The sequence below is a fragment of the Misgurnus anguillicaudatus genome, chromosome 20 (assembly GCF_027580225.2).
Source record: "Misgurnus anguillicaudatus chromosome 20, ASM2758022v2, whole genome shotgun sequence".
NCBI lineage: Eukaryota > Metazoa > Chordata > Actinopteri > Cypriniformes > Cobitidae > Misgurnus > Misgurnus anguillicaudatus.
In genome coordinates this window covers 26,930,334-27,074,512 of record NC_073356.2, presented here as the reverse complement: position 1 = coordinate 27,074,512, position 144,179 = coordinate 26,930,334, and the positions used below count along the sequence as shown (strand labels likewise).

Genomic DNA, 144,179 nt, shown 5'->3' with positions numbered 1-144,179 from the left:
CTCCGCATGAAGAATTTAATTTGCGTTAAGACGTCCAGGTTAGGGGAGAACAGATGTCTTCCTAAATTGGTTGATATTTATTTAATTATATACCTATTTGTGTTTTGTTTGTTTTTGGCAGTTCAGTACAGTTGTAGGATTTACATACAGTGGCACCCAAAAGGTGTTGAGGACACTTACGCCATGACTGAAGTGTTTTGGCAATGATATATCAGACCAAGAAGGATGCAGCTTAAAAAGATTTCCAAAAGTAGGGCCGCAAGGAGACAGTAATATAGCAAATGTGCATATCAAAATATCTGAATGATTTTAATATTTCAAAAAGTTACATCAAAGTTTTAGAAATATGCATATAGCAGAAAGACTGACAAGTGCAGTAGTTTTTTTTTCCCCGGAAGCAATGTGAAATAACATGTATGTTAGTTATGTAATTGTATATACATTTTAAAAAATATATATAATTCATTTGATTTTCCAAACTTAAAGCATTATCATATCCAGGGTTTCCCACGGGTCCTTGAAATCCTTGAAAGTTTGTGAATCTGGTGGAAAAATTCAAGGCCCTGAGAAGTTTTTGAAAATATATATACATACAAGTCGTTGAAAATGCTTGAATCTATTTTATGCAAGAAGTTTTCTGAAAAAAAAAATCCATATTATTCTCTGTGTGGTGTAGGATAATATCATAAAATTCTAGACTTTTTAAGCACACATGCTAAACTGTTTGCTTTAAATGCTTATATCTTCTCTATGTGACTGTGGATTCATACCAAAATGCTTACGTATGTAACTATTGTTCCCTGAGAAGGGAACGAGACCCTGCGTCTTCCTTTCCATACTTCCTGCGCCCCTTTAACGCCGTCTTTGGCAGTATTTCAGATAGCGATATACTTCCTGACTCCCGCGTCACCCTGTTTTTGTCGTTAAGCCTCACCATTGGTTGAATGTGATATAAACATTCAGATACACTTACCCCTGGAGGTGTCGACAAAGTGTCACCGCAGTGACACAGCGAGAGTTCCCTCGAAAGGGAACTGTAACAGTGTATCTTAAAAGGTAACACAATGTAACCTTGCTCTCACTTGAAATGTGTCCCAACATTAAGTCCTTGAATTTGAGGGTATTGGACCTGGAAAGTCCTTGAAAGTTCCTTGAATTCGAAGTTAACTAAGGTGCGGGAACCCTGCATATTGCATATTGTATTTTTTTAGCAAGTTATCACATCAAAATCTTCTTAAATACCGTGCTGCCTGATCACGATGGTTCGAAACTTTTACCTAAAAACATAAATGTACCCTTTGAATTTAGGACCAAAACTATGTGGGTCCCTTATGGTTGTTAAATTGGTGAAAGAGGAAAACATCAAAGGCAGAATATTATACAAATAAAATAAGAATATTTATTCAGTTTTCACCCACGGCTGTAAAACCGCCCTTACACAGAACAGCCAAACTAACTGTACCTGTTTTTCCAGAGTGAGATAAGGATATTGTTGATATTTTAACGTGCAGTATACAATTTATGTATTTAACTAGAGAAACATTGTCTTTATTGACAAAAGCAGAAACAATTCAAATCTCTGCAAATAATCTTTAATCAGACTTTTAATGCTGACTAATGATTTTTCCTTTGGAGAGGGTTGTGATGTCATCATAAAATCTTTTATAGTAATATGTAATGCCTTTTCGATTATAGCAGTTGTTGTAATGTAGACGGTTTGTCCAGCATTTGTGTGTGTAAGTTGTGTTGGACATGCAATGCATAATGCCAGTGTGTATTGGAGAGCTTGGCATATGGACAAAAAAGAGAGAGAGCTAAGCAGGGCATAGCTTTGGCACTCGAGAGCACAAGTGATGGCAGTGTGTATCTTCCTGTCCAATGTTCCAACAGGAACAGGTTGGTACTGTATACTGCACACATCACTGTTTTGACCATGACCTCACTTTCATCATGTCCAAAATGTTGCTAGCCATCACTGCAGGCAACATTTGTGACTTTTCTTTTATTGCTGCACAGTCCATATCAAATCAGATTTTACCAAAGCATATGATTCCTTTCTATAAAAGACCAAAACATGTGTGTATATATGTATATGAAATATAAAGGTCAGATTTTGTTATATTTGATTTAGTTCAGTCTAACAAACTTTCTAGTTGAGATTATGGTAGCAAGCCATTGTTGCTATTATCTGGAAACCACACAAACAGCTGTTGCAGCTCCACCCTTAGGCATAAATGAAACGGCCATTCTTCACTTGAGCATGTCGTATAAACCGTCCAGTCTGACTCACAGAGCTTAATTTTTTGTGTATAGGTAGTTTATGTTGTGTTTCTGGCTTTGATTCACTGTAATGCCTTTGTAAACTGGATAGGACAGATTCTGCAACCCAAACTTGCCTTGTTGGTTTCATTTTAGTTGTTTGCTGAGACAGAACAGACACCCACTGTGATTTATTGGTATTTAAGACTCTTTATATTGTCATGTTTGTGGAAAAGTTGTTTTTAAATACCAGTAAAGACAAATGTTTAGCCGTCCAGAGGTTTGCGTTTGTGTCACCGGATGCTTTATGTGTTTATTTTTGAGGGCACTGAGAGATTACATGTAATTTAGATTACAATATACAGACCACAGGCAAATATAGGCTACTACGATCATACTATACTATGCAATGGTATACTATGCAAGGTAAAATTATGCTATGCCACCAACACTGCACCCTTTTAAAGGGACACTACACTTTGTTTGAAAGTATGCTCATTTTCCATCTGGCTGTACCGCTTTTAGCATAGCTTAGCATACTCCATTGAATCTGATTAGACCATTAGCATTGCGCTCAAAATAACCAAAGGGTTTCAATATTTTTCAGATTTAAAACTTGTCTCTTCTGTAGTTACATCATATAGCCTACTAAGATCGACGGAAAATTAAAAGTTGCGATTTTCTAGAGAGAAATGGCTAGGAACTATACTCTCACTCTGGCGTAATAATCAAGGACTTTGCTGCCGTAAGATGGCAGCAGGAGGCGCAAAGATATTGCGCCATGTTACGGCAGCAAAGTCCTTGATTATTACGCCGGAATGAGAGTATTGTTTCTATATCGGCCTAGAAAATTGCTACTTTTAATTTTCCATCGGTCTTAGTAAACGATGTAACCACAGAAGAGTCAAGTTTTAAATAGGAAAAATATTGAAACTCTTTGGTTATGTTTTAGCGTGATGCTAATGATCTATTCAGATTCAATGGATTGTGCTAAGCTATGCTAAAAGTGCTAGCGCCAGACCCAGAGATCAGCTGAATGGATTCCAAAACGGTAAGAATCAAGGTGAAAATTAGCATATTTTCAAAAAAAAAGGAGTGTCCCTTTAAGAGTGCTATACTATACTTTTCTATACTATATCATGCAATACTCTGCGATATGAAACGACGCAATACAACAGTACAGATACTATACTGATCATTTGCGACAGAGTATCACATTCTTTGGTCACTAATCTGATTTCAAGAATTTCATGTTTTGTCAAGGCACCACTGGTGTAATTTTCATTGCATCTGCTTTCCTCTTTATGTAGCGCACCTCTGTATTTTCGAATCGAAACTTGCTAATAATGTCTCGTCTCTCTGGAGATGTCCCTGTTGTGGCTTTTTTTCTGGACTGATTGCATGTGGATTTCAACTAATTGGATCCTGTGGATGTCAAGGCCTTGCAGCTGTAAATTATTCAGCGTCTGGTTTGTCTGTAAAACAACATGTCAGAAAACGACGCTCTATTTCTTTATTTGTGCACCCTGTGAGTAAAATAATATATTGTGATTAAAACATCAGGTGTCGGTTTTGCCAGTTTTGCATGCGCATTAAAAATAACAGATTGATTTAATTTTGAATAGGCTGTGATTTTGAATGCATTGAAGTCAAGGCAGTCATGGTCATATAGATTTCACAATGTGAAAAACTGATCTGACTGGAATATTAACAAATTTCTTCTTTCCTACCAGCTGTTCCTCTAAGAAAGAGCTTTGAGTTTATTAATAGCTCGAGCCCAAAGGGAATTCCTTATTGAGAAAAATACAGCTAACATTCAGCGGCAGACCTCTAATATCTGATGGAGTCTGTTCGAATTACTCATGTTATTGTAGTTTGTTTTGTAGTTTGTGTCCTGCAAATTGTATTTATGGACTTAATAGTAAACTTATAAAGTACTTGTGAATTATAGTGTTGCTTTAGCAGTACAAAATGTATATCTTGAAGTGACTTTGGATAAAATTGTCTGCCTAATGCACACATATTAATAGTACTATAAAATGTCCAACGTGAAATCAGTAAACTGCACTAAAAGATCAATCTTAAGCTATTTGAGCAGCCATTTTGTTTGAAGAGTGTGGTGGTTTCATCCAAACAAAGGGTGTGTCTCAATAAAATCCCAAGTTCGTGAATCAGTATATTGGGTACACAGGTTCGGGCACTGGTAAGGATCTCACTTGACATTGGGACACTGTTCACTTATTTTCTGTGGCGTAAAATGCTTTAGCAAGTTGCGATAATTCAAAGCTGTTATTCATCAACAACAGGCAAAACCAACATCTCTGTGATGTTAAAGTGCACTTGCACTTGTTAAACACTTTGATAATTCTCTTACATATCCGTGCATAAATTAAGAGGAGTATTACATTTAAATATTATGTAGATTGTGGTCGCATCCTGGCTAGCAATGTGTGTTTACATTAAAACTAAAACAACCGTCTTTTCAAAAGTTCTGTCGCTTTCTATGATGTTTATTGAGTTGCCGTGTGCGATTTCGGTTGGAGAGCTTCAGAAAATGTCATGTGATTTTCAGTAAGGGAACATGGGCACCATCGATGCTCACTGGTTTTTACGTTGCATTGTGGGAATTGGAACGAACATTTCATTGCACTGGAAGGATTTTGCGAATGGCAGACTCCCTGATTAGTGCCCTGACTATACTGAACAAGGGAGCTGATTGAGACGAAGATAAATTCTGTTGTCTGTTGTACTTCCTCCTTTTGACACTTTTGAGGAACAAAAGTGTAATTGATGCGATTGTAAAACAAGTAGTCTTAATAGTCATCACATGATGCTGCATATAGTTCATTTTGGGAGTCTGTGCTGCAGGAACAAGCAAAACTCTTTTGCGTTGAAACAAGCGATAGTACTCGGTTCAGAACGATCATTCGAATAAGGTTTGCATTCTAGAGAGGACTTGAGCAGCTTTACTTTACTTCCTTACCTTGGGGTAACTGGGATTAAAGGGTGTAATCCACCTAGTTTTGGCACCAGACGTCCAGCTGGACTGACCTCAAATCCCTGAGAGCCTGACATATTCCTCAGGGAGGAGAGCTCTCGACACCACCATTTTGATCAGGCGTGTGCCAAAACCGCACTTTATTCTGTATTGTAGGAAGCTTTTGTCACATTTTAGCCTCAGCTTAGTATAATGCAGTAGTTAAATTTAATATGTATTTTTTTTGGTCATATTCAGCCTTAGTATTACATGAAATTTGCTTTAATACCATTAAGATCCTATCCAATTCTCATGGAAAAAATCGTATTACGGTAATTTGAAATAAATTATATATGAGATATATTTAGATTTTTAAACACCATTAGTGCTGGGCAAAGACTAATGGGGCATACACACCAAATGCGAGTTCAACGATTTGCGTGAGTAGATTACATACAAAGTCAATGCAAAGACGTGATCAGACGCGTCCTCACGCATGGCAATGTGAAAGACGCAAATTGGGCGGGGCGATTGCCGCAAAAACACACACACCTCAAACGCGCCTTCAAGTTGAAAATATTCAACTCAAGCGAAAAAATTCGCATCACACAAAGTTAAATAACGCGAGTAATCTAGTGCCAGCAATGCGACGATACGCATTTGGTGTGTACGTAGCATAATGATCGCGATTAATCTCATACAAAATTAAAGTGATTTTTTTTGCATAATTTATGGGTATGTGCCGTCTGTAATTATTATGTATATATAAATATACACACATTCATGTATGTATTTAAGAAATATTAACACGTGTATATTTATTTATTTATTTATTTATTTATTTATTTATTTATTTATTTATTTATTTATTTATTTATTTATTTATTTATTTATTTATTTATTTATTTATTTATTTATTTATTTATTTATTTATTTATTTATTTATTTATTTGTGTGTGTGTGTTTAAATATACATAATAATAATTACACACAGTACACACATATATATATATTAGACTAAATAAAAAGACATTTATTTTGTATGCGATTAATCGTGATTAATCTTTGCCCAGCACTATTAAAAAATATACATTATGTTAGTATGTTTTAGTAAAAACGTTAAAATTAGGTAAAGAACAGTTAGAAGTGTGGCGAGAAGGTGCTACTGACATTTCCTGTTTACGTATGGCTGTTTTCTTTAATTAGCAACATTGAATATGTTAACGCGGCACTGATTCTTTCACAGATTTGTTGTGGTGTTGTGTTTGTGTTATTGTTGTCAGCAAGAGTGATAAGCTGACGTTTCCTCTGGAGGGTGCGAGTCGGTCCTCCTCTCTGCTGCTCCATCAAAATTCCAGCTATTGTTGCACTCCAGTGGTTGCTCTATAAACAGGAAGTAGGACCTCTCATCAGAGCAATGGCTTCCTGATGACCACACACACACACACACACACGCACGCACGCACGCACGCAAGCACGCACACGCACACGCACACACACACACACACACAGATCTTATTCCCTTGGTTAAATATATGCTCACACACATACAACCATATGAGCCACCCCCTCACAACCACAATTGTACACACACATACCATATGGGAGATGGGTGTGACGAGGGAGTTTCATTAGAAAAAGACAAATCTTCCCTTAGCAGAACAGGAACATGCAAAAGAAGAACAGAGAAGGAGGGTAGAGTTGAGACGGAGAGAGATGGGTTTTCATGGTGTTAGATTACCTGCCCTTTACTGAACTAACCAGAGTGAGAGAAACCAGCCGTTTTAAGAAACCTGAGCTTATTTTCTTGGCATAGACTACTGAGAAGCCCTTACAGTAATATGCATTCACATTATTTACTGTTTATATAATATAACAAACTACAGTATTTACACTTTAATAAATCCTATAAACCTATGGATGGGTAAAATATATGCAAACCCAACAGTTGGGTTTAAATTGACCTATGCTGGATTGTTTTAACCCAAAATGTTGTTTTAAATCTATTGTTGGGTTAAATATGAACATTTTATAAAATAAATGTAGTAAATTTACAGTAACCCAGCGGTTGGGTTTGTCCATATTTTACGCAACCATGGGTAGAAACAACTCAGCATTACTTTAGATCTCTAATGAAGTTTTTAGCATAATCTGCCCATGTATTCCCTAGATTAGCATCACCTTTATTATTGCTTGTATTCTTGTATTATTACTTTTAAAGGAATAGTCCATTTTCTTAAAAGAAAAATCCAGATAATTTACTCACCACCATGTCATCCAAAATGTTGATGTCTTTCTTTGTTCAGTCCAGAAGAAATTATGTTTTTTGAGGAAAACATTGCAGGATTTTTCTCATTTTAATGGACTTTAATAGACACCAACAATTAACACTTAACTCAACACGTAACAGTTTTTTTCAACAGAGTTTCAAAGGACTGTAAACAATCCCAAACGAGGCATAAGTGTCTTATCTAGCAAAACGATTGTCATTTTTGACAAGAAAAAACAAATATACACTTTTAAAGCACAACTTCTTGTCTAGATCTGGTCGTGATGCGCCAGGTGACCCCACGCAATACGTCATGACATCACAGAAGACGAACGCGAAACTCCGCCCCAGTGTTTACAAGTGTGTTGAAAGAGGACCGTTCCTATGTTGTTGTATGTCAACTGATACTAATTAATGTCTTTGTGGCAGTTTATTGTTTAAAATGGTCCGCAAATTTGCGTTTTATATATGTAACACGTGACCTCCCTACGTCACTACGCATTTACGTTAGGTCGCGCTGGACCAGACCTAGACGAAAAGTTGTGGTTAAAAGAGCATATTTTTTATTTTTCTTGTCAAAAATGACAATCGTTTCGCTAGATAAGACCCTTATGCCTCGTTTGGGATTGTTAAAATGAGAAAAATCCTGGAATGTTTTCCTCAAAAAACATTATTTCTTCTCGACTGAACAAAGAAAGACATCAACATTTTGGATGACATGGTGGTGAGTAAATTATCTGTTTTTTTCTTTTAAGAAAATAGAATATTCCTTTAAGTATGTTAGGTTGTTTTAAATTCATGGATGGGTAATATGGACAGAACCAGCGGCTGAGTTAAAAAATGAAACAATGCTGGGTTGTTGTTACCCAACCATAAGGTAATTTTACATCCAATGTTGGTTCTGTTCACATTTTGCCCAACCATGGGTTCAAATCAGCAACAGAAACCCAGCATTTTTGTGTAGGGAAGTGTAGGATCATTTTAATAAAACCTTAAAGGATTAGTCCATTTTCTTAAAAAAAATCCAGATAATTTACTTACCACCATGTCATCCAAAATGTTGATGTGTTTCTTTGTTCAGTCGAGAAGAAATTATGTTTGTTGAGCAAAACATTCCAGGATTTTTCTAATTTTAATGGACTTTAATGGAACCCAACACTTAACAGTTTTAATGCAGTTTAAAATTGCAGTTTCAAAGGACTCTAAACGATCCCAAACGAGGCAAAAGGGTCTTATCTAGCAAAACACTTGTCATTTTTGGCAAGAAAAATAAAAAATGTGCACTTTTAAACCACAATTCTCGTCTGTCTCCGGTCCTGTGACGCGCCAGCGCGACCTCCGCAATATGTAATCACGTCAAGAGGTCACGGATGACGTATGCAAAAACTACGCCCCAGTGTTTACAAGTGTGGAGAATGAGGACCGTTTTGATGTTGTTGTATGTCGAATGATACTAATTAATGTATTTGTGTCAGTTTATTGTTTAAAATGGTCCGCAAATGTGCGTTTCACATGTGTAACACGTGACCTTTCGATGTCATTACGCAATTACTTGAGGTTGCGCTGGCGCGTCACAGGACTGGAAGAATACGAGAAGTTGTGGTTTAAAAGTGCATATGTTTTCTTGCGAAAGATGACATTCGTTTCGCTATATAAGACCCTTATGCCTCGTTTGGGATCGTTTGAGTCCTTTGAAACTGCATTAAAACTATTAAGTGTTGGGATCCATTAAAATGAGAAAAATCCTGGAATGCCCTCCCCAAAAAAAACAAATATTTCCTTTCGACTGAACAAAGAAAGACATCAACATTTTGGATGACATGGTGGTGAGTAAATTATCGGGATTTTTCCCTTTAAGTAATGTGTGATGCTTTAAATCCTGGGGCTCTTTCAGAAAGGTCTGCTTTTACTTTCAGATTTACCTGGCAGACAATGCAACAGATAAAAAATCACCTAGCAATCACACAACCTGGCAACCAGCCACAAAATCCCTTTTGCAAGCAGCTTTCATTTTTAAATATCAAAATCTTGCTTAGGAGATCACATCTGTTGCTTTATTGTTCTGGTATATACAGTATTTGGAATGCGAGAGTTATCGCGGCGCAAACTCAACATTAATAAATTAACAGTCAGAGAGACAATACTTTGAAGGCCACAAGAAAGACATCTGGCTGCCCTGCACGCCTCTAACCGAACAACCGCGATCACATCTCTTGCCAAGGGCGCAGATATACTTACTAACACCAGACGGCCAGGTCTGGAGAAGAGTGTCTCGTTTGGGCTGCCGTCAAGGTCAGTGAAGCATATAGGTGCTGGAGAGGTGCGAAAGTGTGCACGACACAAGATTTGATCGAATGGTGGTGCTGTAAAGTGAAGCATAGGTTGTTTATGGTTGAAAACATTAGATGGTGTCATGACGTTCATCGGAAGCGTGCGGCATGCCAAATATGGGTCAAACCTGAGAGCTCTTCTGGTGCAGATCTGGCAACCCAAAGGCAGGCACTTAACCCTTAGCACTCCCAGGGGGCTACAGCAGCCCCTTCATTCAACAGTTGCTCACCCTGCGGCTATTTCCCTAGAAGAGGTTTATGTTGCTTAGTGCCATAACATATGCTGGACTTAAAGATTAAAGGCTTGGGGAAGAAGCTCAAAAGCACCCCGTATTTTCATTACGTTGCCTGTTTTACTGTGTTTATTTGTCTTTACCAGCATCTGTGAAAGTGTATGCACTATGCAGAAAGAAAAATAAAGAGAGAGAGAGACAAAAATAAAGAGGGAGAGAGTGTCTGAGCTGGCCTTACCTTGATAATCTAATCCCAGTTCTGAGGTCTTTTTTTAGAGAGCAAGTTAATGCCTTCAGATTATAGTTCTGCATGGCAACCACCCGAGTGCATCTGCAAGCCACTTACACTCACAGTATCTGTTCAACAGACACCCACCCAAATGTAAAAAGAGGCATTTGAGATAGTAAGCGTATTTCAATGCTAAAGAGATAGTCTAATGTGATTTAATCCCAAAATTGTCAAAGAAAAGAAAAGCATCAGACGTAGATCGAAAAAAAAGGTGCAGGTTTTGTCTTTTGTGAGGTCTCAGATTTAAAGGGATAGTTCACCCAAAAATAAAAAATTTCATTAATGACCCTCATGTCGTTCCTCAACTCGTAAGACCTCCGCTCATCTTCGGAACACAGTTTAAGATGTTTTATATTTAGTCAGCAGCTTGTTATACTGTCCATGTCCAGAAAGCTAATAAAAACATCATCAAAGTAGTCCATGTGACATCAGTGGGTCAGTTAGAATGTGTTGAAGCATCGAAAATACATTTTGGTCCAAAAATAACAAAAATTACGACTTTATTCAGCATTCCGCGTCTGTTGTGAAGCGCATGCGCGAGACTAAAGTCAAGTGACTGCAGTGACGCGGCTGACGTGTTATCTGGTGCGCCTCAGCAGGTTTTTTTATGGGCCCCCGGGCTTCGTTTACAGTCTGAGGGAGACGCACGCTGGGCATCACGTTGGAGGGCGGCCAGTAGATCAGTGGTGTGTTGACCTCCACGGCAGCTGGATCTGGGTCTGTTTGTCTCAATGTCCTCGGGTTCGAGGACGAGACGGGGAGAGAGAAACAAAATCCTATTAGCGTAGGGGTCGTTCGCATGTATTGTCACACAGTGTTGTGTTTTAATATATGCTTGGTTCCAAGCAGGCTAGCTATTGCGGCATTAGTATATTACCCAGACGATATGTGAATGCTGAATGGATAACACGTCCTCTGCACATCACTGCAGTCACGTGACTTTAGTCTCGCGCATGCGCTTCACAACAGACGCGGAAGAGAAGACAATGCTGAAGTCATATTTTTTGTTATTTTTGGACCAAAATGTAATTTCGATGCTTCAACACATTCTAACTGACCTATTATCTTTCTGGACATGGACAGTATAACAAGCTCTCGGACTAAATATAAAACATCTTAAACTGTGTTCTGAAGATGAACGGAGGTCTTACGAGTTTGGAACGACATGAGGGTGAGTCATTAATGACATTATTTTCATTTTTGGGTGAACTATCCCTTTAATCCCAAAATTTTCAAAGTAAAGAAAACCATCAGATAAAGATCGAAAAAAAGGTGAATTTTTTCTTTTGTGAGGTCTCGGAGTGTAGCAAATAGGGTATTTAATTTGTGTTTAATTTTACCATTTACTTTTGAATTGTATAATGCTAAATATATTTAAAGGGATAGTTCACAGAAAATAAAAAAGCTGTCATCATTTACTCGCCCTCAAATTGTTTCAAACATGTATAACTTTCTTTGTTCTGCTGAATACAAGACATTTTGAAGAACATGCATAACCAGTAAATCAGATCTGGGGCACCATTAACTTAGTAAGGAAAAAAATTCTATGGAAGTGAATGGTGCCCCAAATTTGTTTGGTGGTTCATTTGTGTTCAGCAGAACAAATACATTTATACATGTTTGTAACACTCTGAGGAAAAGTAAATTATGTTATTTGGTGAACTGTCCCTTTAAGACACCATAACAAATTGTATGCAAGTCAATGAAAGACAGGTGAATAGCTCAGTATTTGTGTGTTTGTTGGTCGAGCTGTGTGTCTGCATAGGTGTTATGTCATACTGCTATCAGGAGCACTGCAGAGAGGCTTGGGCTTGATATTACATAAGACATACTGCTGATGTCTCTCTCTCTCATCTCTCTCACTGCTGTCACACACACACACTGTACGTGCACACTTGCATGTTTTCGCTTAGTCCCATAAATATAAACATGCATGTGAAAACATTTTTTAACATAAGTATGGCTATTTTTACTTCCATCATAGCATATTATACCTGCATGACCAACAGATGTCTTAAACATAACTACGAATTTTAACAGGTCTTGAAAATGCCACTGCAGTAGTCTAATCTTATCAGCAAATGAGAATTGCATGTCAATAACACACACACGCTGTATTGCAATGACTGCAGTGTTGTTATTTCCAGTGCTATAAGATTGACATCAGCAGTGCTGCTTGAATTGTGCTGATCTTGTGACTTACACATATCTACAAATCCTTTCGCCTGGCCTCTCATGGTGCTTAGTTTTATTTAGGATACATCACACACACTGACGTGAAACATGTTTGTTTGGCATCGATACAACGGCTAACATATGTGCATGGTGCACTCACATACCGACACTCGCACACACGCAGAGATTTTGGCTCGGTGTGTGGACCAGGGTGTGTTAGAAAGAGCACGCGTGTGATAAGGGGTCTTTCACATGAGTAGGATACACACATGCCCCCAAACTGGCTGAGAGCAGAGGAGCAGTGTCCAGAGCATGGGGCGTTTATGCTGAGCTGGTGTAGCCGTCAGGTTGAATAAGCGTGCAAACAGTTGATTCTCTATAGCCATTCATCAGCCACAGAAAAGATAAGGCGGCAGAGAATGGAGCTCTCGCTCTGGGCTGTGTCCCTCAGATACGGTTTCTTCCACTGGAACCCGGTTGTCTTTGTGTTGGTTTTGTGCCTGTGTGTGTGTTTTGTACGGGCACATGTGTTGTGTTAATGGTGTGTTAACAGGAGATCCTGCTTCTTTTAAATGCACTTATAATAAAGATGCGTGGACATCCTGTCTTGATGTTTGCAAAGGACTTCCTCGAGCATATGGCTGCTAATGAATCATTAATCATTTAATTATGATTTAACTACTCCAGCAGTCGTGTGTCACTAAAGCCGAGCACTTCCAATATGGATAGATAACAGTTTTGGGTAATGATATATTATGCTTTGCAGTGTATGACATGTTTTTGTCTTGGTAATATATATATAAGTGTAGGCACTTACAGTTTTGGGATTATATACTCACTCGTATGTCTTTAGGTGTTTGGAATGTAGCACATGACTCGATGGATCTCTCTATAGTGCACTGAATGTAGTTCAACCTGATTACTGTATGTTTAGACTGCACCAAGTAGATTTCAGTTTTCAAATTGTGCTAAAGTTGAAACAGTATATAAAAACAACATGTCTTTGAAATGACAGATATTAAGTTAGAGATACAGGTTGGGCCATATACTATATGGTACAATGCAAGTCAATTAAAATCAATTTGTACGTTGTTCTTTAGTGTCAGTGTTATTTTAGCCAACATGAGCTCAGTCAGCGTCAGACTGAAGTGTAAATGTCTCCGCAGGTGGACTTTCCTTTCATGGCATCTGATCTTTTCCGTCACGTAAGCGAAACTGAAGCCATTGAGTCCATTAAGTGTTCAGCGTCGAACACTTCATTTATTCTGTTGAATGAGTGCCACATCTGGCAATTTTTTAGGAATTAGGAATGTGAACACTACTTGCACTGATAATGCATCAAAATGACATAGAATAGTGTATAAGTATGCGATTTGGGATGTGTCGAATATCTTTCTGAATGTAGACAATACACAATATACATCTCTGTTAGGGTTGCAAAATTCTGGGAATTTTCAAGGCTAAAAACTTTCCATGGGAGTTAACTGGAATATATGGGAATAAATAAAATTGCAGGGTTGAACTTAAATGTAGTTACCGTGTTTTCCGGACAATAAGTTACTCCGGAGCATGGCCGTAGCCAGCTATGAGGTCACCGAGGTCCGGACCTCGGTAATTTTTCATATTAAAAATAAAATTTGAAGTTCTCTGAACGACTAATTAGTTTTTCACAACGAATCCGCATATATAATTAAGTTTGGACAGTTTACTGTATAGTTTAGTTTAAAATGACGAAGATTGGCTTTAAGCTGCGACAGCGCGGGTACAGAATTTGTAGTGTTGCCAGATCCCATTGTTAAAAATCCTCTTTAGACATAGTGTTTTAGCAATTAATGTGACACTATGACATTATCTATAAAGTGATTGTTAGGTGTAAGTTATTATTAGCGATTTCTCTGATTTATTTCTGAAATACAAGGTTTGGACGAACTTTGTTTTTTAAGGCTTATTATTTTTGCTTGTTTTTCATACTAATATCTGGCAACATGGAAACTGAACGTTATCAAATAAGACGCATCATTCAGCGAGAGCAGGTTATTGGTGATACTACATTCGGTAAGATAAAAGCAGTAATCATCACAATTGTGTCTGTAAGAGTATCAACAGTATCAACAACACTATCGAAAAACAGAAAATAACTCTGGTACAAAGATGTAAAAGAATTGGGTTTAAATAAAATATGCCAAATATGTTAAAGTATGTAAAAAGAATACCAGTACCAACTAGATTTTATTGAAATAAGTGATGTCTCAAAATAACACTTAGATGTTCTTAACTTAATTTTAAGAAGTACCAAAAACAAATGTGATATATAAGCCACAAAATGATAGCAAGAAAATAGTACATTTACTAAGTGTACTTAAAAAGTGTATTTTATTTAAGTACACTTTTTTCACCTGGGATAGCATTTGTTAACTCTTAACACCCCACCCTGGACCTCGGTAATTTTCTAACCCTGGCTACGGCCATGCTCCGGAGTATAAGTCACATCAGTCAAAAATGCGTTTTGAAGAGGAAAAAACAAGAGGAAAGAGTCGCACTGGACTATACGTTGCGTTTTTTAGGAAATGATTTCACAAAATCCAAGCCGAAGCACAGATATTTAATCTGGAAAGGCAAGTTATTCAACTAAACAATAGCACAGAACAGCAGGCTGAATAGGTGTCTGTACATGTTAAAGTAACATAAACAGTTATTTACACGATCAGGGTTTCCCGCAGAAAATTTGTTCGTTAAGGTGGTAGGGTTGGGCGGGGGGCAGGGCAAACACGTCATGATGAAAATTAAAATATTTTTATTTAAAACACTCAAATAAATCATAATTTTAAAGAAACTACAGTATGACAGAAAATGAACACATTCTAGATTATTACTGAATTAAATGTTTTTAACAGATACCTCTATCGAAAATAGCTGCGTGAAGGGTTAATAAATACAAACTAAAGCAGATGTTGTAGAACGTCTGCCGAAGGTTAATAGATAGCACGATGATCGAAAAAACTGATTATTTCCCACTATTATTTACATTATCTTAAAAGGAGTGTAACTACTGTAGCATGTAAATAATGCACATAAATAACATGAGTAAGAGCGCTCAACCATTATATCGAATCAACAGGCACGTGCAACCTAGCTAGCAGGTTGCTCAAACAACAAAATCACCAGCTAACTTACTTTAAATTTGCAAGAACTTTAGACTAATACAATAACAGGCTTAAATAAACCCAAAACATAAGTCCACTTACAGTTCTTACGGACACGTGTTTTATCAACTGGCTATCCTCCAGTCATGACGGACCACGTCTTTTTAATTTTGGCGGTGTGGCGCGCATGCCCGCTCGCGGTGTGAAGTGCGCCCACGCTATTCTCCGTTGCACTTGACGGCCTTTTGTGCAACATTTTTTTTTTTTTGAAGACATATTTAAGGTGGTAGGGTTTCCCAGCTTAGGAGGGCCGCCCAAACTGCAAAGTGCTGCGGGAAACCCTGACGATACACAATAGCATACAGAACATACCGGGAGGCTAAATAGGCTAAATTAACACGACAAGCCAAATCAAGTTCGAAAAGGTCCCGAAGTCATTCCGCATCACTGAATCCATTGAATTACATAAATACAGGAGCAGCATAGAGCGGACTCTCACGGCTGTATCCGTCTAGTGCTGCTAATGGTTTCTCTTGGTTCATATGAAATAATTTTTGACGTATAAGTCGCACCTGACTATAAATTCCTGGACCCGCCAAACTATGAAAAAAGTGTGACTTAAAGTCCAGGAAATACAGTCATGATTTAATGCACTTTCAGTTACATTTGAAGAGTTTGGTTCCAAAACGCGATAAACGCCATTTTTGAAAAAAATGAGTTACTGCCAAAATCAGTATTATATCAGGTCAGTAGTTAAAAGTAAATTCTTAATTTTACGTAAAATCCAATATCCGTGTTATTCTGTCATCTTTTCTCCCTTTTTTACCAAAATGCGATAAACGCCACTCCTCCTTTTTTACAGAACGCAATAAATCCATTCCTGAAACTACAGCCCACCAGTCACGCAATGTAAACAAACAATGGCGGTGCGCTGAGTACACGGAGTCCTAGTTTTCCTAATTAAAACAAATTTTTAACCTAAAGATGCTATGTGAAAGTTTGTAACAGAAAATAGTGGTTTTCATCTTGTCACTTTCTTGGTATAGAAAACACGTTTTTACCGAAATTTGTCAAAATGGATTTATTGCGTTTTGGAACCAAACTCATCATTTCTACCCCGCACATTCTTCAGTCACGTGCACACAGCACACTGCTTACTAGAATGATTTCTTAAGGATTTTTGATCAAATAAATTCAGGCTTGATAAACGCAAGTATCAGGATTCTTTGATGAATAAAAAGTAAAAAAAATAACAATTTATTAAAACAAAGAACAATTAGTATAAAATCAATATTTTTTATAACAGTAATTTTTTGGGGTAATTTTTTTCTTTCCTTTTTTAATGCCATTTTAAATTTTTATTACCTTGGATGCATGTCTTTTGACCAATCAAAATGTTTATTTATGTTTGTATATAATATAGTTTATATACATTTCCTTAAATTTCCAAATTATTCCCATAAATTCCCATTAAGTTTCCAATTTGGAATATTTCCTAAATTCCACTTAAGTTCCAAATTTGGAATAATTCCAAAATTCCCCAGATTAAGTTCCCATAGATAAGTTTCCAGAAACAACTTTTTTGCACCCTCAGATTTCAGATTTTCAAGTAGTGATTCCTCTGCCAAATATTGTCCTTTCCTAATAAAGCCTTCAGATGATATATAAATCGTTTAAAAAAGTTTTAAAAAATTTACCCTTATGACCCTTTGTAGTCCAGGGTCACAAATATATTTTTGTATGGTAAATTTAAAAATGTATAGTGCAAAAGCAGAAAAAATAAACATAAAGCATAGTTTTTTAAATTTTTTCTAATATTCAATATACACCTGTATTGGCCAGCCCTACTTCTGATGTGTCACACAGGATCCTAAGGAAAAAAGTGAATGATGAATGGTTTACATAGTAACTGTAACTGCTGAAACCATAAACACCCGATCATAACCACTCAGAGAGACCAAAGCTGTTTGTAGACAGGGACATGGTCTCTATAGGGAAGTGTATTTTTAAAAATCTTGTTTTATGCCTCTGTTACATGGAAAGCATAGCAGGCCACAGTTAAGTAGTGTTCATTGTGTCTTTGTTTTCTGAAACCATGCGAAACAAAGACGTCCTTCACCCTGCGTAAGCTCTATCACTAAGCTTTACATATGAGCTGAATAGAAACGTTTGTGCCCGTTCTCCGTTCGATTTTATCGTATGACCACATCTGTCCTCGCGTACCACATTACACAGACTTTAACTTTGCAGCACTTGACATTTCGTGTACTTCGCACAGCCAAGTTGTCTTGTTATTCGCTATCAAACCTGAGGAAATCTGTGGTCCACACAAGACGTCAGTTTATTTTGTGTAATTTAACATGACAACTTTAGCTTCAGCACCTGCCATCGAGCTCTAAAGCACAACTATGAGGCGCGAGGGCCCCCCTTCTGTTGCAGCTGTAATCATTTGAGGGCACCAGGGGAAGATCTGCTCTGAAATAGGACTGAGAGGGACTTCTCTTTGTCTTCCCCCAACCAGACATGCTTCAGACAGGCCTCTAGCGTAGGATGGACCCCTGTATCCAACAATGGGTGTGCTGGACACCCCGCCGCTCCGAGGAGTTATAGATGTGAGCTGTTGTGACAGTTCTGGTGCGAGAGGCACAATGAGATTGGGTTGAATTTGAGATCCTCTGAATTGCTGTGGCCATGGGGAGTATATGTTCCTATGAGAGGTTTGCTGTGATGGATTACATGGAGTTTCATCATTGATAATTGTGGTTGTTTGTTATATTAATGTGTTTAAATCAGTGGGGGAAATGCCTGAGATTCACCAGACAAATGTTGTGGACATATATATTTTAAACCATATATGGAGATATTTGTAGAAGTCAAGCAAAACACTCAAGGTGCATATGACATGTTTCCTTGTAAATGGTCGTTTTTTTTCTCGGGCTCTTGAAATGCCTTATTTTCACAAATCTCAATTTAGTCATTTTATTGTTACAAATTTGGCTGTTTTTTGATGCACAACCCTCTTAAAGGGGCGTGTACACCAATGTGTTTTTCCTGCGGGCGGAGTAGATTTTCAATAGTTTCCAATAACTTCCGATAGTTTTTAAAAAAGCACCGTGATTTTAAAAAAATGCCAACAGCTGGTGGGTTTCGTCTGAGCTCAGTGCCGATGCTGCTTTAGCATTTTATCCTTGTTCAGTCCCCAGAGTTGAAAATTTTTTAACTCAACTCATTAAATGTCACTTTTCACTCAGCCATCCAATCACAGCGGAGGAGGGGCGGGACAAATATTACAACAACCAACTGGGGCATTGTATAACGAATGATAAACAAAACAGAAGTATCATAGCAACCAAAGCGCTTGGCTAAAAAACGCTGGCAAGCGCCCGTACAGTTGGTGTCTACCTGGCATTTTCAGACGCGTTTAAATGCTTGGTTTAAATGGCCCTAAGTGCAAGTACGTTTTTATTGCATAAACCTCCACTTTAAAAAAAAATCCTCTTCTGTGGACAAGACATTGGTCAGGTACAAATTGCATATTAATTCGGTTGTCAGTTCACCTTTTAATGCTTAATCCTGTTCTGTACACACACAATTCAGCATTTACAGAAACTCGGCATGTTGTGTACGTAACAGAATTGAACAACTAGTAGTTAATAAAGTGTTTAAACGTTCATCATGGACATGACAGGTCTCTCTTCTGAAAAAATAAATGCCTAGAAGAGGAAAAAGTCTTCTGTATGCGCGGTGCAACAGAGGCACGAGCGTTTGCTGACTAGTGTTGCCAGATCTTGCACGAGAAAAACAGCGAAAAATCCAATAATAAACCAAATAAAGTCGAAGCCGATGGTATAGTGGCAGGGCTCCGACATATGGTGCAGATGCACTTCTGGCAACCCGAGTTCGAATCCCAGCTCGAGGTCCTTTGCCAATCCCATACCCCTGTCTCCACCTTGTACTTTCCTGTCGTCTCTCAGTTACTGTCTATCAAATAAAGGCAAAATGACCCCCCCCAAAATTTAAAAAATAAAAATAAACCAAAATAAATCCAAATGCTTTACCTCAAAGATCAAAATATTGCTAGTGTTGCCAGATCTTGCACGAGAAAAACAGCGAAAAATCCAATAATAAACCAAAATAAAGTCGGAGCCGATGGTGTAGTGGACAGTGCTCCAACATATGGTGCAGATTCACTTCGCAACTTTTAAATGCATTGCTTGCGTACGCTGCGTTAAGTCGCGTATGAATTTGCGTGCAATGCGAGTGCAACAACTGGTTTAATTAAGTGATTGAGTCAATGTGCGCAGGTAATTCTCACAGAACCCGCCAGTCCCAAGCAGAGCAACCGGCTACTTCTCCATAAAAGCGCTGCTTGAATGATGGGTTTAATATTTTTCTTGATGAAAAACACAACAAAAAAACGATCTCGCTTATATTAAACATCATATATGTATATTATAACAAAAACGAGTAAGCACGCAGCTTCTGTCATCATCTGGTCAGTCAGCTCGCCTCGCAAACTCTGACAGAAATAAATGAAATCTGACACCTGCTGCTCTGTGACGTGACGCGCGTTCAGCTCCGCAGCAGACACATTCAGTTGTAAGTGTTTGCTCTCTCTAACGAAACTAAATGATTTAATTACACAAAAATATCAAAACGACGGTGTCGCGGTGGGCAAGTGATCTAACCGGTGAGAGGCTGAAGCACCGATTATCACCGTTTCACCGACTATCGCGGCAAGCCTATTGCCAATCCCAGACCCCTGTCTCCACCTTGTACTTTCCGGTCGTCTCTCAGTTACTGTCTATCAAATAAAGGCAAAATGACCCCCCAAAAAAATTTAAAAAATTTAAATAAACCAAAATAAATCTAAATGCTTTACCTTAAAGATCAAAATATTGGTAGTGTTGCCAGATCTTGCACGAGAAAAACAGCGAAAAATCCAATAATAAACCAAAATAAAGTCGGAGCCGATGGTGTAGTGGACAGTGCTCTGACATATGGTGCAGATGCACTTCTGGCGACCCGAGTTCGAATCCCAGCTCGAGGTCCTTTGCCAATCCCATACCCCTGACTTCACCTTGTACTTTCCTGTCGTCTCTCAGTTACTGTCTATAAAATAAAGGCAAAATGGCCCCCCAAAAAATTTAAAAAATAAAAATAAACCAAAAAAAATCCAAAGATCAAAATATTGCCACCAACATCTTGACACTTTATTAACACCAAAATCTTGATCGCTTCATGAGCCAAAAGCCTTAACTGTTATGCGCCAAACGGCATGCACGTACAAATAAGATAAGGACCTGGCAACCCTGCAAGACAGCCTGCTGTGGAGCAGCCTCAAAAATGCGTACAATGCACAACGCCAAGACGGAGGTTTATTGCAAAACATAACGCTGTTAAATTATTTTGGTCAAAGCCGTGAGTGATAAGCGCGAAAAGGCAGAACGTTGCTATGGTTATCTCTGTGTAAATTATCACATTTTCGGGAGTGAGTCTTGTTCCGTACAGACATGTAACGAACATTTAGGGAATTCACTCCCGCATTTAAATGGGGTTGTCACTCCCGAAAGTTTGTAGTGTGTACGAGGCAATAGTAAGCAGTTGGAAAATTTCTAGTTGAAAAGATGAAGTCTAAAAGTTTGAGAACCACTGGGTAATATCAGTATCCCATTTTAGATGGAGGTGGCGTTTAGCGGCTTTTGCATCTGATCTCTATTTGCGTAGTGTCTGTAGGCTATTACTTAGTTAAAACATGGAAATCTACTACTTTTTGAATATTTTACTTGGAGTCCCACTGAGCCCTCCCCATTTCCGGCCCTGGTTTTAATATGAATGTTGGGAATAAAATGGAGAGACTCCTTGATAGTCCCCTGAGCTTTGAATTTAGATATAGACTGATCATTTTTTTATTATGTTTGTTTGCTTGTTTGTTTTAGGGTAGATGCTTGACCTATTAAAACTTAATAATTTTTTCAGGCTCATTGGTTGTGCTAACGAAAAACAAGTGATCAATCATCCATCCGTCACATCACAATCTAAACAAAAGATAAGCAAACTCTTCGCCATTTTCTCTCATTAGTATTGAACGCTGTTAGTGGTTTGGTAACTGTCACTGTACATTTGGACAAAAAGCACAAATTTGGTTTAGGATTTAAGCTCGCGCACACAAACACACACACCGCACAATTTAAAAAAATGCACCAATCCTGCATTGATGGAGCTGCAAGATGAGCTGAACTGTCTGGGGATAAGTAGGTCAGCGGTGCTGAGGTAAGCCCTCAGAGAACAGCCATGTTTCAATAATAACCCCACTGCTGATGTGCGTGTACTGTAAATGTGTGTGTAGTGTGTGTTCCTACACACCTCCCAAACCTCTCTGTATCGTAGTTACGACACTTTAATGCTTAGTTCATTGGTTTACCAAACTATTCATTACTGGCTTAGTTCAGTTCTGTTATTATGCAGTTAAACACCAAATCCATTCCATTGTCATACTGTGTGCACACTAGATATGGAAGGATGCATTAGATTTAAGTCGAGATAAATGGATCGTGGGACCTCTAGGAAAACTTCCAATTTCCTAAATGTCTTCCCTTAAATTTCTTACCTCGCGGTTTATAGCCCAGCAAGTTAACTTACCGCGAAAGATGAACTGTGGAGAGGTGAGCGATATTGTGTGTTTGTTCGTGAGTCTATGTGTGCTTTTCTGAGAGAGATGCAGGGCCAGTGGTGAAATGTAGTTGGTATATAATGGATTATTGATTGTTGAGAAAGAGAGAGAGAGAGAGAGAGAGAGAGAGGCCCGGCCCTCAGGGTCCATCCCAACTGGCCCCTCTCTTGCCCAACACTGAATAGTCTCTTTACGCCTCAACACACACACACACACACACACACACTCACACTCACACACACATACTCATACTCACAATGAATTTAGGTCTGTGAGCAGACAGCCACTCTCTCATACTAACTATAAAAGCGGACTGAGATTTCTTCTGTTGTCCTGCAGATAAAGATACACACACAGCCATATGTAGCTGCATATATGGCATTGTTACAGAGCTATCTGGACTACTTGATTTTTATTGGTCAGTCACAGCGTTTTTGTATAATGCTCAGTAAAACATATTTGTCCCTGACAACCAGTCAATGAAAAATCGACCCTTTAATCCCCATTAAACCAGTGCAGTCTCATGCTGTTCTGATTATCTTGTTAATGTGATGTCACACTGAAACCCCGCCCACGGCCACTGACTGACAGTCCTGCATTACCATAGTTTCTACCCTCAGTGAGTTGTACGCTGTCCTCATATCTCAATAATTTGATACCATTGTCTCAGACTGTATTCACTGAATCAGATCTATTTTAATTGAAAGCGCTCACTGTCTCTTTAGTTAAGGAAGTGCGGAGCAGTAGCTCATTTGCATTTTAAGGAGCAGACCCGAAAACAGCGCGTTTTTGCTTGCACCCAAATAGGGGCATTTTGGACATGCTATAATAATGATCTGAGGGGTATTTTACGCTAAAAACTTTACTGACACTAGGCACACCTGAGACTTATATCTTGTATATGTGTAAGGAATAATTGACGACGGTCCATTGAATTATAAGAAAAAAATGCACACCCAAGGTGCAATTTGTTACACCGCGGGTGTGCATTATTTTCAAATAATTCAAAGGACCGGAGTCAATTATTCCTCTTATACCATAAATATCCAGTTATTTATCTACCCTGCTAGGGTTTATTTTGTGATAATGACTGATAGTGTTTACTGAGACCTATGCACACAAACTAGACAGACAGAAAGCATTTGCATGTATAGGTGGGACACTACAATAAACATTAGATCAGTCAGCATAACCATTTTTGAAGAATGAGAAAGGTTTGCTATGTTTAGATTTGATAGAAAACAGTGAATAGCAGGATATCCTGATTCCAGGCCAGGGTGTGTGTGTGTGTACTTTGTCAATTTAAAACATTTAATTACTTTCTTGTTGTAATATATTTAACAATGTATTTACTGTGTTTGTGTTTACAGCTTTACTTAGTTAAGCAAGTCTGTTTTCAATAAAGATGTGCCATTCCCTCCTAACTGTTAGAATCAGCAGTCTCTCTCTCTCTCTTTCTCTCCCACTCACTTGTAAATGGTGCAGCATAAAACACAATGTACTACGTCCTCTGTATTCAGTTCTGCAGTATGCATTCGCCTTAAACGAATCATTTTGAGTGAACAAAAGACTGTCAGATGACATAATATAAAAGGACTTTGTTAGCTGGGGGTTGTCTAAAATACTGGATAAAACTGTTCTGTGACTCTGAATGTCCTTACATATGATTCGTAACAATAGCTGTTGTTTAATAAGAATCATAAAAAACATGGGTATGTAGACTAGTAGTCTTGTGTTTGCTAATAGACTAATGGATTAATGAACCACCTTTATTTTCTCATTTGCTTGTCATGTTCTCAAATTCGGTTTTTGTTTTGTCTTCTCAGGTGACAGTATGAAGCATACCCTTGGCTGGTAAGATGACCCATAAAAGAAAGAGCCCTAGACATATTCCAGACAAAAGCAACATTGAATTGCCAACAATGACACATTTGATAGAGAGAACTTTTACTCGGACCGAATGACTACAGGCGAGACAGATTTAATAGGATCTAATAAATTGGACAACAGATAGCGGCATAGTGGAATTTTCGAGTCTCGAGATGGAGGTGGAACGACAGGAAGTTGCAGAGGAAGGGACCTTCACCAAGGCCGGCCGGGACAACCCAGAACACAAGAAGAGTCAAGGGCACACTTGTGAACTGTGTGGAAGAAGTTTTCCATTCCTCAGCTCTTTGTCCCAGCATATGAGGAAGCACACTGGGGAGAAACCGTATAAGTGTCCACACTGTGAGCATCGGTCGGCTCAGAAGGGCAGCTTGAAAGCCCACATTCGCAGCCACAAACTAGACGGCCTTACCCAGAGCACTGGTGGTGGTGGTGAGGAGGAAGATGTCGACATGGAAGGGGAGAAGGAAGGAGGGGTACCTGAAGAACAAGGCGGTTGTTCCAGTCCAACTGAAAGCACCTCAGCCTGCAACAAGGTCGTCAGCGGTGAGGACGCGACCAAAATGAGGAAGAAAGGTGGAAAGAAGGAGAACGTCAAACAGTCCGTGCAATGTTCTCTGTGCAGGAAGAGACTTCCAGGTCAGGCAGAGCTTGAAAAGCACATGCAGGAGTTTCACAAGGTCTTCCGATGTGAATTGTGTCCATACGAGACTTTGCAGGAGGACCAGCTGCAGTCTCACGTTGAGAAAGTACATCCTATTGAAGAGGAACCCATCACCAAAGAAGCCCCTTCCAGCGAGGACACTGAGAGTAAGGGGGAGTTTCCGTGTGAACAATGCGACCAGGTATTTACTCAAGCTTGGTGCTTGAAAGCTCACATGAAGAAGCATCAAAACAGCTTGGATCACGGGTGCCGGATCTGTGGACGTCGTTTCCGCGAGGCCTGGTTTCTGCGGAGCCACATGAAGACCCACGGCACCAAGTTAAAACCAAAGAGCGACTCCTACCGTCCTGCTACGGTCAACGAGGTAGCGCAGGATGAGTCCAACTTGGTGAATGAGGTGTGCCTGTATGAACTCTGTGCCAAGTGTGGTAACTTCTTCCATGACCGCAAAAGCTTGCAATTGCACGAGCAGGTCCACAGAAACATCGAGCAAGCCCCCAACAATATCATCTGTGATGATAAAGACTTTGCATCTGTCACCAAGACAAGCTTCATGGAGTTCCTAAATTTGAAACCGGCAGGAAGAACAGAAGTTTCCTTTGAGGAGACTCTTGGAAAAAGAATCCCAGAGTTGGATCCAGTCAGTAGCTACCAGGCTTGGCAGCTGGTCACCAGAGGCAAAGTGGTGGAGGTATCAGAGAAAAGTTTGGGCTGGGATGAGAGGTTAGCGGATGCGGATGTAGCATACAACAGGGAAAAGGGCGAGTACGTCCTGACGCGACAGGACAAGAGGAAGAAACCGCTAGATTCCTCCTCGAATATTCCGACCAAGAAACGCAGAGGTGCAGGAACCAACCCAGATCACCACAGCATTGATGAAAGGAACGGTCAGGCCTCACTGGGTGAGCAAAGCCCAGAGGATGATTCCGAGTACCGCCCCGCTTCTCGGCCCAGCCGTAAGAATTCCCAGAAAACCTCGGAGTGCTTAGAGTGTGGAAAGGGTTTCCGTACGCAGCAACAGATGGTGATTCACATGCTCATAAGACATGGTGGCTTAAGTGAAGCAATTAGTGGGAATGGACTGTTTCGGAAAGCAGAGTCCAGTTCATCTAAAGAAGGTGAATCTGCAGGACACGTCAGGGATCAGAAAAGGACAGGGTCTTCTTCCGACACAGGTATAAGAACATATTTTGTTTAATATTTAATAATCATTTGTAAGTGTAAATCCTACACAAGCCACTTGACCTCGGTTCTGTTGCCCCAGTTTTTTACACTCTCAAAAAATAAAGCTATAAAAGCTGTCACTGGGGTGGTACCCTTTAAAAAAATACACATTTGTAATTAAAGGGTGCATATTAGTACCTCAAAGGTACATATCTGTGCTTAAATGAGAACTTTTTTAAAGGGGACCGTCCTAGTGACAGCCTTTGTATCTTTATTTTTGTCAGTGTATACAGCACTGGCGGCCGGTGACTTCTTTTTTTGAGGGCACTAAATGCAAAGTTTGTCACAACATGTATGTAGCCCGTCGTGTGTGGTTCCTTTTTTCAAAATATGTGTTCTGCGCGTCGAGTGCGTGTATATGCATCACGTGTCTTGTCAAAATAAGTGCCTGCTGCAGACACGTCTAAAGGGTTTATGATAAAAAGAGACGCTCGCGTTTGCCAGATACTCGAATAATCTCATGGGTATCAGAGTTTAGTGTTAAGGCAGTGTTTCTTTTATCATAAACGATTTTGACGAGTGTGCAGCAGGCACTTATTTTGACAAAACACATGATGCACATGGTTTACATGACGCAACAAACACATATTTTGAAAACGCAAGCAACACACGACACTCCGAACACATATTGTGAATTAGTAGTGCCCCTCGGATGAGCAGTCACGAGCCGCCACTGGTATACAGTATTAGTAATACCTGTTGAATAGTAATTGTGATGTGGCCCTAAAGAATTGCAAATGATCCATGATATTTTTATCAAATTTTGTAGCCCTAATTCATTCAAAAACGGACAACTCTGGGACAGATACTGTATTTTAGACAACCTGTTTATGAGCAATTGGGGTTGTTAATACAGCTAATAGGAATCTGTTACCAGGAGTTTCGATTCAAACCTGATTTAACTCATCAGCCTATTGTTTTCACATGAAGCTAAAAACCTTGAATATCTGGTTCAGGTGCGTTTGGAGATTGAGGTAAAGCTGAAGTATGAATATCTCCAGGAGTAAGACCCTCCGTCTCACGTTCTCAGGAATGTCAGCAGTTTTATTCCTGCTGAGTTGGCTAAACTAAAAATGTGATGTACTACATGTCCACAGGATGGGTCCAGGAGAAAAGAAAAAAAAATGTTCGGTTTGCTTTACAACAATAATGTTAATCCTCTATGTCATCAGGAATGCCACCGGAATGATTAAATTGGAGGATTACAGTTTTATAAATTATAAAACAGGTTTATGTGTCACAGTCATTTTAGGAATTGTATCACAAGTCTTTATTATTAAATGATTGTTAATACTGGTCTTGTAAAACAACCTACCTTTAAACACACCTGAACCTGCAAATCAAGAATGTTGGGTACTCTTAAACATTACCGTGCGTGCGTCTAGGATCTCTAGGAATAGGATATAAGCAAGCATAGACACTTAATTTTGCACTCTCTGAAAAAAGTACAAACTTGTTACTCACGCTGTGTACCTAGAAAAAACTACACGGGGTTTACTGTAACACAGATCTTTTATATAGTTTCACAGGGCTGAGCAATATGTGCTTTTGGTCTTCTTTCTCTCACTGTCAGAAGATAATTTCCTGCAAATGTGTGAAAAGTTTTAAGATACTTGACAAAGAGTATTTCCTTATCATTTAGTTTTTTCTGACCTGGGTGTGTTAAGTCGCCAGATCACCCTGCTAAAAAAACAATAGACACCATCACAGCAATTTGGATTTATTGGTTTTAATGGAAATTTATTGGTTGTATTGGAAACTATAATGGTCTCTATGGGCCTCTGTTGGTCTTTACTGGTATGTGTTGGGTTCTATTGGTGGGGCCATTAAATCCTAATAGAATATGTTCCAAAACGCACTACAAAAAGGAATTTTTTAGTGGTTTAATTGTAAAAGCTAATGGTTCCTATTGGTATTTTAATGGAAACAATTAGGAATTTCTGTAATGGTTTTATTGTTTTTTTTCAGCAGGGCAACTTTATATTATCTCAATCACCTTATTCTCAATCTTGTTACCTAAAACATGGCATATAAATCTAACTACAAAATGCGTTGTGCTGTGCCCTGCTCTCAATTAAGTATCTGTACCTAAATGGTACAAATTAGGATCTTTTTAAAGGGTACCATCCAAGTGTATGTACACCTTAGTGATGGTATAGCGACACCATGTGGAGAAATAATGTAGCACTTTTAATAGTGTTATACTTTGTTGGTTTGTGCATCACAAAGAATCTCCAAAAGATTTCAATCATTGATTAATATGTGTACTTTTATTCATATAGTTGTAAAATAATAGTTTATGCCCAGTTTAAGAATAATTCTTCTTCTTCTTCTTCTTCTTATTATTATTATTATTATATTAGCCAGAAATTCCTAAGTTATACATTTACATATGGCAGACACTTTAATCCAATATATACAGTACTGTGCAAAAGTCTTAGGCCACTATGTCAGAATTAGATTAGTTGTTTTTGCAATGTTATAGTGTATATATTGTTTCTCAGTTTCTTTAATAGAATACATCCAGAAAATACAGGAAATGTGTCAAGTTTTTAGAGTAAAGTACTCTTCCACTTGAGCAATAGCAGGAAACTGCAGGATCTCTTAAAACTAAATAAAATTAAAGGTGCAGTGTGTAATTTTTTAGAAGGATCTCTTTACATAAATGCAAAATAATATACAAAACTATATTATCAGGGGTGTATAAAGACCTTTCATAATGAACCGTTATGTGTTTATTACCACAGAATGAGACCTTTTTATCTACATACACTGAGGGTCCCCTTACATGGAAGTCGCCATTTTGTGCCACCATGTTTCTACAGAAGCCCTTAACGTACAAACAATGACATGTTTATCCGGTGGTGGCTACCGTAGCTTCTCTATGCGTTTCAAAAGCAAGGGGTGAGCAGTGGACTGAGCCGTTGATTGCAATTTGCAACCTCACCACTAGATGCTGCTAAAATGTACACACTGCACCTTTAAATCCTAATTTCTAATTTTAAAGAAATTAGTCTTTTTACTACTTTACATTCTTCTCAAAAATGCTCAAGATGTGTTTAGTGCCAAGAGAGGTCACACTTAACATAGACGATGCGTAAAGAAGACATTTAGTCCGGAAAATGTAACTTTTTATTTATTTCCTGTTTTTTTCTGTTTGTATCTTAATAAAATAGATTGAAAATAAATATGGATGGACATTAAAACTTCCAAAACAAGAAGTCTGGTGCTGGTGGCTTAAGACTTTTGCACAGTACTGTATTTATATATGTGTGTGTGTGTGCGCGTGCGTGTGTGTGAATTCAGTATGTGGGTTCCCTGGGGTTCGATCTCATGACATTTGCACTGCTAACACAATGCTGCGCTACGTGAACATGATAATATGAACATACAATACACTCTGTATATTCTGTTTTATTTTTTTCCCTTAAACCCAAAATGAAGTTTTGTATGACTACTAGACATTGCATTCAATTCTACGATGTTAGGTCTCAATATCAGTTGCATCATGTGTTTTCCATCCCTCAGTTCATGACCAATGTGATATCTTTAAAGCAGTTTGCCATGTTTTTAGTTATCAAGGTGCAAAAGTCAGTGCTGAGTTGGGAAATCTTGAGCTTGTGACCAGAGCTGTCTAGCTTATTTAGTGCTATTTGTGGACTTCCTGTCTCAGGAAGACAAGCACTAAAGACTTGCGTGTCCTTTTTTCCACATTCCCCATCTCAGTGCAGACCTCTAGTCAAAGCACACCATTAATATAACTGGAAAATACTACAGATGGCAGATATCTTAACAAAGCCAATATTCCCTATTGAGCCCTGAATCTGTCAGCTCATTTATAATTCCCGTCATATTTAGAAGATAAATCGGCTGTTATACCAATCGTGTATAAATGGGCCAGGTAAGACCAAACGTTTGAAGCGTACGTAAAGCTGAAAGATTTACTCCGTGTAACCACGGCTGTTAAGAAAAACAAAATAGCCTAAAACAAAAGATTGCCTCTCTTAGGGATTTAAATGGCAGGAATGTTCCAGAACAGGGGTTTCATTGTGCGTAAGAGCCGAAACAGATGTCCACTCAGTGCTGATGTTTTTATGTAGGTGTGAAAAAAGCGCAGAGTGCTCTTCAACACTATTTATCTGCCCTAAAAGATTTGCATTATCCTGGATCCTCTTCTAGCGGTTCTGCTGCGAACGCTGGGAAGCAGTCTTGGTCGCTACGTTAGTGTAAAGTTTATCTCGGAGGACCCCCACTCGGAATTGGCTCAAAAATAACTTCAGAGAGGGCGGATTGAGAACCGCACAGCAGCTAGTGTACACCACCAAATGCAAACCAGATGGCTTACGAGAGAAAGAATGAGAGAGAGCTACTGAGAGATTGCAGACACGTTAAATGTAAACAAACATCTTGTCGACACATGAGATGAGGTGGTCTCAGGCAAAGTTCCCAGGCCCTGTTCTGTTGCTTCATTGTACTACTTTATAGTTGTTATAATAAACTCTTCCCTGCCACTGTTAACATTTTTTGACCTTTTGTCACTTTGCTAAAGACACATCGTAGATTTTCACTCGCGTTTATGTTCACAGAGGGGCAAGCTTGAGTTTTTGGTTTGTGGGTGCAAGAAAGCCTGGGATAGATTAAAGCTCTAAACAATAAATAATGAATAAGTGTAAAGTAGTCTGTAATTGCTTTTGACATATCTATCTAGCTAAAACAATTTTTTCCAAATATTGTCTGCTAATATGAGTATGTAGCACCTATTAACGCTTTAAAGTTCCAATGTACTGTGGGAGGAACACTGAATTTTTTGACAGAAAACTTAATGTCATACAATAACTAAACATGTCACACTTCTTTGAATAGCTGAGATTCTTGTGATTTGAATGATGTAAACCCTTTAAACACAGCAGGTACAATAAGTGTCCTTGTAAGGCATGTTTAGCCTTTTCAGGAATGCTAAGGGGTTACGGTACATTCACATGGGTCGAATAGCGTTACACTTGACGGAAGGCTTGTCTGAAGCGTGGCCAACAGCCAATAATTGGCTGGCTCACACTAGGTTATTTGCATAAGGTGATTTGGTTGGCTCACGCAGGCGTTGGTGCTTTAAATATTTGAGAAATTTTCAACTTCCGCCGCGAGCAACAGCATTGTAGCATTCAAGTATAATCTGAGTTTTATGTGTTGCATGCACTTTAAAAATACTCTGTTTGTCAACGTAGTGGAAGGTAAAACATTAAAAAACTTAAATGTTGTTTAAATTAGCATATTGTTACAAGCAATGGTTGGGTTAAATATGTGACCCTGGAACACAAAACCAGTCATAAGGGTCACCTTTTTGAAATATATCTTCTGAAAGTTTAATGAAAATCTGTAGTTTGAGGGTGCAACAGAAGTTTAAATATTAAGAAAATCACCTTTAAAGTTGTCCAAATGAAGTTCTTAACAACACACATTAATGATAATTTTTTTTATAGATAATTACAGTAGGGAATTATTTTCATTGAACAGGATTTTTACTTAAAGGCGGGGTGCATGATCTCTGAAAGTCAATGTTGACATTTGAAATCACCTTAACAAACATGCCCCTACCCCAATACAATCTGGACCTTCTTTTGATAGACCCGACCCACACACATATGAACTAAGGCAACGATGTTGGTTAGTAGACACGCCCTTTACTGCTGATTGGCTACAAGTGTGTTTTGGTAGTCGGCCTGACTCCCTTTTCCAAAGTGTTTTTCAAAAATCACGCACCCCGCCTTTAATATCCTAACGATTTTTGGTGTAAAAAATTAGTAATTTGTCCCATACAATGTATTGTTGACTATTGCAACAAATATAGCTGTGCTACCTATGATGTTTTGTGGTCCAGGGTCACATATGAACATTTTCGATGGCGATTTAAACCAGTGGATGGGTTTGTCCATTTTACCCAACTATGGGTTAAAACAGTCCAGCATTTTTTAAGTGTAGCTTCAGGTTTAAGCATTGCATTTATATTTATGATGTGGCAGACACTTATCCAAAGTTAAATTATAGTATATTTAAGATGCATTTTATTATTACATGCATTTCCTCATGACCTCATGATTGATGAGTTGGTGTCAAAATGCTCTGTCAGCCAAGCATTTATGAAATTTGATAATTAAACTATTCCTCGATTTCACAGACAAGGCCTGAGGCTAGTCCTAGACTAAGACAGATGTTTGAGCTTTCTCAACTAAAAATAACTTGCACTGACAGATCTTAAAATATGCCAGTACCATTGATTTGTATGAAGATACACACCAGTAATGTATTTTTCTAAGGCATGTTATTTTTTAAATATGCTTCAACATCCTAATTTAACTGAAACCTAGTCCTGGATTCAGCTAAGCTTTGTCTGTAAAACCAGGCCTTTGTAAAGCTTGTGCTCTGAATTGCTAAAGTTAATCTAACTCCAAATTTCAAATCCTGTGGTGTTGTGGCACCATCTTGTGGGTAAACTCTGACATTGTTTTAAATGCTGGGAGTTTCTGACACAGAATCACAGAGTCTTTTGCTAATCCTTATATATAAATTGGCCAATGGTGTAGTGGACAGTACTCTGACAGCAGCCCGAGTTCGACTGGAGGAGGTCCTTTGGCGGTCCGGTACTCGGGTCAATGACGTGGCGTTAAATATTTTGTGTCCGTATGGTTCAATTAAATGTAAAAAAATACATTTGCAGATTTCATACATTTTCTGTTTTGAGGACCAAGTCTAAAATTTCTGGTTGACAGAATATTTGGGGGATAATTGCAAAAATGTCAATGTGGTGTAACCGATCTGTGTCAATTGGTGTAACTAGTATTTTTTTTAAATAAAAAAATATAAATATATTCATTAAAAAAATGTGGAATAAAATAGAAACATCTAGTTTAGTGTAATATGATTTTTACATACATTTTTACATAATTTGTCAAAGATTATTTAGAAAACAGCTGTTTTAGCATATGTCAGGACAAATATTACAAAAACGCATTAAAATTTACATAATAAAATTATATTTTAAAATGTTTTTTTTTAATGATTACGCTTACATGTCATCAAGGTGGATAAAATATTTAATATTTCTCATTCTTTGGCGCAATTGGCGGTTACACCATTTGACATTTTTGGGTCCATTCAGTCTGAACTTTCATGAAAATGGTGCAAATGTAATTTTTTATTGCATAAAATTAACATAAATACACTACGTGCATTGAAATAAACCTAAACAAGTTTTTTAAAAAGCTTTTTAAAATCTCATCTTGTCACAGACCCATCCCTCTCTCTCTACCCTGCATTTCCTATCAGCTCCTAAACTACTGTCTGTCAAATAAAGGCAAAAATGCTGATTAAAATGAATTAACAGGCAAAACGAATAGGCATTTTTTGGAATTTGCTGCTATCCCATGTTAACAACATTTATTTGTTTTTTTCTTTAGATAAAAAGCCATACACCTGTGACCACTGTGACTTTTGCACCTCGGAGCCCTCAGCCATCGCCACCCACATCCAAACTCATCATTTGTCTATCAGGGACTGGGGCCAGAGGAGTGATGCCTTACCCAGCTCACTCAGCCAAAGCCAAACTCACCAAACCAACCATACGGGCTTCCCGAAGCTGAGAAATGCCCTGCTGCAGCAGCCCTACTGGCCCTACACCAACTCAACTCACCTGGAGAGGGCAGCACTGAGCGATGCCGTTTCATCCGAGGATAAAAAGAGCAAAGGGTCGGAAAATGGCAGTTCCACGGATAAAGTAGACGCCGGTCTGCTTAATCTCTGTGTGGAGAGCGAAAAGGTAGAAGTTTCATCAAACAGTTTGGTTAAGCACCAGTGTCCTTATTGCTCCTATGCAACGTTCTATCCAGAGGTTCTCTGGATCCACCAACGAATTGCACACAAAGTCGACAGCACTACATTGGCGCCTAAGTGGGCCCTGAGAAACGGCCTCAAGGGGCCCAAATCGCTTCTTGATATAAAGAGACGCACTGGACCACCTCCATTTCTGGAAGGTAAGGACTGCCCTTCTTTACCCAAGATGAGAACCTGTCGAACAAGCCCACCTGATTCCAGTCCTGCAGGGACAAAGACTTTAAAACCTCCGACGAGCAGTGTAGACTCAAACTCTTCACAAAACAAGAGTTGGCATGCAGCGCCAGGGACGTCGTCGCACTCTTCCAAACACAAGGCCAGCAAGTCCAGGTCAGATGAGTTGACGGGTAGCAAACACAAAGCGGACGTCCATCAGAACGGTTCCTCGCGACCCACGCCAAGTCCGCAGAAGACTGGAAACCAAAAGACAGGGAGTAGAGCGATGGAAAGCAGTCTGTTACCTCAAGAAGGACTTCATTTCATGCTGTCAAGCAAACACAACCTCTCGGATCAAAGGAGCTCCAAACCTCACACTTCTCAAAACACGGGCAGATCTGATTCGCAAGCTCAGGATACACAGTCCGTGGCCGGGTACGAATCCTGGAGCAGGCTTGGTTTAAGTGGACCATCTTCTCAATCCCAGTCCAGGAAGCATTCGTCAGCTGACAGTCCAGAAGCCACGACGGACATCATGAGCTTTTTGAAAAACTGCAACTCTCATGATCTAGCTGCTCTCTACCACCACTGGGGCTTCAACAATGCCATGGCAGAGCAAGCAGGTAAGATGGTGTATCTGCTTTGACATTTATATCCTGTGTTATAAAATGCTGTTTTTGTATAGCTTGTTTAATGTAAATAGTGCCCCCAAAAGCATCAGGAGACTTAATAGAGTAACACTTCAAATATGTGTTTTATTGCATTACGAAGAAATTATAAATCTGAGTAGCGTCAACAAACAATTGATAGTTTTGATGTGATGTCACATACTCAGGGGAACGCCCCGCTGGAGGGTGAGTAATTTCATTTGTTTAGCCTAAATACTGAATAGCATACATTTGTACCTAGAGGTTGCATACTAATATCTTACCTTAAAGGTACATATCTGTAATCAACTGTTACATATCGGGACCTCTTTAAAGGGTACCGTCCCAGTGACAGTTTTTGTACCTTTATTTCTGACAGTGCAGTATGATGTAGTTTTAACCTAAGCAACTCTTCACTAGGTTAAAAGGCTCATTTTAGGGTTGCAAAATTCCGGGAATTTTCAAGGCTGGAAACTTTCCATGGAAATTAACGTGAATATATGGGAATTAACAGGAATACATTTGAAAAAAATTGCAGAGTTGCCTCTAACAGGGAACTTATTTGATCTATGGTATTATAGTTTAACTAACAAATACTAAAATGTGTTTATACAGTAGCTAGCTAGTAAATCAGATTTCTAAATGTAAGCTAGCACTATTTCATTGAAAATTTATGAGGCTAGCTATCATGTAGCTAGCTTAAAGGACAAGTTCGGTATTTTACACTCAAAGCCCTGCTTTCAGATTGTTTATGATGAAATAGAACGGTTTTGACTGAAATTTCAACATTTGCAGCTGCCCCGAGAATTTTCGGGTGTTTGTGTTTCACCTCCCACCTCTACAATGGGTTTAATGGTGCACTGGAACAATCCTTCCTAAAATGCATTAAACTTTCGTTTACAAAGACGTGAAACTCACCGAGTGGTCAGGGGTGTTCACTGATATGCTCACACAAAAATCGCTGCAAAATACGCATTCCAACATTTTTTATCGTAGTTTTTGCCAACTCCATTGACTTGTATTAGATGTGCTGTGAGATACGATATTACTCCGCGCCGGGAACTTTGTTTCTATTCTTGCAATGGCGGATTAGCGCCACCACCTGTGCTGTAGTGTCTATTATTCAAGCTCTCAACGGAAGAATGTACGGGTGTGAGGCGTTTGGAAAAATAGGTCCACAAGTTAACAACGAATGCTAAAACACCTGTTTGAATGCGTCTTTTGCAGCGATTTTTGTGTGAGCATATCAGTGAACACCCCTGACCACTCGGTGAGTTTCACGTCTATGTAAATGAGAGTTTAATGCATTTTTAGAAAGGATTGTTCCAGTGCACCTATAAACCCATTGAAGAAGTGGGAGGTGAAACACAAACACCCGAAAATTCTCGGGGCAGCAGCATATGTCGAAACTTCTGTCAAAACCGTTCTATTTTACCATAAACAATATGAAAACAGGGCTTTAAGTGTAAAATACCGAACTTGTCCTTTAAGCTGTAATGCTCTTTCTACGACAGTACATTCTGCTAATCAGTTTTCTGTTATCATACAGAATTACTGTACCACCCAAAAGTTTGGAAACAATTTTTAATGTTTAAAAAAAAATTGTATCAAATAAATCCAGGCTTAATGAATGCATGTATTTTTGATAAAAGAATAAAAAAAACAAGAATGATTTTCTCAATACACACTACCATTCAAATGTTTGGGGTCATTTTTTTCTTTCTTTTATTTAACATAATTAAAAAAAAAATGTGATTACGTTGCATGCATGTCTGCTCATGCCCAAACAAAATATTTGCAGTGGCAAGAAAAAGTGTGTAAACCCTTTGGAATTTCATAGTTTTCTGAATAAATTTGTCTTAAAATGTGATTTGATCTTCATCCAAGTCAAGAGTATGGACAAACATAATGTGTCTAAAAATAATTACACATAAAAAAGTGCATATCTTTCATTTCTTTGTTGAACACACTCATTCGACGTTCAAAATGGCAGTGGAAAAGTATGTGAACCCATACAATTAATAACTAGTTGACCCCCCTCCCTTATGAAAATTAACCATAGTTTTATTGTGGTAAAAGTGTAGTTACCATGTTTTTTTGGTCAATTGATTACTATGGGCAAAACCATGGTTTTACTACACTAACCATGTTTTAACTATGGTTTTTGAAAACCATGGTTGTCAAAACCATGGTTATTTTGTGGTAACCATGGTTTTACTACAGTAACCATGGTTTTTTGGTCTTAACTGTAGTAAAACCATGGTTAATTTTCGTAAGGGCTGGCAGCAATAACCTTAACCAGGCACTTCCTGTTGCTGTGGATCAGACCTGCACATCATTGAAGAGGAATTTTAGCCCATTTTTCCTGAAGAACTGCTTTAGCACCGTCATATTCTTTGGACGTCTCATGTGTATGGCCCTCTTCAAGTCAATCCATAGCATCAGGCCACTTCAAAAGGTGGATTTAGTTTTCTGTTATGGACTTGCTCTGGTGTTATGGGTCGTTTTCCTGTTGCATCACCCACATTCTACACAGATTCAGCTGATGTACAGACATTCTTACATTATCCTGTTAAATTGTCCCAAGTATATGGAAATGAATACCCAAATACTTGGGAATTCATCTTCCCCTCAATGATTGCAAGCTGGCCAGGCCCTGATGCAGCAAAGCGGGCCCAAATCATGATGTTTCCTCCACCATACTTTACAGTTAATATGATGTTATCATGATGATATGCCATGCCCTTTCTACGCCAGGTGTAGCGTTGTGTGTTTTTTCCTAATAGTTCTTAGTTTCATCAGTCCACAAAACATTTTATCAATACTGCTGTTCTCTTTTGCAAACTTCAGGCATGCAGCAATGTTCTTTTTAGTAAGCAGTGGCTTCCTTCGTGGTGTCCTGCCTTGGATACCCTGTTTGTTTAGTGTATTGTAGACTCATCAACAGAGATGTTAGCAAGTTCCAATGATGCCTTCAAATCTTTGCCTGTCATTCAGGGTTGTTTCTTTTCCCCATTGATGAGTCTTTGTTGTGCTCTTGGTGTCATTTTGAATGGGCGCCCACTTCTTGGTATGTTTGTATATGATATAGTTTATATAATGTCCCTAAGTATTAAAATAAGTCCTATATATTTCTGTAAATTCCTATAAATTGCCATAACCATATTCCATAGTTTATTTCTGGAAATGTTCTGAAAACTTTCCGCCCCTTTGCAACCTTATTTTCTCTGTTTTTATGCATACTAGTATGATACATCCTGGTTCTTTTGCATTCATCACTCCTGAATAGTCATATGTAGATGTACATATTAAATAGAGACAGAAAAAAATGTTTTTGAAGGTGGAAGTAAGTGAGGAGAAATAAATGGTGAAGAAAACTGGCGGGGTCTTCATTAGTGCTAGTCTAGATATCACAGCCATTATGTAATGTCCCTTAACTGTTGGTAAAGATTGACATGCTAAAAACCGGCTGTCAGGTCAGATTAGTGAAATTATATGGCACAGGCACATTAAGTGTGTTTTACTCCTGAACTGAAATGACAAATGAGAATAGTCCAGACAAAATTGGCACCACCTCACATGCACACACAACTACTGCCGTACCCGCATGCATATACGCAAAGGTTAATGGAACTATTGAGTAATCTCTTCATCGTCATGTAACCTATAAAGGTGTGTAAAAACGTTTGAGACAGCCATCGCTTGGAGGCATCACAAGCTTTAAACATCATGCTCGCAACAGCGTGCCTGGCGGTCTCTGAGGGGTCAGAGCGCCTCTATGCCACAAATATGCAAAGTAGCAAACTCAAAGAGTGAATGAATGATAGAGCAAATTAAGCCACCAGCTGCTTTAAAAAAAATACTCGCATTGCACTTTATTTCAGGACATCGTGCAAGACAGTTGGCTCGCTTCAGTGCGGTTCTACGGAAAGACAGTAGAAATTTCTGTCAGCTGTCCGGCCTGATATCATCAGAGCTGGCCAGCCCTTTGAGTCACATACAATAAAGTGACCTTTCCCATATTAGACTTTTTCTTTTGTTTGTGCTGTCCGATGATTTTCCCGTCGCTTGGCTTCTGTATGCTTAAAATTCACGAATCGTGTTTACTAAACGTAGCCTTGCTTGCTACTGCTGCTAACACACTCGACTTATCCGGGCCTGAGGGGTTCAGAGCAGGTAGGACTGCCCGTGCCAGGTGATGGACAGGAGCCAAGGGGACAGCATTTCAGCTCGCGCTGCCTAAAGCATCCTGGGGGGAAACGAGAAGCAGGTTGCTTCGGGTTCCACCTCTGTTCTCGTTTTTCAGCGAGTCGTTCTCCGACATGCACGTGTCCGAACGATTCTCCCCTGCGCAGACATAGCCAGAGCGACAGGCAGGAAAGAGCAACCAAAAGAGAAGAGAGAGAGACGAAAAGACAAGGAGAGGGAGGAATGGGGAAAATAGCACACCTGACATGTGACATGGTAGCGCAGATGGGGGCACGTCACAGGCCGGGGCTTTTAATTCACAGTAATTTATGCGGTCACATGGGCCTGTGTTCATGTCAGGCTGTCAGAGATGCTCTGGTGATGCACAGTGACAGCTCCCCATCCAAGCCCTAAAGGTAGCATCCCATAATGACACATTAAACATACTAATGATTCAAACCCCCCTCCATCTCCCTCTGCCTTTTATTTTGCAGGTTTCACTACATGTTTTTTATTCATTTTGATTTTTGTTCTCCTTCTTTTTGTTTTTGTGCATGTGAACTGCAGGGTTGGCGAGGTCAGGGTCTCAGCAGGGGGAATATGTGTGTCCTGTGTGCAGGAAGAGCTTCAGTCAGCCCAGCCATTACCGCACACATATGAGATCGCACACAGGTGAGATACACACAGTTACAAGCATACATACACACAGCCTGATCTCATAGGAAGTTGAAATTTTTTAAACATATATATATATATATATATAAACAGTAATGGGGCCCCACTCCTTAACCAAATGTTACTTAGGCAAAGGAGTAATAACGTATGAATAAGATCTTAGGAATTTATACCAACTAGCCACCATGTAAAATATTTACGAAACTCTATTAGATTTCAAAAAGTAATCTTTTTAAAAAGCATGCAGTTCAGCCGAAGAACAGTGAAGTGTTTATGGTCACAAGCACGTTTGGATGTTTTCTATGAATTGGTTTCATAAGTGGGTTCATATGTAAGTAAGTGTTTATATACTGTAACAAGTTTCTTTTATATTTAGTTGAATGCTATCACCCTTATTGCACATTTACTGAGAAAGCCTCATTGTTTTTGAAAAGTATAGCTGTGGTTAAATGGTAATTATATAAATAATAATAATTTTATTCTTTACATTAAATAATATATATTTAAAATAAATTATTAAAATATTGGGTCTCATTCGCCAAGTATGCGTATGCTCAAATTTGTTTGTAAAATGTGCGTACGGACGTTTGGACTTGCAAATCACGATTTAACAAAACCTTTCATACTAAAATTTCTTCTAAATGTTTGCAGGACGTAAGAACAACTTTGACCACACATGCGCAATAATCATGAACAAGGAAAAAGAACCCTATAATATATATTATATATATTTTTATTTTTGTTCATGATTTATTGTGTGGTCTAAGTTGTTCTTACATTTTTGTATACATTTATAATAAATGTTAGTTTTTGAAATTTTGAAAATGTGAAATTTTTGAAGGTTTTTGTTGAATCGTGATTTGTGAGTTAGAGCGTCCGTACGCACATTTTACGAACAAATTAGTGTTGTAAAAACCTGTACTTGTGCGTACGCATGCTTAGTAAATAAGATCCATTGTCTTTATAAATACTTTTTGCTAATTATTTTGTCGACATGAATTTCACGCTTCTGAAGATTTTACAACAATGATACAAAAATCAATATGCACAAAATAAATATAATCACATTTTTATTACATTCAGGTTTAATGTTAGCATTCTAAATTTAAAAATATAATTGCATAAATATCAAACTTTATAAATAAATAATTGTAACAAAATGTATAGTCATTTTCTGTAAGAGAAAAACACTAAATTATGAATATACACACATATCATTTTCATATACATTTAAAAATGTATGTGTGTGTTCATGTGTAAAATTATGTACAGTATTTGAGCACTCTCTCTCTCTCTCTCTCTCTCTCTCTCTCTCTCTCTCTCTCTCTCTGTCCTTGGATGAGTCTCTTTCTTTTTTTCTGCAAACATATTTGCGTGTGACTCTGACCTGTGAAAATTGTATACATTATTAATCAGATGTCACTTATAGAGCTGTAATTGTGCATGCTAATAAGCTGAGCAGTCACCAGTCCAGTGTGATAAGCGTCAAATGCTCGCTGAGAAAATGTGACAATTTGCCCTTGTCTCCTCATCAAACCACACACACACATACACGTGTACACATGCACACACGCACACCTCAATCAAGGGCTTTTTATATTCACAGATGCGATTAAACGAAAACACACTTAACGATTGAAACAACACACTTTACGTGCTAAAATATATCTGAAATATGGTTGTGTGCCATCTTATGTTTACATTTAAAAAATTATAGAGATCAAGATGATGAGATCAAACTCATGTTCCAAACCTTTTTCTAGGACACAATGTGCTGTATAGCTCATTGGTAGAGCATTACATAAGCAGTGCAAAAGGTCATGGGTTCGAATCCAGAGAACACACATGCTAATAATAATATACTGTTTGCAACACAAGGTCAATCCTATAGAGCACATGGATTGATATAAGTGTATAACGTGAATGTCACTTTGGATATAAAGTGTGCCAAATCGCATAAAGGTAAATTTAAACATGTTGTAAAAGGCCATTTATATGCAAATGCATAGTCCGTTTTTTGCATGAATTGACATATGAACTAAAAATTCTCTTTATTTTTGTTGTTTACTAGACTTTCTTTAACCAAGAGAAATTAGCTATTGCACACCTTTCTAACAGCACTGTGGCAGCTTTCATTAATAATAAAGAGGTCATGTCCCACCCATATAGTCGAAATATTCTTCACTATCTTAAGGTTGCACTTAGCCATTCGGTACATGAGTGGGCCCAGTTTTTTTTTTTTTTGGAAGAGAGTGTGATGGTTGTGTTGGCTAGCCGGTCTGATCCCCAGTGACAGAGGCCAAATGCTACATTTTAGCGAGAGAGCTCTCTCTCTACACATAGACTTACAATCAACGTCATCAGTGATCGCTCTCTTCAGCTTGAGCTTCCAAATGAAGTGGGGCAGGGCCCGCGGCCTCCATTAGCATGCACACTAACTCTGTGTGTCACTTTAAATTGGTAGTTTCAGTTCACTGTCTGGCGCGGCCACGCTAACTGGTGATGCTAATTCAAGGCCTTTACGACTAATGCTGGATGAAGGGGTGGGTCCTGGATCGCACCTTAGCGCATTTAAAATAGATTCCTGCTTTAAAGAAGCTGAATTTTTGGACAAAAAGCAACTTTAGAAAATCTAAACAAAAGGGCATTTGCAACCCAAAAGGAGTTAAAGAGGATCTTCAGTGAGAAAGAAATGGTAGGCCAGGACTTCATTTGAAGAGCTCAGATGCAAAATCCTCTAAATGCCACTTTCGTCAAAAATAAGAGAATGATATTGACCACTTGGTGCCTTTTATACGTTTATCAAATACTTTCAAATCCACTTAAACCTGACCTTAGGCCTTTCAAAAAATACCACTTTGTTTGCAGAATCTGCTAAACGCCATGGTAATTTTCAGCAAAGTCCTCTAAGTGCACAGAACAAGAATTGAATGAATGACTCTGTGCGTACGTCGCAGTGTAAGAGTTTTTACCCGGTTTCTAAAAAAATGTGGATATTGAGCATATTTTTGACCCTTTTAGCTTTTCCAGAAAAGGAGTGACTAGAGACTTTTGGAGATTATACCAGATTATATTAGATCTACTTAGAGGTTTTAAGGCGACACTCCACTTTTTTTGAAAATATGCTCATTTTCCAGCTCACCCAAAGTTAAACATTTGATTTTTACCTTTTTAGAAACCAATCAGCTGATTTCTGGGTCTGGCGGTACCACTTTTATCATAGCTTAGCATAATCCATTGAATCTGATTAGACCATTAGCATCGCACTCAAAAATAACCAAAGAGTTTTTGATATTTTTCCTTTAAAACTTTACTTTTCTGTTGTTACATCGTGTACTAAGACCGATGGAAAATTAAAAGTAGTAATTTTCTAGGTTGATATGGCTAGGAACTATACTCTCATTCTGGTGTAATAATCAAGGACTTTGCTGTCGTAACATGGCAGCAATAGGCGCAATGATATTACGCAGCACCTGAAAGTAGTCCCCTTGGTAACTTTCAATAGCAGGGGACTATTTTCGAGCACTGTGTAATATCATTGCACCTCCAATGAGTATATTTTCAAAAAAGTGGAGTGTCCCTTTAAAGCGAAGGACTGTCAAATTTGTTAAATACCAATGAAATGACTAAAGTGACATTTGTAAAAAATAAGGGATTTTAATTATTGACTAAAAAACTTTTCATTGCCATTAAAGTGAAATTACTGAACCTGAACATAAGAGCCTGAGCTCTTCATTTAATGCAGTGCTTCTCAATTATTTTCTGTCACGCCCCCCCTAGGAAGAGGTAAACATTTCGCGCCCCCCCAACTCTCCGCCGCACCTGTAAATAGTATAATTTGTCTTTAAAATTACACATCTGCAAAACATTGTATCCTTATTAACATTGAGAAAACACAAAAAGAAAACACAAAAAAGAAATATCGATCAACTTACAACAAAGAATAACTTTATTAACATTGTTTTTTAGTCTGTAACAGAAAAAACTTAAAATGCATCAATTTGCCTGAAATAAAAAAAAATCAATCCTTATTTAAAGTATAATATTTTTTGACCATTTGATACTGAAAAATTAAATTAAATATAATCAATAAATAATAATAAAACACAAGCGGCTTATCAGCGTGATTGGGGTGTAATGTCTTTAAGTAACGGTGCAAAAAAAATCACTTCCTGAAAAAGTATTTTCCCCGGGGTCTCGCGCCACTATTTGAGAAGCACTGATTTAATGCTATAGTTTAGCTGTAACAAGGTAACTATATGACAGGTAGTTGCATATAAGCATGCAAATAAGAGTGCCTAGTAATGTCAGCAGAAAATGAAAGTTGTTTAAGGGGTGGAGCAAGCGTTTTAATGCTTTTAAAAGATTACAACATTATACCGTTAATATCAACAACATACATACATTTAGTAATTGGGTAAAATTGGATTTTATGTTGACTTTAAAAGTTGAATTATTTTAAGTCTAACCATGTTTGCACCCTGCAGTTATTTTATAGCAGGGCAACAAGTTCCAGTTTTTTAAAAGAATAGGCTTTATGCCCAGCTGCACTACTTCCTGAACTTCAGCCAGCTCCTTGTTTCCTGTCTGCCATTATTGGACAAACTGATTAATCCAGGTGTGCCTGACCTCAGTAGTTACAAACAAACTGATTAATCCAGGTGTGCCCGACCTTCACAACAACAATAATCAGACACACCTGTATTCATCAGTTTTTCAGATGGTGGCAGGCAGGAGACGGGTGGCTGGCTGGAGTTCAGGAGGTGGTGCAGCTGGGCATAAAGCCTATTGAAGTTCAGTTTTGATTTCTTCTTTTTTTTAACCGGCCACCTTGCTCCCACAGTGATGTTTGAGTTCAATGGACTCATGGGAACTGGAGTCCAACCTCTGCCGAAGCCCCCAAACAAGTACGTTTCACTTTTTGTTCGGTTGATTGGGTTGTTTTTGTGTTTATATTGTGTTTTGCCAACCATTACCTCCTTTCTCCATTCTGTGATGTGCGGCTACTACCTGCCATCGCCACGACTGCCGCAGAGAGAACTGCGTGAATAAACCGCCGTCTGCTTCTGGCGCCCGCAAGGCCGCTAGAGGATCAAATGGATTGCATCCTGCATCCACCTTAACAATCAGAGATGCGGATTGTTACGGCAGGGAGGCTGCCCTTAATGAATTACCCCCTTTGCATATGTTGCATATTACAAATGGCAAAAGCATGCAGAGAAGAAAGGTCAAATAAAATTTGCGCCGCAGTTATTGTGACGTTCTGACAATAACCTTTAATGTAATTTGGTGGGTTCTGAGTCGGATTGGGGTTTCACTGCGTTCTTCTCCAGGGAACCAGGATGCCCCGGATGAGCTCTCACTGTGCCGCAGACCTTATCAGGCAGCAAGCGCGACTCAAGGCTCAGATAGATCTGATTAATTGTGTCTGTCTTCATTTTTTTATGAGGCATGATTTATGATAATACCCCTTTTCAGCCTCTCGGAATGACAATTATTTCCTAGTGGATAATTCATTCATTTTTCAAAAATAATAATACGGAGAAATTGAATGGCAGACTCATTTGTTTTGCTCAGGTGTGGGGGGATATTTTTATGCAATTGCACAAGGACAACGTTGTACATCAGTCTAATTAAACAGTGAAACTGGGACTCTGACAATTATTCCAGTCTTGAGCCCCAAACAGATATGGGCAGGAGGAAAAAGTAGGTCTGTGTGTGGTTGTCAGGTTCTCCTCTCCCGGCAAACTTGATATCCCCAGACTTTCGACATCGTGTGACGTCTTTTTGCTCAGGGGAAGGCGGGCAGATATTCCTGTGTCTGTGAGTTTGCGTGTTTGTACGAACAGCTGACAGAAACGGAAACAAAAGGCTGACGTCCCCTCGGGGGGAACAGTCAACCATCTCCATATGGCATGTCGTTCGCCCATCAATCATGGCCGTGGCTCCTCCCCCCACCTTCCCAACCTGCCTCGGTTATTTTCTGTTAAAGGGATAGGCGGTAATCTCAGAAGCGGTCCTTTTGACTTCACCTCCCTGGTTCGCATTGCCGGGTCTCCACTTTAACCCCTGGGTCCAGGAAGTGACCTAATCCTGTTTGTGTGTGTCTGTTTCAGGTGAGCGACCTTTCCAGTGCCAGTACTGTCCTTACAGCGCCTCGCAGAAAGGTAACCTGAAGACCCATGTCCAGACTGTGCATCGTCTAGCCTTCGACAACACGCAGTACCCTGACAGGAGACTCCGGCAAGCCCCTACCAACGACCCTGCGGACCCCAGCAGCCACGGGTCATCTTATTGAGCCATCACCCCCCCATCCAACTAATCTGAGACTTGGAAACTACTGTATAAGTCATTGAAGGTCCATCAAAACTGCTTCAAACAGTGTGATGCATAAGTACAGATAGTGTGCTTAAAAAAGGATTTCCCTAAATAATTAAAAGACTTTTATTAAGTGTATTTTATGCTAAGGATTTGTTGAGTTGTGTTTTTAGTTTAGTTTGAATTTCTGTGTAACTTTATTATTTTAACCCGACGTGAAGTACCGGACCTAACCGAGGGGTGCGACAGAGGAACACAAACCATGCAGAACAGACCAAACCACATTAACAACATGTCCGACACATGTTTACACTCCTAACCGAGAACTTCTTGAAAAACACTCGAGAGCTAAAGCCTCTGCACCATAAGGTCAGAATCGATGGATCACGACCTGCATTTTTCAAACACAAGAACCCCTAAACTTGAAATGCTGCCTCTGAGTACCCTGAATAACTAGCTGTAATCGAAGTAGCCTTAGCGTGCAGTGTAATTGTGCGCTTGCGTGTGTGTGTGTGTGTGTGCGTGCGATCGTTTCCACATTTTACTTCTCAGGACTTTAGTTAGACACGATTCCAAAGTTTTCATTCATTTAAACCTGTGCATAAATGCACAAGATGACATGCAGTGAAATCCATTACCTTGATTTGAGTTTTGGTAAATATAGGCGCATGTATAGTCGAGTGCGTTTTGGTGGGGCAAACTTGTGGCACTATCGTCAAAATATGTTTGCTTTGTGGATTGATGTATTTATATAGGAGCAGCTGTAAAACACGTGGGGTACCACCTGCATCATGCTGTGTTACATAAGTGACAGCACGTTTCGGAGATCTCCCCTAGGAGTTTAAGGTAAAGGCACATGCCATGTTTTGTGTTAGTGTCATTTGATTGGTCCAACAAAGTCAGCAATATTTTGTGTCTGCATTTAATTTTTGATGTAACTTAAACGTTTTAATGTATTTCTTTATTCCATCAAACATGTTTGCTTCCATTAGTGGATTATAGATTAGTATCCCAAAAACATACAAAATAACTTAATTCAATGGCATGTCAAGTCTTAAAGCCATGTTATAAAGCTCCAGTTTTTAATGAAGGATTTGATTCTTAACATATTAAAGGCCTCGGTTTAAATTATTGCATCATAGAGGCTAGTGAATATAGTAAAAAACTAGATTAAAGAGTAGTGTGTTTTATAATGTTACTTATAAAGCTTTTAGAATGCCATATTTTTAGAGATTGATACTTAAATAAAATATCTTGGCCATATATTTCTATGGATGTTGTATGAGGTCATTTAAAGTTTGCAAATATAGTCACACAGTGCTGTGTACACTGAAACATTCATTTATGTATATCTAGAGCATTTATATTGCCTAAACCAATGAAACTAATCCAAGAAAAAATGCATTTTGTTAAAAATCTCCAGTGTAAATCCATCTTAAACTGAATTGGACCCAAAACCTTCTGACGGTTTAAGGTAGAGGTGACCCAGGAGGACATGAGAGTTAGTTTTCTTACCACTGCCCCTGAGCAAGGCACTTAACTTTTGGTAGCTTCACTCCATGTTCCTGCAATTGGTGTCTTGGAAGTTGCACTGGATTGAATGTGACTGCTTTAGTAGCAATTTACTAACAGTGAATCAAAGGATAAATGTGCTAGGATAAAAGAAACATTAATAGTTTTACCTGTTAGTGTTTCTAAATTGAAACCCCTGAGTACTAGACAGATGATAATTAAGTAGCATGTTACGAATTCATTTGCGATTGTTTCTTTCTTTGTTTGTGTAACACTATTAATTTTGTGGTTTGAGTAGAAACAGTAGTTGAATGTATGGAATGTATTTTGTGTGGTTAAAAGAGTTTTTGTTTCTTTTTCCTTCATATTTTGTTCCGATCTCAATGACGTACACACAACATTTGTCTCATACCCATTTCATACATGTTCATTGTTGAATTTTGAACCACCTAAATTAAACTTTACCCCTGACATTGCCTGAATGGTTTTAATATTGACGTTTGTGAAGAGGTTTGTGTAGAATGTTCACGCATGTGTCAAGCAACACTATTGCATTGCAGTGGTGTGATACTTCATATGTAATTCATGCTAAGCCATTTTTACCGGACTCACACTATAAACACACAGCTAATTTAAAATGTTTTCTAAATTGCATTTAATTTACCAGACAGTTCTCTTTCTCTCCCTCTCTTTATCTCTGACCACACGTGTGTTCACTTACACTAGTATTGAAGACCCTTGCATTAAAATGGCTGCTAATTGCATTGATCTTCTTTTGTGCATGCATAGCCGCTGCCCTAGTGTGACAACTGACTTGGGATTACATTGCTAAACAATTGTTGGAGTCTGTCTGATCTACTGTTCAGATCTCCGACTAGAAACTAACCTCAGTGGGGCGCTGTTCACAGCTTATCTGCTGTAAAGCACTGCACAAGTATCATTCAAGTAACAAAAAAAAAAAAACACTTAACCTTTTAAAGTCTAGTTTTTCTGCTACAAATAACATTTTATGAAACATGAAGGTTTTGTGGATGGTAATGGTTATGCTGTCACTACTGGAAGGTCTAGCTAAGACCAGCATAAGCTGGTAGCTGGTTTAGGGTGGCACTAGTTGGTTTAAGCTGTTTCTTCCCAGGCTGGCGGGTCAACTGGTCTTCCAGCCTGATCAGCTAAGTTCAGCTAGAACAGCTTAAAAGCGACCAAAACACAGCTAGGTCAGCTTGCTACCCCAGTAAAACCAGCTAAAACCAAGCTGGGAGACCAACTAAACCAGCTTATGCTGGTCTTAGTTGGATTTTTCATTAGGGATGGCATTATTTTTATAAATGCAAAGATATTGGTGCTAAAACTAAAAATTTTTTAAGTGCTGTCCAAACTGAAAACAACTTGCCCTGACATATCTTAAAATACATCAGTGCCCTTTGTTTTGCCTCAAAGTGTACACAAGTAATGTTTTTAGTAAGGCATGTTTGTTAAAACTAGTTATATTTCCAAATTAAATGAAAGCCTAGTCCTGGTTTAAGCCAACCTCTGTCTGGGAAACCACCCTATTATGTAATGGGGAATCATCAGATCAACTCTTATAACACTGATGACCTTAATAAAACTACAGTTATAGTTTTATACATTTTTTGCATGAACTCTGTTTATCTTCAGATTATTTCGTAGCAATAAAATAAGTCATAATTAAGTAGCTTACATAATGTATGACTATACAGTAATTATTAACATCAGACCCTCAAATGGATATTTCTGTCTTTTGACAACTTTTGATAAACAAAAATATTGACTTAGTTCACTGTAATTATATATATATATATATATATATATATATATATATATAGACTGGGCAAGCTGGCCAATCAGATCAGAGCAGGCTCACAAAAAGATTTGGTAGGAGAAATGAGGTGATATTAAATGTATAGTGTTTTTGACCTTGTATTTGACCTTGCATTTAAACCTGTTGTAGGGGACTCAAAACAATACTAGGAAACTTTAGAATGTCATATAATGACGTTTCATTCTTATAACCAGGGTTTCACTACTAAAAAATCCAGCTACGACCAGCTGGTAAGCTGGTTTTAGCTGGTCTCCCAGCTTGGTTTTAGCTGGTGTAGCTGTGTTTTGGTCACTCTTTAAGCTGGTCTAGCTGGTCAGGCTGGAAGACCAGCTGACCTACCAGCTTTGCCAGGCTGGGAGGACCAGCTTAAACCAGCTACTGCCACCTCAAACCAGCTACCAGCTTATGCTGGTCTTAGCTGGATTTTCAGTAAGGTTCCCAAACTGGGGTTGGCGAACCCCTGGTGGTACACGAGAGAATTGCAGGGGGTTCGCGAGTTGATGAAAAAAACATGAATTACGTTTTATATTAAATTAAGTTAAATCATTAAAACAATCTAAATTAAACACAAATATTTTGTTTACCTACATGTCATGTGATCATGTGTGAGTGCATCACAGTTTCAGAATGGACATCGATATGTAATCAATGTTAAAATCTGATTCAGACAAATCTAAATGCTTTTAAATGTAATACATTTAAATGCAGAGCTGAGTTTTGGGGCCGTTCAGACGGGACTGTGATCCACTTGGCTGGGCACTTCTCTGTGTGGGGTCAGAGCACAACTGTGGAGTTGTCCACAAGCGAAGGACGCTGTCACTATCATCAGAGGCGCGTGTGTTGTGTTTGTGTGGGCCCTGATCGCCACGCGACAAAAGGCCAGAGAAAATTACAACATTTGAAGTGTTTCCGACACCTCAACACTGTCTGCGGCGGGAATATGTAAATACGCTTCTAATCAAACGATCTGGAATTGCAAATGCCACAGCGAGGTCGCGACCCCGAGCCTTGCTAATGGAGGGTTTAGGGCACCGGCGGAGCAGGTTGGAGTGACGGGTACCGCGGGGTTGAGAGCGGAGAGCGGACCCCTGGCGGACGACCTCTGCCTGCAGGCCCCTCACTATGCTGACAGTAATGAATGGAGAGAGCTGTTTATGCATATCAACGATTATTTACAGGCAAACAGCTGAGGGAGAGCGAGCGCTAGTCATCAGGGAACACAGACGCACGCTTCTGTTTGCCGTTGTCAAATGTGAGGCGGGAAGCCAAATTAAGTTTTCTGTGAGGTAAATTTGGTTATGGATTGACAGAAGTTTTCAAACCTAAAATTAAATTACAAATAAATTCATTTTTAACTTAGAGAAACGCAGTCTTACGTAACTAACGTTACGGTGGGAAACATGATACGTATGATGCTTTCATCAGAAAATTACCACAAACAAAGCACAAACGTTTAATTTATAATTTTTAAATATTTATATTTTTCAGCTTAAGTGCATGTTGTCCTCTTAAAACAAATTAACAATGGTTTTACGACAGTTACTGTTAACCATAGCTTAACTCTAATATTTGTACCAGAGTAATTTACCAAGTCCATATTTCTATTCATAATTTTTGAAGTAAAATGGTTCATTATAAATGGTAATCAATCAACCAAAAAATGTGATTATTAATTCACTTTTACTATAATAAAACCATGGTTAATTTTTTCTGAGGGTCATTAAAGCAAAAGAGGGCTCCATCTGTGACTCTGATAGTCAGCATATTAAGATAATAAGGTTATATTTTCAGGCTTTCACATTTACATTTTAGACTATGTCATTAGTGTACCATACTAAACTTATACTTTGTAAGCGTACTAAACTATCAGTAACTGAATATCTTTAGCATTTGATTTTACTTCAGGTAAATTCTGCAATGTTATAGCAAAGGCTAAAGGTGAATATATTAAACACTTGTTTTCCCTAATAAACCTTAAGCATGAGTCAGGCACATACAGTATACCTATAGAAGAACCCCAGTGATATATTAACCTGTCTAGTTCGGTTTCAGACAGCCAGAAGCCTTTGTCTTTTAGCATCATTGTCAAAGCTTTATATGCTTTCCTGTGATTCGTGACTCATATCACCAGAAGAGAGTATTAAACCATATCTAAAGTATGCTAATCAGAAGCTTTTCAGAAGGTCTCCACTCTCAAAAGTGCAAATGGTTCCCAGGACATCCAGTGACATTTAACATCGCCCTCACTAATTTGTGCTTAATAGGCAAAAAGTGATTAGCATTAACGTTAAAGACATTTCATACATTCCCTTTCCCCATTAATTTTCTTTTTTTTTACTGATACTTAACAGTCGATGTATGTAGCTGGATCCTACAGCTTAAACTAATGCTACGCTTTCTGGCAGAAATCCTTCAGATGTATGGCAAGAATACCAGTATAGTCTATTTTTTGACAATAACAGAACAGAAAGAGAACATTTTAGGGAAGCTTTTAAAGTAAATCCTGTAATACAGGGCCGTGGGATATCAGTCAGACCCTCTTAACAAACCGACGAAGGATTAGTCAAAGAGCTAATTCTGAGGCTTTCCTAGTTTGCTCAACAGATTCTCGTGTCATTTGTTCATCTTTACCAATCGAAGTTTAGATAAATTGTCCAGCCGTGGATGTAGGAATTTATTTTTAATAATTCTGTCCTTCCCATCAAAGGTCATCTTAAAGCTGGAAGCATGTAACAGACTTCCCACAGTGCCCTTGAACTGTTGTTCTCAAAGAGTGTTACAAGGACAATGGTTCAATCACTTCAACACAAACAATGCTTCAACCTTCTACACACTCATGGGAAATGGGCAGAGCCAATGATGACGGACAGTCCAATCTTCAAACCAGACACCTTTAAGAAGGACATGACTCTGGCCCACTAGCTTTGGCCCAGCCAGAGCTGAAGGTGATAAATGTATATTGGCAAAGTGTCTGTGCCAATGCTATTAGCCTGAAGCTTTAAACTCTTGTGTAATTTTCTTTAGAGACTTCTTTATAGGCACAGCCCGCAGTATTGGCAACTAAGATAGGAAGAGTCGACTCTACTAGACCAAGTGGAGTGGAATTCGTGATTAGGCCTCTTCCCATGTGTCGACTTTATAATGAACGGGAAAAGAAGGAAGGCTTTCTAAACAAACAGCGACGTTAACAATAACGTAAGTAGTGGCGCTGATGTATTGTGATTGGCTGCTTGTTTAACTGGATGTTTATTGGATGAACGATGATTAGCCACTGGAATGTTCTTCCTAATCGGCGTAGTAAAGCTAAAGTGTAGTTTCTTTCTTGCAGTCACTGTTTTCAAATAAGCTTCATTTTTCTAATCACTCTCCTTCATTGGTTGGCCCATAAAAAAGTCCCACCCCAATGACATGCCATTGGTTGAGCTACTAAAACAGGTAGGCGAAGTATCGAGCTTGCCAGGATGGTTAAACTATTAAAAAATATGAAATATGATTTTATTTGAAACTATGCTTTTAAAACTTTTGCATGTAAGATTACACATTACACAGTAAGGAAAAAAATGTCAAAATATGTACCCCAGGTATAACCGGGAATGTACCCAAGGCCGGGTCTACAGGGGGGCTAGGGGGGGCATTGCCCCACCAGATTTTCTCTCTGCCCCCGCAAAGGCCAATCAAAGGTGTTTCTTTATTATCAGCGATATTGATAAAACACAGAATATGAATTCTGTTATAAATATTTTACATTGAGTGTTATGGCTGCACACCCAAAATTCATGAATGCCCCCCAGTCCAGCAAGCCTAGTACCGGGCCTGACTGTACTCTAGTGATATAGTACTCGAGACCGGACTCGATTTCTGCTTTCTTGGACTCGTCTAGGACTTGTTCCTTCAAAGACTTGGTCTTGACTCGACTCCGGACCACAGTGGGAGGAGAAGGACTCGTAATTTCAGACCGAGTCCTCGATACCAACACATTTTTTATGTTCATATACAAAAACCACACAACACATAAAAAAATAATAAAATGCAATGTTGACGGGCATTATTTGAAAAAGACATCACATGGTGCAATGCAAAGATACTGCCATCAGAGCCGTTTATTTATCTCTAGAAAAATAGGCAAAAGATGATGCTTGTGGTAGGGATTTTTTTAATGATAGTAAAAGCATAGTCCATATTAAGACGTTAAGACAGATCCACTAAATAATTCCCAATCTAGCTTAGTCTGTAGGCCTAACTGTTGATTATTAACTCGGGTGATATCAAATCATAAATATGTAAACTGACATGTTTTTATGGTCTTGGTCTCAGACTTGCTTCCTCAAAGACTCGTTTCTTGACTCGGACTCAACTGTATTTGAAAACCAACGGACTCGGTCTCGACTCGGTCTCGACCCTTCAAAGACTCGGTTTTGACTCCGACTCGGCATAGGCGGTCTCGTCCCCATCACTACTGTACCCTTTCAAAAAGTACAGCTTTGCACTTAAAGAGTTCATATTAGTACCTAAGACGTACATATTGGTACCAAATGGTGCATATTAGTACCTCACAATTGCATATTATAGTATCTCAAAGGTACATATTGGTACCAAGCGTATACATATCTGTCCCAGTGACACCTGGGGTATATTTTGACAATTTTTGCTAACGGTGAGTACAGTGTTTGTATACAGTATATATATTTTAATATAGATATGTGATGTCATTCAGAGTATTAATCAGCAGAACATTGATTTTGGTGTAAAATATACATCACCTAGGTCTACTCAATAAGATATATGCCATAGCTTCTCCACACATCCAGTTTAAACAATTCTCTTAACATGACTATGTGTTGTGTTACTCCACCCCCCTCACAAGGGAACACAAGCAGACTTTGTCAGTCCTTAGATAAATACCCATGAAAAAGAAGAAAAAAGCAGTAATTTGAGTCTTTTGTAATACACTTGACAATCATGCTGGAATCTTTCACCCCAGAAATGCTAATTACTCACAGCGGGAAGCAGTTATGGAGAAGGGCGCCGGAGTTTAATGTATTCCAGTGTTGCCGTAAAGTCGACAAAGCGGAGCATTTGCTTGCCTCTCCTTCGCCCGTAAGACCAAATACCTTAAGCCAAATGCTGAAGGATTATTGTTAATGGCAGAACCTTTAATGAGCCAAGAGTCACTTTATGAAGGTGAATTGCATGCAGAACTGAACCAAGCGCTATAACGACCGTCATTGCGCTCGGGTTTTTACACGCTTGTCTTCTGCGGATTAAATGCTCCCTAAATGACGCATGTTAAATTGCAAAGCTGTTTATGAAACAAACATGACCCTCTTAAACTTTTTTATGCCATGGTTGGTGCTAACTAAAGTGAAGGGATATGAAAGGTAAAACATAGGCTAGACTTAACGCAAAACTTAACGCAAAAAGAGACAAGGGATGTGTATGTGAGGCACACATTTTCTTTCTTTCTTTCTTTTAAATGTTTGGAGTTATCCAAAATAGAATTATTTTCAAGTCAGTGTAGGAAATATTCACAAACACACACAATATTTGTAGATACCATATTAAGATGCGTCAAAAGAGACAGATGCATCACCAGCAGCATCTTTCTGAGTTACCAAGGCAACCAGAAGATGGCGCACTATGGTAAGCAGAGAGCCCTAAAGCGATACATTTCTGAGGTAGGAGGGAGTTCAAACAACAAGGCCTCCAGAAATTTCTTCTTAGAGAGGTCAGGAATCACGAAAGAGCAATGACGATTATTTATCTTACATTGTTTATTACATATCTAATGTTCAAATTATTTATAAAAGTAATTCATATCATTGAGAAAAATCTCTCCTCGCTTGCCCATTCCGGTGCCCTCTAATTTGTAAATTTTCAAGCTAAATATCATTTTTATTGTTTATTTAATGCTTTTTATCAATCAATTTTTGCTTCTGCCTCTCTCTCCCCCACTGCAGCAGACGGAGGAATGCAGCGCGAACGCCGGCAGGTCAGATCGGCTGAACGTCAGTACGTTATGACCCGGCTCACTGGCAACGTCAGTCAGACATGGAGCTAACAGACACGGATCATAGATGGTCCTGCCAGCTACAGAAGACCACGAGTTTCACCGCTCGCTCTGCTACAGGGCTCAGGGAGTAGATACCGTTACAGGGGCATATGTTCTTTGGCAGCCCAGTCATCTCAGACACTCACCCTCTCTCTTGTTGACTCAGCCAGCTGGTGGTTGAAGAGATGGGCAGCGAGCTGATTAGAATGACAGGCGTCCCGCTCCGTGAAAGGCAGGCTGAGAGACCGGAGCTACACACACACACACACACACACACACACACACGCACACACACACACACACACACACACACACACACACACACACACACATGCATGCATATAACACAGAATGAGCAAAAGAGGGAGACATAGAGGATGAGAGCAGAAAAGGAGGGGGTGAAAAAGGCCTCAAATATACTACACATATACACATCTTAACAGCGGGTCAGCCAGAGAAAAAGAGAGACAGACGCAGACAGACAGACCCGAGTCCTCATTTGCCCCTTTTTGTGAAGATTAGACATGACGGCTTTCAAAGACACAGATATTTTATGTGGTCCTCCTGTGTTTGGTATTATAAACTCTCCTAGACATAAAAGAAGCAAATGTTAAAGGGACTGTGCACTCAAAAATGAATGTTTTTTTCTATTACAAAATAAAAGACACTGAAGGTTAAAAGAGGTTTTAAAAAGTACCAAAAAAGTGTCAGTATGATTAATTCGGGTAATTCTCGCGAAATTAGACTTATGAGGTGTCATCAAACAAAAGTAAATGCAAAGTAAGTGTATCAAAATAAGAAGCATACAGTTACAAACATCTCTTCATGTACTATTTTACACATGATTTCAAATTACATCATACAAACCAATTTTGTAGTTTTTTCCACATTTAAGGGGAACATTTTCATTACCGCAACTTGTCCATGACTGGATTTTGATTCTTTGACATGGAAAATTTATAATTAAAAAATCTAAAAATAAAAAGCTTCAGTGCATGTTATACTATAAACATTTACAGTAAAGAAACATGTGGTAGGTGATAATTGGTAAATTTAGAGAAAATAATAAGGAATATACATGTGTCCAAGAAAAATCCTCATCCTCCGCAACAATTTTCAATCATTGTTTAAGCCCTAAAGGAACTAACATTTAAAAAAAAAATGTTGGAAGGGACATGATTGACTGTGACACTCAAGATGGCTACCAGTTAAGCAGTTCTTATTTTTTTTGCCAGATAAAAGTTGAAATTTTGTTTGTCATAGTACCTAGACAACTTTTTAGTTCTCATTACCGAAACATGAGTTTGTAAATGCATATATTTAATGTAATATCATGTTGCTGTAATGATAATTTTTGATAATGATAATCTAAAAAAATTTACATTTTATAGGAAATATTTTTTAAATCCTCTAAAAAATGGTTATAGTAATTTCAGATGTTAATCTTATATGTGCAAAAAAAAATTGCTTCAATGATGCTGAACACCTTTTAAGTCTGGATTTCGTGAGAATCACCCATTCGCTATTTCTCAAAGACGGAATAGATTTGTGGTAGTATAGACTAAAACCTGTTATTCTTCATGTGATCGTAAGTGAAAGACCAATATCTGATTCAACTAATTTTTGGATTTATGTCAGTTCTTTTTATTGAATCCATTAATTCAGTTCACAAATCCGTTCTGATTGATTTATAAACAAATCGAGTTGATTCAGTTCTAGTGATTCATTGATTCTCATAGATTCAGTGATCCAATCGCAGCAGTTTACTGTAGGGAGTGTTTTAGCTGCTGTGATAATTATTTGTTAGTAATTAATTCAATTGCTTGGAAAAGGACAACCAGTACAATTGTTTAATTCCTTTTTGTTTGTTCCTCAGAAGAAAATAGCCACACATGATTGTAACGACCTGAGAATCAATAATTAATGAACAAAAATCTTAAATAAAAAACCCAGTAAAGCTTAGCCCGATCAACAATAAAGTGTATACTTCCCGCAATGTATTGTCAGCAAATATTGCCCAATAAATTTACACCAAAGTAAGCCATTTGCGTCAACTAAAAGCCGCCCCGTTCTCTCTTCGCTCTGATAATAGGTGTGGTAATTGATCCCGCATCAGGTTATTGATGTCTGGATCAATTAGCCTTAAACTGGCTGTATTCGAGGTATTCATTTTAGGAAACAATCTGCCTTTATAATACTGCACATTAATCATTAGTAAATGCCACTTAACACAAGGTTAATTACACTCTTAACGACTCCCATATCCATTTTGAAGCTGAGAGCTCTTGTATGTGTAATTTGCTCGTCATAATCTCAAGCATAGTACATTTTAAGTGGCTGATTGATGGATAGGAAATAAAATCTGCCCATCGTTTTAAAAGATAATAGAACACCTTACATAAAGAGGTCAGATGCCAAAACCGACAGCAGGTTGAGCGAAGAAGTTCATGTTCAAGTTAAAATTGAACTTTTAATGTTTCAGTTTAAGAAATGTCATAGGTTCAGTCGAAACCAAGATATTTCTAAATTGGTGCAAAAAAACTCCTTATCAGTGCAGATTCATCAAGATCAAACCTTTTAAATGTATTAATAAAAGGACTTTTATTAATTATAGTAATATACTTTAATAGCCTAAATGTAGGCGGACTACGATTGCAAAGCAATTTGCCATATTAACATACATGCAGTCACACACATCTATCAAAGCATCGAACATGACTCATCCAATGAGAAATAAGAGTCCTTTTACAATATGTAATGTAAAATGTTTATTCCAGATTCAGTAAGGTCACGGCTCAAAAAAACATCGCCCACATCTGAATGGTAATGCGAAGATTTATTCGCTCTCGTCATTGACCGGGGCATCGTTTCAGCTCGCCCAACTTCTCTTGCTTTCAAATGAAAACTATTGATTTAAAGTCAGCTTGCCGCGGATTTCATTTGTTTGGAAGCGCGAGAGCTGTTAATTCCGGGTAATATCGCCATAAACAGGAAATGCCACCTATCTGTGCGTGTTGTAACCTTGTTTCACTACTGTTCCCGGGATGCTAATGGCAGCGGAGAGTTAATCTGAACACTATGTCCATGAATCAACAGCAGATTGATCGGCTCCTTCATTCGTGCAACACATTACAAGGGCACGCGGAGTCCGTATACGTTTCACTACCAGATTAACTACCTTTTAAAAAGGTGGAACCGCAGCGCATTTCTCCAGGGTAAACTTTAAAGAATAGCAAAGGGACAGATTAATTCTGGTAACCTTAATATTCTGTATACAGAATAGTGTACATACATCCCACACAAAAATACACTTACAGTGCAGCACATTTCTGGAATTTACAAGCCCCCCGACACGTGCACACATCCACCCCCTCTCTCCTTCACACAGACGAAAACGCACACAATCCAGGCCTGCGTTCACACCTTGCACGTTTTCATTATGCGAGGCTAAGTGGGCGGTACGCCCATCCTCCCCCCGTGCTCTCTTGCCATCTTTATATGATATTTTGGGTAATAATCACTGCTATCAGGCCATCCTCTCTCTCTTTGTTTCATTTCCTGTTCGTCGGCAGGCTCGCCGCCTCTCTCCGCTCATCCCTCTTCTCAGCTTTGTGTAGCGCGGGCCTTCACAATAGAGAGGCGAGGCAGAGGAGGCGTTCGGCTGGCACAGCGTGTCATTAACTCTTTACTGTTGCCGGCGAACCAGACAGCAATCTGACTTACCGCACACGATTATACCAGGCCTTTCTCCGTAGCCTAACAGTATTTATTAACGTGTCCCTCCCTGTCACCTATCAACAGGTACTTAAAGGCCCTTCACCTCGCGGTGCACTTAGCGTCGAGGAGAACACCTGTGTTAATGTGTCACTCCCAAGCTATTTCTGTGAGTTAAAAGGCAGCTATTGTGCCGAATGATAACGCACGAGCCATAACAATGGAGAAAAGCAGGTGTACGAGCGGTTGCTATGATAGACTTACAAAACTGGTTAAAGTAAGATGTAATAGATAATTGCTTCATTTACTGTATTTAAGCTGTGTTTTGAATTGCAAGATCAAGTGAAACCGCTGGTGCCAAATGTAACAGTTTTGTGAGTGTTGTAAATGTTATTATTATACTGTATGGAAAGAATAACGTCAGCTGATCATTATCATGATATTAAATTTGAAGGGGAGGGGCAGAGATGTCTTGTATCATCCTGATGGAGGTAGCTTTAATGACCGCCTGAATGTACATACGCTTTACTGAAATTTATACCGCTTGTTACCTGGTTTAACAAGTAAATCAATAAATTGACATATTGAATGGAGTTAAAATTATTTTATTAAATAACAAAAATAACACAGTTAAAAAACAATTTTGTGGTCATTATCTAAAAAAAATTGACCAGCAATCAGGATTGCAAGGTTCAGTTTCATCAGCACTTATATTAAAAAGTGTTATTACAGGGCTTGTTGGAATGCTTGAATCTGATTGGCCAGTCGTGACATTTGCAGGTTTGTTATTCTCAGATACTTACAATACTTACAAAATTTAATTAACTTACAAATGATTAAACGAAATAGTGTGTTCGTGACATTTGAACGTCTTGTCTTATCTTAAACCAAAAGTAAGCAGGTTTTCCTTTCATTCGTTAAAAATGAGCTTATCAAATATTTCAAATAATATTGAATGTTCCTTACCTTACTTGTGACGTAAATAGCCGTGTAATAAGCAGGATAATGTACAGGCAACCGGTTGTTATCGTAAAATAATTATTATTTCTGCGATAACAACCTGCTGCCTATACAGTATTATCCCTTACTTAAAGGATTAGTCAATTTTCTAAAAAAAAAAAAAAAAAAATCCGATAATTTACTCACCACCATGTCATCCAAAATGTTGATGTCTTTCTTTGTTCAGTTCGAGAAGAAATTATGTTTTTTGAGGAAAACATTCCAGGATTTTTCTCATTTTGATGGACTTTGGTGGACACCAACACGTGGCACTTGCCTCGGCACTTTGCGGTTTTTTTCAGCGGAGTTTCAAGGGACTCTAAACGATTTCAAACGAGGCGTAGGGGTCTTATCTAGCGAAACGATTGTCAGTTTTGACATGAAAAATAAAAAATATGCACTTTTAAACCACAACTTCCCATCTATCTCCGGTCCTGTGATGCGCCAGCACGACCTCATGCAAAACGTCATGACGTCAAGAGGTCACGGATGACGTATGCGAAATTACGCCTCAGTGTTTACAAGTGTGGAGAAAGAGGACCGTTCTGACGTTGTTGTATGTCGAATAATACTAATTAATGTCTTTGTGTCAGTTTATTGTTTAAAATGGTCAGCAAATGTGCGTTTCATATATGTAACACGTGACCTTTCTAGTTAACTACGCAATTATGTGAGGTCGCGCTGGCGTATCACAGGACCGAAGATAGACGAGAAGTTGTGGTTTAAAAGTGCATATTTTTCTTGTCAAAAATGACAATCATCTCGCTAGACAAGACCCTTATGCCTCGTTTGGGATCGTTTAGAGTCCTTTGAAACTCTGTTGAAAAAAACCTGTTAACTGTTGAGTTAAGTCTTAAGTGTTGGGGTCCATTAAAATGAGAAAAATCCTGGAATGTTTTCCTTAAAAAACATAATTTCTTCTCCTCTGAACAAAGAAAGACATCAACATTTTGGATGACATGGTGGTGAGTAAATTATCTGGATTTTTTAAGAAAATTGACTAATCCTTTAAAGAGGATATTTCACAAAAAATTTTTAAGATGTCAAATAATTTGTTGGTGTCCCCAGAGTATGTGAGCAAAAATGTGGCATGTTGACTAATTTGTATAAATTCGTACAAAGTTAAACGTGCAAAAACGTATGTTATGATAAAAAACAATAGCGAAACCCCACCACTAACTCCAATGTCACAGGGGTACCCGCACGAAAATATTTTTTTGCGTCTGTTGCATGACTTTCTTTTTCATTTCATTTTATGTATTGTTGTATTATTTTTGGGTGTGTCCTTTTAAATGCAAATGAGCTGATCTCTGCACTAAATGGCAGTGCCGTGGTTGGATAGTGCAGATTAAGGGGCGGCATTATTCTCTTCTGACATCACAAGGGGAGCCAAATTTCAATGACCTATTTTTTCACATGTTTGCAGTAAATGTTTTACCAAAACTAAGTTACTGGGTTGATCTTTTTCACTTTATTATTTTATAGGATGATAAAAGCACTGGGGACTCAGTTACTGCACTTAAACATGGAAAAAGTCAGATTTTCATGATATGTCCTCTTTAAAACATCACATTTTTATATAATAGTAAATTTGAAAATTTATTCTGAACATTATGATGTGTTTTTATTTACTAAATGTCAGATATTGTAAATAGGGCATTGTAAATTATGTTTCAAATGAATTGTGTGATATGTTCAAGATCAAGAGAATACTGTCAGGACTGCTTTGTTGGGACTGCCATCATTAAAATAATATACAAAGTTTAAGCACACTTGTCATGCATTTTTTTTTAAATAATATACAATCTATGCATTTACTATCATGAATTTTTTTTTAAATTTGTTTAAAAACTGCATTAGCTATCAAATCTAATTTGTAATGCAAAGATGCATTGAGAAATGAATTTTTCAACATTTGTATGTCTCCCTTTTGTTTGACAGAAACTGCTCGAGCTGGTGTTGACTCTACGTGTGCCTGACAAACTTGGTTATGTGTGTCCTCAAGATGATTTGAGTACGTTCCAAAGATCTTCCTATCTGCTTGTGAAATCAAGGAGATCTGACCTTTTGTATAAAGGAGTTAACATGGTAATTGTCACAAATTTGCTTACATTTGTTCACTGACCTAGAAATAGTGCAAATACTGTATTCCTATATTTGGAGTAGTGTTTCTGATTGATTTCTGTTTAGTTCTTGGTTTAAGTATCAGATTTTCAATGTGGTCTCATATCTTAAAAAGAAACAACTATGTACTTTACTGAATTTTGGGGGTTATTGTTTGAGTATTATAGCATGCAACATTTAATTTGTTGTATTAACAAATCAAACTCACTGTCCTCAGTCTGCAAATGATTAGAAAGATTCAAACGACTTAATTTCAACACAAATATTCACCATGTAATAAATAAATGCTTAAGACTGAAACAAAAGGCATATTGTGAACAATACAACACCCCTCCTGCAGACCATACAGTAGGTGAATATACATGTCTCGATAAAAAAAAGACTTTCGGTGTGAACACCAACACCATATTTTGGCATTCTACATGTGTGAATTGTCTGTCCTATCTCTTTGTCTCAGGGGACAACAGGACAGGTGGCCGTCATAGCCGAAACAGATGCTGAAGAAGAAAGCGGCTGATGAGATTGTCTGGCTACTGAGAACAAACCAAAGTGGAGATGAAGTCAGCAGTTTTGTTGTTCCTCCTACACGGTCAAGGCCGCCATGTTGAAGCACGTGTAAACTCTCGCTCCCCTGTGACAAAACGAGAAAAATAGCTCTTGGCAAAACACAGGTTTCTTTCCTCTCTGAGAGAGGGATTCGCTTTTTGTCTGTTTAACATACGAGGGTGTTTCTGCAGGATAAAGGGTGGTTTCTGAAGAGTTATGAGAGGAGGCAACGCTGAATAGATCGTTTGCACCATAAAATGTCTCCTTTGTTTGAATGGAAGGCTAACAACAATGCAAAGCACAACAGAACAAAGTGAGGTATTTTCTCGCTCTGATGAGGAGAGGGATTGTACTTCAAAAAAATAGAAAGATTTCTATAGCAACGCAGGATTCAGATCCTTAAAGTCTTATTTTGGAGGGTACAGCAGAACTTGATTACAAAATGAAAGGTGCTAATTTAGGAGATGAATTTACATGCTATAACAATTCATCCATTCAAAAATCACAATTTACTTATATCTGAATTAAGCGAGGCATCTGAATGAGAAGGGAAAACAAAGAGTATGACAATGTAGTGTATGATGCTGCAAAGACTAATAGGATTTAATTTCAGTAGACCACAAAGCACAGGGTCAGTCATTTCAGTATGTATAGTATGTAGATAAGGCTCAGAGGAAAATTTTATTCTTGCTCTTACATAGCTCAAGAGACTTAATGGACTTCTCAGTTTACATTAACATTTATGCATTTGGCAGACGCTTTTATCTGAAGAGACTGCATTCAGGTTTTACTTTTTTCCGTATTTGTGTTCCTTTTGCTTTTGCTACAGAAACACCTTGTTATGCCTTATGTAAGTAAGTCCATAAGGATTTCCAGCCTAATCTCACGAGAATTTTACGAGTTGACTAATTCGTATAAATTTGACAAAGTTAATTGTGCAAAAATGTACTTTTATGATAAAAAAAAACTATAACGAAACCCCACCCCTGACCCCAACGTCACAGGGTTAAAGGCATATCGTACAAAAATTTACAAATGTGGAATTAGCCACCTCGTAAAATATGCATAGACTGCCATGAGATAGCGTTATTTTAGGATATCATATTTTAGGTTTTTAAAGATAAAAAAAAATCTTATTGTAATCTTAAGCTTTGATTGCAGACTTTGGTATCTTCACTCTTAAAAATAATCCAGACTGATCTCACAGAAAGTCGTGTTATATTCATGTTAATTTGAGTAATTTATTCGTGTCCATGGCACGAAATTCAGTTTTTTTTCGTGCCTTGAGCATGAATGTCTTTTTCGTGTCACCCGCACTAATTTCTATAAATAGTTTTTCGTGTCTATTGCACAACTTTCTTTTTCATTTCATTTTATGTATTGTTTTCTCATTGTTTTTTCCTATTTTCTTACTATTGTCGCTTGGGGTTGGGGTTAGAATAGAATAGTTTTAAATTCGGAAGGAAAACATGTAGAAACCAATTCATAAAAGTACATACTAACCCAAACCTCAAGGGACAATGACTTAAAAATAGTAAAAGAAGGAAAAAAATACATATAATGACATGAAAAAGATAAAAATTTGTGTGGGTGACAAGAAAAAGACATTTGTGCTCAAGGCACGAAAAAAGCTGAATTTCGTGCCATGAACACGAATAAATTGATTTAATTTTGCGTAACTATAACGCAACTTTCCGTGAGATCATGTTGAAATAAACGTGCTTCAGGATGCCATAGAAAAACCCTTTGGGCTTAATGGCTCTATAAAGGACCTTTAACATCCAAAGAGAACCTTTCTGTTTGACAAAAGGTTCTTTGTGGTGAAAAAGGTTCTTTAGATCATAAAAAGTTGAGAAAAAATGGTTCTTTAAGAACCTTTTTTTACAAGTATCTGCACGGTTAAACGCACAGCCTTCTAAAGCATATTGTTTGACTTGTACATGTATGCAGACATTCGATGCATGCACATTGTGACAAAATGTTATGCTATATTCTCCTTCAATGTACCTGGGTTTCAAAAATCCAAAATCAGGTTTGTCTCAGATGTTTCTTTTAAAATCTGTTAGAAGAAAAAAAATGTGTACGCAAACCCTCTCGTAAGCATAAAAACTACCCCATACTTCGACCTTTAGATTAAATGAATGGTTCTTTCAGGAACCATAAATAGTTCTTCTGTGACATTGCTGTGAAGAACCTTTTAAGCACCTTTATATTCTGAGATTTTAGAGGGGACACAAATAAGATTTAATTTCTTTCCACAGAAGAAACATCTGAAAAGCAGTAGGCTTTTGCCATTTACTCACTGATGTCTTTAAGAAGCAACTGAGAAACTAAAAAGTAGTGATGCATTGATATGTTGTTGTTTCTTCCATCTTGGTCTTCTTTTTTCAATATTTTAATTGTTTTATTTATTTATTTTAAAGTCGCCTATGGACAAGTGTTGTGAATTAGCACTTGTGCTAAAACACTTAAACAATACATCTGGTTTGTCCAATGTAAATGCTATGTCCATATCAAATAAAATGTCATTCATTCATAAAAAACATCACAGATAGACAATTATTCAGACTTATATTGGCAGATACCATTAGTTTGGTGGTTATTTGAACTTGCATTAACTAAATTCTAAAGATAAAATTTTCTGAATGTTATTCATTCATACAATGACCATTAATTTTGAACATTAAATTAGTGATGTTTCTTTTCATTTTCTATACATAGAGCTCAAATTCATTGCATTTTCTTGTTCTCTTTTGATTGACAGGATATATCTGCCATGACCATCGTTTGTTTTTAACTATCGTCCAAATAGTGTTAAAAATAGCTTTTATCGACCCATACCGATTACTGGCCGATTTATCTCTACTAAAAAGATCTCATTTGTGATATTCTTTCCTATAACAGATGCTGTACTAAATCTTAAATTTTAAAAACCAATGTGAGATAACCAAAAACAGCAGCTTTGAGTTTTCCTCCATTGTTTCCTATCAGCATACATTGTTGTTTTCCAGCTTTTTCTGGGGTGTAGCCTGTGCTGATGAATTAGGAGAGCTGTAGGCTGGCGTTCTGGAGGAATGCAGCAGAGGTGATGAATATTAGTGTCTTCTCCGGTGTTAAGTTTGAATTAATCATCTCACGGCTGGCGAGCGAAGCCACAGTCCAGCGACTTTACTGCCACAATCCCACAAAGAGAATGTATTGCATCAGTCCAACATGGTACGCTGCACCCCTAAACGTTTGCTTCCCCTCTTTTCTTTTTCGGCCAAAATGAAAGAAACGCAGAGAATACTGGATAGAGAGAGATGCATGGGACTGCGGAAGAGGAATAGCTTGGAGATGCTCTTCGTAGTTTATCATCTCGCCCGCTTTCGGAGGATTGTTAGAGGGAAAGTTGAGATCAGGAGCCTTCTAGCCATGAATGTCCAATTTGGGGACCGCTGCTTGTACCTACTGATGACTACAAAATACTAACAGCTGTTCTCACACCATTTCCTCCCTATTGGCTTTCTCTCGCTTGCGGTGCTCTTGCCTGTCTCTCTCCCTCGCTTTCTCTCTCCCCTCCAGCGTTGTGCGGTGATAGATAGACATATGTCTGCGACACCAAAGTGCCTATCTGGCCCTGGTGTGTCAGCTCACCTTTATCAAAGCATGCACAGGTATATCCAGCTGCCATGGCTCATTACACCACCGTGCCGTGCCTGAAATGTTTGAGCTGGTTCTGTCGCGAACCCCCCCCCTCCAACCCATCGCCCCGCGCTCTACTAACTTTGTAGCGTGCGAGCTAAAGGAGACAATTGAACGAAGGCCATTAGACAGCAGCAGCAGGAAAAATAGGCGCGGGTGAGTGATGGATGTTAGCACAGCCTCTGTAGCTGAGGGCAGGTGATCGGCGCTAACGAGGGAGCCATCAGGACCGGGTCTGACAGATGGGAACGGGGTGGCTAATATTGGCAGCCGATTGACAGTGAGCACGGTGATTAGCGTCGCTTAAGGCCCCCGCCGCTCCTCTAACAGCCCCTCCTCGCACCGAGACTGACCGCTGGATGACACTGGCTGATTGTATTGACTTGAGGGACAAAAGGGCACAACGCTATAGAGTTTTCTTGTGCTGGCCTATTTGTTGCATCATTTGTTTGCATATTGTGAGAAATACAGTATTGGGAGTACACAATTTTTTTCAATATACGTTCTTTACAAATATTTCCGTCACACGTTTTATCCTTAATGCATTATGTGGTATCTTAGCAAAACCCTGTTACTCATCCGATTATCCATCCATCCATCATTTGCCTTCCGAAATCGTATCAAAACAATGAGGCAATAATGATCTAAACCCTCCGCTAGTGTGGTGGAGCCACTACAATGAGACCAGCGTTAACGCTCATGGCCCGCGGACACGCAGATCTGTAATAAATCCTTCAGCGCAAGTGTGCTGTTCCGTAGGAGCTGGTTCACCTTGTTAGGAGCTAACAAACAGCCTTGGGCCTCCTGGTTAGCTGCACAACTCCATTAGTCATCTGATGAAGAGCCCATGTCTGATACCAGCACAACAGCGAGGCAAACACTCCATCTTTACCTGAAAGAGAAGGCTTCGCTTATGCTTGGCCCCGCTAAAGCACTTTTCGACGGTTAGCATAACATTTCAAACGTGCGAATACATCGCAGACACTGACAGTTTAAGCAAATGCTAAAATTCATAGCACATTTATCCTTTTGCTCGCTGGAGGTGGACACTGAATACATTTGTTTGGTATTATGTCTATGAAAATTAAATAGGAGATATACTTCCAGGTCAATACTGTATATGTGCTTTATTGTACTTTTATTGTGCTATTAAAGAGTAACTAACAGTAATATGGCACCACATAGTAAGGTTTTTTTTACATACACTATGGCGATATCATGTTTTTTGTACCATTATATTCTTTTTATTTAATTTTTTTAATTTTTTTTGGCCATTTTTGCCTTTATTTAAACAGTGATAGATGAGAGGACAGGGAAGTACCGGGAGGAGAGAGGGGTATGGAAACGGCAAATGACCACAAGCCGAGAATCGAACTCGGGTCGCCGAAAGTGTGAAAGCACCACGTGTCGGAGCGCTGCCCACTACACCATCGGCTCCGACCATTGTATTCTTTCAAGTAAATATTATAGATTTGATATGATCGCTGTACCATGGTACCATAATAAATTTTTAAACATAGTGGGGGCAAATACAGTTGTTTATATCTAAAATAGCTTAGTTGCATATGTTTAGGGTCTTTATTCTTCAAAACAACTTCAATTAGTAAGTAAACGCCATTTTGTGAGGTCACAGCCTTATTGATCTCAAGTTGTGACGCTGTTTTGTTGGTCACTCAATCAGTTTAAACAGTTTAGGCTCTGAGCTGTGCTGCTTCATAATAAGACAGATACCTTATTCCTGTCTTATTTGTCTCTTTTAGTTTGGGGCCAATAGAAAGACATTGACTTGGAAACGGCCCCTGAAATGCCAGACATGGAGACGTTTTGGATTCGGATCAATGGCGTAATCTGGTGCCTTTGAGGCTGTGAACTTCCTCTTGCCTGTACGGGTCAAAGGGGAAGACAAACAGGCAATGGTAAGCATTAGCTTTTATAACCAACATTTATTTACCCTCTATACATTTTATATATACTTATGAGAGAGCACCTGTATGCAGACATAATAACTTTGAATTAAACTCAATGTTAAGCTCAAAGTCAATGTTATTGCGGCTGCAATAGAGGAAATGTTTCTTTCTATCGGCTATTGGAAAATGGTACCGGATGTGAAATTTGGTGAGACAGAGAAGTCTATGATATTGGATACCTGTATTGACATTTTACTTTTTGTTAGTGGTTTAAAATTGATAAAACATAATTTAATTAGCTTATTGGCTAACATTTGTCTAGAAAATATTGGGTTTTAGTTTAATAGCTAGACTGTACAGTCTAGTGTAGACTATATATGAATACCAAGAAATGAAGCAACAAATGAGATGGCTTAATAAAACAATTTTTAAGAGACATATTTTCAGTCTTTTTATAATTAAAAGATTAAAGAAAATGACAATGATTAACTTTTTATTTGATAAAAAATTAACTAAATACAACATACTGTGTTTAAGCTCACATAACACAAGCTGTTTCTGCATTTCTAATGTTATTCTGGAGTACCTATAGAGTAGTATTACATCCTTTATATCTCCGAAGAGTCTTTAGTTTAATCAGATTTATAAAAGAAAGATTAGCTTTACAGATTCTTTCCGATTACGTATGAAAAGATGAAGAAGGAGGAGTTACTACTGCTGGAGGAGGGAGTACGAGTCATGCAACACTATAAAACACTGTTTAACTTATGATTCACTACATGTTTGTGTCATTTATGTAATATGCACGCGCCTATTTCCAACATAAGACAGAAGTCTTACTTACCGCATGCAACTTATGACCCGGTTGGGATTTTTCAATGAAATCCAGCACACCAAACACACACGATGCTACCCTGGATAATAAACTATATCCATTGTTTCCATAAGGCTGGCTTTCTTCTCCATACATTCAAAAACACACTTTTTCATTCACACCATTGTTAAGTTTTGAAATTAAACAAAGCTGTCGCGTGATCTGATGTTTGTAAGTTATAGTGTCTCCCGCTGATTGACGGCTAGGCGGGGTTTTCCGGGGGAAGTGACCATAAAAATAAGTGATACGTATATCGAAACGTCGAAAAAAAAACTTTCGAAACTTGTACTAACCCTGGCGAAGTGCACTCTATAACATGCCCAACTGCTTTTTTGACACTTTGCCTACGTTTAGCATGAGGAAACAAATCTATAACTGTTTTTATAAGTCAGAATCCATGAAATACCATTGAACCCCACCTATAATTTACAGTAACAAACAGCTACAATAGCTAAATTGAATTAAACTAGCAGCTGTGGCTTCTATTGTTGCTTTGATACAGTATGAATGTACTGTATTACCTCATAGTCAAAACTAAATGATTTTGTAGATAATGAACTATAAACATTCTTCAACTCTTTAAAGGTGCAATGTGTAATTTTTAGAAGGATCTCTTGACAGAAATGCAAAATAAGGTTGAGCAGTGGACTGAGCCGTTGGTTGTAATTCACAACCTCACCACTGGATGCCGCTAAAATTTACATACTGCACCTTTAACTTGTCAACAACCGTCAATAATTTGCATTACTAATAAGTGGGGAGAAAGCCCCTTTTAAATTCTCCATTCTGCGGTTCAGTCACTGATCTCCAATTGATTCACTGAGGTCTGATTGATTCACTTGGTGACTGATTTGTTTCAACCGCCCATTAAAACGAATCGGTTTAAAAGAATCATTCGTTTGCGAGTCGTTGCTGAGCGATATTAAACCACTGAACAGTTTCATGCAGGAAACAATACTGTAATTCACCTGCACAACATTCTTCTTTATATAGCACAATAGTTTTATTTATACATTACATGCCATTACCTAGTTTCATCTAGTTTTGTGTACCTAAACATAATTTCTTATTTGTTTAAGAAAAGGCAGAACTAACGAATGGTGTTAATTAAAAACTATAAATTTAATCACATTAAATTAAATGTTGATGATCATATGAAGAGCTCAGATACAAAACCCTCAGATACAAAAATAGTGCAAGAAAATGTTATTGTAATGTCTTGTAAATGTTTTTTTTTTCTCAGACTCTTAATGGATTCTGCCAACAAACCGGTATTTTTGAATGACCTGAGGCTGGGATTAAGTGCATTTGAGGCGAAAGTATTTAATGAACATACTTTATAATATGTGACGAGAGCATACAGTTGGAATCATTATTTTATTTTTGACAGAGGTTGCGTTTAGAGGCTTTTGCATCTTGAGCTACTTATCTGTGTTTATAGAAAATTTCTGTGGGCGGACAGTAAAACACGTTCGGGTTCACCCCTCTCCTCTCACCGCTTTAATTGAGATGTGCACAGGCCGACAAAAATACAGTACTGTGTGGGTGACTAAAAGCAATGAGCATGATATCACCTTCCCACAAACACACTAAGAGACGGCGAGAGAGAGAGAGAGAAAGAGAGAGAGAGTATGTTGCCGGCTGCAGGCACTCCTGTGAACGGCGAGTCTCATAAATCCAGCCGTGTGTGATTTGTGCCATAGCATTGTTATGAAACTCAGTTCGTGGTAATAGAGGACGGCGTAGAAAAAACTACACAGAAATCAAACATATCCATCAAATTAACACATCAATGGCTTGATTGTAATCTCCCCCGGCCCTGTACCACAAACACTTGCTCTGCCACCGACGGGTACAGAGCTGTGATTTATCAATGCAAAGCTAATAGCATCAATATGAATCTAACTAAAAATCAATATTTCATTACTAAATTGTTGGAGGGAATGAAGAGGGATGAGAGGGGTGGGATAGTTCTCCTGGGTGAGAGCATCTGGAGTTCAGCGTGACACGATGAGTGATGCGTGACTCTGAGGCGCTGGGAAAGGAAAAGGAGAGGACAGCCGGCCAAGTCGTCGGCCATGTTGCTCAAAACTCTGACTCTGCCACTCTACATCTTTCTGTATATGTCTCTTTTTATGTTATTTTTACAGACTTTTTTTACTCACTGTTTTAATTTACTATAAATTAGCATTTTCGAGATGTTTATGCATTTGCCTCCGTTCACAATAAGTTTGTGTGCACTCAGGGAATCAAACCTGTGACCTCAGCATCACCTGCAAAGTGCTTCACTAGCAACAAATAGGTAGGATGTGTTTTTCTCTTTCTTTTTTCTGCTAAACTTGACATTTTGCAACATGATCACATTATTAATTTTTTGGTTTATATCCATGTGAATACATTTTGTACATTTTCATATAATAAATACCAAACAGAAATTAAATCTTCGTAATTTCACACATTTTTCTCTTTATATTCTCTTTAGTTAGTGTTTAAAACAAGTGCATCTATAATCTGTATATTTGTATGTATATGTACACTCACCTAAAGGATTATTAGGAACACCTGTTAAATTTCTCATTAATGGAACTAACCAAGGTATGCAGCAAAGCATTTGTGAAGCCACAACACGCAGAACCTTGAGGCGGATGGGCTACAACAGCAGAAGATCCCACCGGTTACCACTTATCTCCACTACAAATAGGAAAAAGAGGGTACAATTTGCACAAGCTCACCAAAATTGGACAATTGAAGACTGGAAAAATGTTGCCTGGTCTGATGAGTCTCGATTTCTGTTGAGACATTCAGATGGTAGAGTCAGAATTTGGCGTGGATCCATCATGCCTTGTTACCACCGTGCAGGCTGGTGGTGGTGGTGTAATGGTGTGGGGATGTTTTCTTGGCACACTTTAGGCCCCAATTGGGCCAATTGGGCATCGTTTAAATGCCACAGCCTACCTAAGTATTGTTTCTGACCATGTCCATCCCTTTATGACCACCATGTACCCATCCTCTGATGGCTACTTCCAGCAGGATAATGCACCATGTCACAAAGCTCGAATCATTTCAAATTGGGTTTTTTGAACATGACAATGAGTTCACTGTACTAAAATGGCCCCCACAGTCATCAGATCTCAACCCAATAGAGCATCTTTGGGATGTGGTGGAATGGGAGCTTCGTGCCCTGGATGTGCAAAATGCTATCTATCTATGTGGGCCAACATTTCCAAAGAATGCTTTCAGCACCTTGTTGAATCAATGCCACGTAGAATTAAGGCAGTTCTGAAGGGGAAAGGGGGTCAAACACAGTATTAGTATGGTGTTCCTAATAATCCTTTAGGTGAGTGTATATGTATATGCACGTGTCTGTATTGCTGCAATGTGTCAATACTGAAAAATCTGAGACTGGCATCCAAAAATCTCCTCTTCAGTTTATCTCTAATGATCAGACACTCAATACACACACGATTAGGCATAGCGTACGAAATCGTAGGCAGAAGGTTCTTCGCCCTTCGCTGCCTTCCTACGATGCACGGCGGCGTCTATTTCTGCGTTCCTCCGCTCTTCAAACGCCAAACATTTAGACTATTTACCATTTAAATGATCGGCGTTATTTATCTAGCAGCCTGCGAGAGTGTTTTCGACATGCACAGATTGACATGCCTATGTTTTTAATGCCTCGGGGCAAACCCTCTGGAGCTTAAAACCAACAGACTTTCTACCAGTGCAGAAAAACACCATTTGATCTCTGAAGGAGCAGCAGCCGCGCTAATGATGATATGCAAGCGCTAGCTAACTTTTAGCAGAGAGGAAAAGTGGAAAAAGCAAAGTATGACAACTCCCAAAGGTGAGATGTGTGCCAATGGTTTGTTTGCTCTTCCTTCAGGGCTTCAAGAATCCGTTTATTTTTCCTGATATATTTCCATCCTATTAATTCATCTCTTTTTAAGGTCAAGTTTGCACTAATATCTCCAAAATAAATGTCCCAAATGAAAGATGAATATTGCATTTAGTGAGCGAGGAATTTTAAGAGACAGCTGTAGGAGAATGCTTCGGACGTGATGTGGAGTTGTCCCAGTCGAGATGTTAGCTCAGCGGAGCTGTGATCGGTATTGTGTCACACCGGCTTCGCCAGAGACGAGCCAAACCCCATGCCGACTGTCGTAATTATTAGCTGCAAACGGCCTCAGCTTGAGCACTATTAGAGCGGATTAACAAACGTTCCAGCCATAATTATCAAAGGTGCAAAAGCAGGTGTTTAGGAACTGAAATAACGGAGGAGAAACCGGGAGCTGCTGGGAACAAATCAGATGAGAACGTAAAACATCACTTTGATGGGAAGGCTTTATGAAAACTCTGAAAATTTGTTATTGGACTTTTTCCTCAGATTTTCAGATTTGCTCTGTTGTCGCCAGTTTTAACACGTGATTAAACAGCGCAGAGGAAGAGGGGAACTGTTGAAGAAGAAGAATCATCTGGGGAGCGCTTCCGTGTTTCACGGCAGATGTTTGTTCGTAGACGGACTGGAGAAGTGTGGCCATATCCCCAAGGAGTGGTGAGTTTTTTTGGGTGTTAGAAAAAGCAAGTTTTTAAACAGATTCATAATTTGCGTTTGTTCTCTTGTATCTTCCTATTCTTTCCCTGAGGAAATAACCAGAACAACAGTTGTAATGACTGTAAAATACGGGATATTACACTTTCTTTGGGAAGTTTACCATCAAATACAGATGGTTGTCAACAGTGAGAGAGGAGCAAAGAATCAGTCCTTGGCGTTCCCATGGCTCAGCTTATGGGGCATTGCATTAGCAGCACAAAATATCATAGAGGTTCGGTCCCACATAATACACATACAGTGTTGTAATGCAAAGTCAATGTATAAAATAAAAACTACATTATAATAATTAATAGTACAAGTTTACAACTATGAAAACATACAAACAGATCTTTAAGAGAGAGAGAGCGAGAGAGGAGGGACCTTGACCCCATGGGACACCAAGAACACCGGTTCATGTGAGGCCGTCTGTGCCTATAGCCCCCCTCGCCCTTCTTTGGCAGGTTAACTGACAAGGGCCTCACCCACAGCCTGTAAACTCTTTTACATTCACACTAGGGGAATGAATGCCCTGATGGATGCCAGTTCATGCCACCTGCAATCATGGGCACACCTGCCCGGGTGTAAACACCAAAACAAGGGTCACCGCTTCGAGTCTGATGGGGGTAGGACCCTTGGCTTTACCAGGGCCACCGATTCCAATCTGGCATGTATGGACGCTCTGTCAACAAACCGATTACCCATCTCCAGGCCAGAGGAGACGTCGGTTGGTGTCATTTGTGGCTTTAACTGGCATGTTAGAAGCTAAAGGGCATTAAGACCAAAATGAATCTCGGTTCGAGTATGTCCAAACGACGTAACACGCTGTTCCCAAATGGGTCCTGACCTCTAGCTTCAGGGCAAACAGGCTGGGTTGAGGTTATTTATGTCGAGCCCGTGTCTGTTCCGCCATCTTCACTTACACATAAGAAGTGGTGGCTTGTTTACCGCGGCCATGGCCTCGCCTGCCAGGGGCCGTTCTAATCACATTACCAATTTTAAATTAGCAATTTTGCCTCGTACATCTCGCGTAATGGCCGACACGTATCGTAGATCTTGATTTCTGCAGGAAACATTAAGAGTGGTCCATACGCTAAAGCTTCGTCTCCTGAGATATCACCGTTCGTTCTTGACCTCTTCGCGGGGTGAGGTGTATTTTTGTATGTTAAACAGCGCTTATACTTTTTGAAAGTCACGCATCGATTCACCTCCCTCGACATCCGGGCCCAAGGGGAAGACTTGAGCGGGCGTCATATCTGCATTTAGATTCTTAACGGATTCATGAGCAACGCTCGAATGGGGGGAGAAGAAACTTTTTAGATAACAGATCTGGACAGCACCCAACAAGAGGACAAACCGATCATTTTTCCTCTTTTGCGCCTTCCAACATCTCATTCTTATTTTGGCATCGCACATCCTCCTCTGTGTGGAGCAGAGGAAAGGAGAGGAGGTGAGAGAACGAACACAGGAGAGAAAACGTGAGAGAAGGAGAGACTCGAAGCACAATCGATCTTTGTTGAACAAACTCCTAGCAGATGGCGCTGTGTGTTGGTGACACACTGCCACCCACACTGCTGACTGACTCACTGTTTGCCACGTTTCTGATAAATCACTACGCTTGAACGATACTGTAGCACAAACATCAAGCGCTCGACACAAATAAACTCAGATCAGATCCTTCATTCAGTTTGTTTGATATAGACATCAACTGACAACATAGTTGAGTGTCTTTCTGTACCTGAGATTTATTTAGTTACATTTATCTGTCATACGAACGGGGTTGTTGCTCTTTCTTTGATTGGGAACTTACTGTAAGTTATGATGAGAGCTTTTAGTTATGTTTTACGTCAACTCTCTCAATTGTTTCTCCTAAAATTTCTGAAGAAGAAATAAAAGTAGACAAAGAAAACAAAGACTGTTGACATTAAGTATATGAAATTAAAAATAAAGGTTTTGAAAATGCCGTAGTTTAACCATTTTTAGCTCTTCAGAAAAGAAATAAGCCAAAGGTTAATAAAATAACTATTTATTTCTCAATTATTGTGCATACACTGTCAGAAAAAAAAATGGTCCCAGCTGTCATTGGGGCAGTACCCTTTAAAAAGGTCACATATAAGTACAGCTATGTATACATCTGATACTAAAATGTACCTCGGATGTTTTAATATGCACTCTTTAGGTGCAAAGAGGTACTTTTTGAAAGTGTATGTGGCCGTGCCAGCAACAGCTACAGTAGGGATAATTTTTGACCCTTTTTTTCTGACAGTACAGAAATCTTTTAAAATCTGAGCATTGTTTGAAAATCGTTTTTTAAGACTTGTTAATGTAAATTACTGGGATCTTTTTCTCTGAAGAAAACTTTATTGGATTTTAAATAAAGGTCATCAACCTTTTTCAGGCAATGAAACCCGGATAGAGAGGAGGAGCATGGACATACTACATAACATTTTCATTTAATTGAATAGATTTTATTGTGGGAGTGTTATGCTCTTTATCAGAGGTGTAAAGTACTGAAGTATTTTTACTTTACTCAATTAAAATTTATTGAAGTATCTGTATTTTATCAGAGTGTATTTCTTTGGCAAACTTTTACTTTACTACATTCCTGTGCAATTACATATCTTATGTTTATCTTTACTTTTACTTTATATAAACTTTTAATTTTACTTGGGTAAAAGTAAAAAAAATGTAACTAATTAAGTATTTAAAATGTTTAATGTGAAATGTGGTGGGATAAACACTATGATATTGTGCTTTAAAAATGTATTGGAGAAAAGATAAACAACCTTATAAAGTAAAGATACTTGAAAAAATAAAGTACAAATACTTGAGTACTTTACATCTCTGCTCTTCATTTATATAATGTTTTTATTTTTTATTATTGGCATATTAATAAAGTTTTGTTTTATGCCTAATTTTTTATATTTTTTTATTAATGTTTGGAGAACCCCGATAATATCATCACGGTCCCCCAAGTGTCCCCGGACCCCCGTTGAAGACAAATGGTCTAGACTCGAGAATTGTGATATTAAGATCTCGTGTGATTTTTCTAAAGGCAGACAAATATACACAAGTGCAAACATTTGGAAAAAGACTAGTTAAAGGAATAGTCTACTCATTTTCAATATTAAACTATGTTATACCTTAACTAAGAATTGTTGAAACATCCCTCTATCATCTGTGTGCGTGCGGATTTAAAAGAGGAACTATATTTTATGGCGTAATAGCACTTTTGGGAGTACTTCGACTCGCCTGAAAAGTCCGCTCCCCTTCTCACTCTCATAATGGGAGAGGGAGGGTGTTAAGGGGATCGCACACCGGCCGCGCAGCTCAGCGCCGCGCCGTTCTAAAATTTGTAACACATTGTTTTCTATGAGTGTACGCACACAGGCGCCGCCAGGTGGCGCCTGTCCGCGCCGCCCAGCTGTGACTCAGGAAGTTGTTCTAATCCCTGTCGCGCCACAGAGCGCCACTCACACAGTTTAACATTAAATAACATCATATGTGTCCCACATCATTAATGATTAACATTGGCTGCTAATGTATATTTTACATTTTGAATTAGACGCTATCTGACGAAGCTTGCGCTATTTAATGTGCACTTCCGGTTTACAATACCTCCGAGTTCTCCTAGGCGCGACGCGGCGCTGCGCGGCGCTGAGCTGCGTGGCCGGTGTGCGATCCCCTTTACTGCGCCGAGTCGAAGTACTCCCAAAAGTGCTATTACGCCATAAAATATAGTTCCTCTTTTAAATCCGCTTAGAAAAGCGCTACGTTTTATTTTGTACCACCAAACTTGCTCGTATAACTACTCGTCTTAAATAGGAAAAACGTTGATGTGTTTGGTCACTTCTAACTTTATCTCTGATTGGTACCATTGAATGAATGGGGCTAAGCTAAATGCTATCGAAGTGTACATGCACGCACACAGATGATAGAGGGATGTATCAACTCTTCTTAGTTAAGGTAATAACATAGTTTAATATTGAAAATGAGTAGACTATTCCTTTAAGTTCAGAGTAGGGGAGAGAAAAATCTCAAAAATCAAAGAGCAACTTTCTGTGACGACTTCTTCTATGCTGCCCTACAAAGCGAAAGCGCAGTAACTACGCATTTGGTCAAAATTGAGTTAAGGGTTAAAATGGGCTTTGTGAGATCTGTTGTGTCTTGTGACAAAGTCTCCTGGTTAAATTTTGTCCCATTTCAGAGAAATGTGTGTGCCAAAATTGCAGTAACATGTTTGACTGGCTGGTGTAAAAAACTTTAAAGCCATTTTTCTCAGTTTCAGTGTTTGCGTAGATACTGCACTTAGCCTTTGGAGGGCAGTATAGTCAACTTTGTGTTCACATGTGGTCAAGACCGCTCTAATGTGACGTTAGCACAATTTTCTTATTTTTTGGCTTAAAAAGTAAAAAAAAAACTTTTTGCAATTTTTTGCAGTACAACTAATTATTATTTTGCACAAAATGGAGACAATAATGTGTCTTTTGATACTTATCAAGTATAGCCGAAGATTTTCTTTTTCCTGGTGGATCATCAAGACTATTAGTTATCCCAGTTGTCAATCATTCTGATGATATGTTGACGTAAGGCCGTCGTACGTGCTCGTCCCTAGGTTCGCTTTCGGCACATGCGCACTTTCAGGTGTATATGTGTGGTGGTCTACAGTTTCAGCAATTAATTGAATCTCGCGTTCTCACAGTGTTTTTTTTAAATGTCTGAGGAGAAAAAGTGTCTACAAATTGTATGACAAGAAGAGAAAGGCCTAATAAGAAAGAAACAAGACCAGAGTGTTTTTGGAGAATATTTCACACGCTGGCAGCGTGCGCTTTTACAGGTTGTGCTTCCCACGCAAAGTTTCTACTCGACAGGTAAAGTTTGGCATGCTATTTGGAGAAATCCATTTAAAATCACTGTTAGTGAAAGTTGATGTACGCTATGATTAGCGATGCTAGCCCTGGCACAAGTCACGAACCGTGCAGACCTGGTAAACATCATAATAAGATATGAAAATGTAACAAATACAACATATCTGCCCAAGACTGCCTTCTTTCATTTGGTATGAAATTTATATTATTGTGATGTATGGTGCTTAGTAAATGTTAGACAGTGTGAAAGGTGTGACCGCTCTCCCCTAAGCTAAACTACAGTGAGCATTGGCACGCTTTCACAATTGTACTTTTCTTTTTTGTATGAACCCTAATTAACAGCATTTTTCACGGTTGCAATAACGCCATTTTAGGGAGGAAATTTTAGGCTGGAGCTGAATGGATGGACTATTCCACAGAGACCAGAAATCTTCAGCGGCTGTATCTCTGATGAGTATCAGCTATTAGCTGTTCTCTGCTGGATATTCTCCTGGGTTCTGCTTCTGCTGAGCGCTGGGCTGCTCCGCTCTCTCCTTATCATGCCTGTCCACCTGTCACACTTGGCCTTCTGTCCACTCCCCGCTGCGGTAACTATTAAACACACACTCACACACGCATTACTTACTCATCTGATCAATCACTCACACGTATGACACGAGATCATTTTACTTGTATGCGAGAAAATGCACAGATGGCTGCACATGCACACGAATGCATGTGAAAATCCACTTGAAGAGGCATAATTCTCATGGCAAATTGGTAATTTTGAAAGCAAAAAAGGTTTTTGTTAAAAAAATACATCAAACCTGGAAATTTTAACTTTGTTGCTTGGAATGCTTAATTAAAAAATAATTGGAAATTTATATTTATGCATTTTTCCAAAGCGACTGGCAGTGGATTGCAGGTATGTTGGCTGTACTTAGGGAATCAATTCATGATTTTTGCTTTGCAAACGCCATGTACAGTTTGAGTTACAGTAATATGTATACAAATAAAATGTGAGTCTGTACTGCCACTGCTGCCCCCTCAAAAAAAAAAAAAAAAAAAAACATGCATAATGCCCCTGCCTACCAAAAAGGTCTTTGGCATCCTCCAGGAAACAAAAAAAACAAAAACAAAATAGTCGAACACAGTCGAACCCACGTGCACTTACGCTTACATGAATCATCACTCAAGTGAATGTGTATAATGCTTAAAAAACAGTCTGACATTCACCAGTCAAAGGTCATCTCGCACAAGGGCGCAATAAAGGCCCAGTGGACATGGATTGTGTGCCAAGCGGGCGCATTTATTCTTGCATTTCAAATGTGCTTTCAAAAGGCAGAAAAGCTCAAGACTCTTGCCATGATAGAGTTAAAACTGCAGGTCACTCTCTTGCTATCACAGAGAGCAGAGCCGCCGTGACAGGTTTTCTTTTCTCTGCGCCGTTTTTGTAGAAGCTCACACGATTTGACGCTAATGTTTCCAAGCTGAAATAAAGTCCTTCCCCTGAGGAGACACTGGCATTAGAGTCAAGCCAAGTCGTGATAGCGCCACCACCCCGGCACCAGTTTATTCACGAACGTTCGTCTGCGCTATATTGACTCCATGGATTAGAGTAGCGCGTATGAATAACACCCTCCCTGCCCGGGATCTGTAGGAACAGAATGGGGTCAGAGGCGTGTTAGAAAAGAACACTGAGATCCACCAGATTAGATTATTTGAAGCCCTTTCCCGAGCTCCCGTTTTGACAACAAATATCCCCGGGCTAGCCGGAGATGGTCACTGGACGACTGCTCGCGACGTGGCAAAAACAATGTGTTGATTTTGATCTAGCGTAGGGCCGCTCCCTCTGTCCATAGCGGTTATGTAAATAAACGTGTCATTCGGGAGGTTAAAGCTAATTTCGGACCCCCGTTTCAGATTATGTCAAAGAAAGAGGAGCAGAGGAACAGGCTCGTGACCTTTTCGGCTAAGGCTGTCTCTGTGGCTAATTTACAAGTGCTGTGTTAAAGTCCGAGGTCAGGCGTTTTAAATGGCCGGGCATTCTTTCCATTGTCTGTTTCATTAAAAAGCATCGTGAGCTTCAGGATGCAGAACTCTCCAGATCTGACCTCTGCATCACAGAGGCATGCTGTGTTAAATTAGTCTGATGTGTTGCCTTAAGCGCATGTAGAATTTCGTCTGTTGTCCACTTTCACCTCACAGCTTTTGCATTTAAGCCTTTGCTGTTAATAATGCCATCCTAATGGAAATCTGAATCTCTGAATGATGAACCGGCTGGGTTTGGAGAGGTAGAGAGGAGCAGAGATTAAAATAAATGCTTGCCAAGTGAGTAAAAAGTGGCTTTGTTGAGTAGAATATTTATGAAGGACTGTAAGGTAATGTGCGTCTTAAATTGAATTGCGTCGATGACAATTTAACCCTTGCAGATGTGAGCAACGTGCACAAATCAAAGCATCTACTAAATGAAACATCTGTTGCACATCTTTTAACAACTTGTTTCTCTGTAAAATCTGTACAATTAAAGGGTTAACTAAGGTGCCTATTTATACGTGACACAACCTGATCTCACAGGTACTTATTTTATGTACTTATTTTATGTGGTGGCCGTTTTGTATCAATTTTGTACAAAGCTATCCAAAAAACGCACAAATGAAATCTTAGCATTAACCCTAACATTACTGGAGCAAAAGCAGATTGTCCTAAATAAGATCATACACATTCATAAAATCATACTCCTAAAAAATATAGGTGCTTAAATGTAGAGATGCACCGATAAAAGCAATTGTTCACACTATCGGCAATCAGGTAATAGTGTAAAGGAAAACTGTTTTTCAATATTTAAAGACTGTTACATGAGTAGTTACACGAGTAAGTATGGTGGCACAAAAAAAACATGGCGATTTTTTAAGCGGATAAAAAATTAAAACAATATTGTATGGCAGTCTTTAAATTGGGAAAACATGGAAGTATTTGGTTACTTCTAAATTCATCCCTGTTTGGAGCCATAGGAATGAATGGGCTAGACTAAATGCAAACACATTCATGACGCGCTGTACAAAGATGAAGTGCACACATTGAAAAAAGACAGGGATGTATTATTTAGTCTGAGTTAGGGTTAGAACATAGTAAAATATTGAAAAACGGTGTAGTTTTCCTTTAAAAATGAGCCCAGTCTCGAAAAACAGAAAAAAATTGAGAAACCAATAAATAAAATGACAAAAAAGATGCACAGTTTAAGTGAATGGGAAGGACTGGCGTATCATATGCACGCCAAAGTGGAATTTGGTATATGTATTGCACGAGTTTTACACTTCGTGCTATTTATACGCATCTTCAGAAGACTGGGTAGTTAAAAACTGGCAATTGTCATGGGTGATATATCGTCACTGTAAAAAAAATGCTGTAATTTATGCAGCTTGTTGCCAGTATCTTACTGTAGATTTAAATTTATTTGATTTACTGGCAACAGTTTGTTCAAAGTTAAATGAACATTAAACATTAACAAGACTTTGCCTTTACAGAACAAAACTATAAAATAACAGCCTCATGCAAAGCATTCTGGGAACCAGAAATCCTCATCAATCTTTTGCAGTTTTTCCCTTTAAATTTTGTTTCCCAGAATGCTTTGCATGAGGCTGTTATTTTAGTTTTATTCAGTAAAGATAAAGACTTGTTAATGTTAAATGTTCTTTTAACTTTCAACAAAATATTGCCAGTAAATATCATACATTTAAATCTACAGTAAGTTACTGGCAACCAGCTGTCAGTAATACTGTAATTTCTACAGAAATTGAAAATGCAATGAATTTGAGCTCTAGAAAATGTAAAAAAATCACTAATGTTCAATATTATATGAAAAATAACATTCAAAAAATGTAATCTTCAGAATTGAGTTAATGCAAATTATTTTAACCACCAAACTATTGGTATCAGTCTAAATAATCAGCTGGTACCGGTACCGGTGGAAAAATGTAATATCCGTGCATCTGTACTTAAAAGGTTCTTCAGAGCGATGCCATAGAAGAACCATTTTTAGTTCCTCAAAGAACTATTAAGTCAAAGGTTCTCAGAAGAACCTTTTCTTTCATACATTGTTATAATCTAAATAATCTTTTTGGAGACAGAAAGGTCCTTTAGATGTTAAAGGTTCTGTCAAAAAATTTTTTTTTCTATATTTTGGAATAATTCTTGCCTTAGGTCAAATATAAGGAACACTTTTAGCGTTAAAATTGTCTTTTTATTTCTCAGGTTAATAATCTCATTTGTGATTTTTACAGATAAATGCTGCTGTGGTCATATTGAGACATGTATATGAAACTGTATGGTCACCGATTTGTTTGGGACATTTTTTAACCTGTAGAAGAATATTTTATATCCTGCCTTTGTGAAACTGTTCACTATTTAATCTCCCCATCCATCCTTTAACCCCCCTACCCTCTGCTTTTGTTGTTCTCATCAGAAAGTGAGATTTGCATTGGTCTTTGGTGTCCTATCCAATCTCTTTTGTTCTCTCGTGCTCCCTTGATTTGACTGGATTGTGGAAGAGAGATGATTGTGTAGCCTCAGGTAAGATTTTGTAGCTTTACATATCAAAGTCACTAAATATCTTTCTCTCTCACACACGGGGGTAAGGGGGGTATGGGGGTCGAGGGGGGAAACTTCCAAGCCAAGTTTTTACGGGGGATTGTTTGCTTTAGCGCACGAGAAGAACAAATCCAGCGAAACAAAAGGGATTACGGAGCAGTGTCGCTGTTGTGTTATTTATCTATTCTGCTTTTATTCCAGGGCGATGCGTCAATGTCAGTAGACTCGACTCGCAGAACGCTCGGTAAACATGGGAAGCTAAACAAGGTGTTTGTAAATGGCAGAAAATGGGGCTGATCTCTCAGCTCTTTCTCTTTTGTGTGCTAACATCAGTATCTTTCCATTTTCTCTCACTAAGGAAATGCATACTGTAGTCACTGTGATTTATCGTCTATACATAATGTAATACCGTACAAGCTTCAATGGCTCAATCAGTTATGTTATTTCAAGATTAAACTATTAAATACTGAGCATTCAGATCTAATAAAATATCTATATGACTGTGGATTAATATTCTATATTCAGAATCAATTAACAAACAATGGCCTTTAAATTCATTTTAACCCTTATGTCATTTGAGGTTGACTTCACAAGCCTGTGCAATATTAATATTAATAATAGTTATTTTAAATTTGACTTAAAACCAAAAAGGCACTCGTAAATACATTTTTCTGTGGCGTAGTGAGTAAAGAATTGCATTAGCAATCCAAACGTAATAGGTTCGATCCCAGAGAACACACATACTAATAAGTTGATCTATGTGATTGGCGGTTTAGACTCAGTTTGACAATAGTGAAACACATTATAAAAAGAATACAATAAAATAAATCCCAAATTATTAACAGTCAAGAGGATCTCTACAGTCAGGAAAACTGAATATTATGTGAAAATTAAATTGATTTATTAATGTTTCACATCAAAGATCCTCATGACCCCGAACCTTAGTAATGTAACAATTTTTCAATGACAGTTTTTCATTGAAGCATGTTATGAATGTTGGAATGTGATTCATAATCAGTTATCATTAGGTTATTATAAGAAGTCATGCAGTATTAACTACAAACTCGAATGTTATGTATAATTTTCATGTCTATAGCATTTCTTAGATTCCAGACAGAACATTACATGGCATTATACTGCATATTATAATACTGTATTATGATATATAATATAATACTGCTATTTATTACTAGTTATTATTATTGCAATATCAGACAAATCAAAACCTAAAAAATAGTTTCCGTTTTTGTGTAGGCTATACAGTAAAACTTTAACAAATAACTACTTGGTACTTAATGTGCAAAGATCTCCCTTAAACATTTTCGCTCGCTTTTCTTCTGAACGGTTGTTTATTTCCAGACCCCCGGGATGTCTGTGATGTAAAGATTGTGATGGCTAAGGAGACGTAATGCTATTGATTTGCTCGTGAATCGCGTGGACAGCAACCATGCTGCAATCTGGGGCAACGTCTGAGCATGTGTACGTACCACATCAGAGCTCTGCAGAAAGGACATGACAATGTTTTGATACGGTCATCATGTCCTCTTGCCTGATGCTTTGTAATGCCTCTCTGACAGAGTCAGGACGTAATGGGATCCATATGGGGCCGCTGGAGCCCGCTAGATCAGCACCACTGATAGTCAGGCACAAGAAAGGTGACAATTTGACTAATCTGCATGGCTCCGGTAAACTAGCCTCAGTATCAGATGACCATGTCCACGGCCAAGCCTTAGTCTGTTCACCAAATGTCTAATGCATATTTGAAATCAAATCATATATTTAAAAAATTGAATTTTAAACAATTTACAAGCAGAACTGTATGTTTTTTCTATGTTAAATAGTCGTGTCCTAAAGTGATTTTACAGGGGAAAATTTGTACAATATTTGCTTTGTATGGTACAAGTGGACAAAACACCTCATTTCTAAGGTATTTATTGGACAAAATAATAAAAAATATAAAAAAATGCATAGAAAAACAAATAGTTCGTAATAAAGCATATTGACTCCAGTTTTATCTGTTATTAATATTTCGTATTCTCTTATGTGAAAATATTTCATACTCATTATCCTCACTGTCAGAAAAATGTCAAAAATGTTCTCTAGCTGTCACTTGGTGCCTGGCACTACTTAAAAAGGTTGTAATAGGTTTACTGTATTATACATTTGTTACCAACATTTGAGCTCCTAATATGCACTTTTTGGTACCAGTATATACCTTTTAACCTCTCGACGTGTACTAATATGAAGTCTTTAGGTACAAATGTGTACTTTTGAAAGGGTACTGCCCCTTTACAGCTAGGGACAATTTTTTTACGTTTGTTCTGATAGTGCTAGGCTATGTCTTTGTAACTTTTCGCACGTGTTATTTGAAATTTTTTGCCAAGCATCCTTAAATTCTTCTCAAAGCTGAGCTTCAGTTTACCCGAGTAACACCAATGCAACACAAATACAAAAAATGTAATGCATCTTTAATAAAATATTTGAATGAAGGGCGAGGGTGTTAATTGTTTAGAGTTGGATATCATATATGGACACTACTGTATCTGTATAATATTTGTGTAAAAATAAAAATATTTATTACTTTTTTTAAATGATAACATCTTTGTCTATCTATTTCAGTTGTTTTTCACCCTAAAGAAGAGCAGCATTTTTGTCAAATCAACATATATTTTTATGTTGCTTTAACTAAAATTAAGTTAAACAATTTTTGTACACTGTAAAAAATATCAACTTGGATATACAAGTCATTTCAACTTACTATTATTTATCTTGACTAGAGATGAGTTGTTATAACTACAGGTGAGTTGTTATAACTTATAAAATTAAGTTGACTTTTCTCAACTATATTTTATAAGTTGTGACAACTCATTTCTGTTGACATGACTTGTAAGTTGTAAGAGTTGATATAACAAAAAATGTTAAGGCAGCAAAGTATTTTTTACAGTGTACTTAAAACTTGTTTTTATAAGTTATGTCAACTTATCGCAGGTCAAAACTTAAAATAGTAGGACTTGCAAAACCACGTTGTTTTAACTTCATGTTGCATTTTTTACAATGTAGCGTATACAATTTTTATTATTGCATTATTGCATTTTGTACATATATTGTACAGGCATTTGAACAAGACATTTGTTTATGTCTCTAAATCTTGCTATACAAAGTCAGGTGAACATATTTTATAAAGTTGTTCATTATTAGCATCTGATCAGTTCTGCTCATCATTGTTTTTTAGTCTGGAATCATGCCTCTCTCAGGAACACCAGAATCACCCAAGAAGGAAAAAGGTCACCAAAATCATCAATGACTTGTCACACATAACCCAGAACGGTAAGACTGCCACAGCTTTTTCACTGACATTGAGAAAACAGATGAATGAAGTCATACAGTACACATATTTACACATTGGGCCCTATTTGAATGATCTAAGCCCTTGGTCTAAAGCGCATGGTGCACAGTCTAACAGGGTGTGTCGGAATCCACTTTTGCTAATTTAACTACAATCTAAAAGTGTTGTTCCTATTCTCGTAATGAGTAATGGGTGTGTTTTGGGCATGCAATAAACCAATAAGAGTCTCATCTCCAATCCCCTTTAAAATGTATGTGCCAGAGACTAAATTATAATCTTTTAAATTTAAATCCTTTAATGTTACATATTTTAAAACGTTTGTGTGCTGCTGCGCATCCATGTGTGTGATAAGCAAACGCGCGTTGTCGTCCTGTTTTAGGCGCATATTACTAACGCGCTCATTAAATAACAAAAACAATATTGCGCCATTGACTTTAGACCAAATTTTTGTCAATGGTGTAGTCCATTTTAGTTGTCTCAAAATAGCAACGTGCCAACAGATGTGCAAAAATGGGTGCAAATGCATTTGCTATTTAAACATCGTGGCGCTAAACATGAAAATGATAACTGCACCGGGCTGAAACTAGCAAAAAACACTTCCATCACGCATTGCAAGTGTATGATACGGCTCAGTATCTGCTTTACCTAGAATATTATAGGTTTGGTCATGATTTTGAACTCTGAGAATAAATAAAAAAAATCAGAAAAGAAGCACAACTGTTTCTTAAAATAGCTTTTGTAAAATATCTGGCTGTGTTTTAATGTTTTAATAAATGTGATCCACAAAACCAGCCATAAGTTGCACGCATATATTTGTAGCAATACCCAACAATACATTGTATGGGTCAAAATTACAGATTTTTTGTGCCAAAATTTATAAATATTGTGGCATCATAAATTTACCTATCAGGGAAAACTAAATGGTGTTGCTCACTGAATAAAGGACTTAAACAGCACCAAACTACACTCTTAAAATTAAAGGTATGTACTCTGTTATTCGTTTTTATAACTTCTGCCAAAAATAAAGACATTACTTTCTCTTTAGGATTTTTTAGAATAAAAAAGGTTAAAAACTAAATCTTAAGTTTAACCCTTTTTAATGACGTATAGTTGTTTGAGGTAAGTACATATAAACTAACAGTAACTTTGAATTAATGCAAATGAAGAACCTTGTGTGTCCTCGTGCGGGTTTAAAGGTTCTTCACAGCAATGCCATAAAATAACCATTTTTTCATACAGTTTTATAATCTAAAGAACCCTTTTTCACCACAAAAAACTTTTTTGAAACAAAAAGGTTCTTTGGATGTTAAAGGTTCTTTATGGAAACATTTAATCCAAAAATTGCACCTTGAAGCACGTTTATTTTTAAGAGTGTATGCCTCAAAACAGACCATGCTTTATGACGATCGTCATAGACCACTGAACAGAAGCGTGTTCATCAAACAACTGTTGTTGTTCAAAGCCAATGCACATGCACATATTGCATATAGTCTTATTCCTCCATCACTATACATACATGTGGCTCTGTTTTTATAACCAGATGCCACACAGTAATAAAAATTGACTGGCAGCGCATATACTGTTGATACTGCGATTTAATCATCTCTTTTAATACTAAAGAGGCCGAAAATTCAGCCGTGTCCCTGACAGCAGCTGCAGCTGTGGATGAAACAAGCCTGTATAGTCACACTTATTTTTTTAGCTTTTCACAATAACAGAGAGAAAAGCATGTAGGGATAATAAAGAAGAAAGAGGACACGTCTGGCCGCTGTCTCGTTCATGTCACTCTGAGCGTGTCAGTGCTCGGCATGCTGGGATGTGTAGTCCCCTGGGCCTGCGCGGGGCTCGTGTAGCTTCTAATTGGACCTGTTAGGGTCAGCAATTAGTGTACAGCCATCAAGGACCGCACGACAGCTTCTGCTTTCATGGTACCACCACTCTCTCTGCTAAGAGAGAGAGAATGAGACACGTACAGATGGCGAGTATACAGTATGATTCCCAAGCAACACATGGAGTTTTTGGGGTTAGGACAGCTGCGGGCTTTTCTGTGTGTTTGTGATGGAAGGACAGAACTTAATGGGACATGTTTGTTGCCCAAGGCTCAAAGAGTTGAATCCATCTGTTATTATTTTTGGATGCTCGAAACAACTGCGGCTGCTTTCACAAAGGCAACTTTGTGTTTTTTTGTTTGTTTAGAAATACATAGCGCTACTGGACTGTGCTCCCTTTGTCAAATACAGAATTATTCATCTCACTGAATGTGTTTGGCCCAGCCATCAGGTGGCAGTCAGGAGCAATCAGAGGTATTCCCTGGCCCCGGTTACCATGACAACCATTAGACAGACGCTGGTGCTGAGGTAGCAATGGCCTCGAGTTACTGTATTGTGGACTTCATAAAATCAGCTATGTGGTGCTGTTACCATAAGCTGTGATGTTTACTACAGAGGTCTGTGTGTTATTAAAAATGTTGTTAGATAGTTTTTTTACTGGGTCTACAATAAAGAAAAGAAGATTCTTTAAAATATTTTGACAGCCTTGTAAATGAAATCACTAATGTTAGGTAACAAATAAAGCGTTTGTTTCCAAAACTAGTTAACTTCTGTTTTTTTTTTTTTCAAAAATCTAGTTTTTTGATAATGCATTCCAATTAATATCAATCAAACTGCAGTTGGTTTGTTTTGATTTAAGCATTCATAACAAAAAAATACAGCTAAGTAGCACAATAAAAACATGATAACATAATTATAAACCTGTTTTGACAAAAAGTTTAAAAACGGAGTTATCTCGTTTTGGAACCAAACTCTTTAAATATGCCTATAGCAAATTGAAAAGTCATTTTATTGGCAGAAAATGGTAATATCCCTAATGTTTGCATTGAGAAAGTCACTTAAATTTGAAAGAAAAGCTTTGTTTTGATTTTGTGTTGACTTTAGGTTATGTTGCTAAACTGGTTGATGATTATGTTAGATGAGCGAAAGGTTGTAGGTTGTTTCCCAGGGAACACACATGCTTATTAAACATATAGCTTCAATGCATTGTAAGTCACCTCGGATAAAAGCATCTGCCAAATGCATAAATGTACAGTACTGTGCAAAAGTCTTAGGCCACCACCACCACCAAAGTTTTAATGTCCATTCATGTTTTTTTTTCACTTTTTTTATTAAGATACAAACAGAAAATACAGAAAATACGTACACAAAATTAAAAAAAAAAAAATCAGAACTAAATGTCTTCTTCAGGCATCAGTCTGTATTTAGTGTGACCTCTCTTGGCACTAAACACATCTTGAGCTTTTTTGAGGAGACTGAAGTCCTGAAGTCATTTGATATTAATTCGAAATTAGGATTTAATTTCATTTAGGTTTAATAGATCCTGCAACTGCCTGCTATTGCTTGAGCTTACCCTTAATACTTGTCACTTCAGCTTACACTTTTATATTGTTTTTAATACTACATACACATTTACTGTATTTTCTGAATAAAGAGGCTGAGAAATAATTTTATATGATCACTATGCAATTGCAAAAACCACAAATCTTATGGTGGCATGGTGGCCTAAAGCTGCGTTTACACCAACCGCGGTAGAGAAGCACGAGTGATTTTAATTTTAAGTCAATGTTAAGACGCGTTGACGCACGTCAGGAGGTCCCGCGGCGTCGAAGAGGTGTTCGGCGCGGAAGACGCGTTTCCGCCTCATTCGCGGGTGAAAGGCGCGAATTGAGTGCTGTGCGTGGTACGCGTGAATGGTGGTTTTTGTGTGTTTTGCGGTTCACGCGAATTTGCGGCTGACGCCCAAGTTGAAAAATTTGAACTTTGGCGGAATTTCGCGCCGCGTTAACCAATCAGGAGACTGTTTGCTGCTGTGGTAGCAGTCACTCATTCAACCAACGCTTAATATTGTTCGTAAGCAGTCACTCGGAGCTATACGACACAAGTTCTTATTTCTATAGAGGAGACAGGAATAAAAAGGACCTCGCTTGGAAGAGTGTCAGTGAGGACTTTGGGCAACCTGGCAAGTTGTAATACACACTTCACTTTTGAGTCACGTGACGTTTAACGACCCGCGCCGTTTATTTTCCCCATATAGTAAGGTTACCAAATACAAACTGGTAAATCTCCTGATAAATGCACAATCAACATCAGTCATCTTGCAAACAGACAAACCCATAGCACTTGCCCCTCCCACAAGAAGCGGATTTTCCGTGCGTTTACACGCACAAATGCATTCAAACTGTTAAAGCGGCAAACTAGGCGCGGTAGACGCGATTTTGATGCCTGAAACGCGGTTGGTGTAAACTCAGCATTAGACTTTTGCACAGTACTGTATATATAGTACAATCCCCTTTGTGCCTTTTTTGCATAAATGTTCCCGCTGTGTGTCAAAAACAATTTAGTCATACAAATAATATAATCACAATATAATAAATATGATCACAAAATAATGTGAAGTTTAGCATTTGCAAGACACAGCTGTCACTTGCTTGACATATTAGACGGTTTCAGCAGTAACAATATAAACAACGGCTTTTGTTAAACTTCCTCAAAGAATCAATAAAAACAGTCATTTTAAAGTAGTTTATTTAAGTATCAAAAACTACGAGCTAACATTACTGTGTAAACATAATGTATACAATGTCGGCTGCCAAACCTACCTTCACATAGCGGTGATCCATGATCTCCATCTCCTCTTGTCCAAACTATTTCTTATTTTTGACGAGGTATTTTTATAATTTTACAGGTATTATTTATGCTATTATAGCATTACACAGAGTTTCAAAAATGGGATCAGGAAGAACGTGACCTTTAAGAAAAGAAAATTCCTTTATGCTGACATGCTTTATGAAATTAAAATCAGATCGGCATCCTTGAACTTAAAGTTGTGCATTCTCTTTGTTGTGCACCCCCCAAGTTGTACACTTCAGAAAGAAATGTACTTTAAAAGCTTTCACTGGGATGGTACCCTTTCAAAAAGGACACTTTTTTACCTAAAGGGTGCATATTAATACCTTACATGTACATATTGGTATCCCATATCTCTATATTAACGGTAAATATTAGTATCTTTTTAAAGGGTTATGTCCTAGTGACAGCTTTTGTACCTTTTTCTGATAGTGTAGAAACCCCCATGCAAACCAGACTTGAGGGGCAAAGACATTTTTGTAGAGAAAGGTTGTCATGACAACAGCAACAATTTTTATGCCCAGTTCTTTACCAATGCTTTGACTAGTTGGGCATTTTGGAAGAGCAACAATATCATTTTGATAGATACTGACGGTTCTAAAGCTTATGATGGAAGCTGAACCTTGTGTGACCAAACAATAATCATATATCCGTGTTATTGACTTTATGAACAACCAAATCTGTATTACAGCCCACCTCAAACTCGGATTATACTCGGACAGGGATCATCTTGTTTTGTGTCCTTCTTGTCGACCAGAAAAGATACATATTGGACATTTAGTGAAACTGTTGCAAATGTTTTTAAACAAAAGCTGAAATAACTTGTCACACACCCCCATACTCCTACACTCCCAGCATGCATTGCAAAGGACTACCTGACCTCCTGCCGTTGCCTGGGAGCCGAGTCACCCACACAGCTGGTGTGTGTGTGTGTGTTTGTGTGCGCAAAATACTGGCAACGGCCCAGGATAAAGTTATCTGATACTGGACTGCCCCCACATCTACGAACAACAGTGAGGAACAAGAGAGATGTGGCAGACCTCCTCCACAGGGAGAGAGTGAGAGACAGATGGAAAAAATGATATATCATAAGTTTGAATATTGAGACTGTTTAAGTCCTATAAATGTGTGAAGAGAACACAAAAGTTCGATTCATGGATTATTATGCTTGACTCCGGTTTTTCAAATAGCAATGCCAAACAAATAAAAAGTATTGCACACTCTAAGACCACCCACACAAAATAAAGGAGAAAACAAATCAAAATAATTCAAGCTTTTCGTTGTTATTCAGTTTAGTTATTGTGCTAGTGTCCACTACTTTAAAGGAACAGTCCAGCCAAAAATGCAAAAAAGTATTTACTCAACCTTTTGTCCTTTCAATCACATTTGGCTTTCTTTTGGAAGACACAGAATGAATTTAAGTTGCAAATGTTGCCTTATGCAAGTGTTGTAGACTGGTCTTGGGACCATTTTTTTAAAGTCTTGGTCTTGTCTCGGTCTCAGATTAAGAGCACTTGGGATTTTTATTTTAGGATTGGTCAAGAGCACAGCTGCAAGGACATCACTATTGCCTATTGTTATATTATTTGTTAACATCAATAATGTGATTGGATGTAAAACTTCCTGCTTCAAATGCAATCAATAATTAATACTCATAACTTATTACTAATTTGGTTATTTTACTGATTGCACTGGGTCAGAAATGAACAGGGGATTTTGTCAAAAATACCAACGACTATACTGCCCTACAAAGGCAAAAGGCAGTAACTTTGTTTTTGGTCAAAAATTACTTATTGATATTTTTGAGACATTCAAGACTTCCTTTATTATTTGCCTTAGTATCTTGAGTCAATTTTATGTTTTTTCGAGAAAATAAAAATAAAGAAGAAATTAACTGACAACTGAAACTCACTATAAGTCTAAACTTTAAAGTCATTTTTCTCAGTTTCACACTCTAGCGAGTTAAGGTCTTTCGCCTTTGTAGGGCAGTATAGAATACAAATGGCCACAAACTTCAAGATATCGATCTTGGTGAGTGCCGGTCTGGTCTGCTATAGTTGGCTTTGCCCTGCCAATTGGTTTGGTCTTGGTCTAAGGTTGTCTTCACTATAACAAAATTCCATGAAAAACTTACTTTAAAAAATTGCAATTGCTTTAAATTTCATTTAAAACTTATTTAAAAAAATTGCAATTGCTTAAAATTCCATGTAAAACTTACTTAAAAAATTGCAATTGTTAAAAATTCCATGTAAAACTTACTTAAAAATTTGCAATTGCTTCAGATTCCATGTAAAGCTTACTTAAAAAAAATTGCAATTGCTTAAATTGCTTAAAATTCCATGAACAACCTACTTAAAAAATGCAATTGCTTAAAATTCCACGTAAAACTTACTTAAAAATTGCAATTGCCTAAATTGCTTAAAATTCCATGAAAAACTTATTTAGAAAATTGCAATTGCTTAAAATTCCATGTAAAACTTATTAAAAAATTGCAGTTGGTTGAAATTCCATCTAAAACTTACTTAGAAAATTGAAATAGCTTAAAATTCCATAAAAACTTACTTAAAAAATTGCAATTGCTTAAAATTCCATGTAAAACTTACTTAAAAAATTGCAATTGTTAAAAATTTCATGAAAAACTTACTTTAAAAAATTCCAATTGCTTTAAATTTTATGTAAAACTTATTTTTAAAAATTGCAATTGCTTAAAATTCCATGTAAAACTTACTTAAAAAATTGCAATTGTTAAAAATTCCATGTAAAACTTACTTAAAAATTTGCAATTGCTTCAGATTCCATGTAAAGCTTACTTAAAAAATTGCAATTGCTTAAATTGCTTAAAATTCCATGAACAACCTACTTAAAAAATGCAATTGCTTAAAATTCCACGTAAAACTTACTTAAAAATTGCAATTGCCTAAATTGCTTAAAATTCCATGAAAAACTTATTTAGAAAATTGCAACTGCTTAAAATTCCATGTAAAACTTATTTAAAAATTGCAGTTGGTTGAAATTCCATCTAAAACTTACTTAGAAAATTGAAATAGCTTAAAATTCAATAAAAACTTACTTAAAAAATTGCAATTGCTTAAAATTCCATGTAAAACTTACTTAAAAAATTTAAATTGCTTAAATTGCTTAAAATTCCATAAAAACTTACTTAAAAATTGCAACTGCTTAAATTGCTTAAAATTCATTGAAACTTACTTTAAAAAGTGGATGCAAAAATGATGCACTGTATTTAATTTCTTTAAGTAAAACCAGGGTATTATTTTTTTCAGTGTATGCTTCATGATTTTTAACATGCTGCATTTGTATTTATGTGAATAATGTTGAGAGAATGTGAAATTTTGGTCTGTTTTCAGACAAAGCTGTCGTATGGCTTTGGAAAACTTGAAAGGTGGTGGATTAGTGATATGGGCTGTGTTTTTATGTGCATCCGTCCCTAATTTTGTTTTCCAGAAAAGAAGAAAGTCACTGTTCTGACTGGCATAATGCGAGTTGAATTTGTGGATAAACTTTGATTGATTAAAGTAGTTTGGTACAGCTAAAACAAACCTTCCCAAACCATTTCATCTTGTCTTTACAATCCACCGACCTGCGTGTATTCTGCTGAGATATGACAACGCTTTTTTCTAGCAAACTCACAGGTGTAAGCCACATTCAGAGGTATAGTATTTTATCTTTCTGTCTGTCTGTGTGGAGGTCAGTGTGTATTTGAGTAAGCACGCTTTGACTGAGTTGCACGTTGACATTTTCTCTCCCGCAGAACTGTTACAGCAGAGCTACAGTAGTCACTACATATAATCACCTGGAAAAAGAGAAAAGCATTGAGGATTTGAGACAACTGCAACAGCCAGCGGTGTATACTGTATATGTTTGTGTGTGTGTGTGTATGTGTGTGTGTAAGAGAAACAGAGTTTAATTGTCCCTTGCTTGTCCTAATTTGACACATGCTGGCATGTGTGGGTGAGTTGTGCTTGCGATCGTGTGAGCGCGCGCTACAAGTTACCGTTCATTCTTGACTTCCCCGCAGTCTTCCCATAAGCCCCTGTGTATGTGAGTTGACTGACACACCTTACAGGCCTAATGGAGGGCTGGCAGAAGTAGATGGCAGTTCTCAGAGACTGCCAGGGGGATCTGCCGCAGGCAAACACAGCTTCATACGCCACCCTCTGAGAAAGCCAGAAAGATGGAAATAAATATATCAGCTACTACAGCTCCACGTAAACAGTCAAACAGCCAGTCACACTCCTTCACTGTTTTCTTCGCACACACACAAGTGCGCTGCTGTAGTGGCAATGTCTATGGAGAGAAAGAGAGCGAGAGACTTGATCCCTTCTCCGAAAATACGGTGGCACCATTACGTACCTCTCCAAGGTACCAATGTGTACTTTTGAGGTACGAATATGCATCTTTTGCCTCAGTGACAACTTTAGTACCATTTTTCTGAGAGTGTATTCACCGATTCCTAATTTTTAATTGGCTACTCGTATCTAAAAAGTGTTTATCAATTAACATTGTATGAACTTTAATGTTTTTTTACAACGTGCAATAAAAGTAAAAAAGAGGTTTGGTCACGTTCAAATTTACTGCCACTGTGTGTTTGTCCCCGCGAGGGCTTTGTTTAATTGTACCAGAGTCAGGTATATTAAAGAATAATAGGATGAGAGAAGGATCGGTGTGTTTTTAGATTTGCCGACACCTCAGGACAGTCATGCACTAACTACACATCTCCTTTCTCTCTTGTTTCCCCTGCTCTGTATTGATTGGTCTGTCTGTTGTTAATGGTCCTGTTAAACACAGTCACCGGCCACTTTAGTGTGCCGTGGTCCACTTAGCAATAAAGCTCTCTTAGCTCTCTTTAAAAAAGCCACCGAGACAGGAAAGAGGCTCAGGGTCACTCGAAATGAGATGAACAGATTTTATTTCACACCTGTTTTTCAGGAGATGTGGACAGGTGTGGCAGGTTTGCTGAGACTGATCCACTAAGGCCACATCCATACGTATTTCCCCATTAGATCTTTTTTTAAAGTCACAGTGTCTTCTCAAGAAATATCTCTGTATGTACGGAACCACTAAAACGAACTTAAGTCAATGTAGTATACATGCCAGACCAGTATGTGGCGCTGTAATTCTGCCACAGAGATACGCTACAAATGGAGATGAAGATTTGGTGCATGCTTGTTGAGTTCTGGCTAGAGGGGATACAGCTACGGCCAAATCTCACAAGATGTTGGGTTTAGGGTTAGGTTTGGGGGTAAGATTATGATGTAAAACAGCTGTTCTGGCAAGGTATGTTACAGCAAGCGCCTAAATCTCGTGACATTTTGGATTTAGGGTTAGGTTTTGGAAAAACAGCGCTCATCAAGCGAGATTTCACAACATTTTGCTTAAGTAAAGCTCATAGGCTCACCACCTTATGCAACACGAACACAAGCATGTAGTCCGCCATTGTTGTTGTTGTTGTTACATGATGTACAGTAGTGGTGTCTAACTAGGATTGAGATGTGGGGTGATGACATCATCGTATAAAGTATACAGATTGGCTGTACACACAAAACCGCAAGAGTGTCATTTTCTGATTTATCCACCTTTGGACCCGGTTTAAAAAATAGTGGTTTCAGGCTCCCTAAATGCGTAAAATGCTGATACGATACAAAATTTTGACGTATAGCTAAACACATCTATTTGTGGACGGCTCTAATGGGGCATACACACCAAACGCGAGTTCAACGATTAGAGCGAGTAGATTACATACAAAGTCAATGCAAAGACGCGATCAGACGCGTCCTCACGTGGGGCGAAGCGAATGACGTGATATGGGCTGCGCGTTTGCCACAAAAACACACGCTATTCACCTCAAACGCCTCTTCGCCCAAGTTGAAAATATTCAACTCAAGCGAAAAATTCACATGACACAAAGATAAATCCTGCGAGTAATCTTGAGCGAGTAACGCGATGCCCCGCGTTTGGTGTGTACGTAGCATAAGAGTCTTGTAAGATTTTTTTTTAATTTTCTGTTTAGCCTCTACAGCAGGTGTCTCCAACCTTTTTCTGAGCAATGGCACCCACGATGGATAAAACAATCTGTAGGGCTACTTTTTGATATAGTCTACTCAAAACTTTTTTGTTTTACTTGTTGATTTTATTTTATTTTAAAATGTCTTGTTTAAAATGTTAAAATATGTAAACCTAGCCAAGCTAATATAAATAATATGTAATAAATAGTGATGCACCAAAATGAAAATTCTGGGCCGAAACAAAAAATTTAAGATTTACTTGGCCGAAAAGCGAAACGGAAAATGGCTTCTTTTAAAAACGAAAATTTTTTTAATCTTTTCTCTGTATATTTGTATACACGCTCTTAAATTGCCCGCGGGCACCACGTTGGGGACCCCTGCTCTACAGTATGTCACTGTATGTGGATTAGGAGGATACATGAGGTTCTGTGAATGCCCCCTTGTTTTTATTTTCTTGTGCGTTTTCTTACATTTTAGTGGAAAATCAATCAAAGCTGATTTGGACTGATGTATTGATTGGTTTGCATCTCAGCTTTCGGTCTGTTTTTCTGTGTCCTTAGGTAAATTCTCTTGAATGTTGAGGAGGGAGGTCAGGAGCACCAGTTCAGGTAAATCCATGCTGAATCACTGAGACAGAACTGATCCATAGACTTACACACAAAAACACCCATCGGCATACTGTAGGTGAAAATAAGCCAATAGAAATCAGAAATGAGGCAATTGTTTCTTGAAGAAAGCAATGATATTAAATATAGAGCAAATATAGACTCGATTTATTTGAATAGTCTCTTCGAGAGATTCGTAAGTGATTTTGAAATTTAAATTTAAGGAAATTTAAAAGAGATTTACTGTAAATTTTAAATTCAAACATTTCTTATAAAAAAGAAAAAGAAGACAATTGACTTTGCATGAATTTGTATCTTTTAAGGATTTTCTTTTTAGAAAAAGATGATATGTAAAGGCCTAATATCGTGTACACACCAATAGCAAAGCAACACGTTGCTCGCTCTAGATTTATTGCTGTATTTAACTTCATGTCACGTAAATTTTCTGCTTGAGTTGAATATTTTTAGCTTGTGCAAGACACTGGCAAATACTGTAGCATTTGTTCGCGGCTATCATGCCCAATTCACGTCATTCGCATCACCCCGTGGAAATTCATGTCTATTTTCATTGTTGCATTGACTTTGTATGTCATCTACTTGCGCAAATAGTTAAATTCGCTTTTGGTGTGAACGCAGCAGGGTCGTGCAGGGGGTGGCCCGGTGGCTAGAGCCGCTGCCTTTCTGTGACCCTTTTTTTTGGTTTGGGCCACTGCCCCTCAAAATGTCTATGAACAGCACTGGTCGTAATTCACCTTGACATCTGCCCAACATTGGGTAATGACTTGAAAATCCAACATTGCCCGACGTCAAAATCAGACGTTGATCCGATGTCAAGAACAAACTTTGGCCTGAGTGACGTCAAAATCCAATGTTGATCTGACGTCAAGACCCAACGTTGATCTGACGTCAAAATTCAACATTGATCTGAATTCAAAATCCAACGTTGATCTGAATTCAAAATCCAACAGTGATCTGAATTCAAAATCCAACACAAGTGGATACTGTACATCAATCTGACAACATAAATGTTTTTTCCAGTATAAGTCTGTGGACATTTATTTTGAAATATTAGCTTACAACCTAAAGGGGTTTCTGCAGTCTTAATTCACCTTGACATCTGCCCAAAATTGGGTATTGAGGTCAAAATCCAACGTTGATTCGACGTCAGACTCCAACGTTGATCCGACGTCAAAATTTAACATTGGTCTCATGTCAAAATTTTATGTTGATCTGACGTTAGGATCCTACGTTGATCCGACGTCAAAATCCGACGTTGATTCGACATCAAAATCCAATGTTGATCCGACCTCAGGATCCAACGTTGATCCGGCATCAAAATCCAACGTTGATCTGATGTCAGAATCCCACGTTGATCCGATGTCAAAATGTAACATTGATGTGACGTCAAAATTTAACGTTGATCCAACATCAGGATCCGACGTCAAAATCCAACGTTGATCTGACGTCAAAATCCAATGTTGATCTGAATTCAAAATCCAACAGAAGTGGATACAGCAATCGGAAAACATGAATGTTTTTCCAGTATAAGTCTGTGGACATTTATTATGAAATAGTAGCTTACAACCTAAAGGGTTTCTGCAGGTCTTACATAGTCTTATGCAGCATAAGACAATACATGTCTATTTAGCTATAAAAGACCAACTTTCACTTTTTTAGACTCTGCAAATCGCAGACTTTGCAAATCTGAACACAGTTTTTGACATTGAGATTTTGTCTGAATCGAATAAAAAAATATGTGAGATTTCTGGGTCTTTTCTCAAGAGAAATGTCTAAGATACATGTAGGACACCTATAGGCAATAGTTTCCGTTTGCTCTCCATTAAAATCACGCTGTTAAATGTAGAAACAACTGAGAAAAGAGATCTCATCTGTGATTTTTCTTATAGGATACCCTTTCAAAATAATAACCAGTACAAAACTCAGTTGCAACACAACAGTTGCACAAGGTAATTCCAACACATAATAAATGGAGTGTTTCAAAGGATCAACTGTAGGTCCAGTGCTCTTCAATTACATTTTATCTCAGCACCTCACTTTAAAGAACGAACAAGTAAATCAAAAAAGCGAGACTAAGAGCGTGACTGCAACTTGAGCAAATAAGGGGAAATCGAGGAGAGAAACATGTTCTTAAGGCAAACAACTGTGTTTGCAGTACACTCAGAACAGCGTTCTTATGGGACCCCGAGTCTTTAGTAAACCGAGTTGCCTTTTAATAGTTGAATGATATAAAACATGACAAAACAGCTACTAAGAGAGGATCTGCGATTCATACACTCCCACTGGGATTTCTATATAGGCCATGAGCTCTCCTCTTTCCCATTTAGTGAGAGAAATCCAACAAGAAAAGGGTTTGCAAAAAAAAATGAAGAAAGAGAGAGAGAGCAAATGAACAAGAGGACAGATGAAAAATAAACAGAGAGAGAGATTGGAGCAGATTTGATGGTACAAAGAATCAACAAAAGAGTCTGTGGGAGTCTTTAGGGGCGTCATGCGCTTACTTAGTTTTAGGGGGCGCTATTGGCAGTCCTGACTTGCGTGGTGAACTTGGCGAGCAATGAAAATGTGTTAGTGCCATGTTGGTTTGGTGTGCAAGAGGATGCAGGTTCTGACCTTGAGATGCATTATTTATTAAATCAGTAAAATCACAACAAACTAGGCTTGACAACTAGGCTTTAGCATGCATTTGTGCTGTATGGAAACCACAACAATAACTCATTTTGTGTTTCATAGACAAAAAGTCATGCAAGTTTGCGACATACTCAAGTGGAAATCGCTAAAGCCGAATAGGATTCAATGCAGATGTGAGTGAAATAGGAGTGCATGTTCACTTCTGTTTTTATATTTCTTTTTTGATTGGTACATTGCAAATGAAATGGCTTCGAATAAAAGTAAGCTCACCATTAGTAAATAGTACTAATATTTACCTGTTTATAGACAAACAATGTCGATGGCTGAAGGTTTGCTGATATTGACTGATCTGGCAATATCTGTAAAAGTCATTGCAAAATACATCACACTGTGTCCTCTCACTTTGACTGTCTGTAACGATTGTGTTAACGCTGATGATAATAAAATCATGAGCAAGATGTTTGCTGACAATTTCTGAAATGAACAGTGTCGCTTTAATTATTAATTAAAGCAAGGCAGTGACTGTGTGTGTGTGTGTGTGTGTGTGTGTGTGTGTGTGTGTGCCATTGTTCCCAGCAGTATGATAGGATCAATAAGCTCTAGATAATGATGTTGTCAGTAAATGATCAGACCGTCTCCAGGGCACACACTGCAAACACTATTAGTGGCAACTACATCCTTTTCTATGTGTATGTTTATATGTGTCTAACATTTGTTCGATTGAAGTGTTCCTGTAGCTCAGTTGGTAGAGCAGTGTTAGCAGTGCAAAGGGTCAGGGTTCGATTCCCAGGGAACACACATACTGATAAAACATGTTTAGTTGGATGCACTGCAAATCACTTTAGATTAAATGTCTGCTAAATGCATAAATGCACAGACATTGACTGCTCTGTTTCAACACAGTTTATAATTAAACAATTGTTTGACAGCCAGCTATTTCATTTACTGCCTTAAATGGTGTATTAAAATATGTATCTCCATTCCTTAATGCTGATTGGTCAATACAAAGTCTTGTAGAGGCCAAATATCAGCTTTAATTTACTGTCAGGGACAACAAAGGAATTATACTTTGAAAATGGTTATCTAATAATCTTATTTAATAATAATAATATCATTATTTATTTTAAAGCATAAACTGGTTTTATTTTTTTAAAGGAGAACACCACTGTTTTCAATATTTTACTATGTCCTTACCTCAACTTAGACGAATTAATACATACCTATCTTTTCTCAATGCGTGCAATTAATCTTTATACAGCAAGTTTTGAATGTATTAGCATTTAGCCTAGCCCCATTCATTCCTTAGGATCCAAACAGGGATAAATTTAGAAGCCACCAAACACTTCCATGTTTTACCTTACACGAGTAAGTACGGTGGCACAAAATAAAACATGAGTTTTTGAAACACAAAAAAGAAGAACTATATTGTATAGCGGAAGACAGGGCCGGCCCGAGGCATAAGCGAACTAAGCGGCTGCTTGGGGCCCCGAATCGTTTTTACAATTAAATAACTTAAACAAGTAATATAAATGAAGGAATGAATGAATGAATGAATACGAATGAATAAATAAATAATTCAAGACAAGAAAATTCTGATTTCTCTGATTGGTGGGAGGGGGGCCCCAAACAAATTCTGCTTAGGGCCCCCAAGAGACTCGGGCCGGCACTGGCGGAAGAGCACTTAATTACTTAGTCACCACCATACTTACTCGTGTAACAGTCTTTAAATAGGGAAACCATGAAAATGTTTGGTGGCTTCTAAATTTATCCCTGTTTGGATCCTAAGGAATGAATGGGGCTAGGCTAAATGCTAACACATTTACGACGCACTGTACAAAGATTAAGTGCACGCATTGAAAAAAGATAGGAATGTATTCATTTCGTCTAAGTTGAGTTAAGAACATAGTAAAATAATGGAAAAAGGTGGGGTTTTCCTTTAATAAAGTAATATGATTTTGCTGTGCGTCACAGTCTTTTGCCATGACTGTATTAACAATATAGCACAGCCTAGTGTAGAATAAGAAGCTTGGATAAGACAAATAACCAATTACATAAAGTATTTAAAGATTCTCTTCAGGTATGCAATAATTCAAATGGTTTGACTAATATAGCAATAAATAAATAAATAAATAAATGCAATATAATACAAAGTGGTGCAAGTGTGTATATGTATGCGCGTCTTCTCTCCATGCGCGCCGGCCCATGCAGAAATGTAGATATACACGTATGTCTCCCGCGCAGTGATGTATGTGTGTCTGCTGACAGTAGATTTCTGGGGTAGTAATAAAGGTAGCCTGATTCGCAGAATAATTACCGTATGCAAATGCCGCTGATTTCAGTGCCAGTCTTTTATAGATGGTTCAGTGGAGCCGTTCATCAGAGAGAGAGAGAGAGAGAGAGAGAGGGAGGAGGTGGGGATATTTAGTTTTTAAACCAGTTAGTGTAGGATGGCATACTATAGTTAATTGTATACAATAAAATACAGTATTAAAAAGATTTAGATTAGGTTTACAAACTACTTTGGGTTAAAACATTTAAAAACATTAAAAAAAGTGAAAACAAAAAAAATGTGTCAAAATAAAATATAAAAGTATGAAAGTAAACTACATACATAGAAAGTATGTAGTTTGTTTTATGTAAATGAAAACAGTTACTGTAGGTTTCAAACCTCTTTTTATCAATTTTTACATGTTTAAATTTTAATTAAATTCAGTAATTTTAGTTATTTATATTATTATTAAACACTGTATATTAAAAAATAAATTTTTACATGATGTTTAAATTGTAATTAAATTCAGTAATTTTAGTTATTTATATTATTATTAAACATTATATATAAATACACATTTTTTTTACATGATGTGTAAATTGTAATTAAATTAAGTAATTTTTGTTATTTGTATTATTATTAAACATTATATATATAAAAAAAATAATTTTTACATGATGTTTAAATTGTAATTAAATTCAGTAATTTTAGTTATTTATATTATTATTAAACATTATATATAAAAATATTATTAAATGTTATTTAAAAATGTTATAACAACACTCAACATTTTTTCAAAATGTTTTAAAGCACTCAAATAAAAAGATAAAATAAAGTACTGTACATAATGGCACATTCCTAACACTCACCAACTAACCGGATCACCCCCGCCACAGTGAGTTTGGTTCAGTCCAGTCCTGTAGAGTGGTAAATGGTATGAGGGCTGTTTCAGTCCTCATCACTGAGCTGTTAATTAAAACTCCCTGATATACTGACCGACGCTCCACGTCTCCCTCCTGACAGCAGCACACCTCCCCCTCTCACAGTCATGATTTAGGAAAGATCATTTTTATTCATCTGTCCCATTCGGGAACTACATGGAAGAGTAAATACATGGAATGGAAATAAGGTGACGAGCTGTAAATGTATCTCAACACCAGTGGATGTTCTGATCTTTATTTTATTTTGAAATACACAAAAAATATATAATAATTGTGGTGCCAATGCTACTTGGGCAAACAGAAATATTTACATGTATTTATATTACATTAAAAAATATATATATTGAATGCTATTTGCAGATGCCATTTTTAAAGCCACTTATATATTTTTGTAGAAATGTTTTGTGTATTTGAATTAATTTATTCATTACACAATTATTTTAATAGTATAGAACAACAGGAATTATTGGATAAAAAAGGGAAAATTGAATTGGGACACGACTTAAACCTGCGTACGTACGTAACTTGCACATCACCTGTGAACTCCCTCCCTCACTCTCAGAGTCTCTTTTTGTCTCGTACTCTCTGGAACGTACGCGGTTATTGCAAACGTTGCCAGAGGTTGCGTGACAGATGCCAGTGTCGCCTGTCGTGACAAACATGTCACACTCCGAACGCCTTTTCCTGTCCCCTGATAGAGGAGCTTTCACCTCTCGCCGAGCCAGAATGCACGAACTCAATCACGCATCACGTTCTTCCTGTTCCCCTCATCATTCTCTCCTCCTTTCTGTCTATATCTCGTCCTCTTTTTATTTCTGTTACCTCTTCTATTTCTCTTCTTTAACTGCCCTCTAGACATGCTCCTGCTCAGATGAGGAAGATTTCTCATGAGGGACCTTATTAAAAAAGGCCTGGGTCTCTTTTGCTGAGAGGTTCAAGCGCAGCTAGCCAAGCATGCAAAGCCAATAGAGAAAAGCAGAAATGCCAGACAACATTTTGCAAATGATAGTCTGCAGTAATATAACAGCGAGCGCAAACAAAGAAACAATGAAAACAGGGAGATGTCAAAGACAGTCTATTGAGTCTTTCTTGTTTCGGTGCCATGTTCATCATAGAACTGAATGTTTAATATGTTTGTATCTTTTTGCACTTTATTTTACAAAGTACATTTTTATTTTTTTATATAGACTGACTAGCATTAGTAAACTTTGCATCACTTTGATTAGTTTTTTGTTGTCAACCGGGCAAGAGGCACAATCCTGGTAAACTGTATACAGTATGAATTGTTACACATTAAACTGTACATACACTGTAAAAAATTTCTGCAGAAATCACAGTATTACTGGGTATTACTGGCAACCAGCCGCCAGTAACTTACTGTAGATTTTACATTTATGGTATTTACTGGCAACAGTTTGTTCAAAGTTAAATAAACATGAAACATTTTCCATCTTTATCTTCTACAGTAAGTTACTGGCAACTAGCTGCATAATTACAGCTAATTTTTTACAGTGATTTTTAACCCAGCTTTGGGTAAAGAAGGGACAAACCCAGCTAGAAATTCTTTAAATTTGACCCAACAATGGGAAGCGTATTCTTTAGGTTAAATTACAACCCAGCATTTTGGATGATGTTAGCTGTGTGACCAGCTCATGACCATCTTATGACCAACTTATGACAAGCTTAAACCAGCTACCAAGTTCAGAAACATAACTATCGACTGAGTTTTTCGCTATTGGGTGTGGAGGAAGTTATGATCTTTAAAAGTTGTGTTGTAAGAGGTCAACCCTGTCACAAAATTATGTACCCATAGTCACGTAAATTTGTGATTCTTTTCTGTGACACGGACACGTTTTTCCACGACCATATCACGTATTTCTGTTTACGTGTCATTGTCACGTATTGGTTGCTCAACTGTTTTGTCCTATTTTCAAACCATTGTCACTTCGGTTTAGGGATAGATTTGATGTTTGCGTTACTATGTCACTTTAATACCGAGCCCCTAACGTGACATTGGAGTAAAAAAATCTAAAGTTTAGTTTCATGTGCTAAGTTTCACGTCGCATGTGCACGTAAAAGCGAAAGTTCCACGTGTGCATGCGATAGTTTCACGTGCGCACACGAAAGTTTCATGTGAGCATGCGGAACTAAACGCGGTAGTTTCACGTGCGCACGCGAAAGTTTCATGTGCCCACGTGAAACTAAACTTTATTTAATTTTTGCTCCATGTCCCCTTAGGGGCTCCGTACTTTAAGTATTGATTGATACTTTTTTATTTATTTTTTATATTCAATTATTGTCGTCTTGCGTTAGAGTTGGGTTTGGGTAAGGATGTCATTTATGTAAATCTTACCCTGAACCGAAGTGACAATGGCAAGAAAGTAGGACAAAACAGTTGAGTAACCAATACGTGACAATGACACGTAAACAGAAATATGTGATACGGTCACGGAAAACACGTGGAAAAACCTGTCAGTGTTGCAGAAAAGAATCACAAAGTTATGTGACTATAGGTACGTCATTTCGTGATACTGGGTTGAAGCGGTAGCCTACCGTTTTTTGGTATATACAAATTTACTAAAGACTAAATCACTAATATTAACAAATGATGAATTCCTATTTTTTCCATACGCTATGACGCACAAGCCTGCTAAAGTTAACCATCCTAGACTGTGAGTAGGAGTGAAGAACAAAAGAGAGAGATTGAGATGGAGACAAAGATAGAGAAGTATGTGAAGTTTGCTCTTGAAGAGGACGTGTCGCGTTTGACAGGCTGCCACAGAGTACGCAAGCTCATCTCTCCTGACAGCCAGGCGTTCCCGTCCTCTTCCTCAGGTGCTACAGATGGAAAGCCTGAAAGAACGAAGACGACTTACAAGACAGTTTGGATGGGAGCATCAATTTTTCATCACAACTGCGTTTACACTCGCAAACAAACAAAAAAGATTTCGTCTGCAACTTTCCTGCGGCGCTCCCTCCTTTAGTCTTTTGTGAGCGTCTCTTTATTATCTGAGCATTTGCTTTCAGACAGGTATGGGATTGTGGAAAACTGATAACCGGTCATGTTTGTTGTTCTTTGTGTCGTGTGAAGTTCGATCGAGAGTAGTAAAAGTGTGTCGTGAAGAAAAATAAATAATATACAGCTAAAAAAGTTATTTATAATCTTTATAAAGTGAGAGGATGTAATTCATGTTGCCAACAAATTGTTGTAAATCTTGCTAACATGATTTTATTTTTCCATTTGCAAAAGATAAAAACAGGCCCACGGAAATCCTTACACTTTACCATGGTAACCATCATATCTGCCAAAATACTTCTGATACTGTGTTAACTTAGTGTTAGCTGGCACACCAGTCTTTCAAAAATAAACCATGTAATAAAAATGTTTATTCAAAACACAATTTTAGTAGTGCAAAGGTCATGGATTCGATTCCAAAGAACACACAGATTAAATACACTTTAAATGCACTGTAAATCACTTTAAATAAAGCAGCTGCCAAATGCATAAATATAAATAAACAAATAAGCAAGACAGTTGACATAAGACAACAAACACAAGCAGTAGAGTCCCAGATGCATCAGAATTTCGGCACAAAGCCTGTTTTTGCTGCGCCAAATTCTTGAACTCAACAGTAACATGTTAAAGTCCCCGTGAACTGGAAGTTGCAATCGACTTTACCAAAGAGTATAGGTGTGTTTAACTTCATACAAAGCTGCACAGACCGATCAACAATGTTTGCCGCTTGCAGTCGAGGGAGGAGTTGAAAACGTAGCCGTCAAGTCGAACACCTGCTTCTTGCCATAGTGACATGTGTGACGTGTTTCCTCTTTTTTCGCAATTAAAGTAAATTAGATTAGTGAATTTGTCAAAAAAAATTTTTTTAAAAAAAGTGGCAACCAGAAACACAAAAAATCTTTTTGGTATTTTAAATACTTTTTTCAAGTGCACTGAAGTACAGTGATATTACACAGCACTTGAAAGTAGTCCCCTTGGTAACTTTCAGTAGCAGGGGACTATTTTCGACACTGTGTAATATCATTGTCACTGCCTCCTGCAGCCATGTTACGGCAGCAAATTCCTTGATTATTACGCCGGGATGAGAGTATAGTTTCTAGCCATATCTGCCTAGAAAATCACAACTTTTAATTTTACGTCGGTCTTATTACACGATGTAACTACAGAAGAGTCAAGTTTTAAATAGAAAAAATATCGAAACTCTTTAGTCATTTTTTTAGGGCGATGCAAATGGTCTAATCAGATTCAATGGATTATGCTAAGCTATGCTAAAAAAAGGTACCGCCAGACCCGGTAAAACGGTAAAAGTCTAGGTGAGCTGGAAAAAGAGCATATTTTCAAAAAAAGTGAAGTTTTGCTTTAAGAAAATAAACAGTCAATTCTTAATTCATGTTGACTTATTTATAATTCATCAGCGTTTAATAGAAAGTCATCCATATATTTGCCTTCATTCATTGATATTCACTACAGGAATAAAGTAAAACAGTAAAAAAGTAAATACATCTTATCAATCAGCGCTTTAGTTATTCGCTTTTATAAGATCATAACCTGAATACAGAGGCCTAGAACCTTGAGAACCTTCTTCTATTAGAAAAGACACGCCATCCAACAGCTAGTTTGATAAATATCCCCACTAACTTCTGAAGATATCATCCTTTTTTTATGATAATCAAGCAAATACATAGATCTGAGCCAGCACTGACTGAACAAACTCCCCGGCGACATATTTTCCTTAAGTTGCCACGAAAATTTTCATTGAATCCGTGTTTGTTTTGCTTTGAATTTGCTCCGGCGTTTATCAGAGAGATAGTGAAGGAGCGACGAGAAGAGACGGTGGAGTCTTTAAACCGTAACGTCGAAGCCATGATCCCCAACAGTCTGTTGCTGAAGAAAGACATTGAGGCCCGTCGGTGAGGAATTAGGAGAATGTATAAGCGAGTTGTTTGTTTTCTGTTTTTGAGTACTCGGCTCTGTTTTGGTCGTAAAGCTTTAAAGGTGGTGAACATCTTTTTGAAGAGTGAAATCGAGAGTGTTTTACATTTAGTTGAGGTGTCTGAATCACGTGGGCTTCAGATCGTTCTTGGTGTGTGTGTGAAGCAATAAAAAATGTGCGCAGTCACACATTTCTCTCGCTTCAGTATAAATAAACCCTGTCTCCATAAACCCGAATAAGATGCATACATAAACCCTAATAAAAGTGCATACCAGAAAATTATGTCACAGTTACTGTCACTTTGTTTCAACTCTTTGTTTTGCAATTTGATCTCAAAACGTACCTATTTTACAAGGTGGCAATTTCATATTGTGAAAATCCTGCAAAAATGTACAATTATCCAATTAAAGGATGAAACTTCACCCCTAACCCCACTCTGGGGGCTAAAGCCAATGTGTGTAAACATACAAAAGTGACGTAATGACCAATGTACACTCAACTAAATGATTATTAGGAACACCATACTAATACTGTGTTTGACCCCCTTTTGCCTTCAGAACTGCCTTAACTCTACGTGGCATTGATTCAACAAGGTGCTGAAAGCATTCTTTAGAAATGTTTGTCCATATTGATAGATAGCATCTTGCAGTTGATGGAGATTTGTGGGATGCACATCCAGGGTTCCACCACATCCCAAAGATGCTCTATTGAGATTTGATGACTGTGGGGCTATTTTAGTACAGTGAACTCATTGTCATGTTCAAGAATTTGAAATGATTCGAGCTTTGTGACATGGTGCATTATCCTGCTGGAAGTAGCCATCAGAGGATGGGTACATGGTGGTCATAAAGGGATGGACATGGTCAGAAACAATGCTCAGGTAGGCCGTGGCATTTAAACAATGCCAACTTGGCACTAAGGGGCCTAAAGTGTGCCAAGAAAACATCCCCCACACCATTACACCACCACCACCAGCCTGCACAGTGGTAACAAGGCATGATGGATCCATGTTCTCATTCTGTTTACGCCAAATTCTGATTCTACCATCTGAATATCTCAACAGAAATCGAGACTCATCAAACCAGGCAACATTTTCCCAGTCTTCAACTGTCCAATTTTGGTGAGCTCGTGCCTCTTTTTCCTATTTGTTGTGGAGATGAGTGGTACCCGGTGGGGTCTTCTGCTGTTGTAGCCCATCCGCCTCAAGGTTGTGCGTGTTGTGACTTCACAAATGCTTTGCTGCATACCTCGGTTGTAACGAGTGGTTATTTCAGTGCCCATTCTCCTCTGACCTCTAGCATCAACAAGGCATTTTCGCCCACAGGACTGCCACATACTGGATGTTTTTCCCTTTTCACACCATTCTTTGTAAACTCTAGAAATGGTTGTGCGTGAAAATCCCAGTTACTGAGCAGATTGTGAAATAATCAGACCGGCCCGTCTGGCACAAACAACCATGCCACGCTCAAATTAGCTTAAATCACCTTTCTTTCCCATTCTGACATTCAGTTTGGAGTTCAGGAGATTGTATTGACCAGGACCACACCCCTAAATGCATTGAAGCAACTGCCATGTGATTGGTTGATTAGATAATTGCATTAATGAGAAATTGAACAGGTGTTCCTAATAATCCTTTAGGTGAGTGTATATGGTAAGCCTGTGCCCGAGGAGCTATTCAAGGAAAGGTGCCTGGCTCAAGAGCGTCCTGTTGGCATAACAGATTCTTTTTTCAACATAAGAATGGATAGTGATTTCTGGGAAGGATATATGAAGAAAAAACGTATCCTTGTTTATAAAGCAGGACCACACATCATGCATACATACACCTGCAGTACTATGCCTGAGTGCTAAGGATCACAGTCTTGCTGAGGTTGCAGATGCAAATGCGGAAACCATCAAGCGGCACGAAACTCACATGTACATCAACTCCATCTTTCAATCTTTAATTATCTCTCGTTCACACAGCCAGGCTCGCCTATCCTCTAACACAGTGCTTCAGATCATTATGTTGTGTCAGAGAGAAGACCACCATTTAAACGTCTGACCCTTAAAAGTCCTTCACCTATGGATCTGCTCTCCACGTTATGCCTGGAGCTGTACATAAGTTTCCCATGGCCACACCTGAGTTCCTGCTTCCTCTTGAGTGAAATCATGACAGGAAGTCAGGTGGGAATTTCCAACACTCCGCTGGCTCCTTTCCAATAATGCAATATTATCGTTTTTGACTCTCAAGCACACCTGATCAACAACGGCGCTGAAGAAAAAACAGTCACTATCTTGCTTTCGATTTTATGAAGATATGCACTAATGATAAAAGTAAAAGGAGATTATATTAAGTCTTGGGATGGAGCCAAATAGCTACATCAAGCCGTTTAACAGCCATTCAGACTAAAGCCAAAGATGATCAAGAACATTAATCTGAACAGTGAAGGAGAAATAAAGGACCATTGCGTGCCGGAAAACGACAGGCTATATATTTGTCATTTATCTACTCGTTCCTTTCATCTCTGGCTTTAACACTTCATCCATGGCCACTTTGAAGGTTCTCCAACTCGGTATCTCATCCAGAGAGTTTTCATCGTCCCCACTTTCATTTAGTCTGTTCTCGCCATTCCTCCGTATACGTCTGTCTGCCTTCCGTCTCATGGTTTTTTATATGGTTTTTATCTGCTTTCTTTCTTGCAGTCACATCATTTCCCCATTTAGTGCGACTGCATGCTGGCCATCACTGACGACAGTGTTTGTGTGTGTGTGTGTGTGTGTGTGTGTGTGTGTGTGTGTGTGTATCTGTGTGTTGGCCAGGCAGCTGCAAAAGGCCTCAGCTCAGAGAGCTGACAAGATGTGACAGCTCTGGATATCTCTCACTGGCACTGACAGCTGACAGATGGATACCACTCACACACTGTAAGGAATAAAGAAGAGAGAGACAGACACAGAGAGAGAGAGAGAGAGAAGCCCTGAGGTTGATTCGCTAGCATTACTCTCTGTTCATAGGGCCAATGTTTGATTGAGTGCTGCAGAAAATAATAAACCTTCTCCAGCTAATACTGCGCCTGAGCTTCTGTTTTCTTCTGTATGCCCGCTCGCTCTATCTCTCTTTTCGTTTTTTATTGCCAGAATAACACATACATACTACAGACTATAATAAACATTGCATTGAAGCATAAATCCATACACAATTTATGAAGGTTTCAAAAATATATCAGTCAAGTGGCTTATACTGTATATACAAATATATGCTTTTTATTTATTTTTTATTATTTAAAAATCTGGAAGATTGAAAATGTTTTAAAACCAAACAATGCAATTTAAAGGTAAAGTGTGCAAGGTCATGTCAAAGACTGAAATCATAGTGAAATAAATATATTTTATAATTAGATTATGAGACTTTAGCCTGGATTTCATAGGCATGGTCACACAAATAATGTATATTGTATAGTGTAATGTAATAAAACATATTATTCACCTTTTTCTCGAACGCGGAAGTAAGTGATGTGACGTATTTCCTTTCCGGTCCGAGACTTGTGTTTCAATAGCCAGCCGGTAGAAAACAGTGTAGCGGGACCACGCATAACACATGATTTAAACAGTTAATATTTACTACACCTGCCATGTATGAACCAGTGTGAGGATGAAATGAAGAAGTGGCTTGATATATGAAGATATATTCGATCATTACGTGTTGTTGATCGGAGGTGACGGGTCTTCAATGCGCAAATATAAAACCACACAGACATACCAGTATCTTTACAATGGGAAAGTCAGTCGAGTGTTTGTACATGGAATTTACCAAGACTTCGTGTTTTTTTTTCAGGGGATGGTTTTAAATGTCACAACTGTCCCTCTTGTGTGAGGTTTTTTTAAACAGTAATTTTTAATGGACTTGTGTACGGTGACACGTCGAGCTTCACGCGGTCCGACACAGTCAGCAGTATCATTCAACACATTGTAAGTTATTTGAACAAACCATTATAAATGTATTAAACTACTACATGTATTGAGTATTGTTTTCGTTTTATGAAAATATTATTACATCGCCTCTTACGCATGAGCTATTTGCTTACTTTTTAAAGTATTTGCTTTTTCATTTAAAACATAACAAAAGTATGCGCAAACCCATTACGAACTATTATAAACATTAACTGAGCAGATTATGTCGTATATATTCTGTACTGTAATCGCATTTTTTAAATAATATATAGTAGCAAAATAAATAAATCAGCATATTTTTATCAGCATAATATTTGTTGTTTTAAATAATTATTGTATTTATTGTTTACTGGCAGTTTCTACGAACGTTTTTTCTGGATGGATTTGTAAATACAGATCATGAGTGCATGTGCGCCACATACACATTCAGTTCTGTGCATGGGTTTAAAACAAATGTTTTGTAGAGATCTACTGCGTTTATATTATCTATTACCCCTAACAGCACAAATTATGTCGGTCTTCCTGGATTTTATAATAAACATTAAACAGCCAGTCAAAACGGCACACTTGTGTCCTTCGCAATAGACTACCATTAACTTTAGTGGCTCACCGGAAGTCATAAACAGGAAAGCTCAAAGATGGCGGCGCCCACATTTATGTCATAGTGCAAAATAAGTTAAATAATTTTTTTTTTAATTGTTCATCCTGAAGGTCTATTGTGATCACAAAGTATGGCCACAAAAATCTGCAATATTCTGATTGGTTAATTCCTTTATAACAGCATATTTCATTGGCACACAACAGATGTCCTTATGGCAACATGATTGTATTCTCACATATGACATGAGTGACAAATTTTGGCTATGTGTGTGGTACGTTTGGCTCATCTGCTTGCACACATACTCTCTCTCTCTCTCTCTCTCTCTCTCTCTCTCTCTCTGATTTAAATGAGGCACTGTTTCAATGTTAGCTCGAAGCCATTGAGCCAAAGACATATTGCCATCAAACGCTGCCATCACTGGCCTGTCACCCCCTGTCTGTCAACGGTTACTTAGCAACAGACGAGAGAGAGGCTAATTTCAGCCATCCTGAATCCATCTGCTTATGATTTCAGAAAAAAAAGATAAAAATACATTACTTCCACCCCAGTCAGTGGTCATGCTTAATGCAGAGAAGAGAGTTAACAGAGATGGGTTTGTAAGGCTGCGATGAAGACTAACAGCTTAACAAAGCATTAAAAAAGAAAGAGACAAATCGGAGACAGAGATGAGCGGATAAAGAGAACAAATGAGCGCAGGAAAGATGTTAGGCAAGATTAAAGAAGAAAACAAAAAAGGAACGGATGATAATTAGAGACAATTGATTTTGGAAATTGCTCCAATGAGGGAGATCCATCCGTCTTATTACTTTGCAAAATAATGGCGCAAGCGTTTAAGGAAAACGAGATAAGAACAAAACAACAAGAAAAAAGGGTCTTTTCTGTTTTACCAAAGAGCTCGATTTTCTTTCCTCCAGCATGCTCACAGTGTGGATGCCTGCCAGAGAATCTGCCCCATGGGCCTGGCAGTCTGTCGCTGTGCTCCAGATAGTGAGAGAAAGAAACCATGCTAAACTACACTGATCTACACCGCCCTACTCTGCTCTAAACAACTCCACAACACCCTTCACTGCTTTACATCTTTCTGCGCTGCTGAACACCAATCACAAAGCCCCTTTATATCGCACCGCTCGACATTTCTCCACACAGCTCTGTATTTCTCTCCTCGGCTCTATGCAACTTTATACGACTTTAAATTACTCTACACAACTCTGTTAAGCTACACTGTTTAAAAAAACTTAAAAACCAGAGTTTAATTGACGCTTTACAGTAAACACAAAGTGCTGCCAGACTTCAATAACTCGTTAAAGTATTTTGTTGAAACAATTGAATAGAAATGATTGTGACATGTTAAATTACATGTTGTTGTTGTAACTCCCGTTTATGTGGCTCTTCTGGTTGGACAGGACATTATTAAGATGTTGCTTTTACACTGTCGGAAAAAGTGGTCAAAATATATACCCTATCTGTCACTGAAACCAACAAAATCTCATGGCAATTTGTATGTATTTTTTGCTAATTTATTAAACGTATAACCAAATTCATATGTTTTTGTACGACTTGCTTTGGTTTAGACTAGAGGTGTGGTAAGGGGTGGGATATCTTGATTGTTATTAATCATGCGCTTTTGTACGAATTCATGCAAATCAGCCATACAAATTGTGAGATCAGGTTGATGAAACACTAGCTGGGTTTCCATCCAAACATGAAGTGAATCTTTTCAAAATTCCCCAAAAAAGAAAAGCAAAGAATTGTGAATTAGGTGCGTTTCCAACAAGTTGTTAGAGTAAATGATAGTGGTATTGGTAACCTAGTAACCAACAGTAAACAAAACAATGTACGTGTGGTAAACGGAGACAGGACTGCGTGTAGTTACAATGGGGCACGTTATTAATTTATAATCAGTGCAGCTTGTAATTGCCAAACTGAATGCTGTTTATAAAAGAAGGAATGCAGACTTTTTATGAAGGCACTAGCAGCAAGGGCATTGCGAGTACGTTGAGTCCCATATATGGTAAAGACAACTTCAGCGGAAACAGCTAGATGGTCAGTCCCGTCGGTTTAATGTTCGCTACGTCAGAATTAATTCGGCAAATGCATTTCCATCTCCTATTTTTTACATTTACTCTTTTTCGCATAAATCAAAAACCACCTTAAGCGAGCGTAAAAACTTTTTTGCGAATCGAGGGATTTTAAATCAAAATTTGTCGTTTCCATCACTCATTTACGATGCGGTACTTAAAAATGCTCATAAAATCATGGTGATGGAAACATGGCTACAGCTTCTGACAAATGTTAATGCGCGTAAGCTGTAAAAAATATTTGCTGGTTTAACGTAAAAAAGTAAGTGTTCATGCTGCCTTAAAATATTGAGTTAATTCAACGTAACAATATTAGTTGACCAGGGCTCTAGACTAACTTTTTGCACTGGTTGCACTGGTGCGCCTAACATTTTTTCTTAGGTGCACCAGCACAAAAGTTAGGTGCACCCTAATTTTTGACCGCATCGGATTTATAGTTCACCCAATATGAAAATTCTGTCATAATTTACTCACTCTCATGTTGTTACAAACCTGCATAAATGTCTTTGTTCTGGTGAACATGAATGAAAATATTTTGAGGAATGTTTGTAACAAAACCATTCATGAGCCCCATTCACTTCCATAGTATTTTTTAGAAGTGAATGGGGCTCATGCTTGGTTTGGTTTTTAACATTCCTCAAAATATCTTGCTTCGTGTTTATCAGAACAAAGAAATTTATACAGGTTTGTAACAAAATGAGGGAGAGTTAATGATGACAGAATTGTCATTTTTGGGTGAACTGTCCCGTTAACACCGCAAGTTTAGCGCCCATGGTGGTTTAATACAGAATATAAACATGTAGGCTATTTTAGAATTTTCCTTATACGAGTCATGCACATTCCTTTTTTATAACCCTCATCCACGCGATTAAAATAACACTTGACCCGTTATCCGACATCAGCATCAATTTATTTCATACCCGCCCGTTTTACATAAAGACTGCGACCGACCGCACCGCAAATCGTGAAGTAAGTAGAAACCTTTAAAGATCTTCATGCAGAACATTGACAGAAATAAGCACAGGACAATGACTGGACAAATATATTAACATTTAATGTGAAACTTTGTGGGGGTCGGCAGATTGACAGCTGAGCGGTCAGCAGTGTTTGAACACTCATAAGCGCTGCGCTTATATTTATACCTTTTAAATAGATTATATGATTGCAGTGATTCCAAAGGGATGTCCAAAAAAACTCAAGTAGAATGTTAAATGTTTAAAGTTTAATGTATTTTTCTCGCTGCCCTGCGTAAACCCGCGCCGGTGATGGCATGAAACGCGTGATGAGATTGCATAAAAAAGTGTTTTGTGCTGCATCGGATTTGGCACGTCACACAAAAAATAAACTCATATAGGCTATAGGCTACTTTTGGATTCGTTTTGTTAATTTGCTAATATTTAAGTTAAACACATTTCATGTAGGCTTATTTATTTTATTATTTTTTCACAAAAGAAAGATGTAATCATCATGTTCTATTCATTTTAATGCTTTTTGCGCATAAACTAAACCCTTGGGGGAATAATTTATAAATGAATCAACAACGCAAATCAAGGAATTAACTTATTTCTCTATTTAAGACAGTCTGGGAGGGCGGTAATAGCGATACAGCAAACACCGAAAAAGTTTATAGGATTAGATTTGGAAGTAAGATTATGAAGAAAACAGCGGTCCTGACTCCTGGCGTTTTTCTATAAATTTGGCGCATGGCACGCGATATTGCTGTTCGGGGTTACGTTCAAATAATTTTCTTCAAAAGAATTATGCTCTGGCTCTGACTCGATTGTAAGAGGCTCATCATTACCTAATTCCGTCTTCGGCTTCGGAACCTGATGTGACGGGAGGTTGATGTCAGAGCATTGGTTATGATCTTCGAATGGATCAGGCATTAACTTAACATTCTTAACGAAAAAGTTATCAATTGTTATTTTCCTCTTCTCTTTTCATCCGCGGCTACATCCACTCTGTTTATCTGACGGACTCACCTCACTCTCTCTCTCTCTCTCTCTCTCTCTCTCTCTCTCTCACTCTCACTCTCACTCTCTCTCTGACTGGAGCGCACACGCATTTTTAAACGTACACACACGTAGATCTGGACCATGGCTTTTTCCCTCTAACTCCTGGTCGCACCAGTGCGACCTGATATTTTTTTAAGTCGCACCATTGAGTAATTAGGTCGCATGTGCGACCAAATTGGTCGCACTCTAGAGCCCTGTTGACACAATATTTTTATAAATATTGTTAAGTTAAATTAACTCAAAATTTGCAGGCAGCACAAACACTTACTTTTTTACGTTGAACCAACACGATTAAACATAAAGGTGCCTTAGGGGCCGTTCACACAGGATGCATTTTTAACAATTAAAAACGGGAGGGGTCCCGCAAAAGAGCAGTGCGGTGTGTTTTTTTATATTGGAAGGCAACCACTGAGGCAGCTGTCCAGTCAATCAAATATTGAACATGAGCGCTCTTTTTTTGCTGTTTATTGTCACATTAACAGAAACTTAAAAAAGGCGCTTTCTCGAGGGCATACCTGTCAACATTGGGTTTTTTTTTAAAAAAGGAAATTTCCTGACCTAACACCACAACCCCAACCTTAAAACAAGCACAAAAAACTGCCAGTGGGGTAAGAAAAAAATTCTTAAAATAAGTTTCCTTTTTCCTTTTTTGCAGTCCACTACAAAAAATTATTTTCAAGAAAAAAATTCTTAGTATTTTTGTCTTGTTTTCAGTAAAAATATCAAAAAATTCTTACATTTTAAGTGATTTTGTGAATAAAACAAGCAAAAAAATCTGTCAATGGGGTAAGCAAATGTTTCTTGAATTTTTCTTGAATTTAGTGTTTAAAGGTGTAGCGGAGGATTTTCTCGAATTTTAGAAAAGAACCGCCTTCTTCACTTTTTTTAAAAATGCAGTTGCGCAACACTCCTGATTGACAACTTGGAGGACCAATAGTCTTGATGATCCACCCGGAAAAAGAAAATCCTCCGCAATACCTTTAAGAAAAATGTTTTAGATTTTTTTATATAAAGTGTGTCCAAAAATAACACAGAGATGTGTTAAATTAAGGACAACACGCTAGATGTGTTGTCCTTAACTAGACACAATATGTGTTAATTTAACACATTCATTTTAAGAGTGTAGTAATAGATTAAAATTTACATCAACAATATTGATGTAAACTTAGGTATCCTGTATTCGGGATGGTGATGCTTAAAGGCGGAGTCCACGATGTTTGAAAAACGCTTTGGAAAAGGAGACGGCCGACTACCAAAACACACTTATAGCCAATCAGCAGTAAGGAGCGTGTCTACTAACCGACATCCTTGCCGGGTTGCGTATGTGTGGGGCGGGTCTATCAACAGAAGGTCCAGATTCTATTGGGGTAGGGGCATGTTTGTTTAGGTGATTTTAAATATCAACATTGGCTTTCAAACATCGTGGACTCTGCCTTTAACAGTTCAAAAAAGGTGCCTTCCACAAACGCGTTTGGTGTGATCTGCCCCTAAGTGGTTCTTCATCAGGCTGTATATGGTTCTTTTGGAAACCAAAAATGGTTCTGTTCATGGCTAATAACCTTTTCATCACCTTTATTTTTAAGAGTGTTTTTATATGTCAGGAACAGGGGATAAACTAAAGATAGTTTGCGTTGCTAAGCGATCAGAGAGTTTTGATGGGGGCGGGGTCCTCGGGAGGTGGCAGCACTGTTTGATAACTTCAGTCATTCTACTCAGCCTCGGGGCGACAAACAGTCGGAGATACAAATCGCTGAGCGCTGGGTTAATATCATGTCTGCTAGCTATAGATTATAAAGACGTCCAGAGGCAACAGAAGAAGAGGAAGGAAATTAGAGATTGACACATGACAATGACCTTACAGTCCCATTCTGAGATACCATCACTTCTTCAGTGGTTATGGTCGGGCATGGATTATGATTACGTTTGACGGAGTTTTCGATAAACTGTCTCTCGAAATATATATTCCTGTCCTCCTCTTCATTTCTGTCTCTCTTACTAATCACGCAGGTGACATGCTGATAAAATTCAGCTCACAGTGCTGTAGGCAACATTTCAACACATGTTCTCTCTCTAACACACGCCCGGGACTTTGTTTGTTCCGGGGGTAGATCTCACTGTTAAATACATTTCTTTGTTACCTCGTAAGTCAGCTCTCTTGTGATGTGCTGTAAGTTAATTAACATGGATGAACACATCAAGTATGCATATTCATAAACCCAATTATACAGCTAATACCCATATAAAAACAAAACCACAAATAATCTTAAAAGAAATGTAGTACTGATTATAAAATGTTACTGAGGTTCAGTCTCACACGTTAAAGAGAAGAATCCGTAGCACTTTATTTTATAGTCCAGTTACACGTCCATACTATGTACTTACTGTGTAACTGTAATTCCTACCTGCCCTGAACCTAACCCACTTTAAAGCAAGACTATGTAGTTTCCATGTAAAAATGACTAACAGCTCCCCCATCTGGTTGAAAAGCGCAACAGTGCCTGGTATCAGACACTCTTCTGCAGGCAGGGGGAGGGGCGGGGCTGTGTTTCCTACCCTCCACCGCCACTTTCAGAGTGTGCTTGTAGCAGCTAGGAGGCTGCTCAGGTTGCAGCAACAGTACCATTTGTCCAGTTAAAAGTTATTTTAATTTTAGAGACATTATTTAAAGGTAAAAAAACTACATAGTGTTGCTATAACTCTTTCCCCGCCATTGACGAGATATCTCGTCAATTAAGAGAAAACGCTTCCCCGCCAATGACGAGATATTCCGTCTTTCCGCAATACCGCTTTTACCCACCAGGTGGCGCACTTCCGCAACTTATACAACCCGGAAGTATTGCCCTCTGACAAGCTGCTGCATGTCCGTGTCTGTTTTAAAGATCGCTCTGAATGGGATCTCTATGAAAAGTCCGTCACAAAAATGGAATTATGTCTGCTTTTTGCTCAAAATGTGGTGTTTTTGCAGAATCCTACACATATTCAAAAGCTGATTACAAAAGAACTACTCAAGGTAGGATGAAACGTTTTTTTTTGTTTGAAAGCAGAGGGTCTGTTCTTTCATTTGGTATATTGTATGTTTATATATCTGAAGAAGAACATTTTATGGAAGGCATTAAACTTTGGTGAAAATCATGAAAAACGCTGCCGCTGGCTGGCAACTTTTAAAAAAAATGCTGGCGGTGAAAGAGTTAAGTACATATATCAGTATTTTGTAAGGAGGATAAAATGCACTTCTTATGCTCCGTTCAGACCAGCCGCGTTAGAGGCATTAAACGCGAGTGATTTCAATGTTAAGGCAATGTGAAGACGCGTTGACTCGCGTCTGTAGGTCTCGCAGCATGAATTCCGCCTCATTCACGCATCTAGTTCGCACGAATGGGAAAATGTGAACTTTGGCAGAAAAATGGGCACTTTAACCAATAAGGACTTTGTTCTAGTAGTGTTGTGATTAATGAAAGCGAGCGAAGTTGCAGAAGCCCCTCCCATGATGCGAATTACCATGTGAATGTCTCGATGACTATAATTTCACGCAGGGCTGTCACACGCGAATGAAGCGGGTAAACCCAAAATGTTCAAGTGGAAAACTAGACGCGGTAGACGGGAACTTGACGCGCGAGTTGAAAAATCTGAACTTTGGCGGATATCCGCACAGCGTTAACCAATCAGGACCTTGCTGTAGTAGTGACATGATTACAGGAAGCGAGCGGAGTCTCAGCGGAGTCGCAGAAGCCCCTCTGATGATGCAAATTTCCGCGTGAATGTCTGGAATTACTAGATTTCCACGGACGAATGCAGCAAGTAAACTCAAATGTTCAAGTGTCCAACTACGCACAAATAACGCATTTTTGCCGCCTCTACATTACTTTTTAATTTTTAGCAGAGGCTCTGCATTAACACTAATACAACATGATCTCACGGAAAGTTGTGTTATAGTCACGCAAAATTGTATTAATTTATTTGTGTCCATGGCACGAAATTCAGCTTTTTTCGTGCCTTGAGCACAAATGTCTTTTTTGTGACACTATAAATAGTTTTTCGTGTCAGTGGCCAAAATTCTTTTTAGTGTCATTTTATGTATTGTTTTCTCATTGTTTTATCCATATATTTAAATCATTGTCGCTTGGGGTTGGGGTTAGATTTGGGATTTGGGTTACTTTTATGTATTGGTTTCTTCCAGTTTTTCTTCCACTTGTAAGACTATTCTCGCCTGGAGTTGAGGTTAAAGTTGGGGTTTGGGTTAGGATGTATAAAAATGTAACAGAAAGTGATTCTAACCCCATGCCCAAGCGACAATGGTAATAAAATAGAAAAAAAATAATGAGAAAACAATACATAAAATGAAATGAAAAAGAAAGCCGTGCCATGGACACGAGAAACTATTTATAGAAATTCAAGAAAAAGACATTCATGCTCAAGGTACGAAAAAAAGCTGAATTTTGTGCCATGGACACAAATTAATTAATAAAATGTTGTGTGACTATAACACGACTTTCCGTGAGATCAGTCTGCACTAATAATGTTGTAAATAATGTTCAATTTCTTGCAAAAACTGATTGATTGGCTTCACGAGATGTCAATACTGTATGTCGTGGGGATTATTTTGTATAAGATATATCTGCTTTTAAAACTCTCAAAGTGGGGAAAACTTTTTACTCTATATGAATCACAGAGCACTGCGGTTTCTGCTAAATATCTTCTTTATTGTTCTACAAAAAAAATGTCCCCAACATATCAGATGGCCTGAGGGTGGTTAAATAAACAGCAAATATTTATTTTTGCATGAACTATCCCTTTAACATCTCAATACTTCTTCTAAACATCAAGAGATTAAAAGGAGACATTTCTCCCGAGAAAAAGACCCCAAAATGTCACAAATGTCTCCATCAGAGATTAAGTAGATATTTCAACAATATCTCAAATCTGCCAACCAAAGTCAATAAATTTTCAATAACATTTCTCATCAAATTTATCCAAATGTTACCTATACATTCTACGTCAATTTGAACTGCTCCATATAATGTATTTATCCATTTTAATACTTTAATACAGTGAAGATTATACTTCACTGAAACACAACTGAGAACTTTATCAAATCTCTTTGAGCTATGAAAGAGGAACATCTGAGAAATCACATTTTCCTTCGGGCATCTATATTTTTGGACAATGCAAAGCTCTGGGAAATTTTACACAGTATGCAATTTATACTTGCAAAACTAAAATATTTTATTTGTTTTGTTTCTAACATCAAGATTTTGGTTTATGTTAAATGACCCTTCAACAAAATCTTATTTAAAAGTAATCTCTGTGCATCTACATAAAAAAACCAACACACACTTGTATGAGAAACTTTATAGATCACATAAATAAGAACTTGTGTCCGTAATTCATAGTAAATGCAACCCATTCAGTTTTTAATCTTTCCTTTAAATTCACTCTCTCATGATTATATGAAATGGGTAAAAAGTCAGGTGTGTTCGATCAAACGGTCAAAGAATGACTAGTTGTCCGATAAAGCAATTTTTGATTCTGCAGTATTGTGCTGATTTCAGATTGCTGGATTTAATTGTGTCTGTGGATCCATTTGATATCAAAGCTGCACCCTCAGGCATCCCAGAGCGCCATAGAGTCCAAATGTTTTCCTTTTATCCCACCCTATTTCCTATCACCTGAAATGGCTTCTTTCATGTGTGAAAACAGAGCGAGAGAGCAGGGTCTCCCGGGAGACCGAGCCATTGTGACATCACTGTCTCCAGGTATTGGCAACTGATGCAGTATCCATGTACAGCTGTCAATCAAAGAGAGCTGGTGCATGTGGGCTGCACTAATGCAGAAACTCCATTCATATGGAAAAAGATCAGAGAGAAAGAGCGAGATAGAGAGAGAGAGGTTTTTTACATATTTACTAACGAAAAGTAAAATTGGCAGAGCAGAGCGGTCGAGAAAAATAATCTTTGAAAACATAGCCAAGGGATGTTTATGTGGACAGTGATGTTTCATAGACTCGATTAGCAAGGACGAACATAATTAAATCAAGACAAAAATAATGCATCTAACGTTTTAAGTGTGCGACAGAAGACATTGGCGATTTACCCTCTTGTCAGAAGAGGGCACGTATATCCACACATTGTCAGTTCTGCGTCTCATTTACTCAGTACAAATGACCGGAAGAGACGTTCAGGCGTTCCCAGAGGGATGCCAACATTATAAGTGGCATCTCTGGACGACCACACCTCACTGAGGAACTTCCTTTGTGCTGTCTGATCGGAGTTAAGGTGAAGCGTCACAGGGCCTGAGCGCACCTGAGGGCACGGATGCAGTGGCGGTGTGGGGAAAGTGCAACCCTCATTATGCGGTGGCAAACGCGCTGTCACTCATCTGCTGTTCTCCACACGCTCAGCTGTTGCGCTTTACTTCTCCTTCACTTCTTCTCTCTCGTCACTTGACCTTTAGAGTGCACACGAGGGAGAGAGAGAGCGCAGAATAAGAGGGAAAGTGTTATTCATAGAGGTTAAAGAGGGTTACCTTGACTTGTGTTAGCACCACTGCTTATTTAGTTATGGTACTGTATAAAGAACCAAAATTAGATTTCTGAGTTTGGTTCTCTGTTATTTAAATCTCGATTTTTTTATATCATAAGGGTGAATGAATGCTGACCGATTTTATATCTGTAGGTGAACTATCTCTTTTAGTATCAGCAAGGTAATTTTTAGGCTCATTGTAATCATTAATGGTGCCGTCTAAGGCCAAAACCACTGATCCTAACATTTCCATTGCACAAACTGGCACTCCTGATGAGATGATTGGTGCCTTAAAGCAGGTGGCTTGTTGTGGAGAGGTGTACTTTTACTTTTTTAAGCCATCAGACTTGCAATTTTTAGCTAGTGGGAAATGAAAATGGCAAAGCGTTTTCATATTTAAAAATTTGATTACCACAGAGTTTGGGGATGGGCCAGCCAACAAAAACCTGCTGCTTAAGCACCTGCTAAAAACCACCAAAAGAGCTTAGCAACCGAATAGCATCACCCTGACAACATTCAATTCAATTCACTTTTATTTATATAGCGCTTTTCACAATTGTTAATTGTTTCAAAGCAGCTTTACATTAATAGATGTAGGAAAAGCGAGCGTAGAAATAATGTAACATATACAGTAAAGTAGTAAGTTAAGTCAAAGGGGGCGGACTCTCCAGGGGATGAAAAAAACCCTATAGGAGAAAAAACATGATGGCGAGTCGTATTTTCTTTAGAAATTGTTAAAGAGGACATTTCACAAGACTTTATAAAGATTTATACCACGGGTTGAATGCTGTATTCTGATAAATGTTCTGTGGGTATGCATTATTTTTTAATAACCGCACACCTAACTTGTCAAATGTCTTAAAAATAGGCACCAGAGCAATATTTGTGGTAACCGTGGTATACGAGAGATAATTGACTCCGGTCCTTTGAATTATTTGAAAAATAATGCACACCCGCGGTGTAACGTAACATTACCACCTTGGGTGTGCATTATTATCTTATAATTCAAAGGCCCGTCGTCAATTATTCCTTACTTATACCATGGGCCTGTTGTATGGTTTATTCTGATTGGTTGAGAAGTGTTTCATGGGTGTTGATTATTTTTCTGTAAACCCCACACCTGACCTGTCAAATGTATTAAAAACCACCAGAGCAATGTTTGTGGTAACTGTGGTATAATGCTGCGTTTACACCAACCGCGTTAGAGGCGTGAAGCGCGAGTGATTTCAATGTTAAGTCAATGTGAAGACGCGTTGACGCGCGTCAGGACCGCGGTGCGGAAGAGGCGTTCGGCACGGTGTGGAAGACGCGTTTCTGCCTCATTTGCGCGTGAAGCTCGTGCGAAAGGCACAAATTGAGCGTTGTGCACGGTACGCGCGAATGGTGCTTTTCATGCATTTTGTGGTTCACGCGAATTTGCAGCTGACGCCCGAGTTGAAAAATTTGAACTTTGGCGGAATTTCGCGCCGCGTTAACCAATCAGGAGCCTGCTTGCTGCTGTGGTGGCAGCCCCGCCCGGAGTAACTCACTCAACCAACGCTTGATACTGTCCGTGAGCAGTCACCCGGAGCTATACGACACAAGTTCTTATTTCTATAGAGGAGACAGGAATAAAAAGGACCTCCCTTGGAAGAGTGTCAGTGAGGACTTTGGGCAACCTGGTAAGTTGTAATACACACTTCACTTTTGAGTCACGTGACGTTTATCGACCCCCGCCATTTATTTCCCCCCTATAGTAAGGTTACCAAATACAAACTGGTAACTCTCTTGATAAATGCACAATCAACATAAATCATCTTGCAAACAGACAACCGCATAGCACTTGCCCCTCCCACAAATGCTTACTTTTTCCGTGCGTCTACTCCGCTCTACACGTGCGAATGCATTCAAACTGTTCAAGCGGCAAATTAGGCGTGGTAGACGCGATTTTGAAGCCTGAAACGTGGTTGGTGTAAACTCAGCTTAAGAGGAATTATTGAAAAACGTAAAATAAATCTTTGGTGTCCCCAGAGTACATAAGTTCTATCTCAAAATACCATATAGAAAATTTATTATAACATGTTAAAACTGCCACTTTGTTTTTGGGTGTGTCCTTATAAATGCTCTTTGAGCTGATCTCTGCACTGAGTGACAGTGTCGTGGTTGGATAGTGCAGATTAAGGGGCGGTATTATCCCCTTCTGACATCACAAGGTGAGCCAAACTTCAATTACCTATTTTTTCACATGATTGTAGAGAATGGTTTACCAAAACTAAGTTACTGGGTTGAGCTTTTTCACATTTTCTAGGTTGATAGAAGCACTGGAGACTAGAGATGCGCGGATGGGCTTTTATTTCATCCGCAACCGCATCACAAAACTCATCATCCGTCCGCCATCCATCCGCACCAACGTTTCTGACCAGTTTTTAAAACCGCACCCGCCCGCCATCCGCTGACTGGGCGATGCAAGGCGCTGCTGATGACAGCCGCTGCTGATGACAGCCGCGAGACTAGAAAGCCCTAGAATATAAGCAGTGAACTCAGGCTATGTTTAGATTAATGCGTTTATCCTTTAAAATGCATTACTTTTGCTACGTTTACGCCTTTCATCTACATCACCGTTTTCGACCCTCATAAACGGATTCATTCGTCAACGCTGCAGACCCTGTTTTAGTTTAAGAAATCAGACGTTGCGCTGAGTGTAAATGTAGATGGAGTCTTATGTAAACAAACAGCTGATGTTAACGTGACAGCGCATCATTTTCAAAGTAAAAAATATTTTATTCAGGTAAATGGAGGTTTGCAACGGAGGTTTTGACAAAAATAGTAAACATCTACCAACCAGCTATTATAAATGCTATCGGATTGTTTTAACATGTATCATAATGTCTATTTTATATTTATGTTTGAGTATTGTTGGGTTTGAATATTGTTGTAATGTGTTTATGTTTTGTTTAATTTTAGTTAGCTTATTACGAAAGATAGACTGTAATTTTAAACGCCATATAGGGCGTTGTAAAGGCCAATATGAAGGGAGAATTGTAATGGGTCAGACATTATTTTCGAGTTTAATTTAAGTTTTGTTTTCTACTTTAAAATGAATTTCGTTTCAGATCATTTGTCTCTTAATTTTAATCGATGTTTTGTTAATAAGTTTTGTGAATATAAATTAATAAAAACAATAAACTCAACGTCATTAATATTTAATGCTCGACGTGCACGGACCTCGCACACATTTAAAAATTAATGCAATAAGCATTTCTGTAGGCTAAAGCTATACTTCACCTCTTACTATGTTTGTTTGAAGTTTGCATTTGCTGAAATTTATTTTTGCTTCAAGTTCGTTTAGTACTGTTCACTTGAATGCTTTCTTTTTAAATCATAAAGACCAGTCTCCGATCGGCGCACATGACATGGGACAAAAATAAATAAATAGCCTAAATTAAACGCACAAATTACATAATCTGCACTAGTGTCATCCTCCTGATTTACCACTTTGTAAAACTTATTCCAGGCAACCCTTTTTAGACCTTTTATTTCCTTTGTTTTTAATTCTCTTTTTTTTTAGTTTGCCACGTACCTCCTTCGCCGGCGTTGATAAGAGCTGTGTCAAAATGCGTCCTCATTTCTCTGCGCTGTTAATGATAGAACGAATGGATCCTTAACATGCCGAGGCTATCCCAAACAATTAAAACCTTTATTAAATAACAGTGTATTTAGAAAACTTTTTCTTGTCACTGTTTTAGTATTATAAGTTATGTTTTGTGTTAATATTATTCGGTTTATGTTGCGTATATTTCTAAGGTTGATTATTTGATATACTGTTGTTGAATAGTTTAATCTACATCAATGTGTCATATTTTCTAAAATAAATTAATATTTTTCTGATTACATATTTATTTTAATAAGTCAGAAATGTCTCCGCTGTTTATTGCTGACAGGCGCGGTGGGCGCTACTGGGGGCGCGTGCAACAGGTGACCCAAAATTATGGGTCCTCTGAAGGCTAGACCATCTCATTTCAGTTCTCTTCGCGAACTTCTGAGCCTGCCACCTTGATAGACATAATGCTCACCTTTAAGGTCGTATGCTTTGAAGAACAAAGCTAATAACAAGCAGTCGATCCGCCACCCGCCCGAATTTAATTAAAATATTATTTTTCGTCACGTCATCCGCCCGATCCGCGGTTTATCTGCGGAGTCCGCGGCTGTAACCGCCAACCGCGCATCTCTACTGGAGACCCAATTATAGCACTTAAACATGGAAAAGTCAGATGTTCATGATATGTGTTAATTTTTTGTAAGAACATATTTTTTTTGTATAATACTGTATATACATTTATAAGTCTTTTTGTCTCGAAAACCACCTAAAGTGCTTTAACGTGGACTCTTTGTAGATAGTTATCACCGTTTCATCATTGCTTAAACAGAGAGTGAGGAATGTCACATTGAATTCACAATTTTATACACAATTTAAATCGGCACATGAATCAAGCGTGACATTAAATGTTACGACCCAGTTCAGGGACCAACATATGAAGCCATTCAAAAATAGAAAAACAAACAAGTCACTTTGGCCAACCAAAAATAAGAGATTAAAACTTATTTTTTATTAAAGACCACAAATAACAATAGAATTACAGTAAATAACTGTAATTTGGCATCTGAAAAAAATATTAAGTGCTTACTTTTTTGTCTGCCTACAACAATAATTATATTTTAAGCATTAGAAACACTACTGTGACTAAAGAGCGTACACATACAGTACTGATGGATTACAGGAACACAAAAATGATTTTGGTAATCACTAATACTGTTAGTTTAGGGCAGCTGGTGGTCTAATAATAAGCACTGTATGTATATAATCTAAAACTACTATAATCTATAATATTTAAAATCTATACTTTGAACATAGTAAATGACCAAGACATGCAAACATTTGTTTATAACTACAGACCATTTTTGTATAACTGTACATTATTCCCACTTGTTTTGCTTTCAGTTTGCATTTTTTTATGCATGATGGCCATCATAGCTCAGTAGCTCCACCTTTGGTGTCCAGCAGAATTAACCTGTGGTTGATGCTCACTGCAAGTATTCATTTAAAGGCGAGCGAAAGCAAAAACACCCCTCCTTTCTCTTCACCCAAATCCTTTTCTCTCTTCTTCCTTCCACCTCCCCTCACTCTCCACCTCCCACGTAGAGGAGGGCAGACCTGCAGGAACTCTCCCATCGCCTGCCTCTTTCGGCCATCTGCTGCAGTCTGTCCCACCTCATCCTGACAGCCATGACTGAGACAGAAACTTCGGCAGAACGTCCATCCATCAGGATCTGACCACACACACAGGTACAAACACACGGGCGGCACAGGCATGCGAGCGTGATGGCAGGCAGGGGAAAAATCTGCCATGAAACTTAATCAGCGAGGGTCATGTCGGAGAGTGAGGAACAGATTCAATTAGCATAGTATTAGATATGGAAAATGATTTCTGTCAAAACCATCCTTACCACAATTATAATATGTTAATTACGTATTTCATTAAGGAGGTTGATTATGGCCCTCAGATGAAATCATGCGCATAGAGGCACCTGGAGGACAGCAAATCTCTCTCGTTTCATCTGTTCCTCCCATACTGTTTTTTTCTCCATCAGTCCTTCCCAATCCGTCTCTCTTTACACCTTTTAACCCGTCGTCACTTTTTCATTTTATCCCCTGATTGTCATTTATTTATTCACTAATTATTTTAAGAGGCTCGGTGACGGCACCAAGCGACACGTCTACGGTTAGAAACAAGGTGCTTAAGGTGACCAATCACAGTAACTGATTTAGATTAAATGAACAGCAAGTAATATATAATATATATTTATTGGGTAGTTTCGAGTTTCAAAGTAGTTTCCGCAAAATAAATTGACAGTAAAATGCCAAGCAAGAGTTTCTTCTGTAACACACACACACATACAGTACTGTATATATACACACACTGACGGGTTGCCTTTAGGTTAGCCTGTATTGAGTGTAAGGCTCTGGTGTTCAGAGCCCCTGGTCTCTCCAAATCACACATCAAAGGCTGAATTTGTACAGCACAGTGCCGCTTGGGAGGGTTTAGGCTGGGCTGTTTGGACTCGGTGTTACCCAGGCTGTGTCTGTCTCTGGGGAGGCATTACCCTCTACATTATCCCGGTCTTGTTCCAGTACAGAATTACACAATGGTCCCAGAGATACACACACACACACACACACACACAAATGCAGTTACACATGCTCACACACACAAGTAAGAAAAACAGACAGACAGATGGAGAGCAACAAACGAAACTTAGGATGTATTGCTCTATAAAACCTAGTAAGCTGCCTATAGTAGGCACTTTGCAACTTAATATGCTTTCTCTTAAAGCACCTGCATTGCATGTAGTATTTTTTAAGAAAAAGGCAATCCCAGAAAGCATTGCATTAAGTTCAGAGAAAAACGTAAATTCAAGTTTGAGAATAAGGCTAGCAAATGTTTCAAAAAAACTTTATATTTTTTCAATACAAAATTAATCAATAAAAAATAGTTCAGTATTATCAAAAATATTCTATATATATAATATTTATGCTTTGTGGATAAGACAATCCCAGAATGCATTGAAGTGAGAACAGGTAAATCCGAGGTGGAGTTTGTGGCTAGCAAATGTTTATAAATAATCGTTTTATTTTATTCAATACTAAATAAATCAATAACATTATTATTTTAGACAATATATGCATGTGCTATTTTTATGCTCTTCTTTAAAGGAAAAGTTCGGTATTTTACACTTAAAGCCCTGTTTTCAGATTGTTTATGATGAAATAGAACGGTTTTGACTGAAATTTCGACATATGCGCCTCCCTCGAGAATTTTCGGGTGTTTGCGGTTTCACCTCCCACCTCTATAATGGCTGTATAGGTGCACAGGAACAATCCTTCCTAAAATGCATTAAACTTTCGTTTACAAAGACGTGAAACTTACCGAGTGGTCAGGGGTGTTCACTGATATGCTCACACAAAAATCACTGCAAAAGATACTTTCCAACAGGTGTTTTATCGTTCGTTGTAAACATGTGGACCTATTTTTCCAAACGCCTCACACCCGTATATTCTTCCGTTGAGAGCTTGAATAATAGACACTCCAGCCCAGTTCGTGGCGATCATCCACCTTTGCCAATTGCAAGAATACAAAGAAGGTTCCAGGCGCGGAGTAATACTGTACCTCACAGCACATCTAATACAAGTCAATGAAGTTGGCAAAAAACTACGATAAAACCTGTTGGAATGCATCTTTTGCAGCGATTTTTGTGTGAGGATATCAGTGAACACCCCTGACCACTCTGTGAGTTTCACGTCTTTGTAAATGAAAGTTTAATGCATTTTAGGAAGGATTGTTCCTGTGCACATATAAACCCATTTTAGAGGTGGGAGGTGATACAAGAAACACCCGAAAATTCTTGGGCAAGCATCATATGTCGAAATTTCAGTCAAAACCGTTCTTTTTCATCATAAACAATCTGAAAACAGGGCTTTAAGTGTAAAATACCGAACTTGTCCTTTAAATGGATAGTTCACCCAAAAATGAAAATAATGTCATTAATGACTCACCCTCATGTCGATCCAAACTCTTATGCAAGTTTCACACCAGAACCGGTAGAGGCGGCAAGCGCGAGTTATTTATGTAACATCAATTCAAAGACGCAATTAGGCATCCTGCGGCGCGGTACACACGATAGGCGCGGTGCAAATGGCATGAAATGCGCGTTACATGCAAATTGAGCATTGCCGCCGGAAATCAATCAGGCGTCCAACTACGTGCGGATAGCGCGTTTTTGCCACCTCTACCGTGGTTGGTGTAAATGCACCATAACACTGCAAAAAATTACTTTCTTACTTAGTATTTTTGTCTTGTTTTCAGTAGAAATATTTAAAAATTCTTAAATCAAGATGTATTTGCTTGATGCGCAAAATGACTTATAGTAGATAAATAGTTTTAGACAAAATATACAATTTAAGTGAATTTGTGCTTAAAACAAGTAAAATTATCTGCCAATGGGGTGAGAACATTTTGCTTAAATGAAGTGTTTAAGAAAAAATATTTTTTTTCCTCACCTCTAAAATAACAGCTGGGGCGCACCAAATAACACGTTAGCCGCGTCATGCGTCATACGTCATCCGCGTCAGTGCAGTCACATGACTTTAGTCTCACGCATGCGCTTCACAACAGACGCGAAAGAGAAGACAATGCTGAATAAAGTTGTATTTTTTTGTTATTTTTGGACCAAAATGTATTTTCGATGCTTCAACACATTCTAACTGACCCACTGATGTCACATGGACTACTTTTATGATGTTTTTATTACCTTTCTGGACATGGACAGTATACCGTACATAGATTTTCAATGAAGGGTCAACAAGCTCTCGGACTAAATATAAAACATCTTAAACTGTGTTCTAAAGATGAACAGAGATCTTACGAGTTTGGAACTACATGAGCGTGAGCCATTAATGACATTATTTTCATTTTTGGGTGAACTATTCCTTTAAATATTTTATATTTAATTCAGGGCCATAACCACAATAAAAAATTAAGGGGGACATGTCCCCCCAATAATCAGAAACTTTAATGTGTAACCTGAATGTTTTGCTCCCCACCAATGTTTAAAATGTGTTTACGGCCTTGATTTCATTTTTCTTCATTCCTGTAAAGTGCATTTGTTTCATGATAGTTAAAATGCTGCCTATGTACCTCACTGTTTTAGCAACAGGGCTTGAGAAGTTGTTGAGAACAATTCAAGATCCAAATACTATATTCAACTGAACACGTGCTACAGAACTGATTACCTGTAAATATTCCGTTTTTTTAAACAAGATGTCATCTTAAAAGCATTGAAGAGCAGCTTGCGAGCTGAGTAAGATGGTGGAACATGGCGAGAATGCTTCTGAGGACATCCAACAGTAGAAACACTTTAAATAAAATGTGATTTACTCCCCTGCGTTGCAAACTACCATTGAGATGTTTGAAGTGTATTTACAAATAACAGGCATGCACATCAAGCTAGTTTAGAAATTCATGTCCTGAATCTCAATAACAGAGGCAGATCCTCACATCCACAGATATTCCACTGAGCAAAGCAGATCTGAGCCATTCATAGCACTTTGATGTACACTCACAGATACGCACGCCTGAATGGGCGCACTTTATATATTTCAAAGCACAAGTCCTTCATGGCAAATATTTTGAGGAGGGAGAGAGATCACACCACAAGCCGTCTTAAGTTATCAGAAAGTGTTTGAATTAGCTTTGAATATATTTCATTAGGGCTTTTAAACAAACTAAGGAGGCTTTTGATTGTAGCCCTGAAACTTATAAAGGATTTTGAGCTTGGAATTAGTTACAATTCTTTTCAAATAAATTATTTAATCATTATACCACGGGTCTGTTGAATGCTGCATTCTGATTGGCTGAGAAATGTTCTATGGGTGTTGATTATTTTTCTGTAAACCGCACACCTAACTTTTAAAATGTCTTAAAAATAGGCACCAGAGCAATGTTTGTGGTAACCGTGGTATAAGAGGAATAATTGACTCCGGTCCTTTGAATTATTTGAAAATAATGCACACTTGCGGTGTAACGGCACTCCGCGAGTGCATTATTTTCTTATAATTCAATGGCCCGTCGTCAATTATTCCTTACTAATTCAATGGCCCGTCGTCAATTATTCCTTACATAATCACTAACAGCTTTTTAATTTTGATAAAGTTCAATATAAAGATATTCCCAATACATGATGTGTCCATACCTTAAAATATACAATAAATTTGTGTACTCATGGTTATACTTTCTGCATTAAAACGCACAAGCAAGCAACCTCAGATTTCTTGGGTTACATATATCCTTAAATTCTGACCCAATTATGGATGTCCATTATAAATACGGTACCAATATCTGTAAAGGTAAAACATCATCATTAAGAAGGCAGACAAAGCATAATATTTTCAGAAAATCTATTCTGGTCACACTTTACATTACAGTGGTTTTGTTATTGTGCATTTACTTTACATAAATATACACGCTTGTTAATATTTGATTATTTTGTATATTATTAGTTATTATGCAGCTTACAACATTTTTGCTTTTATAATAATTTGATGGTCAGTGCAACTTAAAAGGATAGTTCATCCAAAAGCAGATATTTTGATAAACACTGCAAAAAATGACTTTCTTAGTATTTTTGTCTTGTTTTCAGTAAGAATATCTAAAACAATTTTAAATTAAGATGTATTTTCTTGATGAGCAAAATGACCTAGTGAATAAGTCTATTTTTAGACAATATATATAACATTTAAGTGCATTTGTGCTTAAAACAAGGACAAAAAATCTGCCAATGAATTGAATTAAGTGTTTATGAAAAAGTAAACTTAAAAAAAGAAATTCCATTGGCAGATCTTTTTTCTTGTTTTAAGCACTAATTTACTTAAGTCTAATTTTTAGACAAAAAATATAAGCTTTATTGTCCTAGGTCATTTTGCTCATCAAAAAAATAAATTTTAATTTAAGAATTTTTTTATATTTTTACTGAAAACAAGACAAAAATACTAAGTAAGACAGTCATTTTTGCACTTTATGATAGTACACTGCAAAAAATGATTTTCAAGAATTTTTGTCTTGTTTGCAGTAAAAATATCTTTAAATTCTTAAATTAAAATGAATTTATTTTGATGAGCCAAACGTCCCAAGAAAAAGTCTAGTTTTTAGACCAAAAATATCAAATTGAAGTGATTTTGTGCATAAAACAAGCAAAAAAATCTGCCAATGGGGTAAGCAAAAAAATCTTTAACATTTTTCTTAAACACTAAATTCAAGAAAAATTTGCTTACCCTATTGGCAGATTTTTTTTGCTTGTTTTATGCACAAAATCACTTAAATTTGATATTTTTGGTCGAAAAACTAGACTTATTTTCTTGGGTCGTTTTGCTCATTAAGAAAAGGCATCCTAATTTAAGATTTTTTTTATTTTACTAAAAACAAGACAAAAATACTAAGATTTTTTTTCTTGAAAATCATTTTTTGCAGTGTAAGCACACAGAAAAAAATGTCTTAGTATTTTTTGTCTTGTTTTCAGTAAAAATATCTAATATTTCTTAAATTTAGATGCTTTTTCTTGATGAGGAAAATGACCCAAGAAAATAAGTCTAGTTTTTAGACCACAAATATTAAATTTAAGTGATTTTGTGCAGGAAACAAGCAAAAAAAATCTGCCAATGGGGTAAGCAAAAAATCTTGAACATTTTTCTTAAACACTTAATTAAAGAAAAATTTGCTTACCACATTGGCAGATTTTTTCCTTGTTTTATGCACAACATCACTTACATTTGATAGTTTTGGTCTAAAAAATTATACTTATTTTCTTGAGTCGTTTTGCTCATCAAGAAAAAGTATCTTAATTTAAGAATTTTTTTTGATATTTTTTAATGAAAACAAAACAAAAAACTAAGAATTTGTTGTGTTGATGGTACCCATTGAGTTAGTAGGAAAAACAAATACTATGGAAGTCAATGGGTATACGGTCAACTGTGTGCTTAACATCATTTATGAAAATATCTTTATTTGTGTTCAACAGAATAAAAAACTTATACATCGAACAACATGAGGGTGAGTAAATGATGACCGAATTTTTATTTTCAACTATCCCTTTAAAATGTTAATTTTAAACATCAAGTCACAAACCTTTGTGTTTTTCATAACAAACCCCTAACTGTTTATTATGTGACAGGACAGGCACTAAGCAGATTCTCACGAACTCTCCCGTGAGTCTCTCTACAGCTGCACATGTGGATGAACTCTAGGCTCTGAGTTCAAACTGCGGTCAGGGGTTACGAAGAGGTCTTCATGTGACCCTCGAGCCAGCAGGACTTCTGTCTGGATATTATGTGTGAAAGGAGAAACAGGTTGGACCCTGAAGCGCAGAGGTGCACAATTTATTATATAAACAACACAAGTGTGATATCAATACAGTATGTGTAATCTGGTGAAAGGCAATAAATAATGCAAAGACTAAATAAATCCAAAAGAATATGCTTGCTTTTAGTGAATGTTAAAAGTGCGTTTCTTTTCCCAGGAAGTACTGAGGAGCACAACGTTGTGCATTATTTATATGTCACTGAACAAATGTGTAGCACTGACCCTGTTAAATCTTTTATACAAAAGGTCAGATTGACTTGTTTCCATTGAAGCACACAAGAGGGACAACATTGATCATCAGCTGTTCACAAACTTACAAAGTCCATGCCAGTATAAGCACACTGTCATTAAATCAAATCTACATATAGCAAAAACTGAAGAATATTTTTAACAAAGCAAATCTTGAAAAAAATGACTTTCTTGCCTAGTATTTTTGTCTTGTTTTAAGTACAAATATCTAATAATATAAGTCAAGTTTTTAGACAAAAAATATAAAATTTAAGTAAATTTTTGCATATAACAAGCAAAAAAATCTGCCAATGGTGTAAGCATTTTAATTTTCTTGAATTAAATGTTAAAAAAAATTCAAGAATTTTTGCTTACACTGCAAAAAATGACTTACTTAGTATTTTTGTCTTGTTTTCAGTAAAAATATCAAACATTTTTTAAATGAAGATGCTTTTTCTTGATGAGCAAAATGACCCAAGAAAATAAGTAGATTTTTTTGGCCCAAAATATCAAATTTAAGTTATTTTGTGCATAAAACAAGCAAAAAAATCTGCCAATGTTGATCTTGAACATTTTTCTTAAACACTAAATTCAAGAAAAAATTTCTTACCCCATTGGCAGATTTTTTTGCTCAGATTTTGTTGCATCATATTCATCATGCATCTTGTCAAAATACGTGCAATGCTGCACACGCGTCAAAACCGTTTATGATAAAAGAGACGCTCACGTTCACAAAATACTTGCAAGACACTCACTTAAACTCTGATTACACATGAGATTATGTGAGTATCTGGCAAACCTGAGCGTCTCTTTTATCATAAACCTCTTTGAAGCGTTTGTAGCGGACACGTATTTTGACGTGACACGTGATGTACATGACGTGACGAACACATATTTTGACAAGATGAGCCACACACACGATGGGCTATATATGTGTTGCGACGAGCTTCGCATCGTGCGCCCTCGAAAAAGAAGTCACCGGCTGCCTAAACTGGCTTTTTTTGCCCAAAAATGACAATCTTTTCGCTAGATAAGACCCTTATGCCTCGGTTGAAATCGTTTGGAGCCCTTTGAAACTGCACTGAAACTGCAAACTGTTGATGTCCACTAAAGTCCACTATATGGAGAAAGGTTCTGGAATGTTTTCCTTAAAAAAAAAAACGTAATTTCTTTTCGACTGAAGAAAGAAAGACATAAACATCTTGGTTTGGGGGTGAGTAAATTATCTGGATTTTTTAATGAAAGTGGAGTAATCCTTTAAGCACAAATGATGTTCTCAAACTGAGCAGGACAGCAAGGCTTCGTATAACAACACTGCACGGTTTAAGACAATGTATTGCAAAAAACGTGGGTGTAGACGTGTTTGTGTGGACAACACAATGCCTCAGCATGTGTTCTTGAGCTCGTGCATGACACTCAGTATGCATAAAGATAATCGAGGGGGTCGGAAAACAGATAATTTTTAATCACTGTTGTTTCTTGACGCAAATGTTGTAATCTGCACAATGATGGTGTAATCTGCACGCGTGTTTGCCGTTAAAACAGCTACGTGTGAGCCACAGGAGCTGTTGCCGAACATTTTTTTTGTAACGCCACCTACTCAAATTATGGAGAGGGAACATATTTGCCAGAGCAAATGTGTTGGTGGGCTGGTGAGCTCAGATTTGATTTCTCACAAATCTAAATTTGTGCGCAGCGCAATTATGACGGCTACTACGTTTGCCAATACCAAATAAAGGAGTTTTGTTTTGTGACCCGTGCATTTGTTTTAAGTCACGCTTAAAGCGAATCACCTTTCTCTGCTAATGGAGAAACCACGACATTCACGAAAGGACATCAATGAAGAAGCGTTTCCACATGACTTTATTTTACAGGAGCGTGAGCCAATTGTGTGGGAGTCAACACCATGACCACCGTGTGTGTGTTTGTGAGTTTGTTTGTGTGAGTCAGGTGTGGTTCATGCTTGGTTGCTTCATGACCAGAATGAGTGTGTGTGTGTGTGTGTGTGTGTGTGTGTGTAGGCTCGCGTAGGGTTTGTCAACGCTGGCAAACAGCTAAAGCTTCAGCAGAGAGAGCCATATGTGAACAGAACCAAGCCAAAGCGGGGAGCCATATGTACATCTACTGCTTTTTTTAGCTAATTATGCCAAAATGTCTGTTTTATAGAACAAATCAGCGAGTTATGCTGCGTTTACCACACAGCAAACACTCTCGTGGAGTATGCAAAAATATTCAAAACACCATAAAGAAATCGCTTACGGATGATTTTGGACATGTTTATGAGTCAGACGCGCTGTACTGATGTATATATTCATGTATGTGTACATTTTTTGCATTCATTCTTTATTCCTATGCTTATTTTTATAAAGTGAAATCTAATATTTTACTTAAAAGTCTCAGTGGCTCTGTGGAAGTAATCTCACTGTAGCTCACTTGTAACATTTCTTCCGTAATGTGGCTCTATAGAGGGCAGACCGAGAACTGGATCAATGGTGTCGCGGTCCCCCGTGTTCAGGCCCTCAGTGTCAGAAACAGCAAAGAAGGAGAGACCTTTAAGGCCTTCTGATAAAGAAATGGGACAGTGTCTCTAACCTGCTCTTAGTCTGTGTGTGTGTGTGTGTGTGTGTGTGTGTGTGTGTGTGTGTGTGTGTGTGTGTGTGTGTGTGTGTGTGTGTGTGTGTGTGTGTGTGTGTGTGTGTGAGAGAGAGAGAGAGAGAGAGAGAGAGAGAGAGAGAGAGAGAGATGACCTGCCACATGTGCTGTAGCACTGCAGCACAACCACACTGTGGACATGAGCCCCCTGGTGGAGCTCCGCCTGAGGCCCCACAGGTGGGTCAATCCATCAGTGGGTTGGAAGAGGAGGTGCTGCAGAGAGAAAAAGTTCAGTTACAGCCAATCAGAAACAGAGGCTTTTGGATCACCGCTATCCATTAAAGTGCACGCTGACCTTCTAGTCACAATGCAACCTCAATGTGTGTGTGTGTGTGTGAGAGGGAATAAATTCTGATCTTTTAATTACGCTGTCCTTAGTTCAGACTCAGATTTTAAGGGTGATTAAATCATTTCCATTTTTTTGTGCATGTTCAGGGTCTGTGGGAATTTATCTCACAAAGACTTCACAGTGTCATGCTGGTGTCCTCAACTCACCCATTACATTTTTGGAACCTGTTTTTTCCATAAAGAGTTGCCCTGAAATGTATTTGGACACTTAAGTGCATTCGTCTCAGTGCATTACATATAATTTGGATTTACATTTATGCAGTTGGCAGATGCTTTTCCTAAATGACTTACAGTGCATTCACTGTAAAAATGCAGCATTTGTCAAATCAACTTATATTTTTATGTTACTTTAACTTAAAAATTTAAGTTAAACAACTTCAATTTGTTTTTCTAAGTTAGCTCAACTTATCACGGATCAAAACTTAATGTACAATGTATATCTTTTTTATCGTATGTGTGTTCCATGACAATCGAATCCATGACTACTTTGCATTGCTAATGCGTTGTTTTACCAATTGAGCCACAGGAAAAAACTACTATTACTGTGGCTTCACAAAGTTTAACAACCAATTTACAAATATTTAGATCTTAATAGCTAAATTGACCAGTATATTTATCAATTTAAACTTGAACTTAAAATGCTTTGCTCGAAAAGGGTTTAAAATGTAAATCTTAAAGGTGCAGTGTGTAAATTTTAGCGGCATTTAGTGGGGAGGTTGATAATTGCAGCTAATGGCTCAGTCCACTGCTCACCCCTTGCTTTTGAAACACATAGAGAAGCTACGGTAGCCGCCACCGGACAAACACTTCATTGTCGGACACAACTTTGTCCCAAAATTTGTCCATTAAAGGCTTGGCGGCACAAAATGGCGACTTCCATGTAAGGGGAGCCTCTGTGTGTGTAGATAAAAACATCTCATTCTAAGGTAATAAACACATAACAGTTCATTATAAAAAGGTCTTTATACACCCCTGATAATATAGTTTTATAAATTATTTTGCATTTCTGTCAAGAGATCCTTCTAAAAAATACACGCTGCACCTTTAAAAGGGTTAGTTCATTACATTTATGCATTTAGCAGACACTTATCCAAAGCGACTTAGAGTATCACAAGGTATATTTTTTATCAACATGTGTGCTCCTGGGGTTTGAACCCATGGGGGCGTTTTTCCCGGAGAGGGATTAGACTAGTCCTAGACTAAAATAAATGCTGTCCAAACTGAAAACAACTTGCCCTGACATATCTTAAAATCCATCAATGCCCTTTCTTTTGCCTCAAAATGCCAATAATGTTTTCAGTAAAGCATGTTTGTCAAAACTAGTTATATTTCCTAATTTAACTAAGGCCTAGTCCTGGTTTAAGCTAATCTCTGTCGAGAAAACCACCCCATCATGTTCTGCGCTGTTAATGCAATGCACCACCATTGAGTTATACTGTAAGAACACCCAAAAATGAAAAGTAATTTACTCACTCTGCTAAATACAAAGGAAGATATTTTGAGCGATACTTGTAACTAAATTGTTTTTGAGCATCATTGACTTTCATAGTATTTTTTTCCTACTATGGAAGTCAGTGGTGTTCCTGCTTCCTGCTATATTACAATTATCTTCATAAGAAATTTATACAGGTTTGAAATAACTTATGGATTAGTAAAGTTTTTGTGAACTACCCCTTTAAATCGTCAAAATGAACAACACTTTAATGTAGTTTAATATTTAATATAGTTTACTTATAACAATTAACAGTTTATTATTTTAGATAATTATTATTTTAGTTTATTATTTTGTAGATTTTATGTTTAAGTTTTATTAGGCGTTTATATTAATTAATGTTTTGAAGTCAGAAGACGGATGACTTTATAATCGTGGTAACACTTTACAATAAGGTTCATTAGTTAACTACATTAGTTAACATGAACTAATAACGAACTGCACTTTTAGACATGTGGTGACCCGTTATGCGTCTGGTCCAAACTTTACTTCGTGTTTCAGTTTTTTAATGGTCTGAACTCTTGAACAAACACCTTGTTGAAAATAACAAATGTTTTGGTTTCCTATGTGTTATTTATTTTGCTTGTTATATAAATAAACTATGTTTAAAGTACTTTGTTGTTATTTATTTTTAGCAGCGTTTATCGGAAGTTACGTGTTGACCACGAAAGCCGCTTGTTTATGTTGTTACTGCTAAAACTGTCTATACAGCATTTATTAATCTTTGTTAATGTTAATTTTTAACAATTACTGATACTTTATTAAAATCTTGCTAACGTTAGTTAATGCACTGTGAACTAACATGAACAAACAATGAACAGCTTTATTTCTATTAACTAACATTAACAAAGATTAATAAAGACTGTAACAAATGTATTTTTTGTGGTTTGTTCATGTTAGTTAAGACATTAACTAATGTTAACTAATAAACCTTATTGTAAAGTGTTACCATAATCTTAAATGAAAATGATGTGTAACATATTTGCTAAATAAGTATTATTTATGAAGGTCTGTATCATGGGTCCCGCCCTGTCTAACATTGAAACTCTAAATAATAAAAGTTCATTAAAAGGTTCTTTGTCGTTTCATTCTATAAAGAACCTTTAACATTCACCAAAGCGTTCACAAAATGTTTTTTTTTTTAGTGAACAAAGATCCAACAGACTATAAGAAATCGAAGAAAAAGAAATGGTTCTTTTAAAACCCTTTAACTGAAAGATTCTTTGGGAACCCAAACATGGTTCTTTTATGGCATTGTTTCGAAGAACTTTCTTTTTAAGAGTGGCAGATCTAATATGATTGAACCTTTGAAACAGCAGTTTAAGTCATGCTGTGTAGTCCAGAACGCACACACAACACAACTGTCATGTCTTTAACAATCTGAAGAGGTTTTTGGCAGCTGTAATTAAGCATGTTAATTACAGGCACAGCACAAAGAATAATATTTACTCCGACTGGATGTCCTATGACGTCTCGCCTAATCAGATCCAAGGGAGAACCTTTTTTATGAATACAACCCTCACCCCTCATCCCACCCGCATATTGTACATGACACCGTATAGCCACTGCGTGTATCTCTTATTTCTGTTGCAGTATATCAAGGCTTAAGGCGAGAGAGGATTAACAGTCTCTTGTGAAATAGTGAGGCGTCTCTGAGAGCCTGAATATCTAAGGAATCATTTCTTGCTTTTGTAAGCTGAACTTTACATCAAAGTGCTTGATTAATTACTGATAAGGGACTAATAAAATATTAATGCATTTTTGTTATTAATAGGACCTTAGAGCTTGTATACCATCCCCAGCTATGTCTTTTGTTTTTATTCCATTTTCAATTTTTTGTCCCATCTTTCGCCTCTGCATTTGTTCTTTTTACCATAAATGATTCATAATTAAACATTTATACATAGAGTGAATAAACAGAGCATAATGTATATCTCCCTGAAATAAAGACATTTGACATCTTGCTGTTGTTATTCACTTTGAGAGTCTGAAGTGTGAAGGGAGGGTCACTGTGTTTTTCTTTCATTTGCTGGAGATCTGTACTAATGGAAATGATTTTATAAGCCAATGTACTGACGGCTGGTAACCTCATTTAAAGTGTTGTCAATAATGTCCTTGTGCTTCATTAGGAGACCATGACAACCATCCTCTTAGAAAGGATGATTCTGACTTTGAGAAACTGTGTCTCGATATGGGTTAGGCTTTAAATAGCAGACTAAAATCATCGCCCTACGTGATGAATGTCATTTTGCGTTCCTAATGAAAACATTTTCTGTTTAGTTGAAATATGGACAGCCGTGACTAAACTGAGTGAAGCTAAATCGTCTTATTAGAATGACATATTCAAAGGATTTTTCTCAAATCAAATAAATTAATATTTTCTTGTGGTTTTCACTTATAGCAAATTTAATGATATAAATGTAATCCATGTGTGTCAAATACTGAAAATAAATTATAAATAAAAAATAAATTAATAAATGAATACTGTATGACAGTAATTGCAATGCAAACTCCTTTTTTCAATTTTATAATTTAATACATTATATTTTTTCCATCTATAAATCAGGTGAAAAGATTTTAGTTTTCATTTTAAAACTGTCATCTACTATTTTCAAACTCATATATTAACAATTTAATTTTCTAAACTTTTTAATTTAATACATGCAAAATTCTCAAAGTTTCACCACACAATTTACTTTCACAGTTAGCTATACAACAGAGAAAGTTTAAAGCCGTAAGGTTGTATTTGTTATCATTAGTTAATGCATTAGCTAACATAAACTAACAGTGCAATACTTCTACAGCATTTATTAATCTTAGTTCATGTTAATTTCAGCATTTACAATACATATTAATGCACAACGAACTAACATGAACAATTGCATTAGCATTAACTACACTGTTAGAAAACTGTACCTTTTCTGACACTGGGGTGGTACCCTCAAAGGTTCATTTTTGAACCTGTATAAATATCCAACACATTGAAATGTTGTACCTTTTAGGGTACAATATTATACCCCAAGGATCTATTGTTTGCCTTAAGGAAGAATTTTGTTCCAATTAAATTTTAAGGGTACAAAACAGTACCTTTACAATGGATTCAGTAATGTACCTTAAAATGTACCTGTAAAGGAACAAAACGGAACCTTAGGGTACCACCTTAGGGACAGAAAAGGTAAAATTTTTTACTTTTTTTTTCTGACAGTGTACCCAGCTGAATCTGGCTTACATTGGGCATTTCTGGCTTAAGTATGGCTCTCTTTTGTCCACAGCCTTGTGTAAAACAGCATTCGGCTAAATTGTGCCGTGAGGCTATCCAACCAAAAGCAAAGAGCACCTTTTTGGCTGCGCCCTGGCCTGAGTTTGCGTCTGCAAGAAAAAAAATATTTGGCTGAGACCTGTCTAAGTTTTGGTTGGCCAAGAGTAATAAAAACAACCAAGTTTTTTTGTCATAAAGAATTGTAAAAAGTCTACATATTTTTGTCATGATACCATTTAAATATTAATTCAAATACAGTAGCAGACACTTTTCAAAACCTATTTATATCCAGATTTAGAAATGACAAAAAAAATTAATCTTCACTGTAAAAAAATCCGCAGAAATTACAGTGTTACCTGCAGTTGGTTGCCGGTAACTTACCGT

At 37.8% G+C, this 144,179-nt stretch overlaps 1 protein-coding gene and 1 long non-coding RNA gene across 11 annotated transcripts in view; both read left to right on the top strand.

Annotated features, from left to right (window-relative positions):
• Nucleotides 1–57,163, top strand: part of znf516 (zinc finger protein 516) — a 63,486-nt gene extending 6,323 nt beyond the window's left edge. For 3 of the 5 annotated variants that reach the window (XM_055219786.2, XM_055219788.2, XM_055219787.2), the window contains exons 2-5: nt 24,175–26,074; nt 33,575–34,786; nt 39,566–39,670; nt 45,790–47,979. In XM_055219786.2, the coding sequence (XP_055075761.2) occupies nt 24,391–26,074; nt 33,575–34,786; nt 39,566–39,670; nt 45,790–45,971 (3,183 nt within the window). In that variant the 5' untranslated portion in view covers nt 24,175–24,390 and the 3' untranslated portion in view covers nt 45,972–47,979. Of the gene's footprint in view, nt 1–24,174; nt 26,075–33,574; nt 34,787–39,565; nt 39,671–44,516; nt 44,581–45,789; nt 47,980–52,050; nt 52,289–52,367; nt 52,539–55,300 lie in introns of those variants that run through there. The other 2 variants (XR_012359752.1, XM_055219789.2) reach the window with 2 other exon arrangements.
• Nucleotides 57,164–65,351: 8,188 nt separating this feature from the next.
• LOC129455240 (uncharacterized) lies at nt 65,352–129,191 on the top strand. 6 transcript variants are annotated; one of them, XR_012359747.1, is made up of 10 exons: nt 65,352–67,403; nt 67,761–67,916; nt 68,220–68,375; nt 71,486–71,542; nt 73,633–73,792; nt 79,071–79,283; nt 83,141–83,247; nt 86,498–86,592; nt 97,874–97,921; nt 129,048–129,191. It is a non-coding gene; the product is annotated as an uncharacterized lncRNA (long non-coding RNA). The 6 variants fall into 6 exon arrangements; XR_012359749.1 differs by lacking the exon at nt 129,048–129,191 and adding an exon at nt 100,670–100,827 and having other exon boundaries at nt 65,352–67,916; XR_012359746.1 differs by having other exon boundaries at nt 65,353–67,916.
• Nucleotides 129,192–144,179: the final 14,988 nt, after the last annotated feature.